Consider the following 141544-nt stretch of genomic DNA (forward strand, 5'->3'; position numbering starts at 1 on the left):
CTGCGGGGGTCTTTTGGAGGAAGGCCCGCAGTCTTCCTCGTCGTGTATTTTTCACCTTTTGAATGGAATGCCGAGCTGGCAGGACCCAACGCACAGTGCCAGTCTCCACCAGATAGTTCCTCTCCTAACGATAATGGAGTCTCCAAGAAGTCCGTGTTATCTCTTTGCTTTGTAACTCAAGGTGAGCTGTTACCTTCTTGTCATACCAAGCTAATCCCCGAACTGTCTGCTAGGCTGCACTGAATCCACAGAACAGCCTGGGCAAGCAGGATTCTTAAGCAACATTCAGAAATCATCAGATGTTGCTATAAGTAAAAAATTTGGAAGGGAAGTGGTCATTTCTCTGTATCAGAGGGCAATTCCATCCCCCTGCTCTGCCCCCCCAGTTCCCATCACGGCCCCAACACCAGCAGCACCCAGGGCCATGGGACCCCAAAGCAGCATGTGGGAGGGGGACACCTCATCTTTGTGTCCCTCCTCATCCACAGAGCAGGGTCCTATGGGGCTCTCCCCCCCCACCCCAAGCTGGGTGCCCCTCAATGTCCATTTTGAGCTTTTGCCAGGAACCAGGAGCAAGAGGCCCCGGGGCTGGTGACCGCCAGCCCCCGTCCTCGCCTGCCCGGGGACGTGGGTGCTCGCTGCCCGTGTGGAAGTGACTCAGGACTGCAGACAAGCTGGGTCAGCCGTATTTATTGAGAACAGTTGTGGAGGGATAAAAATATTTCCACTAGCTCTATAAGAATTTATAAACCTATACTCTGCTTATCCTTTAATAAATGCCTCTATGACCGTCATGCGAAGGTAGGTACTTCTGTAAGAAAATAGCAAGATTAAAAAAAGGAAAGCGCTAATGCACCCTGCAGGGCCCTGCCCACGGGCCCCCTGCCCACGGGAGCCAAGGGACCCCCCGGCTGGCACGGGGACACGGGTGGCACATGCCAGAGGCTGCCCCAGCACCCTGCAGCACCCCCCCTGAGCCTCAGCCAGATGCAGCCCCCGTCAGTGAAGCCGCCCGCACGCAAACCCCCTCGCCCAGGGGTGACCCCGCTCGGGTGGCCCTGCCGGAGAGAGGAGGAGTCCCCACACCAGTGAGCTCCAGTGATCCCACTGCTCCCAGTTCTGCCTCCACCTGCAGCCTCGACGTCCCCTTTCATCTTTCCCCATACTCGGGGTGGGGGGGGAGCAAGGAGGTAAGGGGGGGTCGGGTCCATCTCCCCATGGATGCCCTGCAGCCACTGGCCGGGGGTGTGGGCCAGGACTCGTCCCAGGGACACCACGCAGCAGTGCTTTGCTGGGAAGTGACACAGATGGGGACACCCTGGGGGGACACAGACACAACGCAGTGCTCTGCAGGGCAGTGACACGGATGGGGACAGCCTCGGGGGACAGGGAGACAAAACCCGCTCCCGGGGAACCGTCGCCGGGGCACGGAACAGGTGAACTCAGAATCAGTCCCCGAGCTCTCCGGAGCAGCCGAAGGCAGGGTGGGCAGGGGAGATCCCCGCTCTCCTTCCCATCGCGGTGGCTACGGCAGCTGCAACCCGCCCAGCCGGGGGAGCCCCCCAAGCCCCACCAGAAACAGGGCGAGGAGGATTTCAGGGAAAACAGCTGCACACCTGTATCCAAACACAGCAGCGGCGCTCTCCTGGGAGCTGCCAGCTTGTTTCAAATGCCCAGAGGCATCTCCTGCTCCCTAGAGACGCACCTTTGGAAATGTCAGCGCATCAGTCAGGAAACGGTGGTGCAGGGAGTTACGCTCCGGTTGAAACGGGCAAGAGCAAACCAGCTGCCAGCACTGACGTTTATTTTGATGCGCCCCGTACATTCTTGTGAACTGCAAATAGGACAGGAAATGCAAGAGTGTCTGTGTTTGGTGATCAATCAAACCAAGCTCCCTCTGCCGGAGAAAATCCCGAACGTTTGATTTGCAGGAAAAGGCTTTAGATGAAACTGCCTTCCTAGCACCATGCTCGCAAACCAGCTGAGATTAAGTTTATGTAATTCAAGATCTTCAACCTGCAGCCACCCTGTTGTGCTCCAGGTGCTGAACACAGAAACCAAGGGAACGACAGGATTGAGAAATCAAGTATTACTGACCCAATATCAGCTGAGGCTCCCACCCAGTCTCAGTTGCAGATTGAGGAATTGCATGTTAGTGCTAATTGCCAGTGACAAGCTAAATACCAACATTGTCATCTCCAGTCTGCATGAAGACATGGCTTTTTGAAAAACAAGCAGATAATGGTTTGTACACACAAGGAATCTTGCCAATCCGTCCATGTACGGAGAGGTCTCCGTGCTGAGGCTGCATCCACATGGCAAATATAGTCAGTGGGCCACTAAACGTTCCATTTAAACACCATGCAAGATTAGCTTGGGGGCAAGAGAAAGCATTTCAAAATGGATAACATGGCTTGAGAGTCTCCATTTCACTTGACCTCAGTGAAACTCAGACTCCACAGGGGCGAGTCTTTCCAAAATAGCACTACAGAGCTTTAACCCAACCTTGCACAAGTTCATGTCAATAAACTGCTGCAGAAATCAGCTTCCAAAACGAAGCCTTGGACTAAGGATCGAGTCCCACAAGCCCTCTGCACCTGACATATCAAACCTTTCCTCCTCCAGCTGACTTCAACTCTCCCTGATTCCATTCTAGGAAATTCACACCTTGTGGATGGTGCAAAGGAAAAGGTCATGTCGAGAGCATAAAGCAGAGCTCACTTTAATTGTCATATAACAGAGTCATGCCCTCTAAAAGGCAACAGCAAACAAGGAACACAGCACAGGCTCATCGGGGGGAGAGATCTAGTCAGGGGCTGGCCGGCAGCTCCTGCCTCGCTGCGTCCTGTCAGGGTGCGAACAGGTTCACGATGCTGAAGGCTCCTTCAGTTCCTCCTGGTTCAGCTTTTAGTCACCCCAGCAAACACGCTTTGCCTGCTGGCCTGTCTTTTTAGGATCTCCTCCAGTTGTCCTCCCTTCCCCTCTTCTTCGAGATACACAACTTCAAGATAAAAGCGTTTGTTTAACACAGCTGAAACAAGATTGAACCGAATTATTAGGAAGTACATGCCGTGTGCCTCAGGAGCTGGCTGGAAATCCTGTGCACGGCTCAGAAAGCAGCATAAAAAGACAGAGGACAAAGGACAGCTGCCAGAATTGTTCTCTATCGCACTGCAGAGAAAAGGGGCACATACAAACAGGTACCGACAGGGAATTACAGCCCAACAAAAGCCCGTCCAGCTCCATGGCCAGAGGCCACCACTGCCCGTTCCACATTCATTTTAGCACGTGAACGAGAACAGCTCACAAGCACAGGCTGCCCCTTCAGCCTGCAAAAAGCATCGCCACGGCCAGAGACACCTCCTACACTATTAACACAAATAATTATTTTATTTCTCTCATACCTATCATATATAGATAGATGATAACTCATTTTTATTAATGTAGCTAAATATATGTTACAAATAAGTTATTTGCAGAACATTTTTCCTGTCAGCAAGTGCTGTTATATCCAGTGAAGGAAACCTTTTAGAGTGGTCCTTTAAAGCACTCTAATTATCAAGCAGCCAATTACGGAAGTCTAAGTCAGTTTTCATGCTGCCAAGAGACTGGTTTTTAGACAGGATCCACACTTGGCACCTGTTTAGAAGGGAACATGCAGCTCTCTTTGCTTAAGGTTCTTCCCCTGACGTACAAAACCCACCTCTCCGTGCCCTCTGCAACCTTCCACTCAACACTGACAACTTACAGTAAAAACAATTGGCACTGGATCAGTCAGACCCTCTCCAAGAACAAGCCTTAAAGCAAACCGACGCCAGAGTGACCTCCGTATCACGCCCTAACTCAATCCTCATCCGGGCAACTCTGACACAGAATGTTCCTGCAGGCAAATGCATTTGTAAACCAAGCAAGTGTAAAATGATACAAAAACCCACACTGCATGGAAAAATCCCAAAGGATTAGTGTCAGAACATATTTGGCAGCAAGAGATTGGAAAAAACACAAAGGCCTAACAGAAGAGTGGCTGATGACAGTCAGTTTGTAGCACGGTGTTGAAGTAGAAGCGCTGCGGGAAGGTTTTCATTACTCAAGCTTTTCATCTCCTTCCTCCACGTCTTTCAGACTGAGCACTTCCAGTGTTCCTTTCCCTTTGGTCCCACTCCGGATCAGCTCATCAATCTCTCTGAAGCAGCCGGGGTCAATAAGGCACACCTGAAACGTTCCACATTTCAGAAGTCAAGCAGTAATCCTTGATTTTCATCAGCCCCTGCTCAAGGGCTAACATTCATTTTCATTAAAAAAAACACATTGTTTGGTTACTGAGAAGGACTTGGCAGAGTTGATAAGCTATTTCAAAATAAGTAATCTTTCCACAGAAGTTCTGCAGTTTCGTTTAGCCGTGCTGGACGTGTCTTTTGACAGTGGCATTGCTAGATTCTAATCTGTTCTCAGGAAGATTTCTACTAACGCCAAAGATTGCTCGCCCATAGACTATGTTTTAAAAAACTCATTAACCACTGTCAAAATACAGGCCTGACCCACCAAATAAGTAACAGTAACATTCTGTATAAGCAGAGAAACTTGTCACTGTTGTAGGATCATCACTGCTAGGAGAAATGACACTGTGCTTCTCCTCAGCTTGAAGCAGCGTCTCTGTATAACGGAGGAAGCTACTTCCAAGCTTCCATCACTAGCACTGCGTGAAATCAGCAACTGCAAACTACACCTCTGATTTAGAATCTCTGGTAAACCTGCAGTTTATCCAAACATCTTCCACATATGAATTCATCTTCTAGTAATCTGTACAGCAGTAGCCAAACCAAGCATGAAACCCACGGACTGCTGCATTGCTTACAATTTCCAACTGCTCATGGAAGTCTTCGCTCTCAACAACTTTAATCAGTGGCTTGAGCTTCTCTTTCAGTTTCTTGCCCTCCTTTGCTGGAAGAATAAATCGCAGCCTCATGTGAGCACGTTCAATTTGCATGGTCTCCTTTAACTGCCTGATCACTTCCAGGGCCTGCAAAGACATTAAGAACAAAGAGCATTCACACACCTGCTTGAAAAACACCACACAGATCAACATCTCAAAGCCTCTGCAGTAGCTTCAGACACATCTCTCAGTCCTGATCACCACCTCTCTGATGCAGGGAGTTTGCTATTACGCTGTTTTGACAGATTAACCAAAAAAACGCAGAGTTCTTGCTGCTTGTGATCATTCCCAATACTTCAACAACCTGTCTGAAATAATGTTAAATAGCAGTTACGCCGCAAAACAACACAAACCCACGCGGATCAGGTGCAAAGCCTGATCTACTACCTCAGTTGAAATAAATGATAAAACTTGTATTTCTGTTCCACGCGGACCAGCGTTGCTGCTTTAATTCATTTCTTTCTTTCTCCCTTCCCTGAACTGTTGGAAAACAAAGCTCGTGAGTTTCAGAAGCTGTTTGTACCCAGCCTTTAACTGCCAACCGCCTGAGTAATCACTCTGTGGGCTTTAGACCACAAGGCTTTGTTGTTCCCTCTGCCACTGCCAAGAGAGAAACTACCCTTAGAGACAACACCTCTGAGCAGAAGCTCATTTTGCAGCAAAACTGACCTGCTGCTTCGTGCTCTTGTGTGGTTTGACAGAATAGTGAATATCCTTCATGGCTCTTTCTATAAGGATTACTGTGTACGGCCTCTTTGTTTCAGGATTCACACATTTGTCAGCCACAATAGTTGCGATGTCTCTGAACATCTGCTCCAGCTGTGTGTGTCGTTCTTTGTCCGATACCTGCAGCTCCCCTTTCGATAAAATCTGTACAGTCAGAAGGAAGAAACCAGTTGATAAACATCACACGTTTGACTAAAGAGCAAAAACTCCAGTACCCTCGTCAAATTTAACAGTTGCTTGAAGGGTTTGGTTAGACGTGAAGGGCAGAAAAAGAATAACGGTATTAATAACGTACATCATCACCACAGACAACGCTGGAAAGATTTCAGACAAGAAACCCACCACAGAAGCACTGAACTACAAAAAGACAAGCGCAGATTTACTTGGATGCTCATCACCCACAGGCCCACAGCGCACATCCCACCGGGAAGGACTAAGTCCCATCTGTTCTGAACACTGAACTGAACTGGCTCAAGTGAGCAACTGGCCCCTTCCTTTCGCTGACTCCTTGATAATATATCTCAGGTGAGAAACTCTTCAGCACTGTTGAACTTTTTTCCGTCTCCACAGCCGCCAGTGCGTGAAGCTGGACGTTACACAGAACACTGCCAGCTCTCCTCAGCCAGGCGCATCTGTACAGTTTGAGCCTGTACCACAGACGTACCCTCCTGGCTGCCCATTTCTTAACAAAGAAACAACCCTGTCGCCCACAGCAGCACTCGCCTTCTACAGCAACTTCCCAGTAACAAACCCACCGACCGAGTCTGCGTGCCCCTTACAGAAAACACACGGAAAGCTTCCTCCCGGCTTTTAGAAAGCAAACTGTGTGAGACCCACCATCTTACAGATTTCTGTTTGGTCATCCGTCCCAAACGCTTGGACCAGATCCTCCTTCTTTGCCACCTGGCCTTTGGAAACGTTGACAAACACCGTGTGCGTCTGCAGGACCTCGTCGAGATCTTTCTCGCTAGAGATCGGGACAGGCTCAGAAACTTGGGAAGGCAGCGACGCACCGAAGAGCCGCGAGCTCGGGGCGAGGAGAAACGAGCGCTGCTGCCGCCAAGGGCTGCGTCAGGGGAGCCCGGAGCCTTCTGCTCCCGGGATGTCGCTGCCCAGGGCAGGGCAGGGGAACCGCCCAGCGCCGCGGGCCGCTCCCCGCTCCCGGTTCCACAGGGGCCGCACCGACCCCCGGGCTGCACAGCCGGGTGCCGCGCCAGCTCCCCGGCTCCACGGCCGGGCCCGACGCGGGGCTCCTGCTCCCCGACGTCCTCCGCAGCCGGGGCACCCCCCGCCACAGCCGGGTCCCCCCCTGAGCTCCCGCCGCCACAGCCGGGTTCCCCCCGGCCTCCCCCCCCCAGCCGCCCTCGGGCAGCCCCCGGCGGTGCCGGCCCGTCACTCACGCCCCGCTGCGCCATCCCATGACCTTGTTGCGGTAACAGGCGATCTCGAAGCGCTTCCCGCCGCGCCGCGCCCGCACCACGGCCACGTTGGTGAGGCGGATCTGGTTGGTGGGGGTGAAGATGGACATGATGGCGGCGGCGGCGGCGGGGTCTGGGCCGGGGCCGGGGCCGGGGGGCGGGGCCGCCCCGCGCTGCCACCCCATTGGCCGGCGCTAGGCCTAGCCCCGCCCCGCGTGGCGTCAGGGAAAGGCGTCCGGACGGAAACGGGGAGAGAGGGCGGGAGCGGCCGGCGGGGGGACCTATGGCCGTGGGGCTCCCTCGGTGAGGGCTGCGGGCCGGGGCGCCTGGGCGGGGGGGTGAGTGTGTATGTGTGTGTGTGGGGGGTAACAACGGCGAGGGCAGCGGGAGTGTGTTTATGAGGGGTAATAACGGCGAGGGGAGGGGGGGTGTCTGTGAGAGGAACCACAGTGCGGGGGGTGTGTGCAGGGGGTGTCACAGATGGGGGTGTCTGTGCCGGCGGAGAGAGCTGGGAGGTGGGTAATGGCGGGGGCAGAGGGGCCGCGGGGGGTGAGTGTGAGGGCTCGTGCCGGAGGGGGGGAACGTGGTGGAGGCGAGCGCGGAGGAAGAATGAAATGGGGCGGGCTCGGAGGGTGCAGACGGGCAGGTGCTGGGCTGGGCACAGAGGTGAGGGGTGGGGGGCAGCTCCAGGGGCGGTCAGGCCCGGGGGGGTGAGTGCCGCGTGGTGATTGCAGGGGGAGGTCCGGGGGGGGCGGTGGAGCGGAGTCCCGGGGCTGCTGCCGCTCTCTGGAGCCCCCCCGAGGGGTTCGCTGCTTGCGTGGCCGGCAGCAGGGGGGTGCTGGCACAGCGGCCAGCGCTCAGTTCTTGTCTTTGGGGGGTTCAGTGTTTGTGGTGGAGGGGTCGGGGGCATCCTCTCAAGCTTTTGATCTGGTGCTGTAAGTGACGGCCCAGGGGAGAAGGAAGGTAAAGTTTGCCGCCTCTTGGAAATACTTGGTTTCTGTGCTCTTGTCTGGTGTCGGCACAAACAAGATCCAGGAGAACTGCAGATGTCAGTGGGAGGGTGTCATCTGTGTTTCTCAGTCAATAAGTGTCATGAACGAGCCTTATTTAAGCTGCTGAACGTTTCACATGAAATAAGTAATCACAGGCACCACGTCAGCACGCTCCCCTGTGTACCCTGAATGTTCTGAACCAACTTGAAAAATCTCTGTTGTTCTGAATTAAACCTCGCTCACATGATAGAATTCTGGAGAAGTGCTTCCACTTGAACGCGGGTTTCAGCCTGGCCTTGAAACTCTGGGTCAAAGCTGCTGTAATCAGTGTGGTGTCTAATGTGTATGAGCCAGGGCTGTGCTCAGCAGGAAGCTCCGTGGAGAGGATTTCCCCTTTGAAATGGAGCTTTCTAGCCCCAGAGATCTGCACGTCAGGTCTGTGCAAAACTAAGGCCAGTATGATACAGGGGATGTTTTACAGGGCTTTTTACTTTCAGACACTTGCACGGCACAAGCCTTTCCTTATAACAGAACCTGCCCTATCTAAGAAAAAAACAGGGTTTCCATTTGACAGTCTAAAATGTTAGCTTGGCTACAGAGGTGGAACTCAGCTGTCACACCTCTGAGGAGGTGAAGGCTCCTTGATTCGGTTGTAGTGTCTTGTCTTTAGCCAAAAGCTGTTCTCTGTAGAGCCTGAGGAATAAATAATGGCCTGAGGCTGTGGGTACTGTATGATTATGTTTTGTGTCCTTGTTGTAAATCCTGTAGAAATCTGCTCTTGCTAAAGCTGTGATTTATCCTAGGTTTAGGTGTCTCAATGGATATGTGGAACTTCTTCTATACTTGCCTGGTGTCCTTATGGCTGCAGAGATTTTACATCTATTCTGCTGCTGCTTTTGGGATCAGCATTTGGATCGTCATTCAGTTGACGACCACCAAAACCAAAAAGAAGGTAACTGGACATGTAAGCGTGTTTGTCTGAGAAGAGCCCAAAAATCTGTGTGTGGAAGTGAGTAGTTGCTGGGTAAAGGTACCCCCTGGTGCAGTGAGATGTGCTGCTTCGCTGTGGACCTGTTTAGGTTGTTGCAAATCCCAAAGGTAGTTTAGTTCATCTGATGGTTATCATCCACAGTCTGGACTGTTTTATGCTTGCTGGTAACTGAACACCCTCGTTGCTCTGACGTTAGAGCAGATCTCAGCTCAACACTTCTCACTTTGTTACGGAGAGAATGTGTAAGCCTGGGTTGCTCTGTCACTTGAAGTAAATCACTCTGCTTGTGCCCAGTGTTTTCATGTTCATGTTTCCAGGGATGTTAATGACAAAGTTGGACTGGTTTTAGGATGGGAGTGGGATTAGGTCATGCAGGAACTGAAAGCCAACTCGTGCAGGTGAGTGAAGTTCTGGTGCATGAGCTGGGAGGTTCTTGGGTTCAGCTGGATCCTGTTATCTCCCTGGTGTGGGGGATGAGTGTGTTGTAACATGGCCTGGTTCAGAGAAAGAGTTACCTGTGTGTTCCTCTAGGACTGAGAGAAGCTAAAATGCTTTGACTGTTGCATTTGTGTAATGCTGAGAGTCTGGTCAACAGGATTTGAGTTCTAAATGCTTTTGGGAAAATGGGGTTAACATCCCTTTGGAAAGGGATTGAATGTGACACAACACTTGTTTCCTAGGGTGAAAAATCCCATGGGAATCCTGCTGCTTCGGAAGACGACAAACTAGTAAATGGACATGCCACCTTGCAGGCAAAGGAGGTCTGCGTTGCCGGGGTAAAGGTTTTCTATGGGTCTCAGACTGGCACGGCGAAGGTATGTGTTACTTTTTTCACATACATGAAGTTGATTTCAAATATTGCTGAGATTCAAGTACCTTTCTTGCCTTAGAAACGCTGCACTGTGTAAAAAATACAGCAGTTCATCAGAAAGTTCATTAGCTTATTAGAAGTCATTGCCCAACATGGAAGATAAGTGAAAATTATATGAAAATAACAATTCTACTCCCTTGAAGTGGGGCATGCAATAGAAACATTGATTATGAAGTGTAATGTTTACTCTTACAATATACTCTTTAATTTGCTAGCAGGTCTCCTAGAGAGGAGTGTTGTTTTAGGTGTTTTCTCAAATTTGATTTGTTTGTGCAAACATAAAATCATTAGTCATTAAAATTAATGTAAGTCTCTTTTCAGCCAGTATGCTTTACTTTTAAAACTTATAATGAAATTATTATGAATTAAATTATAGGTCCAGTGTCCAGTTCTCTTGTGCCATTGTTCTTTCTGTGCTGGGAGGAGTCTTGTGACTGGACATAGCAGGGCTTGTTTGACCCTTACAATAGTTGTGTTGAAGTAATTGATAACTTTCTAATTTCTTTTCCCAGAGATTTGCCAAAAGTCTGGCTGAAGCAGTTGTTTCCCTTAATTTGCCTGTGGAAGTCATTAGCATGGGAGACTGTGATCCAGATGATTGTCTATCAGAGGAGGTAGGTACGTCACAAACACGAATCATAAATACGAGTCTCTTTTCTGGGAAGGTGGAGGCTGTTTTCCTCTTGTACTTCTCTCCTGTTATCCTGGAAATCCCCAAAGCTGTGTGTGGAAAATTGCTTCCTTTCTACATAAGCAAGTATAGCCCATCGACCCTCAGCAGAGAAGACCTAAATTTTGGAAATTCCTAGGAAATGATCGTGTAGAATATTTTGATGCTGAGAGTGACTTTGTATTTGCTAATTCTGTAGCTCAGGTGTGAGTTATGTGAGAGTGGCAGCACCAGGTTCTGTCTCTGACAGTGTACGCCTGGGAGGGGTTTAAACCAGAAGAAGTAGGTGGTGGTACTCTGCAGCCTTCATAGACCTAAAGTTAGAAACTTCTTGTGAGGTGTACTTATAATGAATAATCCTTGATGGATTTTTCTCCTGTGAATATTGATAGCTGCTTTTTGAATCCAGGGGGCATTTTATTGCTGCAAGAGTCTGTTCAAGAAGCAGTTGATTGGGGTGGGGAGGGTAGATGTCCTGTTCTGTTTTACCACTGTCCCTGTTAAGTAGGGGAACGACAGCTTGGTCTCTCTGGGCTGGTTTCAGATGGCCTTGCAGGGAGGATGGCCGTTCACCGCCGTTGGGATTATCACCTGCAGCATCCCGCACCAAAGGCTATTAACCCACTTAGCAAAAAATCTCACCTTTTGACTTCTTCCAACTGTCCATGTATTACAACTCTCTTCCTGATGTCAAGTGTTCTGAAAAACACAGTGATCTCTTCTATTCTGTCCTGTTTCTATTCTTAGACAAGCAGCAGGAACATCTGTGTGTTCTTGGTAGCTACATACACAGATGGACAGCCAACCGAGAGCGCAGCGTGGTTCTGCAAGTGGTTAGAAGAGGCTGCGAATGATTTCCGCTTTGGGAACATGTACCTGAAAGGCCTGAGATACGCTCTGTTTGGCTTGGGAAACTCAGTTTATGTTGATCATTACAACACAGTAAGTATCTCCTGTGCACCTGCCTTTGAGTTCTGCTCCTCGGAAAGGCTGAGCTTTCTTAAACGCTACAAAACCGAATGATACTGGTAGTTTGTGTGAGAATTGCAGCTGTTGTGCGGAGTTGATTAGGGACTGGGTTTAGGGCATGGGAAATGTGGCTTTGAAGCAGTTGTGCTTCCTTTTTGCATGGGAGAGGAGTCCCATAAGCATTGTGTTAATCTCGGAGATGTGGTCGTGCATTTGGTAAACCCTTACCCAGTTAATTTCCCAGCTTTGAAAGCTTCCTGTTGGTGCAGGAGGGCACAGTGCTATAAACCCTGTCACTTGCTGCATTTTCGTTTAGAGGGCTTTTCTCAAACTTAGGTACTTTGCGGTATTGTGTGGATTTTAGCTGTATTTCCTGGTGTAAAATGTGACAGTATCTTAGCCTGGTAATTACTTTTATCTCAGTCAGACAAATGGCATGGCTTGTGGGCCCAGCTATACAAGCATAACCTGGTGACACAAAATGTGTTACAGTGTGGCCATTCTGACCCACAAGCATTGACCAAAGCAGCTTGTTCCCAGAGCTCATCTCTTCCCACATCAGTGTGAGAGCAGAGGTATTTTCAGCTGGGAGCCTGAGGGGGTGTGGTGGTGTTCAGCCTGCCCTGAGTCAGCGGGTGAGAGAACTCCACAAGTCCCTGCCTCACAGTCCTGTGCAGCTCACCAGCTCTATTTCCAGGCTTGGTCCGTGCTTTCTTAGTTGCCTGCTTTGTTCAGCTTGGGCTCCATTTGATCTCCCTCTCCCTTTCATCCTGTTCTAGGTTGGAAGAAATATTGACAGGTGGCTGTGGATGCTCAGTGCCCGCCGTATCATGACTCGGGCCGAGGGGGACTGCAACGTGGCCCAGAGCAAGCATGGCAGCATCGAGGCTGACTTTGAAGCCTGGAAAGCCAAGTTCCTCAGTCGGCTCCAGATGCTCTGCAGAGGAGAAAAGAAGCCCTGCAGTGGGAAGTGCAAGAAAGGGAAGTGCAAATCTCCAGAGAAGCAGAGCAAGGAGAGCTCAGAACGTGAGCAGAGGGCATCAGAATATGAGAATACTGAGGTAGATCCAAAATCCATGGGACCTTATTTCTGGTTTAGTGCCCCTTGGAGCATCTTTGACTTTTCTTCTTCCTCCTAAAGCCCCGAGGGGTGCTGTGGGAGCTTGATACTTCTCTGTGCTGGAGCAGAGGGGGAAGAGGGATGAGATCTCAGGGCAGCTAACAAGTAGAATAAACCATCCCAAAAGAAGGACCAAAGACTTCCTGATGGACCTAGGCTAGGTGACATTTCTGTGATGAGGGAGCCTTCCTCTTGAGTAGGGGGAGGTGTATGTTGTGACAGATGCTCCAGGGAGCCAGTCTGGGTTCTCCTCAGAGTCTTTGTTTTGTCTCCTGGTCAAGTGCAACATTTAGTTCCCTGTGAGCAGTTAAGCTGTTTCCACTTCAGCTTGCTGAAGCTGAGGTGCTTTGCCTGCATCCCAGGGTTTTCCCAAAGGCAGTTGGGGAAGTGTTGTCTGAGCAAGTCCTGTATTTCCTCTGAATGTGTCTGCCTGTAATCACTAGTGTGTCTTCTGGAGTGTCTGATTGGAGGTTTTGAATAAGAAATCCTCTTTCCTGCTTTACGGTGCAAGACCCAGAGCTGCTGTGGCCTCCCTGCCAGCCATTTACTGTGGGTTGGAAGTGATTGCTATGGCCATGTTGAATTTTGTAGGAAAACAGGGGCTGTTCTGGCTGAGTGGGTTTGAGAATTCTGGCTGCTGCAGGAAGAAGAGGAATCAATCTTGCTCTTACACCAGTGCTGTTGTGCTGTACCCTGGCTGTGTGCAGAAAGGGAGACTGCTCTGTGAAGAGTTTGGCTTGGAGAGCAGATCTCTCCCTCCCTGTTGGTTCAGACAGGGGCACTTGGGAGGAGTTCAAGGGGTTTAGGCTTCCAGATCCTCATCGTACACACCAGGAGCTGGACTCCTCTGTGTCGCTTCTCATGTGATCAGGTGGACCCAGGAGGAAAATAGAGCAATCTGGAGGCAGGCTGTCTGGGCTGGGTTTCAGGTGCTCTGTGTGCTACTAAACTCTTAAAAATACACACTGATAAAAGCCCCAAGTTTAAATGCATCTCATACATTACACAGGTTATTGGTAGACTGTTTGTTGTTTTTCAGTGGTCTTCACTGATTGTGGGAGCTGATTTCACTGGTTGGCATAGATAAGGTCTTATGTTTAACATTCAGATACATTCCTGATTTATTTTTTTCTCTGATCTCTTATAGGCAGAGGAGTTGTTTGAAACCAGCAGCGAGGAGGAGGCTGATGCTGAGGAAGCTGGAGGCACAAATTCTGTTGTTGATGTTGAAGATCTCGGCAATATCATGAGCCACATGAAGAAAGCAAAGGTACTACTGTTAGAGCGAGTATAGAACTGTCAGGTCTTTGTCAGTGATCAGTTGAGTTGATTAAAATATTGCCTGCTCGATTTGAATCTGTAGGGTCTAGTTAGAGGGAGAGTAAAATATGAGCTGTTGGAGAATCTGTCCCAAAAAAGAACATACTTGGAGGTATGTTGGATGTAGTTACTGGTTGACTGACTTGTTCACCAGGCAGTTGCTGCAATGTAACCTGTTATGTCCAGTCTGAGGAGAAATTAGTTCCGCAGCTAACGTTGAGATCTGAATGTACATCTCTGCCACTGCGATCCACAGGCCAGGGTCTAAACTCAAATCCTGATCCTGTATCTGCCGGTGGGTCTGTCAGCTGAAATGCTGGTGTGTGCTGTGCTGGCACGTCGTGACGGGGAGCAAAGCTGCAGGTGGAGCAGTAACACAGTGCTGCAAGACCTTCTGTGTCTTGCTCCCTGCTGCCCTAGGAGGAGGTGCTGTGCTTGCAGAGCAAGCCAGTGAGCTTGGCCTGACTTGTGCTGAGCCTGTCAGCCAGCCATAACTCCTGCTTTGTTTCAGGGTGTTACTATCTCTGTTCCTGTGCGGTTCTGTTCGTGTCTCTTTTTCTGTGCTCAGTCTGCATCGAACTCCTTTATTTGGTTAGCACACCCAAAGGAGTGAGGATATCAACAGCTACTAGGCTCAGCCTTAGTGTGCTCCCCACCCTTTGCTGGCCAAGCCGTTAGCAGTGGGCTGGGAGGGGCTGGCCCCCGGTGGGACTGGGATGTTCCCAGTTGCCATCTGCTGACTCTGTTTCCCCCTCAGCAATCTTTCCATGGTGGTGGCTTTCCTCGTGAACCCTTGAGCTGCTCTCCATCCCCCTCTCCACAGACCTACCTCTGTCTGTAATTACACCTTCCTCATCCTGTGTGCCCCCACCGTGTGGGCTTCTCACAGCTCTTTCCTGAAACTGAACCATTTCCTTGGCGGTCTGAGCCGTGGGGCCACAGCAAGCCAGGCCTTGGGTCACAGGTGGCTGTGTGCTTAGGAGGGGAGGAGGCCACAAAGGGTGTGTGGGGATCTCTGTTCCTCACCTTGGGGAGGGGGAAGGAGGCAAAATACCTCCTGCTGCTTCTAACAAACTCAGAGCAGCCCCCCTGCCTTGGGGGCACGGCAGAGCGCTGTGTGAGAGCTCCTGTCCCTGCGCTTGCCTGGACTTGTGCACTGCAGCTTGCAAGAGAAGGAGGGATGAAGCGTTTGGCTTTCGTTTGGAGGGCAGGACGAATCTGTCTCCCCGTGTAACTGTGCTGTGTTCTTCCTCCTCCTCTCCTCCATGTGCTCACCACTGGAGGTCACTGACAAACAGGGAACTGCGTTTTCTGAAGCCGCTCGCCCTGGGAGGGGATTTAGACTCGGGAGGGGAGGTGGTGTCCTCCAGCAATTTTACAAAAAATTAGGCATTGAGTTTTCACTGACTGATGAAATATGGCAACACTATGATCAAAGGGTAGTGTAAACCAGGAAAACCACATATCGTAGTCCAGTTGATGAATAGAAAGTGAGCACAGCAATAAAATACTTTATGCTGGTTGTTCTGGTCCTGAGCACGGCTGAAGTCAGTGTGGTGTGGTTTTGTACGTAGGCAGTGACAATTCATTGCTGTCTGTGACTTTGATGCATCATTCAAACTTTCTCCTTTCTCCTTCCTCTGCTTGGGCAGCGAGAGGCCCGTGTGTTGTATGCACGAGTTACTGCAGTAGTACAAGTATCTCTGTGTGGATCAGGCTCTCGTGGCTCTGGCCGAAGTCGCCCCTCTGATCGGAAGGACAGCTTCTGTCTGCGCACAGATGCTCGGCTGGAGCTGGGAGCTGCAGTTTTTGATCTGCTGCCTTTTCCTTGGAGGAGATGCCAAATGGTTGTTCTGCTGTGACAGCTGAATGCTGCCCTCTTGCCTCTGCAAAGGGTTAAATCCTCAGAGTGCAAGTGTCAGTGTGGGACTGGCATTCCACTCTTGGTGTGCGTGGACGTGTCCTGGCCCTTCTGGAGATGAGCTGCTGTCAGCTGGTGACACAGGAGGCCCTACAACTGTGGGTCGGCCTTTCATTGTCACCAAGAGTACAGAAGCGCAGTTCAGTGGCCATGTCCCAGGTTTTTGGCTTAATTTTGAAACCTTAAATGATGTCGTTCTCATTCCTGGCCCCTTTATTCTCGCTGATCTGCCTGGCTGCAGTCTGTGTTTCTGGTTCCATGCTCCTGCCAGCAGAGCAGGGCACGGAGAAAGGGCCCTCAGCGGTGACTTGGGTGTGAACTCTCAGCTCTCTCGAAAGGGGGTGTCGTTTCCAGAGTGGTGGCAGGATACAGCTGTGTAAATATTTCCTGAGGGAGCCTGACCTGATGGCTATCCCTGTCATTAGCTGGGAGAAAGAATGACTTTGTCTTGGTGGTGAATCTTCTGGGGAATGTGCGTGCTGATGTGTAACAGGTTTATGCAAACACTTGAATTGTAAAATGATCCGTAGGTGCAGTTATTTACTATAATGAAAATAAATGCTGAAGATTTGATGTGAAAGATCAGGATGATCTGCATTTATGAAAGTAATTTATCATGGTCAGACTCTCTCGCTCCCAGGTGCGAAGATGTAGTTGTTTAAACGCAGTGCATCTTGGTTTAAGTCACACCCTCACTTTAGTGGCTATGAGTTTGTGCCATGAGAATTTTTCTTTTTCAGATGAGTTGTGTTGTCTCTTTAGCCATTTTTTTTCCTCTGGGAGAATGTTGAACTGTGTAAAATTAGTCTGACACTTTTGTTTTACACTGATGTGAACTGTTGTCTTGCAGTAATTCCCACCAGCACAGGCAAGTGCTTTTGGGTTTTAGTATCTGAGCTCTCCACACAGAAGCTAGCGAGTTTGAGGGAAACTTGTGCATTTCAGGGTTATGTCACAGACATTTCTTCATACACAGAGTTACCTGGATCTGAAATGTGCCTGACAGTTTTCAGCACGGGTTTTGCAGGTGTCGGTGTAACTCCTCCGCATGTGGGAGATGCAATAGCAGGTTCTGCCCTGTGCAATCTGGTCAGTTTGAAACGATTTAGGGTCCAGCTTTGATCTCTTTTGCAGGCACGTGTTGCCTCTTGTGGGAATCACTAGCAGATGAGGCAGATGTGCAGTCACAGGTAGTCATAATTGCTCGTTGTCCTGCCTTTTATGGGATGGCAGAGTGAGGCTGTGGAGGTGAGTGTGTCTAATAAATGTTTGCCCCATCTCTGCAGGTGATCTTAATTTAAATTTGCATCCATCTCCTGTTGTTTGACTTGATGGAAATCAAGGCTGAGTTTTGTTTTACAGCTTTTTTCCCCATATGCTTCCGCTTCCTTGCACTTTACAAAGAACTGTCAAAGGGCTTGAGACAGGTGCTGAGTTCTTGCCGTCGTTTGGATCAGGCAGATGGCTTCAGGAGTTCAAGGTGAATGCCAGAACCTCTTCCTGGTAGAGCTGTAGCTGTTACCTACTCTTCCTTGGGAAAAGAGATGGCTTTTTAAAGAGCTTCTGAGGGTGAAGGTACACGGTTCGAGGTGATGGTGGTGCCTTCTGAGCACAGCAATTGGCAGCAGGTTGGGTGGCACCAGGAAATCATTCAGCTATATAAAAGGATGGGTGATACAAAGGTAAATTCTAAACTTGGTTGTTTCCCAAATGTCATGCTGTGTGGTGATGACTACTTCATAGCTGCTAAAATCCAGCCCTTTTTTTCAGAGTAATTAAGTTTTTGGATGTTGCTGCTATAGTTGCAGGGGATGCTTATGAGGGTCCTGAACTGGAGTGAAACCTTTCTGTGGGTGCAGATAATGCCTGTGCTTTTGTGAAGGGGATTGCTGGGCATGAAAGCCCACCAGTGTGTGATACAGCCAGGGTGTGAAGGAGGGCAGGGGAGGTCTGAGGCTGCTTCTCTCGGGTGCCTGATGATCCAAGGCTGTGGTGCCAGGCAGGGCTGGATGGTGCACAGCCGGGTGGGTTAAAGTCTGGGTTTCCTCTGCATTTACCCTTCCAGCGGCTTGTTCTTAGGCTGAGAACTTGGGCCTGTTCTCCAGATTGCTTTTAGGCAGCAGCAGAAGGCAGTGGTGGTTCTTAGTGGATTTAATAACTAAGTGGACTTTTGACAGTTGTGGCACACTTTCTCTGTCCTCCAAAGTCACTCTCCTGAAATGTGTTTATCAGATAAAATGTGAAATCTAATGGGTATGTTTGTAGCCTGCAAGACTGCTATTAATCACAGGGACACCATTTCTTAATGTAGATTATCTCCCACAGCTGGGAGATTGTGATAAACTAGGAAAGAAAGATCAATCTAGACTTGTTCCCAGGGAATGAAATGGCTTTTATTAACCTTCATATTTATAAACTGCAGGCGTGAGTAATAGTAATAATAATATCCTAATTTCCTTTAGACGGGTTGGGAAGTAATCAAGTTGGCATATTTTGTTGACACAATTTTGAGATGAATGTTCTTGTTTTCTAAAACAAAAAGTTTAATGATGCTGATAGTGCCATTTGCAATGTAAATACAGGGGAGGGGGGTGTGTGAGAGAGAGCAAGACTGAGGCTGAGTTGACAGGAAACAGAACGTGTCCCGGAGAGCGTGTTCGAGACACGTGTGTCCATTTGCCACAGGGGAGGTTTCCGGGTCCCCTCTGGCCCTCTTCCCTAAGAAGTCACCCTACGTTAGGCGTTGACCTCCACGGGCACTGTAAATCGCACCGCTCGCAATGTTTCCTGAGAGCCCTTTGGGAGCGGGTGACTGCTGGGGAAGACCAAACCTTGCTGACAGAGGGTGGAGAAACTTTTAATGAAGTTGGCTGCAGTTTTATTTGAAATGGGGCAACGAGTGTTAAGGTATGAGGTATCCAAGGTATGAGGTTTACAGACAAAGTGTTAGAGTGTGCAGGAGTTGTCAGCTGTATTTTACCAAATTGAATGGGGCTGGGGCACTTCCCTGTCAGATTTAGAAACAGCTGGAAGTGATGTGCACAGTTAGAACTCTCCAGAAACTTCTCTAACTTTTAATGGGTGGAGGATTCCTAGAGGAAAAACACACTCTTATCTGCAAGAGCTCAGTGTCTGGGCTAGATTCTGACCTCTGCTACTCTGGCTCAGAATTCAGTGTGACCCTACATTTTAAAATAAGCTTTAAGAAATATCCTTTAACTGCTTGGGGACTACTTCTAGCCTTAAAATCTGCAGTTGTCACAGGGACACTTCACCCTTCCCGTTTCCTGTGTTCAAATCTTTCTTCTTTGGACCTTGGCTATTGAAAAGAATTACAATTCATAAACAACATTACAGGAGATCTTGAGGCTTGCCTTTTCTATGTGAGACTTGGGAGTGCCCGGTGAAAAAGAGCAAACAAAGAAAAAATGACTTCAAAGGTAACCTCTGGCTGGCCATTCTGTGTTTGACATGTGGTACGATACTGGCTTCCTTGATGAGCCTTTGTAAAGGGCTTTGTGATCTATGAGTGAAGACTCTTATTTTTGCCCTGGGTGGTAGATCCCATATCCCTTGCTGTTCTTTAGCCTGTTGTAAATTAGTCAGTAAATGGGTAGAGAAGCAGAGCTGAGAGATACGGGAAATTCTGGAAGTCTGAAGTCCCCCCGAGTGTTGCGCTTCCTCTTTATTTGCAGCCTCGTCTTGACCACATCTGTTGTTGGAGATGATCAGGGCTGAGCCTGCAGCAGTCCAGCCCATCTGCCTGCTGTTTCTCACCAATGTTGTGCTGCATTTCTCAGGTGTGTTTTTCCGGTGCATTTTTGGAAGGTTCTTGCCAGGCACATGAGCAGAAGTCCACAAATCAATGCACAGAGTAATTATCTGCTGATGGTAATTGCTGGGAGAAGCGTGGAGGAGGTGGCCTGTTGATGTCATTGCAGTATCCAAGGAGAGAGCAGCACCAGGATGTCCCGTGGGAGTGCAGCATGTGTTGCCAAATAAAGATGTTGTTTGAATAAGGTATTTTGGGGTGCAGTAAAGGTGTCCCTGCTCTGCCAGACAAACAGGACTGGTCGTTCCGCAGCGCGGCTGGCAGTGAGCCTGCCCACACGCAGCCTCCAGCCAAACCTCCTTATCTGCTGTGGCTGCCCAGTGCTCAGTGGAGTTTGTCAGTGGCTCTCACCTGCAGAAGCATCCATCCTCGCCTTGGTCGGTGTGCTGTCCTGGGCTGGGAAGGGCAGCAGCAGTTATGGACCGTGGGAGCTGCTTTCTCTTTCCCATTATGAGATGAGCCACAATTTTGTTTTCTTTCCTGATACTTGGGCTGTCGTAGCGCAGTTAAGCTTTGGCACGAGGAAATGATGTTCCTTTTTGCCACTGGCCTGGCTGGAGCCTCAGTGCCAGCGGCTCATGGCCAGGCAGTCTGGGTCTGTGTCTGTGCCCGCAAGTGCTCCCCGTGTGGGGGGTCGTTCTGACGCGGCTCACTGAGGCCGGGTCCCTGTGAGGGTCAGCACTGCCGGAACAACAGTGGGCTGGTGGTTTTTAAGAGGAGTGTTGTTACACGTCATCCGCTGTAAACAAGCGTGCGGAAGAGACCCAGGTGTGAAGCACGAGGCTTTGCTGGAAAAGCAGCTTGTGTGGTTGTGTGCATGGAAGTGTGCTTTGTGCCCCTTGAGAAGGTGAAGCACTGAGTCATTTCTGACTCTGCTTTGGCCTGTGATTTTGGGAAGTGGGGCTTTGGGTCTTGCGGGGTGTTCTGCAGGGCTCTTGGATATGTCTCAGTCTGTTTCCCTGAGGGACTGGGTTACGTTATCTTACAGTCAGCGAAGATTGATTATGGTAGAAACCAGGCAATTTCCTTCTGACTTTAATAATATATTCTTATGATATTCTTGTGGCCTCTCATCTAATGGTTCTGAAAAGCTGGTTGATGTCTATCACTGAATGGGCTACAGACCAAAACCGTTAATTTGGGTGCTTGGAAGATTGTGTGTAGCTCCCACTCTGGCAGAAGGCAGGTGGGGAAGGGGCAGATGGGGACTGTCCCCCGCAGCTCTGCAGTGAGCACTGACTTGTGCTGGGTGTGAGCTTTGGCAAAATGGTCTTCCTGGGAAGACTAAGCCAGGTGGGGAGTTGTTCTTGGGACTCTTGTGGTCCTGGGAAAAGTGTGTCTCTGCTCAATCCTTTTCCTAGTGCTTCATAACCTGTGTTAGTATTTTATGGTTAGATGCTTTCTTGCATTACAGGAATTCTGAAGCCCACTGAAAGCTAAGGCATTTAGGAGAGCTAGCTGCTGCTTGTTGATGTCTGGCTTGTGTCAGTGCACTGGATGCCTTCCTTTCTGTGGAAGGCACTCAGGGTTTCTAATGCAAAATTAAAAAGCCTGCAGTCCAGCCAGCTTCATTGCTGACAAGGACTTTTCCACAACAGATGCTGCTACTAGGAGATACACCTCTAGCTGATACTAGCTCAGATTGACTGGAGGCTTCTTAAAGCATAAATAATTGCAGAATTAAATTTCATCACACTTTCTTTTTTTAAATGTGTGCATGGCATTCTGACCACTTGAAATGGTGTTGAAATGAAATGCCCTTTTAGTGCTACACTGTAAGGAAAAGAAAGAAATGGAGTGGAGAAGTTTTTTTGCAGAGCCTTTTTTAAAAAACTCTGCAAAATATGGCAAAACATGGTGAAAGAATGTGTGCTGTGTGTGAGAAAGAAGAGTAGACCGAAGTGGAAAATCTTACTGGTTTTAGGCGGGGCATTTCAGGACACTTGTTAAATCATGTTACCTAGATTTTAGTTGTGATTATTTCTTTCTTTTGTGCTTACAATAAAGATGTGAATATATGGCCCAATTTTCAAATATAAGCTAGTTGCTTTTGGGTAGAGACAGACACATTTTTAATTTTGATTCTTTTGTTTCCTTTGAAAATCAGTCTTCTTTATGGTGTGTCCAAAGAAGTTTCCCAAATCAAACAAATGTCGACAGAATCATGTAGCAGTATGTGAAATGGAGTTGTGGTTTAATAGCACCTTGTAAAAACCTTCCCTACAGCAGAGCAGTGCTGTTATAGCTCACTGAAGCAATCTTGAACCCCACTGTAGCCCTGCAGATATATTTTTAGAGTTGTGATCTGGGAAGTTTTTTGTCCTTGAGGATTCTGGATGATGATGAACCTACAAGAAAAATGGATGTTGGTGGAATCATTTGTCCTTCTGCATTTCACAGATGTGCAGTGCCCGTTCAGACTGATTCAGTTGGATAGCAGCATAAGTCTTCTCTGTCATTACTTGTCTGCATGAGTTTGGGTTTTAAAATGCTGTTGTATATGTCCAAAGATCTCAGCATTGACTTTTTATACAAAATAAAATTCAGGATTCTTTTTGTGGCAGCTGAGCAGCAGGTCTGAGTAGCAGCCTTTGGATGGCACCTAGTGCCTGCTGTCTCAGAATAACATGAGGGATCTTCTGTTATTCTACAGCATAGTAAGGTAGGTGTGGATGGAGACTTCCTTCCAGCTTGTTATTGAAATGCACAAAGGTTTCTATTCCAGGAGAAAAAAAATCTCACTTCCAAGTTGTGTGGGTTTTTTCTTTTTTTTTCTTTTTTTTTTTTTGTTGATATCAGTCAGAACTTCTCAGGGGCTTTCCCCATTTTAGGGCCCCTTCTTGAAAACATGTGTCACGATTTTTGCTTTTGATCAAGCCATCTCCTATTTCAGTCATGGCAAGGTAATGGATTGTCAAGTTCCATGTCTCAGCTGTCATGCTTTCAACCTTTGTCTGCTTTTTGCTTCAGTTCAGGCTTTTGTGCTTAACTGGGCAATGATGTGTGGAGTGGGTATGTAGCCTGTGATTATGTAGACTCTAGTAGTTATTTTTAATAAGATTTTCTTGCTGTCGGAGTGTTTGCTGCTTCACCGATTACTCAATCCAAGTTTCCAGGATTCGTCTTTGTGCTCACTTCAAATGCTCAAAGCCATTTTTATTGGTGACTGACAGCAGCTGGAGTATCCCATGTTGCTGTAAGATTGGCAGGGTGTTTCATCCGTGGACTGAGCAAATTGCAGTTCTGTCTCCGTTTGTTACAGTTGGGCTGTGACAGCCAGAGCTTTGTACCTGGAGCAGGAAGGTCGCCACAGTACACTAGCATTCTTCTGCTCCTCTTCTGTTGTGTTTAAGAGTATCTTTGTGGAAGCCTGCTCCCTGTCCCGTTCTTTTTCCATGTGTTAGGGAGGTTGCTTTGTAAGGAAACAAGTGCTGTTCCTGTGAGAGCAGCCTGATGTCTAATCAATTTTCAAAAAAACCCCATGTGGTTCTTGCCTAAGGTGCCTCTGACAGCTGAGCCTGAACTAGGGGAAGAGTTCTCAGCTTTTCTAGCTGTTCTCTTGCCGCTGGAGTATTGCTTCCAGAGCTCTGCTTGGTGGGAACTTTGACTCTTCATTCATGTAACTCATGAACTTTAATACTTCATTTAATGACTCCCCTGGGAAAGTTTTACTAATATTTCTTGCTGCCAAGCAGTCTTTTCCTGATAGCCTTGCCAACATTTTTCCCTTAGCGCTGGTTCTGTTAGTCCTGGCTCCAGCCCCTGATGTATTACAGTTTTCTTCATGTTTGTGCTTTTCATTGGTTAAAAGATCCTGGAGACTTTTGATGGATGAAACTGTAAATCATGACAAGGCCAGGGGTTCCCTCTTGTCTGACCACTGTGAGGTTAGGTAGGAAAGAAGTTTAGTCAAAACTGGGGTATTTTGGATGTTGTTTTCCTTCTGGGAGTAAAACCTTCTGGGGAACATGCTTGTTTTTTTTTTTCCAGCCATAGCACATCAAGAAATAGAGCCATGAGGCTAAAAATGCTAAATTAATTTAGGGAATACTTCTTTGCATGGAATTTAGGTCTCTCTTCTTCAATATTCTCACTCCTGCAATAGTAGTTTGAAGAGTGTTTGGTGTAATAAAATGGAAAGCACAGGGAGATATTGGGCACGTTGACATCCTGGAGAGAACACTTCAAAGAGGAGAAGTGGCAGTAGCGTGGCCTGTTGGTTATATTTGGATGTGGCTGTAGATAAGTTTGGTAGGCATGTTTGTAGGAAATACTTTGAAACACTTGAACTGTGATTTGTCAAAGGGGCAGTGACACCTCTGCCTTAGCAGGGAATGCTGAGGTCCTTGCTTGTGTCTGTGCCCTGTGTCAGATACCCTCTGCTCTTGACCCATCAAAAATGGGCTTCTGCCTGCCTATAAAGTATGTGCTGCCTCTGCCTGTATGGCAGTAAAAGGCAAGAGATTTCTTTTTTGCTTTCACCTGTAGAAGAGGTGATCATAAGTCCTTCCACCTGAGGTTCAGTTGCTTTTATTTGGGTCTGCTTCAATGGCAGTATCAAAAAAAAAAAATCTCCATCAAGCTGCAGCAGGAACTGTACTGAGTCTTGAGGTACCAAGGAATGGGAGTGTAGCCCTAGGTTTTCTCATCTCTGGGCGCTCTCTCATTTGAGAACACAGGCCAGAGGATGACTATTCAGTTTTTAAGCAGTGAAGTATTTCAAGGGCATGAAAAGTTGGCTCTTGTCACTACTTGCTTGATTTGTTATGGAAAGACAGTAATTTGCCTTGGATTTACTACTGGGCTTTCTGCTAAATCACAGGAACTTGAGAAGTTTTCTCTGTGCAAAGTTAACTTTGTTCTCTCCACTCAAACCCTAAATAATAGATATGACAGGTTTATTAAGCAAATAAGTAAAACTCCCAGGGCTGTGAATTCCATTTCCCACGAGAAATATCTGAAGCCAGTCACTTGCCAAGCTGAACAAGTCAGGTATTGCAGTTCAGAGAAAAACAAATGATTGCTTTGTTTACATCAGGATGAAGGGAAGGAAAAATATTATCATCTCTGAGGGGAAAAATGATTATTGAAATGTGTTTCTGTCCTGCCAGTAAGGCAGTTTTACTTGTTGTTCTTACGTTTAGGTGCTTTTTTCAGATATTGCAGTAACAAGCACAACAGGCAGGTAGAAATGCAAACCCTTTAAATTCAGAAAGACTTTTTTTCTGTAACTGAAAGCTGTCTTGGATGGGATGTCTCATTGTACTTAAGTCAATCACTGCATTTTTAATATCACGATGTGTTCCATAATGCATATTTAGTTGTTCTGGGAGAATTGTAGAGCAGACGGGCCAGGATGTGTCCACTTGTAAATCTGGTGTAGCGTTTAGCTTTTGAGTAGCTAACAAATCTGTGCTAAGATAGTGCCTTTCCTTTTTAAGTGGATGGCTGGGCCTAGTTCTCAGTTAACTGATAGTGTGTGGGAGGAGAATCTCTTTATTTAAGGCTTAAAATCTTCATTTTTTAACTATTATCTCCTTTTCTTTTGCGTGAAGCTTTTCCAGTAATATTAATATTTTGCTGTTGAAGCATCTTGCTGATAAATGAAGATCAAGTCTCAAGAAATGAGCTTGTAAACCCAACAAATAAGTACTTAACTTCTGTGAAAGGCTAGATCTATTTTGATGCGTTATGGAAACCAATGAAATCCTGCCTAAAAACTCAGCAAACTGAGAGGAAGTAGAAGATGGCGACAGCTTTCTCCTTCAGTAGGGACCACGTTGTTTTACTGGTCATTAGAAAATACCTTCCTGAACAACCTCCCTGAAACCGTGAGCAAAGTTTTATTCAAAATGAGTAGGAAAGCTAATAACCTCTGTCCCTAAATGTTTTGCTTTCCTATTCCCTTCTCAAGTGCTTATTAGGAACTCTGTTTTGTCCTTGAACGCCTGAGACTGTGTGTGCTTCTTTTGTGTTGGTTGGTTTTTGTTTGTTTTTTTTTTTTTTTTTTTTTTTTTCTTCCGAGGCACCTTTATTTTCTGAAATTTTGTTCAGGTACAGAAGAAATCTGTCTGTCTAGGAACAGCTAGATTACTTTCCCTGTTTGTGAAGAACACTGTCAAGTCAGGAGCACTGGTTTCCTTAGTGATGCGAACAGTTGGTGGGTAGACTCAAACTGGAAGCATTTGTATGAACTTCTTGATGTCTTTGGCACAAAAGAGGCTTGGATGTGAAATAGCCTCAGTTTTGTGAAAACAAAATGTCCTCTGTTGTTTTTTGTTGTTTATCCGTAACTCCTTTAATATTTCAAAAAAAGCCATAAAGGACTGACAGATTGCAAGTTACATCAAAGTAATTATTTACACTTTCATGCTTCTTTGTGCAGCCATGAAACAATAAATACCCTTGAAGTCTCAGAAGTGACACTTATACAGCGGGGGATTCACAATTTCTTATGGGCTAGGGTTTGCTTCTCCTTGTAACTTTATGCTAATACGTGATATTCCTGCACTTGGTTTTAAGTAAGCTCCAAGGGCTGAACTGTGTCTAAAAAACAGCATCTGCTGGAAGCTTCCTGTGTCTGGAGTTGGCTGTGGGGCAGGGGGGGAGCAGCTTTTTCTTGCAGGGCCTTTGGTGATCACTGAATTTTGGTGGTGCACACGGCTGCTTTCTTAGGTGACTTGCGGAGAGCACAACTTCTGCTCTGAAAACTGCTGGGCTAAGTCATTGTAGTGATGTGGTTTTCTTCTCTGACCTGTCCCGAATAACTGCGACAGTAGCTGCTTGTCACTCCAGCAGTTGTGTGTCAGGAACAAAATGCTTTATTCCCTCTGGTTTATGCTCTGGAGAGAGATGTGCTTATTGTGCAGTCATGAAACACTTGGGCTTAAATCCTGGGGTCCCTCTTGCTCTGAGATTGAAATACCTTGTTTCTTACAATGTTCTAGAGAATTTTATTGCCATGTTAGTAGAACAAATCTAGTGTGTTGTGGGTTTTTTCTTTTTAAATTTACTGTCCTAAATTACTGAAGGGTCAGAGCCTGATGCAGTTACATGAGTGCAAGAATTCATGTGTGGGCACATACATCGGTTTTAAGTTTAGCAGGTCTGTGGCTGAACCGTGCCGCAGTGTTTAAAACATGTTCTTGACTCTAAATGGTTGTAATTCACTGTCTTTAAACAGAGAGAACGTGAGCTCGAGGAAGGAGATATTGGAATGAGCTTGACTCAAGAGAACACTGGGAAGAAGGAGGAGGGTGAAAGAGAGATGGTAACCCCAGCTCTGAGAGAAGCGCTCACAAAACAAGGTGAGGTTCTGCAAAGACCAGATGGTGGACCCGGCTTTGAAATCTTCGTGGTAGACTTTTAACAGAGCGAGTGAAAGATGCTGTTCTTTGTTAAAGATACTGCTTTGGACCCTCAGTCTTGGTAGGCTCTAACCAGAGGCAGGACAGAGATTAGGTAGGGGCTGTTTGTACCTGATTGTTGTGGGGGAAGGATCTAAAGCTGGGTTATGTGTCTCAGGGTGACACATGCTCTAATGTGTGGAGACTGCATCAGACTTCACAGGGTTTAATGTGTCTGCTAAGGCAGCTTGAGAGAGAAGATGATAGTCCCACATGCCTCTAGCTCCCAGAGTGTAGGTTTCTCAAGGAATATTAAAGATCAGCTTTGCATCTCTGTTTTGCATCTTAGTCCCCTGCTTTTATTTCAGTTTTACACTCTGATTTTGTTACTGAAACTGTATTTCCAGAAAAGGAAGTAGTTCAAACTAACTTTAACAATCCATTAGGTGAATCACATCAGTGGCTCTTCTATGAGCTGTAGAGAACAGTTTTAATGAACTTAACACCTTTTTTAAAAACAAAGCACAAGCATGAGCAGAGCCAGACTGACAGCCCTGCAGTTCAGAAGCCTCAATTCTGAGTGGCAGAGCCAGGAGGAGGGTGATGGGAGCTTCCCTATGCTGCTCAGTTGGAGACTAATGGGAGTTTAGTCTAATTTCTTTTATCTCTTAGGATGAGAGTGCACTTGGTTTTCTTTCTTGCTAAATCGATAGTATCTCTCCTGATGCTTCTGAAAATGCACTTCTGGTTATTACAGTGGAGGCACCTTGCGACAGAGCTGGGCTCTGAAGTTTTAACCACGTCCTCTGTGAGTCCAGCAGCTGTGGGATCCCAACACCTTTGCTCCCCAGCGTCTCAGTCATTCTTCTGCCTGAGCTTTTGTAGGTGGCTGGTGCTGTGTTCTGCCCATCAAGTACCTGACACTTTTGGTTGTTGGGTTTTTTCATTAACCTTAGCACATCTATAAAATAAAGAGCCATTCTATAAATTCATAGTCTGAAGGAATAAAGCAAAACCTTAGAAAGGGGTGGCAGTGACTTTGCCACCTCCTCATGTCACAGAATCCCAGAATCATCTGGGTTGGAAAAGCCCTTGAAGCTCCTCCAGTCCAACCATGAACCTCACCCTGACCGTTCCCAACTCCACCAGATCCCTCAGCGCTGGGTCAACCCGACTCTTCAACCCCTCCAGGGATGGGGACTCCACCACTGTCCATAGTGGTGCTGCTGCCAACTGGGACCAGCAGAGGGATTGTAGGAGGCTGGTTCAATACATCTTTTCAGCTTCAATTCTGAAGGCTGTGATGTGGTGGCAGTTACACTGCAGCATGCTGCAGAACAGCTGGAGCACTGTTACAGCTTTTTTTTTTTCATTGATTTATTTAGTTACTGCTGTCCATGTTTGATCCAGAAGTGTAATTGCTCTGCCTGCAAGGGAGTTTAGGGAACAGGTGGATTTGGTTAGCAGGCCTGGGGGACTGGGCTGCAGGAGACATGGCTGTCTAGAAATGGGGTGTGGGGAGGTAAAAGCATGATGTCTGCTGCAAGTGCCATGTTCTGGGAGGGTAGAGGGGCTCCTGACTCCATGGAAGGGTGCACCGAGTCCCCCAGACATCTCAGTTTTGGCTTTGGGACACAGGAACCCTAGATGGGCTGTGGAGACTGCCTGTGGTACTGACTTCTGAGAGGGGGGCAGCGGGTGGTTCAGCATACTGCCCTGGCTTTTTGTGGTGCAGGGCCCTGTTGTGCTGTGGGAGTTGCAGGAGTGCTTCGCAGTGGTTCGCTTTCTGACCCAGTCTGTATTGGTTTGGTTTTGGGGAGTGAATGAAGCTGTGCTGTAATACTAGTATCTAAAAAGTGGTCATTTGGAAAATGTAAACAGTGCTGGAGGGAAGGTCACCTTCCTACCATAATTTTTTTGACACAAAACAAGCTCCCCAGAGAACTCAGGATTTCCTTGTGATTTTCCAGGGACAGGAATTCATTATGCAGATAAGTAGGTATGTATTTTCCCTTCCTTTGACATTCAGGGTAGTGCCAGCATTGGATCAACTAGTAGGATCTACTTACATAAAGCTGCAGTTTCAAAGACTTAAAACTACTGTGTCTGTATTCCTTGCAGTTAGAACTGCCTCCTACTGGCACAACCTTCCCCTCCCTTTCCTCTGCTGCTCACCTAATTCTTTAATGGTCACTCAACAGTGAAGAAGAGAAGCCTTTCTTTTTTCACATCATATAACATTTTTTCTGCAAGTAACACACCAAGACAGGCTTATGTGGCTATAAAAATAAAACAACTCCCTCCTTCCCTCAGCACCATTCCTGCCAAAACAAGTGCAATGTAGTCAAAAGAATGTAATTTATCTAGCAACAACTAGTTGCTTTGGGTGGAAGTTCAGTGTCTTTAAGATTATCCCTGAGGCACAATTAGCCCAAGAGAAGGAAAAACCAGTACTAGTGATTCAGGAGAAAGCTGTTCTTTTAAATTATAGTTGTGTAACAGAAGTTTGCCTTTGAACAGCATCTCTTCAGACTGTTACAATGCTCACTCTTAATTTACCTTCCTTTAAGTAAACTGAATATTGCTTAAACAATGTGGTTTTTAGCACTGGCATTGCATTTCAGCTAAATGTAGCCTCACCTACTGCGTTGTATAGTTGCCTGGTTGCAAATACCTTTATAAAAGATTCACTGTAATAGTTGCTTTTTAAAGTTGTAGGAAATCTTGTGGGAAAACGCTGATTCTCTTTCCATCAGTGTTCAGTCATGCATAAAATACAAATACAGTGCAAACTATGTAGTGCCTCCAAGTAACAAATACAGCAGGAGAGAGAGGCTGACAGCTGAAGGATTTGGCTGTGTTATATTTACAGTGGTACCATTTTGCTGTGTTAATGCTTTAATAATTTCATCTATTTAGGCAGATACCATGAAATAACCTGAAAATAGACGCAAACTTTTCATATTAATGTTTCCTGTGGTGATTAGTAGATACAGCCTAACATTTGCTTTCTGCTGTTGCTTGTAAATTCTTGAAACAATCCCTTCCAGGCTGAAAGTTTTTTTTTGCTTGGCCTGGGCCAGCAGGATTTTGCACATGGTGAAGTCTGCCTTTCCAGAGCTCGTGATTCTTCAGGAAGTGGATTTAAATCCTCCTTTAGCTTTAGAGGGAGTCTCAGGCTGCTGTTTTTAATAGGAAAGGTGACTGTAAAAAAACCCAGTGTGAATCCATGGGGGTTCCTACAGTGCCCCCTGTATCAGCTGTGCTTGTTTTAAGAGTACAAAATATAGACCATTTTTTACATTTTCCTGCTGCTGTAAAGTCAGTACAGCAATAGCACAGACCTGTGCTCTGTTCAGGTTGTTAACCATTGTTAGTCTTAACCGCTCTTTGATTTGCCAAACGTTTTATTGATAGTGATGGTCAAAGTAAGCCAAACAAATTGTCGTGCTGAGTAAGAAGGCAAAGGGTGGCAGTTGGTGGAATCATGTTTTCACTGCAGCTGATTTCTTGAAATATTTGGAGGTCAAACATGATGTTGCACAGTGACAGCCAGCTTCATCATCCCTATCAAGTTAGTCGTATTTAGCAGTGCTTCAGGCCAGCTTTGACGTGCTTCTCTTAAATGTGCAGGAATAAAACAGAGAAAAAACAAACTCAAACCCCTGAAGAGCTGATTGTTTGCTTAGGAGATTCCAAGGACCTGGATTTCTTAAACTGCTCATACCGTGAATTTCCAACATGCTCTTTGCTTTGTTCTTTTCTACTGTAGCATTAATAAAACTGTGCTTCTCATGGGAGTGGATTAATGAAACCCAAAGACTGACCCCACTAACATTGTATAGATTATTCTATTGTGACTCTGCTAGCACAGGTACAGTTTTGCTGCAGTCCAGTTGGATTGTTCTGTCTTACTGGTTAAGTGAGCCTACAATTTAGCACCAGGGTGTCCAGGATATCTCTATTTTACTTGTATCCAAAGGGAAGTGGTATGAGGAGACAGCTTGTGTCTGAAATAGTGTGGGCTGCTTCAGTAACCACTTACTTTCATGCTTTGACTTCACGGTTGATATAAAGATGTACTTTGATCTATGTTTTTCAGTGTGTATGGGCAATCAAGAGGCTGACTTCAGAAAAATCTTGAAGACTGGGCTTTTCAAGTGCTTACCAGCCTTGTTTTTAAAAGTACTTGGTGGCTTTTGCTGTCCATTCTTGGACTGAGGTTTCCAGTGCCTGTAGCTCTGAGCTTTTCTGACCATCTCAGCTTGGCTCGCTGTGCTGAGGTTTTTGAGCATCCAGACTTCAAAAATGAGATCCACTGTGCAGAGATACTGCACAGAGATCGGTGCTGCTGGATGTATACTTTTGCAGGCTGTGTGCTGAAATGTTTGCATGCATCTCTGGGATTCAGTGTGCTTTATGTATAGCTATTAAACTCCAGGTGGCACTAGCAACTCGCAGCTGGGTCAGGGATTAGTAACACTGGTGCACTCCCTGAAACCACAGAATGCAAATACTGGCCATGGCAAGATTAAAATTTAGTTTGCAAAATAGCAAATTATTTTTAGTAAGCAGAATAAATACAACAACCAAAACCAGGTAAAGTTAAGCCTACTAAACTTTCTTGCAGTTCCTTAGAAAATATCTGTGTAAATAAACAGCGAATACACAGTTAAAGGGGAAGAATCCAAGAAGCAGAAGATGCTGAAGTCCCACAGTGTGGAAGCTGCCAAGAGCTGGTGGTGAGCTGACTGCAGTACTAATTTGCTGGCACAGATGTAGTGGCTTATCAGGAGCAGAGTAGATGGTGAAAGTTCGGTTTTGCAGGCCTGATTCTTCCCTCATGTAGTTACTGGAGCTGGTAGAATTAGCCCTTGTATAGCAGAGGAAAATAAGCATAAATGCAGTTATATTTGAAGTGCATCCTTTTTTTTTTTTTTAGTTTTGGAAGGACTTGGGGAGAGTATTGGTCTTTGAAATTAGGTCTATTAAGCTGGAACAAAATACAAGATATATTCAGGCAAGGATAAAATTTGCTGTCCTTTGTAACATGACACTCTTCCTAAGCAAGGGGACAGTTTTTACAAATAGAAATACAGAAAAGGAAATGTGCCCAGAATGACTGAAAGAGTGACTCAGACATGAACAAAAAAGATGATCTTGTCTGTAGCAACTTGTAGTTCTGTCTGTTACTCTGTGTATTTGTTCTGGGTGCTTGAGGAAGAGAGTCGTACAGGCTGGCTGCCTTCTTCCACTTGAAACTTTTCAGCCAAAGTTGACACTGATGTACAGTTCTTAAAGATGTTAAATTCCTGCAGATTTCTTGAATTTTCCTATGAATAGAGGCTGAGGCTCTTCCTCCTCACTGAATGTCCCGACCTCCAAGTTATGACCCGTCCTGTTTGGCCAGCTGGTTACTGCTGATTGGCAAGGAGGAGATTTTAGGCTAGGCATACACTTGCTGTCTCCTGCCCAGCCATCAGGCCAGCCAAAACGGGTAGAAGATGCAAGGGGAGCTGGAGATACGAGGCAGGGCTACACTGGAGGGACCCAAAGGTCCTCTGTTGGAGAGCAGGGGAGAGCCCATGGTCCTGGCAGTGGAGCTGAGGCAGTGCATGTTTGTGGGGAAGCTGGTGGCTCTGCGAGGCAGCCTGTTCAAAAGTGCCATCATGTTTTCTTTTATTCTGCCTACTTTGCAGCTGGAGAGTGAGTTGGCTGTGCTTTCCTCCTCAGTGCAGCTTGTGTCTTCCTAACCTCCCAGACAGACGCAGGGATCCTTTTGCTGTTCAGAACATTTGAGGGGCTTTTATCTTGCAGGTCTTTATCTTGGATGCAGTGTCTGAGAGCAGTTGGAAGGTGACTTCTGAAGATGGCTGGTTAGTTCTGTTTTCTTAGGATTGTTCTGGTGGATGGTGATGGATGTTTGCTTGCCAAGCTCCAAAGATCTCTTTTTTGGGAGTAGGGGAGCTGTTTTCTTGGGATGGCAAAGCCATGTAGAAGTTAGTGAAACTACTCGGGCTGAGGGGCAGACATCCTTTCTCCATCTCGCCTTGGGTTCTTGAGAACTTGCAGTTGATTTGGGGGTTGGATTAAAATAGAGTGGGCTGCTGTGTTGTTGATGCCCATGGCATCACTTCTATAAGACATGTTTTGCTGTGGTTGCTACTAGTGGAGGTCACCAACATGTCGTGTTCATGGCAAACATTTTGCAACTGCTCAGCAAATGGTCTGGCTTAACACATTGCTCTTTGTCAAAGGTGCCAGATACAGAAGGCTTTTCTTCTGGCTTTTCTCCAGTATTAGTTGATGTAGGTGAAAATATCAGTAGTCTCTGTGGCTGTTTTTGTTAAAGGCATAGTTTGATGAGAAATTATGTGTTTGAATATTGGAGGCTTTACATTCCTACTGCCCAGGCTGTTCTGTGCTGCAAAGGAAAAGGCGCTCTTGGATTAAAAGGGACATCTGGGTTTAAATAAGAAGCCAGATTTTAAGAATTTTTAGCTCTTATGATCAGCTGTTGAGGCTGGAATTCATTATAGCTATTGGCATTCCCACCCTTGACCTTTGCCAGTCTCATTTTCTTGATGCTAGGTTAGGCTTGGTTTGCCTGCTGAAGCAGCTGTATTTCTTTCACTAACCTTAGTAGGCTTTTACTATGTGTTGACAATATTCAAGATGTTTGTTGTGTGTATCATGAAGAGGAACTGAAGCAGCATTTCAGTAGCTCCACTGAAAGGCCAAACTTGCCATCAATTTTGGAATGACAGGGTTTTTGTATACAAGGTACAGTCCTGAAATCCTTTCTCATGTCCTCACTCCTACTTTGAGTTCATGAAAGCAAGTCCTTCTACAAATCATGAGCTTTTTATACTTTTTAAGAGCGCTTTCCTCTTTTTTCAAAAAAGAGAAACCCTAAAGTAGGTCTTGATGGGCTTGGCAAGGGTTTCTTCAAGATTGAGCAGTGCTAGGAATGAAACTGGAGGCTTCTCCTATCGTGCTTGGGCAATCAGAAAAATTCCACTGCCCAGATTCCACTTCTTTCTGTATTTGTATAAAATACTGATAGAATTTGAACAGGTTCCTTTCACCAATGGCATTTCTTTTTTTTTTTTTTTTTTTCCTTATTTTGTAGCTTTAGTCAGAACATTCTTTTGGGCAGTGGCTCAAGTGCAGTAGTTGTGTTACAACTATCAAAATGGCCCTTAAAGTGGTGGTGATGGATTACTGCTGTGTTGGTGACCTTCAGCTCTGGCCTTTTTAAACTGCACTCTTGCAAAATGGCAGGAAATTGGAAACTTTTTTTCGTGTAAACATTCTCCAAGTGTGAAGTTCCCTTTTCTGCACTGAGTTTCAGCTGTAACAGATAATCATTGCTTCAAACCAGAGGGCTTTTATTTAAGGAGATTGCTTGATGGAACCACATGGATTTGTCAGCTGTATATTACTCTTGGAAGAAAAGCCTTCTGAAAGTCATTTGAGTTTGTGAAGCACAATGTGACATCGGATTGGCTTTTACTAAGTTTACAGTGACTGCACTCTTGGAGAAGGATGGCTAAGTCTTTTTTTTTTTTTTTTGTACTTTTTGGGGATTTTTCAACCACTGATCTACTTCATTCTTTTGTAATTAAATCTTTTGCTTTGTGCTTTCAAAGTCCTCTGCTGAAGCAAGCTTTTGGTGGTGTGGAGAGCTGAACTGGAAGTTGTCTTTGGGTTTTCATCCAAATTTTGCCATGTTGGGATAGTCAGCAATCTTTGAAAGCTGTTCAGCATGGCTGTCCTACAGATGCATTTTTTCAGACTGTGCAGATATGACGCTGCTTCTGATATGGGCAATTGTAGTTGCAGAAATTTGTTTTATCTGTTCTGCTTTCAAAATTAAAGTAGCATAATTGGTCACAAATGCACGTAATTCATCCACATTCAGGAGGTTAGAAAGACTTGGTATGTGTATGGCACTGGTAAACTAGCAAAGCCACAACCAGAATACTTTGTTATCCTGGAATGTGACATGAGTATATGGACAGCAGTGTCCTGTTTCAGTGGTGGAGAGCTCAGTAGGGTTGCTTGATGAATTCTTTGAATTTCAGAGAATGGGCTTTTAAAACTATTATTTACATGATAGAGTCAAAATGCTGCAATGTAGTTCTAAACCGTTACAGAACAGTTTTGCCCCAGACAATGGAGCAGTCACCATCTGTGATGCTGGCCATCTCTTAGGTTGGAAGTCTGTGGTCTATTAAACTGCAGTTGGATCGTCAGGGCAAGCAATCGCTCAATGTTTATCAGCCTAGTGTTATTGCCTGATAACAGTCATTTCATCCAAAAGCTTGTTTAAAAGCTTAATTCATGTCTTATTATAGTAAAAAATGACCATTTCAGTGAAGTTTGGCAGGCTTTTAGGTCATTCAGAATTTATCACCTAGAGAAGGATCAACTAATACACAGACTTCAGATTAGAAGTTCTTGTGCCTTTAGTCAGGAGTTGAGCTGATTACTATAAGCCTGCTTATAATTTAAGGAATCCTTTGAGTATTAGGCTGTAGAAATAAATGGATTGTTTTTGTTCAGCCTTAGTGTCTGAAGATCCATAGGGACTGGGAGCAGAGTCCCATCAAGACAACACACTGCATTGTTTGGAAGGTGTTCTATACAAACATTCACTTATTGCTTTGCCTTAAGAGCAAAGAAGTGAATGTGTTCACGGGGAGTCCTGGCATACATAGGTGCAGACTTCTGGGCCATCAGTAAGATTCGAATCACCCACGACTTGCCTTGGCAGAGCCATGGTGACATTGTGTCAAAGCTGATGGAAGAAGTGAGCTAGCCTGAGCTTTCAAAAGGGTTGTTCAGCAGAAGGTGTGATGTGGAAACAACAGAGAAGACCCTCGGACCGGTTCTTGAACACACTGTCTCACATGTTTAGTTTGAAACTTAGCACTGCTTGGCTCTTGCTTAACCCTTTGTACTTTCTTTTAGCCTGACCTGGTTTGCTGCCTGTGTTACTACAGCAGTAAAGCAAGTGCTTGAAGAAACAGGCTTCACAGAGGTGGAAAGACTGCTCACCTGGAGTAGATGTGTAAAAAGTGTTCAGCCTTTGGTCACTGATATTTTATTGAATTCCCAAGTCTGAAAAAGCATAGCATGGCTAGTATTCGCTGCTGATGGCTTAGCAGGGTATCCAGACTTTCTACCAGAGTTAGCTACGTGGTGAAGACCTGAGTTCAACAGCTTCATACAGTGGTTTTAAGAAGTTCTGCAAGTATAGGCTGTTTCTTCTTGTAACCATAGCTGTGACTCCTGGCAGCAGCAAACAAGATGAGTAAACCTCTTCTCATCACTAAAGCTGGCTGAAGTTTTTAAGACACTGTTTTGATGTTGAACATGTACAGTTTTCTTGGCCTTTAAAGGAAGCTGTGGGCGCTCCACATGGTGGAAGTTGATTTAAGTAACTTAAGAGAAAATGCTGCAGCTTTGGGCTCCGGAGCTTGGCACCTTGCTCAGTTTAGCTGCTTCCTCTCTTCCCTCAGACAACTCAGTAGCAGATCTGGGCAAGCATGTCCTATTTCCAATTTAATTTTAATCTAAAACCCATTTTAAAGCAGCCATATTACTTCTACTGACAAGTGATCTGTGAGAGAATAATCTTACATGAATGCTTCTTGCTGGATTCTGAAAAATGGAAAAATAAGGCTAGGGCTTGGATAGCTGTGTTAGAGGGAGGAGTGCAGCACCCTTTTCGATGCTTGTCAGGAAATACTGTAAGGACACAAATTTTAGCAGCACAGGGAGGTCTCTGAGATTAGACCTTGCCTGTTTGCAAAAAAATGCTGAAGAAATAGGCAGGACAGACCCAGGCTGGGAGAGTTGATGTGATGCGGCCAAATGCAGTTGTGCGTGCTTGGCTGTGCCTTTGACAAGTGACAGTCAGAAGTTGCCACAAGGTCTTCTGGGTCTCTTCCAGCCATAGATAAAGGTGTCCCCAATATTGCAGGTGGCTTTGGAGTCTATCAGTACCATGTCAGAAGTGCTGATGAGGGTTCTCCAGGAAAGGACTGGATGATCTGCTCAGTGAAATACTGAGGCTTTTTGGCTTGCAGCAGTTCATTCTTCCTTGCTATGTGGGGGGTTATTCATTTAGGGAGGAAAATGTTAAAATATTGTCCATTCGCACAGAGCTGGAGGGGGAGAGGGAGCTCAGGACATGGGAGCAGCCTGACATTGATGTCCCCAAAGCCTCACTTAATCTGGCAATTGGCCCCTTTGCCATCTAACAGCGTGTCCCTGCTGCTTGCTCCTGCCAGCCACCTCCCCTGTGCTGGCCCAAGTGTACAGTCTCCTGGAGAGTCACTTCAGGGAACTGCTCAGGCTAAAATTGTGTATGTCTGAACTGCCCAGCAAGGTCAGAGCCAGCACGGTGAGACGGGAGCAAACATCAGGTGATGAAGAAAGCGGAGACTGGGCAGATCTGTGCTGGGTTTAAGTGGCAGAGTAACTAGAGCAGCGTGCTCTAGGGGCTGTATGATTCCTTGTTAGCCGTGTGTGCCTTCACACGGTTTAATTTTTAGCTGTTGTAGCATCTGCTGTCACTGCAGTTCCTGACTGGCTCGGTGTCCTTGGAGGTGTGGGGGACTTTGGGGCACAGTCACACTCCCCTGGGATCTCGCTGTGTGAGAGGCGCATGGTAACATATGAGCAGGGCAGGGTAATTCTGCAGTTTCTCGTAGGAGGTGAAGGCCAGTTCTTCTGCTGAGCAGAAGGCTTTTTTGCCTATTCATGCTGGTTGGCCGGAAGGAGACTTGATACCTAAAATTTGATTTTTTTTTTTTTTTTTTTTTCCTTGAAAGTGTTAATATAAACATCAGCCTAAAGCAGCTAGTTGAGATGTGCTGGGTTTGGGGACAACCAGGCCATTGATGTATAAATGCTACTGTGTGAATGACACAGTGAGGCTTCTCAAATCCCTCTTATTTTTATGCTGATTTTGAAGTGACTTTTAATCCTTCAGACATATTGGTCTCTAAGCACTTTTTCAAAGAGGGGAAAAACCTAACTCAAGCAGTTTGGGTAATAATAGTACTTAGTGCTTAACGAACGTTGTGGAATTAATCCCTCTGGACCAATAAATTTAAATGAAATTGTGTTGATCTTGGCTGGGGACCAGGGTAGTGATGTGAAATCAGCTTTATTTCAGGCATGGAGGAGCTGTTCCCTTGCTGTGGCTCCACCACAGCCAGTGGAGATGGAATTTGTGAACCTGTGAAGTTTGGGTTCAAGCTGAGCCCTGCATTTCAGTTATCTTCCTCTGCCCTCAGCTGCAGTGGGAATCAGATGTTGTCCTCCAGGCCCAGTCAGATGTTCCAAGGAGCAGTGGGAATTAGATCTCCTTGGTTCTGGTGAAGAGTCTGTTCTAGGGTGATGGCTTAGGGCCAGGGAGATCCTTCTGGTTCCCTGTCCCGCTCCCTCCCATGTACTGTCCCTTGGGCTTAGTGAGATGTTCCACATCTCTGGGCTAGACTTGTTAGTCTGCCATCCTGTTACATGGAGAAGTCTTCTGGCTCTCCCCATTGATTCAAACAAGACTGAGCAACATTAAATCTGCCATTAAGAGAAAACATTTCAAGATGGCCAAAGTCCCTTGGGTGGCCGTGGCCTTTGCGCTGATGTGCAGGCTCCCAGAATCAAATGTGGGTGGGCACTGACATCTTGTTGGTAGTGTCACCTTCGGGCCACTGGGGAAGAGCAGCATTGAGACTGTGATGCTTAAATATTGTGTACCAATTGGTATGTTTTGTGTATCAATTATTGCAGGTTAAAATCAATTGTTTGATTAATTTTTTTATTTTCAGGTTACAAACTGATTGGAAGCCATTCTGGGGTGAAGCTCTGCCGATGGACGAAGGTATGCTCTCTTTTCTCATTTTATAAATTAAAAAAAAAAACAACTAGAGACTTAGGTGTTACAATTTCCAGATGAAATATTCTTTTAAGATGTGATATTACTTGCATGAAAACAAATTTCATCTTCCTAGCTGTAGCTTTGCATTTCAAGCTATTAAAATCCCGCTGCGAAGAGGGAGAATGCGACCACGGCAAAGAGCTGGGAGCATAATTTTCTGTTGTTTTTCCTGTTATTCTCCTGTCTGCTAAAATATCTCCTGCCTACTGAAATATATGGCAGGAGCAGAACACCGCAGAGAAAAGTGGGAAGGTTACGTCACCAGTGTGAGGTCTTCTGAAACAAAGATAACACAGTCCATCATTACACACGAATGGGCACACAAGGGCATTTGAACCTGTTGATCTGTGATGGATATATCTGGTTCACGACAGGCAGTGCTCCTCTACTGGCTTTCAGCATTTGTCAAGTAAGATTTGGATAGCGAGGCAACTGTCACTTGTTAATGCTAGGACTTTTTAAAAATTACTGCGGGAGTGTGTGTGTGTACGTATATAGTTGTGTATAATATGTCTGTGTGTGTGTATATACACATATATGTGGAAAAGTCATCCTCCAAGCCCTGCAGTTGTGTATTATAGGCTATGTAAACCAGTAGCTTTTCAAGTCGTCTGTAGAATTAAAAAATTCCCAGCAGAGGCGCAGAGTCTTGTAGAACAAACTTCAGCCACTTCAGGATGTTTGTTGTTTTGGTTGACCTTTGCAGGTCCCCGAGAAGTGAAGAAGTTGAAAGGTGGTCTGTAACGTTACTCCCCAAATCTGTAACACTGGTATAACATACTAAAGCCTTCAGCGTTCATGGGATGATGAACTATGGGCATCACCACCTCATTAAAATGCCAGCACATCTCTTAATTCTTGTGCTGTGGCAGCGATCAGTTCCTTGGTCTCTCAGCTCTTTTCTGCTGCATGATTAACTTCGTTTATTTTGAAAAGAGCTCTCTGATTGACAGTCACCAAAGTGGGTGGCTGCAGTGAGGTTTTCTTATTGAAATGCCTGGTATCAATGACCTGTTTCATCAAAAGATGTGTTCTTGTGAACAGTTTAAAGAGCCACCACTGTATTGTCATGAATATTTGAGACGTACCGATCTCACTGATGCTTCTGCTGTTTACTCGTACAAATATTTCTCTTCTATCATTTTTAGCATCGGAGAAGGCCATGAAATCTTTAAAGAAAAAGTTGTCAAACTTCATCCGTGGTGTGACTGAGAGAGAAACCCAGAGAACCTATTTTTATTAAAGAACTGGAACTTAATGCAGCACTGTAAAGCCATTTCACAAAATAAATAGCAGCTCTGTGTGCTTAGATAGGACCATACTATTTTTAGCTTAAGCAGGAATTGAATGTAAAGTGTTCTAATAAATTGAGCTGAAATTGGTTACAGACAGTGGCTTTGACTCTGATTCACACCAATACGTGAATATCTTCAGGAGGCTGGCTTGAGATTTGTATCAGCAGAAAGCAGGAGCTAGAAGGATTAGTATTAAGTAGAGTTTCATAGTGATATCTCAGATTAAAATTATTGTGTTCTGGCATATTCTGGAAAAGAGTATAAAACCTGCTGATTCGCCTGTCTTATGAAATCCAAAAAGTAACTTGCTCTCCTAGAATTTGAGTCTCCTGAAATCTCTATTGTTTGAGGAATGGGTAGAATAAACAGCATTTTCCATTTTGTTTAATCTTCCAACTGTATAACCAGACTGTGCATGTGTTAGGGGTTACCTGTTATATCCTTTCCCTGCTGCTTAGTGGAGACTTTCTTTTGGATCACCAGGTAGAGGAAGGTAGGTTACAAGTTACTGTGTCATACTTCAAATTTTCTCTTGAGAGTAGTAAAGATGCTTTCTCACTTATTATTAAACTGAGATAATGAAAGACAGTCTTTGCTCCAAGCAACTTGCATGCTAAATAGGAGTTAAATCCCAGTGGGAAGGCTGCTGTGGCTCTGCTGTGGCGAAAAGTGCAGCGTCCTGCTGGAGCCGCTCACTGGTGTGAATGAGGGTTTATAAGGTCAGGGTATTTATTTAATTTAGTGCTAGAAGAAATACTCTACTAGACAAATGAAAAGAATTGAGTGTTCAGTAGGGCAGCCTTGAAATTGATCCCTGTTACCCTTTAGTGAGCTTTTACAATAATAATTCTTGCAGCTTAAGTGGCTTCACCTGCTTTCTTTTGTTGGCACATTGTTATGCTGGGGTGTTGCAAGTGAGAAGTTATTGATTATGTTAAAGTTTCTCTTTAAAACAGTTGTAAATTTGACCTCATAAATGCCCTTCTTCTGTAAGGGTGTGTATAAACAGTCACACCACACACTGATCTGTGTGTTACGAATGTCTTAAAACAGACTGCATCTGTCACTATTCATACCCGCTCTGCAGCCCTGACCTCGCTTGCGATGTCTGTCACAGGTGACTCTCAACACTGAAGTTACTTGTGACTGAAAACTGCAAATATGCCCAGGGACCAGATTTGAAACCTTTGCACTCAGTTTGGTTGCAGCTGCTGTGTTCTAACTTTCCTGGTACTTGTATGTGTCTCTCTGCTGTTAGTCGATGCTTCGAGGCCGAGGAGGCTGCTACAAACACACGTTTTATGGAATCGAGAGCCATCGCTGCATGGAGGCCACGCCGAGCCTGGCTTGTGCAAACAAATGCGTCTTTTGCTGGAGGTAAAATGTTGATGCAGTTTTACTTTGGGATAAGGGCTTGGCTCCACTCTGTCCCTGTCCTGTTCCTCAAACCTAGGACAGTGTTACTTATGTGCCCTTTTCACTTGGAAATTGCAGGAGGAGGGGTTTGGAAGGCAGCAGCCTTGCTCGCCATCCCTGCCTGTACTCCTCCCCTTCTGCGAGCTGCTGAGCCTGTGGGTCAGGGCTGGTGGGAGGTGACTGGGTGGGTGGGTTCCACATCTTGGAGGCTGAAGAGGATCTGAGCGCTCCCCAGTGCCACCTTGCCTAGAGCTGTGTCCAGTGCAGCTGGGTCTTGGGCCCCAGCAAGTTCAGAGTAGCTGGGGACCAGTGGAAGGAGGAATCCGGGAGGCAGGAGACAGACACCTCTCCATCTACTGCCCTGCAGTTCCCACTGCTGCCCGTGCTGAGCACTGGGTCAAGGTTTGGTTCCCTCTGGAGATCACTGTCTGGGACTCCCTGTGGCTCTGCTCTGGAGAATATGGGCTGGCTCGTGTTGTGCAAAGCCACCAAGGTGCTAAGTGATATATCTTTGTTTTGAAATTGGACCATTTTTCTTATTTCAAGTACCTTCACCCCCACCAGTTCAGCTGTGTTCTCAATGAGTGAAAAGCGATGACTTAGTAACTGTTGGCTTCCTAGAACAGTAGCTAATAAATGAGTTTCCATTTTAGTCAAGTGACCCCTTTTCTCAGAGGAATTACTTTGCTGTTAATTCTCTAAAGGAAATGAGCTTTGCCTGGATCTGAATTGTGAGCTGCTCTGGCACTGCTTACTCACCAAAATGCTGAGGCTTCTGAGGGAGGTTTTTGCTGGGCTGGGGGAGTGCAGGGTGGAATCAGTGAGAGAGACAGAGAGGCTCAGCAGAAATAAAAGCAGTGACGTGAAAGTGTAGTGAGTGGGAGGATGTGGGGGTTATTTGAGCTCTTTTGTCTTCTACCTTGCTAGCTAATTCATACCTGGGGGGCTGGCTGCCAATAACAGCCATTCCGTCCCTAAGTCGGGGTGTCCAACATCCCAATATTTCCAAAACCAGCTAAACTCGTCAGAGTACCGCTTTCTGTCTTCCCTAGTCTTCAAGTTTTAATGATGCAAATGTTTAATGAGAATATTTAAATGACAGTATCAGTGCAAAAGGACTGCTGTATGTAATGTTGAAGGCGTTTTGAAGCTGTCTCCCATGTTAGTGTTAAGTATTAGTGTTAGACACTGGTCATGCTGTTAAGTTTGCATTTGGGGGTCTATTTCAAAATATTAGTTAGTGCTCTTGATGGGCTTTCATCATATCCTGGCTTGAAAGGACCCAGCAAATGGCATGTTTAATGTGCAAGTTTTGCTGCTTTTCTTCAGAGCAATCTAATGACTGGGAAGAAAAATGTGCTGCTTGGTCTTTTTTTTTTTTTTTCTTTCTCATGTATCAGCTAGCAGTGGTACATATAATTCTGCAGTGGCGACTACTGGTAGGAAGAAGATTGCCATGTATATTAAATTATCCCTCTGTCCCTACACAAAAGGTACATCATAAACAGCAAATAGAAAGCAATAACATCATCAGAATGAGGCATTTTCTTCCAAGCATTGCATTACAGACCATTTAATACTGTTCCCCTTTGAAATGACCCAGCTCAGTATTTCTTAGCAGCAGCAGCCTGTGTCTGGAGTATGGGACTGAATCAGGGAAGTCAAACAAGTGTAAATTGAAAAGTGCAGTAATTGGGATAAATTGCCACGTGTGATACATTCCATGTGCCTCTAACTCATCATCCTGTACCTGTCATTTGTCAGTTTTAGGAGGAATCCTGGAAACAGTAGCCCTAATGATAATGAATGCTAGAATGCTTATTTTACTAATGGTAACAACCCGAATGCAAGGAAACAGCTTTCCAGGGGACTGTGCTGAAAAATGTTCTCATTTATTTACCTTCTGTGAGTGAAATGGGTTGTAGTTATATGATTCTTCTATATGGACTGCAGCTGTCTGTCTTTTCTTCTCAGACCTCTGTTGAGTTGGATGATGTAGGGCTTGGTTTGAGACTCGTCCCAGATGTAAACCAGAACTGCTGCTGAAAGAAGCTTTCTTCATTTTGGTTGCTTTTTCAGATCCTGTGCTTGGACTGCTACAGCATTTGTGTGGCTGTGAGCTGTGCTGGTCAGGTTAATTTGGGGTAGAAAAAAGGGACTTCCGTACCCCCCTCTCCTCCCTACTGATTGCATGTCAGCACAGTTCACAAACCCTGCAGCCAGGGCTATTTATACACTTTTTATTTTAAACCCATCGTGCCTTGCAGAGTCTTAAATCACATGAGACTAAATCTAGAATTGCAGGCACCGGTGGCTGGGTAGGATAAACATGTTACCTTCTTATTAGCAGTTACCATCTGTGCTGTTGGAGACGTATGAAGCAATAGTTTTGATCTACTGTTGACAAAATGTTTTTAATACAGGTTTTATGCCTTGCTGGTCTTGTCGTGCAGCTCTGCACACGAAGTTGCAGATAAGACCATTGTGATTCTTTTTTTCTTGATCTCTTCTTTCAGGATTTTGATATTTGTAGAGCCTGCCAATGTTTCCAACTGCATAACCACCACAGCTCTCCCAGGATTGCTGAGGAAAAGGCCAAGGAGCCTGTTTGTGTTCTCTTCCTCACTTTGGCAAGAAATGCTGTAATTCAGTCGCTTTCCCTGGGAATTGGATGTCATTGTAGTTGGCTGGTTGTGACTGACACATTTTGGCCTTGAACCAGGAATCATGGGTGAAACCAGCATCCAAGCACTCAGAAAGTTAGGAGGTTTTTGTAACAGATGTAGCTTGACTCTGCACTCTCTTCTCCTCCTTGTCCCCGGAGGGTACAACCCTGGTAGATACCAAGCCTGCCAGTACCCTCTTACTGGTGTGACTGCTGGCTAGAGCTTCCCTGCCTCTCCCTGTCAGAGCTGCCTGAGAGTCTGGTGATGCAGGTTTATAATGTGGCAGCTTCTTTGGAGGACAGGAAAAGCAGATTGTTCATTTGTATGGTGTTCCCTTGCCAAGGCAGCAATCATGCTGTGTTGAACTCCTGAGGCTGTTGCATCAAGGGGTGGGGGGGGGTGGGGAACCCTGCACCTTAATCATTGCAACATCCCAAAGTCATAATTCTCCCTACAAAAATAGTCTGTTGCTCTCCATTATTGCTCTCAGCTGGTCTTGCTGTGTTTGTAGTATCTCTTTAGCTTAATTGTCTAAATGGAAATGTGCAAGTGACCAAATCTTTTAATCAATTAGAGCGATTGTGGGGACTGAGGCTTTCTGACACTGTATTGCGGCACAATCACCAGGCAAACCTGATTTGATTATGTTTTCTGGCTGAGTGTCTAAAGCCCAATCAATTATTGTGGAGAGATGGAACAGCTAAATAAGATTTAAATTAATAGGGTTTATTATTTTAGCATCTGAGGAGGCAAATCAGAGTGAAATATCCTGTAAAGCAATTGGTTCATATTTCTTCTTCTGTAACTTTACGATGTTTATACCTGTACTTGAAGGCTTCAGCTTTATCTTGTACAGTAGACAACAGCTGAAGTTCTGTTCAGATATCTAAATAAGTTTCTGGCCAAAAGCCAGTGATCACAGTAAATCCTGCAATATTAAGAGATTAAAAAGTAATAATATCTCATAAGAGAGCTACTTAATAAGGCCATTAAAAAATTAAGAAGAAACTAAAAACATAGATTAAAACAAAAGCTTCCTCTCATTAAGTAACTTAACTCCAGAGGCTAAATTGTTCAGGAAAATGTGAAATACTATGATATCAAAGGAGTTGACACTGCAGGTTTGTAAAACTTGGCACCTGAGCCTGAAAGCTCAGAGTTTCCTTGCATCTCCAGCCACCGGTCCTTGTTCTGCTAATACTCTCTTCTCCCAGTGTTTAAATTTATTTTTTTGTTTACAGAATTAATATGTTGTGACCCAAGGTTCATTGTTTCATTCAGATTTGATTCTTCCCTGGTTTGTTGACCTTTGGGCCTGTCTGTCTTCCAGGAGCTCTTGAAATAACCATATAAATGGGGTGGGGGACAGGACATCATAGGATATATCTAGTTCGTGCCCCTGTCAATGGTAAAAAATGTCTCAGTGCCTTTATGTGCTGCTCTGCCAGCACTGTAATAATTTGAGACGTTTCTAGGAGAAACTGTTAATGTGGTCCATCGGGTGAGAGGAGAGCAGACCCTGGTGGCTGTCTTGTCTGGGTGTGTATGTGCCAGCTCACAGGAGCGTTGGCACTTTGAGGTGCTGGCAGTGCTGTTGGGGCTTGATGTTTGTGCAGGATGGGGTTATATCAGCTGCTCAGACTGTGCAAAGGGGGTGCTGCTCAGGGTGGCTCTCAGAATTACACTGTTTTGCCAAATCGGGCACAGAAGCGTAGGGGTGAGGTCACTGTAAGTGCACATAGTCCCCGAAGTGGTATCTGCCATGTGAGGATTCCCAGTTCACACTGTGCAGTGGGCAGTATTTTCACTCCTGTTTTACAAAAAGGTTATGATAGGAAGAAAAAGTACCCTGCCAGCAACTTACTGGGATTGAAACCTATGCTTTTCATCTTACAGCAGTGTGCATTTTCCTGGTCTTGGACTTACTGAAGGCTTTTGTAGCTGTCATTATTAGTTTACATGTTTATGGCATCAGTAGTGAATATAAGCAGATTATTGGCTGTGAAAGGCTCATGTGTGTCTTGATAGTTACTGCAGGTGGTCGGTGACTTGGTACCCAGTTACAGTAATCAGTAACGTGAAGGAGTGATTATGGGCTCTGAAAGCGAACTTGTACATCTTGACATTCAGGTTAGTTTTGAAATAGTCTTTGAGACTGTGCTGAGCGTGGTTCTGCTGGGGAGGAATGCAATACGTTGACGCAAGCACAGGACAGATTTCTGGGAGGTGCTCAGCATTGTCTGCCTTTCTAGAAACTGTGCCCTTAGAGTTGGGATGTAGTTTTTCAGCATGGGGCATCTTCCATCCTTAAGATTTCAGACGTGTGAGTTAGGAAAGAATCATAGAATCGTTTAGGTTGGAAAAGACCTTTAAGATCATCAGGTCCAACCATAAACCTAACACTGCCAAGCTCACTGCTAAACCATGTCCCTAAGCACCACATCTACACGTCTTTTAAATGCCTCCAGGGATGGTGACTCCACCACTTCCTTGGGCACCCTGTTCCAGTGATGGACAACCCTTTTGGTGAAGAAATGTTTCCTAATATCTAATCTAAACCTCCCCTGGTACAACTTGAGGCTGTTTCCTCTTGCCCTGTCACTTTTTACCTGGGAAAAGGGACTGACACTCACCTCGCTACAACCTCCTTTCAGGGAGTTGTAGAGGGTGATGAGGTCTCCCCTCAGCCTCCTTTTCTCCAGGCTAACCCCCCCCAGTTCCCTCAGCTGCTCCTCATAAGACTTGTGCTGCAGACCCTTCACCAGCCTTATTGCTCTCCCTGGACATGCTCCAGCACCTCCATGTCTTTCTTGTAGTGAGGGGCCCAAAACTAAACCCAGTATTCGGGTGTGGCCTCACCAGAAGTGGGTTCTTCTAAAAATCTTCTGAAGTTCAGTTGTCTCTCAGTTCAGAGGAACTGGCAAAACCAACCTGGACTGAAGTCCTCGCTATGGGTACTGTCATGAGTTGCTGCCAGTGTTGTAATATGACCAAGTAATCTTACAAGGAGAAGACTAAACTTATTTTGATGGAGCAGCTGATGTGAAAAACCTTAGGAAGTTAGTGAGGGTCCAGCTGCAGTGCATTCCCAGTGAAAATACAGAAGTTATTGGTTGATTTGTTTCATCTAAAATTCATCAATTCATTTTGGGCTTTTTCACCTGTTTCTGAAAAATATTTTTCTTTAAGTTGATTTTAAAATATGAAAAAAGTCCAAATTTTCTTTTGAAAATACTGAGTATTTTGTAATTTCTAGAATGAGAATTTTCTTTATGTTCAGATACCCAAACATTTGACTTCAACCTTATTTCCCCAATTTTTTCTTCTCTAAAATTGTTTAAATTTGTCAGCATTTAGGAATAATTCCATGCCTTTTGAAAAGCTTTTTTCCTTTTCCTGAGTTTATTCATAAAAAACCATTATTTTTCTCATTTCTACAGCTAACAAAAGATTGCTTAGAGCAACATGAGAAATAATTGTCTGTTATTTAACAGGAAATTTCTATAGAGACATTGTGTTCCTCAGACAGCAGTCTAGATAGGGATTTTTAAGCTGTTTTTCCTATCAAAACTTCTATAAGAATATTGGGTAAGATAGTGTCAAAAGTTCAACCTCTTCTCCTTTCCCTTTGCCTACAAGGACCAGTGGTGGTCTTGGCGTGAGACGTTCTCAGGAGGTTCATGTTGGCTGTTACCCATCCCAGTGCTGTGTTCTGGGGCTCTCAAACGCCTTTTTAATCCAGTATGTCCTGAGGAACTGGAAGTTAAGAGGGGCTGGGATAGAAATCTTTGCCTCCTGCTAAAGTGGGCATTGCATTTTGGTGTGTTTTGAATCTTTTACATGCATCTCACCAACTTTCAGCTTATTGCTAGTGACTCTGATACTGTCCACCAATTCATCCAACACGCTCTAGGGTGAGCTTAACCATCCTAGTGAAGACACTTCATTCAGTTTAGATATATCTAACCTGTCCTCTTCCTGTCCAGTCTGGCCTCTTCCCATTGCTGTCAGAAGAAAGCAGAAGAAAAGGTGCCAACAGTTTTCTTGTTGTCACAGGGAAACATTCAACATTGTTTGATTGTGCGTTGGACAAGTTTTTTTTCTTGGTCTTCCTCTTTCTCCTCACATCATTATAGGGAAAGTTGTTCTTGTTATTCCTTTTGTATGTCCTTTGCTAGTTGTATCTGATTTTTTTGCCCTGACCTTTGTGATTATGACCCTGTGTTCTTGTGCTTTTCCTCTTATTTTCAGCTGGAGGACTGCAAGGTTGCAGAAGAGCCTGTGATTCTGCCAGATTGGTTTCTTGTTACTCTTCATATCTTTGCTTTTTATTGCTGCAGTTTGCACTTCTGCCTTAATAGGGTTTTAAAAGCTGCCAGTTCTCCTGAACTCTTTTGCCCTTAAACTCTTCTCCTCTGGGATCTCACCCGCTGGTTCTCAGGGTTCACTGAAGTCTGCTTTTTGAACTCTCCTGTTTGTATTCCGCTCTTTCTCTCCTGTCCCTTCCTGGGAACCATGTGCTCTGTCCTTTCATGGTCACTGCCGCCAGCATTTCCTCACCTCCATGTTCCCTACCAGGTATCAACATCAATCAGTTGATCGCTGGAGTAAATGATACTTCATGCCTGTACTGCAGTTCCCCTTAAAGTTTCTCGAAAGACTTCATAACACTAAGCATTGCTCACAGAAGAGAGTGACCATTTGAAGAGGGTATAAAGCAACAGCTGATTTATTAAAAAAATACAGAAGTGATCATGGAGGGGGATGCATTGCCCCACTGAAGCATACACCTTCCCAGAGGTCTGACTGCCAAGGACTCTTTGGTAGGGCTGGCAAATAGTACTGGTAGATCAAAGGTCTGATGAGAATGCAAATGAGGCTGGATTGGAGGCAGTCTTGTTAGCCAGGGAGAGCAGGAGCGAGCTGGGAGCTCCCCATCATGTTCCCTGCAGTCTTGCATTGCTCTGTGGTGGTGGGGTGCTGTGGCAGTGATGGCTTGTCTCTGCAGCATCAAATCAAACCTGTTTCACAGCTGGAATCTCTAATAAAATAAGTTTCCTGGTATGTGTTGTTTTGGGTGAGACTTTTTTGTGCTTGTGTTATTTTGGGAAGGAATACTATGCACAATTACCTGCTCAAGACTTCAGTAGCTGGTGAGGCAGATGATGCAGAGGGTCACAGAGCCTGCAGGGGAACAGGAAGGTGACAGTGAAATTCTGTCTGCCAGGGACTCTGAAACAATCTCAGCAGCCGCAAGACATTTTTTTTTTTTTTCTCCCCCCTATTAGAAGAGAAACTGGTTTTTGCCAAGTAAGCTTCTTTGTAGACATGACATGGTATGTTTATTAAACAGTTAGAATGTGTTAAAAATTCAAGGGCTATTAGAAACTAATAGCTGTCCAGCGTGCTTCAAGAGCCTATTGATTTTCTGCCAACTTACCCTATTAAATATACAAGGTCCAAGTCATGTAGTTAAACATGTAAGAGTTTTATAAATGCCTTCTGTAGTTGGCATTCAGAAAACTTTCCATGTTGGAAGACAAAAAAAGGGAAATTCAAAAAGCAGAGCTGTTTTAGCTTAAAGGATCTTTGAGGTGGTGAAATAGTTTGAGAGCAGCATTTGAATCTTTGCTCTTGAAGTGGATGAAGAAATGTTTGGGCCATAGGGTCAAAACTGATGCTGGGTCTGGAATGTGTGTGTTTTAGCACTGTCAGAGTGTGGAGCTGCAGGTCTTTGTCACTTGGAGAAGTCAGTGGGAGTCTTTTCATTGTCTTCAGTAAACACTGGACCAGCCACTTCATTCTGAGAAAGTGCTTCCCTCTCTTTTCTCCTTTAGTTAAATGCTGGGCATCGTGTCCTAGTGCCTGTGTAGCTGGAAGGCTGAATATGGCAGGTAACCTCACAATCATCTCTGTGGCTGACTTCCAGGGATGATGGAGAGTGGTCGAAGGAAGAGATCAGCTGGTCAGAAAACAGAGTTTCAGGAATATATATTGCTTGATCTTGTTTTAGTGTCCAGAGCTAAGACAGTGCAGAATATGCTGCTCTTCTGATAATAAATTATTCTGAGTTGCAGTAGAATTGGTAGGGGAAAAGTGGAGGAACTTTGGTAGCATATTTTGAAAAAAAAGCCGGAGAAGATGGAGAGAGAACAAGGAGGTGAAAGCACGGAAATTTGTTGATTTTTCTTAGGATGATACTTAAACGCTGAATTATCCCTGTTCAATACCAGGCTAAGTGCAGCAAGGTTAGGGGGAAATTCCTCTCACCAGGGAGAGGTCTGTGCCCTTGTACAGGCTCTCTCTAGGTTGTGTTTGTCCAGGTGTGAGCACGATGGATACCACACCAGTTGCTTGTAACAGTTGATTTGCTGGTCAGGATGCATTTTTTTTCCAGATGATTTACAATGGCTTTGTAACATCCTCTCATGCTAAAGCAATAGGGAATGGGGAGAAACTCCATATATCTTCCAGGTGCTTGGGTGGATTTGCCTTGGGTAGGCTTTTTTCGAAGGAAAAATATGAGTACAGTGGTCCTTTCTGGGCAGGCAGGGTTGGCTTCCTAACCCAATGTGACACAAGCTGTCCCTCAGATGGAAGATCAGTGTTTTTTATCCTGTGATCTGCTTGGCTCAGAAATTAACATTTTAATTTTTTGCATTTTGGCTTTAGTAACGGGGTAGCTAGCAGATCTCAGAAGTGATGAGAAGCCCCTAGTTTGTAAATCTGGGAGATTAACCAAATCTACCAGCAGTGCACCTCCAGCATACTGCAGACTTCCTAGTCTCTTCATATAGTTTGAAGTAGTCTGCTCTCATCTGTCCTGTTACTAGAGCATTACATAAAGATTGGGTTAAAAACAAATCCTGTCCTCCTCAGGGTGGCAGTTGGTACCTTGGCAATGGAACTAGAAGTGACTTAGGGCCTTCCTTTTCTAGTGCTTTGCATGGCTGTGGTCAGAAGAGGAGATAGAATCAGTTTTCCTTTCTTTACAGAGGTTTTTCTTGCTGCAGAGCATCATTTTAGCTTAGAAACCTTTTACCTGTGATTCAAAACAGGTATGTTAAGTTTATATTAAACTGCAAGGTCCATGCTTTCTTCTGGGAGACCAGAGCCTGGAAGGAGAGAGGTATGAGAACAGTGTTCCAAGATGACATCTGAAAGTTGTCAGAAGCAGGATATAGCTGAGAACTTCTTGCTTTTAATATTATTAAACAATGCCAAAGTCCCCAGGGCGACAGATGGTTTCTTCCATGTATGTTACAAATGACAGTGAATAACTGTCTCTCTTTCCTTCAGACATCATACAAATCCAGTGGGCACAGAGTGGCGATGGAAGATGGACCAACCTGAAATGATCTTGCAGGAGGCTATTGAGAACCATCAGAATATGATCAAGCAGTTCAAAGGTAACTTCTCCCACTTCTTCCCCATTAACGATGCTTTTGGAAGATAACCAGCAGTAGCTTCTTCAAAGCATAGGTGAAAACATTCTGGTCATCTGAAATGCTGGAAGGAGGCATGAGATTTATATCAGAAAGATGGGTAAGTGAGAAGAAACTTTTGTGGCACACTTACTGTTTTCTGAGATGTTCTACCTTGGTTTTGACATTAGCACATGAGTCAGCCGTTGGGTATCTGCTGCCTTGAGGGAGTAGCATGAAGTTGCCTCTTGTGCATCTTTGTACTTGTCACATCCTTTTCCTTGGTGCACGTGGAGGGTTCTGCAGTGGTTAAAGCTGGCCTGAATGATGAGGAATCTTGATTCTTATGTAAAAGTGAGGGCAGGTGGAAGGCAAAAGGAATCAGCCTCTAACCTGATAAGAAATACATTGCCCAGCCTTAATCCCCTGGGAGCTTTTCTGTTAGCTCTGAAGTGCCTAGATTGCATATTTCTCGTTGAGTGAGCACTAGCATTCAGGGTATTATTGCTTTCAGGAATTATTCAGTACATCTGTTTGTGACTGAAGCTGCAGTTACACAGCACCTCTGAAAAGTACTGTATTTTACTTCCCATAGGAACTCCTTGTACTTGTGAGTTATTCATTATGTATCTATATCTGTGGATGGTTGGGGTTTTTTCTTTTTTTTTCAAGTGTGATAAACTTGGTTACTCTGCCAAGGTCAGCTTTGTGTGCTGGGAGGGCTGGCCAGCTTGGCAGGACAGGTCTAGGACTCTGCTCTTCCTAACTGACAGCCGAGGCTGTGTGAGCAGCAGAAATGGAATGAAGCATCCATAAAATGTGCAAGATGAGCCTCAGTCTTGGCTGTCATTTTGGGAACCCGTTTGTTTATGTTGGCTGTGCACAGAGAGAACCCAATGGATTAAAAATATGACAAGCAAAAAAACCTTCTGTCAGCTGAGCAGAGCTGCTCCATCTCATTCACTGGAGTTACATAATAGGCGGAAAAATAACTCAAGTTAGGGCCTCATGAGCTTCATTTTCATCAAGCGACTGGTTTGAATCATCTTGCTCTCTCAGACCAGCAGCTCCAGGGAAGCCAGTTCCCTGGGAGCTCCTGCGCTGAACTGGATAGGGAGCAGCCAGAGTAGCCAGACCTGGTGGACTGGATCACAGCTCTAGAGCTCGTCCAGGGGAAAGCAGTGAAGGTGCTGTAGTGGGATAGGGAAAAAATGATGTTAATTCAGTAGGGGAAGCTTTCCTTGGGGAAGAGGTAGTGAGATGAGAGGAGTCAGTGGAGGAGGCAGTTGGTGTCATTAGTGCATCCTCCTTCAGACTAAGCAAAGCACAGCTGCCCGTGCTCAAGGCAGGGCAGTCTGTAGGGAAGTGCAGCTCTCATTCCCTAGCCTCGGTGTTTCTTTTGCACCGCAGCCATGCGGGGAGAGTGCTGAGTTAAGGCAGGGTGCCTGCAGCAGTGCTGCCTGACAGGCTGGGCCAGAGCTGCGGCAGGGTTTCGGGGCTGCCTGTTAACTCAGCTGGTGGGTGCAGTGCCAGCACAGCAGGAGTTCGGGTACAGGTGGTTTGCATGAGTGAGGAGCAGGTAGGATGTCAGATTTTGGCTGGAAGGCTGGAACAACCGTAGCAGACTTACAGCTGTAAACAAGAGTATCTTTAACACTTAAGGCACTGAGCACTTTTCAGACTCTTCTGGATAGCCAGGCTCTTCGATGAGATGAAATGTGGCTGGGAGTGCTGAAAGGTTTATGATCAATAGCTTGAGGACAGTTTGGTGGCTGATAAGAAGCAGGGCACTTCAGGGGTCGATCTGGGAACCTATGTTGTACAACATCTGCATCAACAGGTGATGAATACACCCTTGTCAACTTTGCAGGCGATCCTAATTTAGGGAGGGTGGCAGGCACACTCAGTGGCACAGCTTTACTTCAGAGGGACCTTGAGAAACGTGATTGTTGGGCCAACAGATGCATGTGGAGTTTGGCAAGAAGTGGAAGCTTCTGTATGAGTGTTATAAGCCCATGTCAGTCCATGCTGGGAGACCCACTGCCATGGTAGAACAAGGGACAACAGACTTGAGTTTCTGTTTGGGAAGTTTGAGTTAAACATCAAAATAAGCTTCTTCAGCCAAGGTGGTGCCCAGAGAGATGGGGGACCTTCCAACTTGGAGCTTTCAAGTCTTCTTAAGTAAAGCCATTATCACCCTGGCCCAGTGTTGGCAATTGTCCTCTCTGAGCAGGAGGCTGGACTAGAGACCTGCTGGAGCCCTTCCTAACCAGTAGGTCTGTGACTTTTTTTGTTATGCTTGTTAAAACTTAGTCTTGAACAATAACAACCTCTCTTCCCTGTTGAGGCAGGACTTGGCTGAAAACAGTCATTTATACTTGTTTAGGAAGAAGCTACATGTTGTTTAAAGTGATGACTAGATTTGCATGCAGTTGCTGATGGAGTGTCGAGGGGATACTTGTGAAGGCAGGAGTTGCCCTCGAGCTGTGCCGTAGTGGTGCAGTGTGATGGAAGTGTTGCCCCTGTATAGCAGAAGTGTGTGGTGTTTGCACTAAAAAAAGGTGAAAAGCAAAAGTTATTTTGCAGATGGTCGAAAGCCCTACCTTCTCCTGAAAGCTAAGTGCAGGGATCTGTTTAAACCCAACTTCAGACTAAGGAATAACCCTCTTCTTCCCTTACCACCCCCTGGTGTCCTCCCAAAAAGGGTTGGGGAGAGGGAAAGGTTATAGATGGACTTGGCAGCATTTGAAAATATTCCCAAAGTGCCGAGAGGCCTTTAAGGACATCCCCATTCTCTCTTTCTGGAGCTTATTTTCCATTAATCAAATCTGTAAATATTCCTTGAAACTTGCATGTGCATCCTCCGCACAGTTACCCTTGACTTGGAACTGTGAAAGGAGAAAGACCGAAAAAACGAAACCAACTCTGGACTAGAGCTGTGCTGCAAAGTGGGAAGAAAAGATGTTTTACTTTTTCAGAGTGATAGATGGCAACGTGCATCCTGTCTTGGGAGCCTGAAAGCAAAAGGTTTATTAAGGAGAAGAAAAATCAGTAAGAAAAGCCCAGTAGCTCACTGTTACATTTTGTGAATTTTACATTGTCGCTTCCCTAAGGTGCATGTGAAAATATTGTTAGAGTCGAATCAGTGAAAGCAAAGTTGAGTTGAAACACTGTGTGGTAAACTGAAGCCAGGGAGAGTTAAAAGATGTGCAGTGTCTTGCTGGATGAAAGCCCCCTGCATGGCAGAGCTGTCCTCTGTCGGGGTTGGAAGTGCCTCAGGCAGAAAACATGACTGTCTACTTCCAGCAAACTTAGCAGCACTCCACAAATAGTAGGTCGGATTTTATTATGATTGGTTTTAAACTAAAAAACCCCCAAACACTAAAACCCCACAAACCACCCCGAGGTTTGAGCAGTGCGGTGGCCACAGGGACTCCAGAGGAGTTTCCACGTGCAGCACACACGTCTGCGGAGGTGTTTGAACACTGACCCCTGATGTAGAGCAGACCAGACTATTCAGGCTACTGGAGAAGAAAAGCGTGAGGAAAATGGCTTGGCTAGAGAGCCCTTGAGGCTAAATACCCAAAGCTATTTGAATAAATCAGTGCTCTTTCTATACCAGTACCACGTTCGGGTACACACATACAGACACCTCTGTGTGCCAAAGGAAATGGTGAGCTGCTCTGATACTTTATTAATTCCATGCATTGTAGTAAAAAGGAGATCATCTTTGAAGGAATAGAAGGATTCTTGGGGATCCTCTATCCTATAGGATATCCTAAAGGATAACCCTATATCTTGTAAGAGTTCCTATGCATGCTTTTAGAGATGATGATATGTCATCTTCTCTTCTGTTGTTGCTGTAGGGTGTTTTTGAAGACCATAGCCATTAATGTCACATAATTCTCTTTTAGAGTAACTGATGGAGAGACATCTTACTGATGGGGAGCGAAGGTGGGAAGGTGTGAAGTAGTTTGATGGATACATTTTCTAGGTAGTGGCTAGTAAATCTCTGTGCCCTTATGAAGGGCACACACAGAATGGAGACATAATTCAAAACTAGGAGAGCGGGAGTCTCTGATAATACAGCCCTGGTTCAACCTGGGGAGAAATAAAAAAAACCCCAAACAACCTACCACAACCCAAATGCATGATCCGAACTAGGAAATCTGAAGACTACTTATGTGTCTTGCTGTAAGAGTGGATAGAACAAGTTCCTTGTCTCCCCAGTCACTGAGGGATTTGTGATGACTGGTGTCCAGGTGCTTGCAGAGGGGTACCCAGAGTCAACAACCAGCCTCTCTAGGGTGATGTTTTTCTAGGCCAGATGATGCTTTTCTTTCCTGAATTTAAGTGCACCAGTAGAAGGGCAGCTGGAATCAGCTTTTCAAAGAAGATGTGCTGGTCAGAGGAGGCTTGTCTGCATGCTCTGCTGAGATCTGAGCTCGGCAGGAGCTGAAAGCTGTCTGCCACTGCCTCTTGCTTCTCAAGTTCCTATGGCTCTAAGCTCCTGCACCTGTGTTGGACCTGCTGCAGGCCATACAAAATCTGCCCAGGCTCTGACTTTGCTGGAGTTCACTGGCTGAAGCCAGAAGGAGGCTCATCCACAGGAGCAGAGGCTGAGTGCTGTGGTGGTATGGCAGCCAAAAGTGCAGGAGAGTTCATGCGCTCCCTGAATACACACTAATCCTGTTTAGTTTATCCCTGTCTAGCTCGTGATTTATACGGTCAAATGACTGCATACAAAACCTCTACCCTCCTGTGGAGGTGTTTACTATATGCCAGATTTGCTGTAAACTATTCTGAGAAAGTCACTCTCAAACTTTACATGATGTTAGAATTTTTTTCTGTCTGCTTATAAAGCTGGCACGGTAATTATCGTAGTCCAATTGCAAGATACTGAGAGAGAGAAATTAATTAATTCCAAAAATGACTTCCAGTAGCTTTAGGAATATGGAAGTTAGTCCTTTAATCTCAGTGTGTGGTTGAGATGCTTCTTTCTTTTCAAATAAAGTTCTCATTTAGTACTGTCAAGATTCTGTGGAATAACCATTAGTCCTGTCACTTATTCAGGACTGAGCCTGGCTGGTTTAAAATGCACTAAGCTTCGCTCTGATCGCAAACCAGCTTTTCTACATGAGGCTAAAGCAATATCCAGGAACACCTCTTTTTATCTTGGCTTTGCAGCATAGCATGTAATTTTCTGTACTGCGTGAGCTCCAGCGTCTAGGCAACGAGAGGTGAGCTGAGGACCTGGTTTCAAACTCAAGTCTTTGTTTTTCTAAAACAAACCAACCCCCAATCTAAACCCTCAGATATTATTTGAGTACATCAAGGCATGTCACGAAAATGTGAAATGACATATTTGGAACAAAAGCTTGTTTGTAGTCAGATGATTTCATATGGGGTTCTGAGCATTTGGTCGGATATGGATGGGCTGGAGGAGTGTTTGCCTCTCCCCTGCCCTCCTGTGGGTATAATAAATGTGACTCAGATTGGTTAAACCTGCAGATAACATTTTCATGTGGATGCTACAGTTGAGCTCCTTGTGTTTTCCTCTTTGTTCTCAAATGTCTCTCGCTGTTCAGGACGGTGTCACGTGTTGGGTTTTGTTTTTGAACGCATCCTCTGTGGAGTTGCCTTTCATGTGGTTGCCAGTATGGGTTCAGAGCTGGTTGCTGGCGCTCTGCTTGGCAAAGTGTGCCCAGCTCCTCTGGGGAGCTGGTCTTTGTGGGGCTGGGGGGCCACAGGGCTCAGCAGCAGAGACGGGCTTAACCTGGCTTGCTTTTTTAAGACACCTACTTGAAGTGGCATTAAACTGTCTCTCGTGTTTTTGTCTCAGCATTCAGGCAGCATCCTTGAGGTCTTAGCAATGGAAAGCTTGTCCCAAATGTTACTAGAAAATTACTTGCAGTAGTTAACAGGGCACACACAGCCCCAGGCTCCATGTGTCTGGGCATACGCTGTCTCGTGGATTCCTGCAGAGCTGGCTCTGGCCTGGTGTCCCCTCTGCTTCGGGAGGGCTCCAGCTAGTTTTGCTCAGTCTTCCTTGTGCCGGGCTGTATTTTAGATACAGATGGATGGTTTGGGAGGGGGTTTAGTTGATTTAAGCCTGTTTTCCCTCTTTTTGCAGGCGTGTCAGGAGTAAAAGCAGCTCGCTTTGAGGAAGCAATGACAGCAAAGCACTGCGCGCTGTCGCTGGTGGGAGAGCCCATCATGTATCCCGAGATCAACCGCTTTGTGAAGCTGCTGCACCAGCACAGCATCTCTAGTTTCCTGGTTACAAATGCACAGTTCCCAGATGAAATTAGGTAAGAGTTGGACAAAATATCTCCCTACTAAAACATTTGAGTGCTGACCTGTGTTTTAATTCCGTTTTACTGCTCATCAAGAGTCAGCTCTGCATGAGCACCGACAATGAAAAAGCCCGCTTGGCATCTATTTGATTTTAACCTTAATCTCCCCATGCTCTTTCTCATCTCTTTCTCTCCCCCAGTTAGATTTTCTTTTCTGTATTTTTTAAACAAAGTGTGATTACTTCTGAAAGTGAAAAGAATGTAATATAGTACCTCCCAGAGGTGTGAGGGAAGAACAGTGAGTGAGCTGCGTTTTCTGCTTGGGGACATGGATAACTGGTGTGAGTGTTTCCAGCAGCTAGAGCAGGAGACTGAACTCATAAATTGCCTTTTTGGTTTGTGTGCTTCTCTTGCAGTCTGATCTTTGTTCTAACCCCATAAGACCAGCCGTAATGGCTCAAGCCAAAGATCTATACAGCCCATCATCTCCAGCAGGACCTGGAGTGCAGGATAAGGAAAGGTGACAAACATACTCATCTGCAGAAGTGGGATCAGTAATTTTTAACCTCCCTCTCAGAGGGACTTGAGCTAAATGTTCAAAACATTTTAATGAACTCTGATAAAAGAGTCTTTACAAATGCAAAGAATCCCTGTTTCTGATGTTCTTGAGCATCCAGGCTTCCTTTATCGCAATCTGAAGCAACGTAGCAAGGAAACGCAGCGCATGGTGCGAGCTGTAAGGTGGTTGGGAACTTGTCAGAGTACCATCAGCTAATAACGCTGTCAAAGTCTAACCCTGGAGTTACGTGAGCGTGTTAGTGGAGCTGTACCAGGGTGGTTTGGTACATCGCTCAGCTTGTCATTTCAGCTCAGTGCCTCTCCGTGTTAGCACTTTCTGGTAGAGCTTCCTTTACACTTCCTTCTCGTGGTCTGAATATGGCAGTGAGGGGGGAGGGCATGCAATTTTTGAGTGAGTAATTATACACTACAAAGGCATTCCAAATGATTGAATAATTGTGTAATCAAGTTACTTTAAGTCATGTATTATGTGCCTGATAGACAGAAATTGCTTTTTCCTAAAAATAGCATTTTAAAAAGAGAGCACACGCTATATTTTGAAGCTGCATTTCTTAGGATCTGCTGAATGTTTTTAAAAAGAAACAAAAAAGAAAGTGATAAAATGCTAGTCTTGCTGTCTTAAAAATTGCAACTGATCTTTGGCTCATCAAAGCAAATGATTTGCTTAATATGGGAACTGAAGTATGCACCAAGCTCACTTTGCTGTTGTCAGCAGAGGGGAGCTACAGTCTAAAAGTTAGTCCTAAAATAGGCGGCATGACCTCTGGCATCCAGTGTGCAAACGGGGAGCATGGCCTGGGGTGTTCACTGGGTTTAGGAGGGGGCTCACTGGCTCTGCAGACCTCCTGGCTGGGTCTCCAGCATGGTGCTGCCTGTGCCTGCCTTCCTCTCTCTGCTCCTCCTCCTCTTGCATTCGGGCTGCCGCTTCGTCTGCCTCCAGGCACACACACGCTTTCATAAAGTGAGGGAGGTTTTGTAGCATCTGAGCTCGTATTGAGCAGTTACCTGGCTCTTGTCCTCTTCCTCCTCTTGTTTCTGATTAGGGGCTGTGAACAAGAACCCTTGTGTATGTGTGTGCATTTGTGAGCATCAATAATAACAATAATGAGAAGATGCTTGTTACTGCTCATGAGCAAATGCTCATTTTTATTACATAGATGTTTCTGTTGTTTGTATCACTGCCTAGGCTGTGTCCTGACTAGTTTGTGAAACCACCTCATGGCTGGTGGCCTGAAGTCAATTTATTGCTCTTGAGTTGTGCTGTGCTACTCGGTCATGATTTCTGCCCAAGTTCATACATGGTAAATGCTGTGATTCTGATCTCCTGGATGCGATCTCAGCTGTCTTAAGTTAGCTTGGAAATTGTGACAAAAAATTAAGGAGGAACATTGGAAAAATCTATCCTGGTACCACGCAACTAAATTTCCTGTTAATTATGAAATGTGGCTGTGTTCTGGGAACACCAGTTTGTGCTCTGCTTCTCTCTGGTGCTGACTGGACTCATGACTGCCCCTTCTCCTTGTTCCCCTTTGGCAGAGCATACATGAGGTTGTCTGGGCTCCAGCCCCAGCCATGGCAGAGCCCTGTGGACCTCTCTGTTTTGGAGCAATGTGGGGCAGAAATCCCTCTGTGGGATCTCTTCTAATTTCTTAATTTTCTTCAGTATAAGAGACAGTCTGGGTCTTGCCTGTCCTTAGGATTGAGATCCTCAGAAAGATGCGATTTTTCTCAGCTCATGTTTTGAAAAACACTTGCTCCATCTTCAGTGTGGCCCCTTTTAATTAGGAAAATGCAATGCTAAGTAAAGAAAAAGAGTATTATGGCTATGTTCTTTGAAACTGAGTACTTCAATCCGCTTACACCTAGAGCATCTGGTCATTTTTGGAGATTGTGGGTTTGGGCTGCCAGTCCAGACAAGCTTGTTTACGAAATAGGATTTTTAACTGAAAATGTTAAATTCCGTCTGGCCTATTTCATTCTTCTGTCTAAATACATACAGAGAGAAAATGTTTAGATAGGTTGTTTGAGTGTCTGTTAAGTGGATCTTTCTGGATTCTAAGAGCTCTGCTGGGTCTCATTCTGGACAGTTCTTGTCACTTTGTCACCTTTGGGGAGGGCAGGGGATTTGGTGTATTTTTAGGTGGCACTGTTTGACAGCTGAACAATAGTTTCTAATTTCTTATCTTTTATAAAGACCCAAATTAAGCTGGGACTATAGCCGGCTCATTAACAGACTTCACAAAAACCACTTGCAAACATTGTCCTAAAACTGTTAAGAGTTAGTTACACGGTGCAGTTGGGATGCTGTCATTTCATCTCAGAGACACTGGGGTGGAAGATGCCATGAGGGAAGGGTCATAGAATACCAGGTTGGAAGGGACCTCAAGGATCATCTGGTCCAATCTTTCTTGGCAAAAGCATGGCCTAGACATGACTGCCCAGCCCCCTGGCCAGCTGGATCTTAAGTGTCCAGTGGTGAGGAATCCACCGCTTCCCTGGGGAGATTCTCCTAATGGCTGATTGTTCTCATTGTGAAAAATGTTCCTCTTGTATCCAACTGGAATCTCCCCAGGGATAACTTGTTCCTATTACCTCTCCTCTTTCCCATGCAATTCTTCTTAAAAAAGAGTCTCCATCTTCTTTGTAGCCACCCTTTAAATCCTGGAACATGATGATAAGGTCTCTGCCAACCCTTCTCTTCTCAAGGCTGAACAAACCCAATTCTCTCACTGGCTTTATCAGTTTTGTCTGTGACAAGGGAGCTCGTTTTGGGTTGTTCCTCTTAATGCCCTGCTTTATCCCTTTGCTGATGGACTGCACTGGTGCTGCTTCTCCTTTATACCCTTGGGGTTTATGGAAGGGATTAGACTCAACCCAGGCTCTTCACACAGCAGAGGAGGTTTAATCTTTTTAGAAGTTACTGCTGTTGGGCTCACGTTTGCTGTGCTCACAGCCATTATGTGACCAGAAAGACTATACTGCAGGATTTATATGAAATAAGAGCCTTGGAAATGGAAGGAGAACACGTTGGGGGATTGTGCTTCGTTTTATTTTTCTAAACAGCTTTGACTTCCCTGCAAAAAAATTATTTGACTGATGCCAGCTGCGGGTCAGGTAAGTTCAATGTGTCCAGCAGTAGAAACTGGCTGAATTATGGTTGTATTTCTATTGAATGGGATTATTTTCCCATGGCCCAGGGCAAATAGAGCTTGGGGAAGGGGATGAGCTTTGTGGTTTTTAACGAAAGGGGCTGCGGTGAGCAGCAGAACCTTTCAATGCCTCGTGTAAACCCCTGGCAGCCTGATTTGGGAAGCCTTTCTGAATGTGTTACAGCTACACTGGAGTGGAATATGTTCCAGTTCAGTGAGGAAAAGATAATTAGAATGTCAGCTAAGGCCTTTATGTGACATTCTTAGCTTTGGGGTGTGTTATTTGTTGAAAGTAGGTTATAATGTCTTGCTATTAAGATGATGTTCACTTGGCAGAGATGAACCACTGGACTTTGATAGTTTTCCCTGCAAATACTGTATAGTTTCTGTCACTACTGGACCAGCAGAGCAGCTTGTTTGGAAACACTGTATTTTATATGTGGTTTGGTAGGAAGACACAAATTCAGCTAGCAGTAATGTCTGCAAACAACAATTCCCTTCTTTTTGTTTCCAAGGAACCTTGAGCCAGTAACACAGCTGTATGTCAGCGTAGACGCCAGCACCAAAGAGAGCCTGAAGAGAATTGATCGACCCCTCTTCAAGGATTTCTGGCAGAGGTTTCTGGACAGTTTAAAGGCCTTGTCTGAAAAGGTACCCAGTTAAGAACGTATTTTTAAATATTTTTTTTTTTCCTTTTGCACTTTACCTGCTCAGGACAAAACTAGAAGACTTGAGAGGCTTAAGATGGACAGTGGAATGAGTTCTGGATGTGTTGGGAGCATATTTACATGTTTTGTACATTAAGGTCTATAAAGTCCAGCAAGTTTGATCAGTTTTCTGTGTGGGGAGAAATTTAATGACAAAAGGAGAGCAGAACGTGTGTCAAATGAGTAAACTCTGCTGTGAATATAAAATGCTATGAGAGATGAAGAGATTATAAAATAATAGAAGATTTCCTAATGAAGCGTTTACACTAAAACCAGGCTGCTGAAAGAAAACTGGTAATTTAGGGAAGCCTAGGAGGAGTCATAAATCCCCCTGTGGCACTTAGCACTGGCTCTCAAACGTTCCCTTGAAATAGCAGTGCGTAAAAGGCATTAAAATGTGTGTGCCGGAGTTTACTAACTCTAGTCACCCTCCTGCTACATAGAAATCTGCTTATTTCTAGAAGATTTACCCAAAACAGATCTGAGCATAATAGCAAGGGTGACTGTCAGTGGTTTGTAGTAGTTCATGTCTTTATTGATGATCTAGATGAGGGGATCGAGTGCACCCTCAGTCAGTTTGCAGGTGACACCAAGTTGGGTGGGAGTGTTGACCTGCTCGAGGGTAGGGAGGGTCTGCAGAGAGATCTGGACAGGCTGGAGCGATGGGCTGAGGCCAACTGGAGGAGTTTTAATAAGGCCAAATGCCGAGTACTGCACTTGGGCCACAACAACCCCCAGCAGCGCTACAGGCTTGGGGAGGAGTGGCTGGAGAGCTGCCAGTCAGAGAGGGACCTGGGGGGGTTGATTGACAGCCGGCTGAACAGGAGCCAGCAGTGTGCCCAGGTGGCCAAGAAGGCCAATGGCATCCTGGCTTGCATCAGCACTAGCGTGGCCAGCAGGGACAGGGAAGGGATCTTACCCCTGTACTCAGCACTGGTGAGGCCGCCCCTCGATGAGTGGGTTCAGTTTTGGGCCCCTCACTCCAAAAAGGCCATTGAATGACTCGAGCGTGTCCAGAGAAGGGCAACGGAGCTGGTGCAGGGTCTGGAGCACAGGTCTGATGGGGAGCAGCTGAGGGAACTGGGGGGGTTTAGTCTGGAGAAGAGGAGGCTGAGGGGAGACCTCATGGCCCTCTACAGCTACCTGAAAGGAGGGTGCAGAGAGGGGGGAGGAGTCTCTTGAGCCAAGGAACAAGTGATAGGACAAGAGGGAATGGCCTCAAGTTGCGCCAGGGAAGGTTTAGACTAGATATTAGGAAGCATTTCTTTACAGAAGGGGTTGTTGGGCATTGGAATGGGCTGCCCAGGGAGGTGGTGGAGTCCCCATCCCTGGAGTGGTTTAGGAGTAAAGTTGACTTAGCGCTTAGAGATATGCTGTAGTTGGGAACTGTCAGTGTTAGGTCAATGGTTGGACTGGATGATCTTCAAGGTCTTTTCCAACCTATGAATTCTGTGATTCTGTGTCCGTCTGAGACAGCTGAACAGTGACCATGTGTGACCGTGCCTGCTGCTGTCAGCTCAGAACTTGGTCTGCTGCATAACAGTTTTTGTAGTAATTAATGAAGCGCTCACGGTCCAGCATCACATGAATTAACAGGAACAGTGCTTCATGAGCATGTCTTCCCTCTCTTATTTACTGATACAGTGCTCTGGAAGCAAGTACTTCTGTTTACCTATTTGGCAGAAGCTGACGTGCTACCTGCTGAGATGAACAGACAAGAGAGAATGTTTCATTTGAATAATGAGTTTTTCAGCCTTCTGAGATGTCAATGTTGGACCATTTTCTGCCAAATGTACTTACATTAGTAGATCTGGGAGACTCAGTGTAATTGAGTGACACTTTCTTCTGCAAAGGCACGTGAGTAGCTTGATCAAGCTGTCTGAGTGCAAGTGTGTCGGCTGATCTTGTTAAGCAAAATCTCAGGCCAGACTCTGAGCTTACTGAAATTGGGTACAAACTTACTAAGTTCTCTGTGTGAGTAGAGGAGGCTGTAGAAAGAAGGGGAGCTAAAATATTGAAGGCAAAATATTGGAAAAGTCTTTTGGGAACTTGATTCTGCCCATCATTTCTTTCCTGTCTCTCTGCACAATATGGTTCATTCGTTGCTGTGTGTTGTCAGAAATTTCCCTGCAAAGAATTGAAGGTGAAAGTATTGGCAAGTCTGTCCATACAGCTAAAAATACTCTGGTCAAGGTGAAGAGGAGGGGAAAAAGAAGCTCAACTAGCAGGTGCATTTTCTCCTCAAAGCAACTGTACTTTGAAGGGTCCTTGAAACACTGGTAACACAAGAGCCAATTAGTAGTTGCTCCAGTTGGTGATACACTGTTCTGCCAGCCCCTGCTCAGCTGCATATTGCATCACCACACGTGGGGGACAGCAAGAAGTCTTGGGGAAGCTGCTGTTAGGTTTTTCTCTTAGTGTTATACATGGTTCTGGTACCCAGAAACTATCTTGAACTGCTTCTGGGGAGAAGCACCTTTCTGTTTTCCTTCTGAGCACATTGCTTGGTGTTCGTGTGTGATGTTAAGCACCATTCTGTAGGACTGAAATGAATGAAAGGTGGTGAAAGCTCATGCATCTGCTGATTCTTGAGAAATACAGTTCCTGTTTCAGAATAGGTGGGGAAGCGCTGATGCATTGTGTTGGGGAAGTGATGCATATATATCTGGAAATGAAATACAAGTTCTATATTTTCACACTGCATCACAAACCATCCAGGCTTCTTCAGTTCTGAGACTGAGACAAGCTGGCATTGCAGCTGATATGAGTCACTGCTAATAAGAATCACAGATAGGTTTGATCTATGCACACTTGAGAAATACAAATGGGTGAAGGGAGTTCTTAAAAACACAAGTTGTGCCTTGCTGTGCTTGCCATTGTGGTGTTTGGCAGGTGCTGTTCCTGCACAGTTACCGTGCTCCCTTGTGTGTCTGCTGGCTGCCCCCAGGGCTGTGTGCTGGGTGCTGCAGGGATGGGTGGTTAGAGACAGGTCCTGCTGCCAAACATTGATAATCCAAACAGGTGAGTGGGAGGAAAGGAAGAGGAGAGGGCACAGTCCTAGGTGAGAAAGGAGTGAGGATGGCCTTGGCTGTTCTCTTTCCAGCCACCAAAAAGCAGGCTGATTCTTGTTAAAAGTAGAAATGGAAGGGCCTGGGTTAAAGAGGTGGGTTTCAAATCTGTTGCCTTAGGGAGGCACTTACACTGATAATGGATTTCATGATTTTAACTGAAGTTCTGCAAGAGTTCTGGAATCCTTAATAAAGGGGTGAATTTAATGGCTTCTTTCCCGTATGATTTCATGCAACATGTTGGTGATCAGTTGCTACAGCATTTTCAAAGGAGGTTCAGGAATAAAAGATATAAATCTTTATGATATTTCTTTCTGCAGCAAACAGCAAGAAACCCCCTCTTTGTCCACTACTATTTGGAGCAAGTTTTATCATTTCTAGAGTGATTCTCATTGAGATGATCTTCGTGTTAAATTTTCTATGCTGAGAAATGTTTTTTGAGAGGGGAGTTTGTTAAACAGCAGGTAGACTCCCAGAAGGCTCCATTTGTTTCTCGTCATGTTTTCTGCCCTCCAAATTAAATTGAGAGGAAAAAGACAGACGTTAACATGTGCAATTTAGAATGTGCCCTTTCCAAACGTCACATTTGAAAAGCCTTACAGTCTCATCCTCTGACAGCCTTGAGTTTATAAAAACGATTGAGGTGACTTGACTTGATGGACAAGCGCTTGGAGGAGGCACTAAGGATGTGAATCTTTATTCTCATCGTAAGGATGATAAATCTGTTCCAGTGGTTGAAAGACATTTCTTCCAGCCATTGCTGCTTCATAATGTTATATCCAAATGAGAAATGAGGTACAAATTAATGATGAGGGTTCAGAAGCTCAGGAGGGAACTTGAAGTTCTATGATCAAGTTGATGCTTTTTTTTCAAAAATACCATTAACCAAACATGTGCTGTCTGAGCAGGAAAATAAGGAACCAATGTTCTGTGAGCTCTCATCCACCAGCAGTCAGACTTGATGCATTTGTGTTTTGACTTAGTGCTTTGTCTCCCTCAGTGTTACTAGACCAGATTCTGTAGGTCAAGAAACTTTGAAAACTGTTCTTGTTGTCCATAAATTACCAAGTGTTTTCCCAAGTGATGGGGATGTTGACTGAGACAAATGGGAATCCCCCACTGAGTTGCTGATAAATGAAGTGGGGTTGCAGTGACCCAGTATGGCAAAAGTGCTTACAGATTTCTACCGAAGCACTTTGAAAATAACTGGAGAAAAGATGGTGATGGACGTACCCGCAGAGCATGCCCCATTTGTGATTCAACGTTACAGAATCCCAGAATCATTCAGGTTGGAAAAGCCCCTTGGGATCACCGAGTCCAACCCTCAGCCCGACTCTACAAAGTTCTCCCCTACCCCACATCCCCCAACATCTCATCCAAACGACCCTTAAACACACCCAGGGATGGGGACTCCACCCCCTCCCTGGGCAGCCTATTCCACTCTCTGACCACTCTTGCTGTGAAACATTTTTTCCTCATGTCCAGTCTGAACCTCCCCTGTTGCAGTTTAAAGCCGTTCCCTCTTGTTCTGTCACTAATTCCCTGTGAGAAGAGACCAGCACCAACCTCTCTACAATGTCCTTTCAGGGAGCTGTAGAGAGTGATGAGGTCTCCCCTCAGCCTTCTCCTCCTCACACTGAACAGTCCCAGCTCCTTCAATCTCTCCTCACAGGATTTATTCTCCAGGCCCTTCCCCAGCTCGTTGCCCTCCTCTGCCCTCGCTCCAGCACCTCGAGATCTCTCTCGTACTGAGGTGCCCAAAACTGGACACAACACTCCAGGTGTGGCCTCACCAGTGCAGAGCACAGGGGGACTGTCACTTCCCTTCTTCTGCTGGTCACACTATTTCTAATCCAAGCCAGGATGCCGTTGGCTTTCTTGGCCACCTGGGCACACTGCCGGCTCATGTTCAGCTGCTTGTCAATGAGAACCCCCAGACCCTTCTCTTCCAGACAGCTCCAGCCACACCTCCCCAAGCCTGTAGCCATGCAGGGGGTTGTTGTGGCCCAAGTGCAGGACCTGGCACTTGGCCTTGTTGAAGCTCATCCCGTTGACGTTGGCCACCGATCCAATCTATCCAAGTCTCTCTGTAGAGCCTCCCTATCCTCGTGCAGATCGACACTCCTTGGTGTCATCTGCGAACTCACTGATGCATTACGCTGCATTACGTTGCAACATCTCTGAGCAGGCTTCTTTCCACCTGTTGAGAGAGCAAGACAACTCTTGCAGCAAGTGGCTGCTGGTTCATGGATGTTCATGGGCTTGATGAGAACTGGGAAAAAGGTCCCTGTGTCACTCACGTGCTCTGAGGAGCACTCTTCCAACCCTGACGTGGTGTCACCTCTTCTGTCTATCTTCTTGCCTTAATCATGATAAATCCTGTTCAATCTGCTTGATACACTGTACCTTAGAGTACTTGCTGTGCTGCCAGACACCAAGTAGGTATTGCTGAGCTGCTTTAACTTTCAGAGGACAGGTGCCAATGTTCTCTTAAACAGATTGGAGCCACGCACAAAGCAAACGGGGGAAAATCCCTTTAGGTTAATAGATGTTATGGCACTGCAGGAACTGATGATGAAGCAGAACCTTATCCTTCCTGTCCTTCCAGGAGGGTCACAACAAGCAAAAGAAACAGCTTATTGGCGCTTTCTGGAGTTCAGTTAGACTTGTGTCTTTAGATATCATACCCACCTCTTGCTTTAGATCTTGGGTAAAACCTTGCCCTCAATCTTTTTCTACTTCAAGGGAAATACGATTTCACAGAGAAACAGGGTCATGCCTCTGTGGGCAGGATGTAGCAAATGTCTTTTTTTTTTTTTTTCTCTTTATTATAAAAGGACTAGAAGGGGAAATTCTTAGCTCTACTCATCCTAGGATATCACATATTTGACAGTGCATGGATTTGGCACCTGTGGCTATGTACTCTTTGCTGGAAGGTGCTAGAGATGGTCTGCCCAGAGAAAGGCATGAAATATAAAAATGTTTCCTATTACTATCTTCCAGGTCTGCATTTGCATGCTGCTTACAGGTAGTTCCTTTTACATTTCTGGATGATGAAGACACCAGCTTGCATATTTAAACATTTTCAGACTTGCATCTGGTGCTGTTTACTTTAGTTTTTTTTTTTCCAGTGTGATCCTTTCTTCAAAGTTACCCTTGGCTTCTATGTGATTACAAACGTAGTGTAAATACATCGAGTTACATCTTGAGCACGTTTTAGTGCTTATTATATAATATGACAGCAACAATTGCTTTTATGAAAAGAGCACACTTGATTTGCACGGAGATTATTTATGTGGTTATTGGGGGAAGGGAGCTGGTTTGTAGAGCCTAGTCTGATGTTTCTGAGCTAAGTGACTTTTTTAAGGAGAATTTAAATGTAAAATTTGCAACAGATGTTAGAATCAGTAATCAATTTTGCCACTATAAATTTAGAAGAATTTGACTCTTCTGCACAGTAAATGCTCTCCTCCAGCTGTGTTCTTGTTTTAATGGTTTCGCTAATGAGACTTCTGGTGTAAACCTTTTGAAATGCAATATGATGAGTGCTACAAAGGTATGATGTTTAATACTAAGTTATTGTCTCTGAAATACATCATCTCTTTTCAGTTTAGCTTACAGCAAGCAGCAATCCAAATGAGGCTTCAGCAAGATTCTTGACTGCAGAGGGAGTGAAATCTTATTTCTTCTGTCTGTTCCAGTACCTCTTGGTTTGCCTGCAGGCAAAGAAAAGGGGAAGAATGTTCATAAACACACTTCACAATCAAAATGATATGTTATTCCAAGCTGCTGGTTGTTGCTGTGTGTCCTATGAAGACAGGATAGTGGGGCTGGAGTGGAAGGCAAGGTGTGTCTGGCCACCCAGCGAGCCTGAGGCAAAGGTGGGGGTAAAATCCATGTTGTCTTAGTCCTTGTCCAAGGCTTTGTCCGTTATCCCACATCAATCCCCTGCTCATTAGTGCCTGGTGCTTTGAGGTAGCCAGGCCTGTGGGCTGTTCTTTTGCTGCTGGTTCTTGCCAGGGGAGCGGTTACGGCTGTGGAGAGGCTGCCCAGTTGCCACCCTGTTGTTGGTAGAAAGCACTTCTCCCCCTTCCCATGTCTTCTGGAAATGGGCTCTGACCTGTGAAGTGTAAATGGGAGAAACAGAGGGCCCTCCTCCTCCTCTTCTAAGTTCACTCTTCACTTTCACCCCTTAACTAGCACACGTTATTTAGCTTTCCTAGCTTTTCTGCTGCTTTAGCAAATGCTTCTTAAATGTTTTCTTACCCTTTATTAAACATGATCTTTCTTTTGCCTTGAGCTCTTCCTAGAGGCTGCATGAGAGATGCCAGACTTGGCTTTTAGAGAACTTGCTTCAAACCAGTCTCTCTTTCCCTTTCCAGCCCTTCTGATACTTATTAACTCAATCACTATCAAAGGGCTGCTCTGTTCCTGGGGCTTGGCTCTGGGAAGCCAGAACTCCCAACTACCCCAACAGGCTCCATGGTCTTAGGGATGTCTTCTCACATTTTCGTTCTCTAGTTGTGAAATAGAGCAGTAGTCTTCATGTAAAAGCACTCCAAGAAGACAGCATGTGTGTGTTTTCATGTGAACTCTTAAAAAGGAAAGAGCGAGCCTAAAATTCTGCTTGTGGCAACTAGGCAAAGAACTTGTATCTGCACTTTATTTTTAAACATGTTTTTATTTAAGCCTATAAAGTTGAAGTAACTGGGCCAAATGCCATAGACTGGGTTTGTGCAGAGCGTTGCATAATATTCCATTCTGCTAAATGCATTAGCTGTTGGATTTTTGTACTCACTGACCAATTATCAATGGCTCTAGCACGATGATTCAGATAAGAAGCATTTATTGGGTTCATTGAATCCATTCATTTGACATTTCAGGAAAGATGAGTTGACAAAGCATCTGCAAGAGTGATCTATTTTCTCATCTCAGATGGTGACTGTATAATTGAGGCAGAAACACTGCAAACAAGAAAATGGATTTTATGGGAATGTGGTAATGGGTGTGCTGGTGCTCCTCCAAAGCAGAGGGAACATACTCATGGACTCATGCAAGTCAAATAAAATCAGGAAGGCCTACTGCTTTGGAGGGGGTGAGAAATTCTCTTGGAAGGGGTTAGCTACGATGGCCCAAGTAGTGCGTGACAGGCTGGGCTACTGGGTCCAGGCTTGCAGGAGTAGCTGGAGTGACACATGGACTTGGTGCCCTATGTCCTCTGGTGGGATGGGCTCTGGGAAGGCTCTCCTCTGCTTCAGGGTGAGATTGGCATGCTTGGCTCAAACTGCTGCTGAGGGTGATTTGACCTCGTGTGGTTGGTTTGGGCCTGAGGCAGCTGGGGAGCTCCTGGTCTCTCCTTCTGGTTCTTCAGGGCAGGATCCTGCAGCAGGTAGGTGGCAACAGAGCTCAGGGAACCATCATACATGCAGTGCCCTGCTTGTCAGTAATCTTCTCCCTCAGCTTCAGCTTCTTTGGGTTACCTGATGGCCAGTGAGAGCAGAACCTGACCCAAAACTTCCTTTGTCAGAGTGACTTTTAGCAACAAAGCAGCTCATGCAGAGAAGTGCTCTTTTTCCTTGTTGCACGTAGGTGTTTGTGCCTTGGCCCTGTTCCTTTGTATGGTGCTCAGCCCTTAAAAATCCAAGGAGCTGGTGATATGAGTTGGCTATTTGTAACTTTGGACACTTTTTGGTGGGTGTGAATGATGGCTGTGGTTAGTGGGGTGGTCTGTGACCTCCCAAACCATGTGCCATTGTTTCCATAGCTGCTGAAGTATCCCATCTGCAGCCTTGTTGACTTGCAAGTTGTGTGCTTGAGAGCCAAGTCCTGCATTTTCTCTTTGGATGAAACTGCTGTTAGATTTGCCAATGTAAGAAATACAGGAACTACAACACAGGGATTCAGAGTCTCCTCTGAAGCTGCTAAATTGCTGGAGCATCTTTCATATAAATTTGTGGAGTTTATTGTCTTGTATCTATTTGAATACAGAAAGCCAGTCATTAGTAACAGTGACAAAAGGTCAAAGCAAACTGGCAAATCAAAGGTGATTTAATTTTCATTTTGTACACAATTAAGGCCTTTGTGATGGGTGAGGTTGTCTTCTGTCAAATTTATTCAGCCATTTCTAGGTGCAGTAGTCGGGTGCAATTACTGTGCTGACTGATTTGGGGATCTCCCTTTCTTGTTATCCCAGCAGAGCACTTGACTGCTCATAAATCTGTTGGGGGACGAACTGATATTAGATGCACTGTAAATGATCTCCTTTAACTGCTTAGTTCTGAAAACAGAGGAGCGTAGAGAGTATAGGTGGTGGTGAGCCCTGGAATGGGAGAGTGGATGATCCACAGGGCTGATGCAACTGTTTACAGACCTGTAAAAATGTGTGTCTGCTTCATTGCATTTATTTCATTCTGGCCTTGGGTTGAAATTTGCTTAACAGTCTTGAGGAGCCTTATCTCCCTGTAGGGCTCTTCTGTAGAGTCCAACTTTCTGTGAAAGTAGGAGGATCTGAAAGCTTTTCGTAGAGCCTACGTCTCTGAAATAATACTTTAGTTCGAGATGTCGGAGTTTCAGGTAATGTCAAGCAGGTTATCCCCCCGAAGGCAGGTCCCTCAAGTGGGAGTAGAAGTTGTGCTGTGCATACAGAGACACTTAGGACTTTGCTAAACCCTTCGTTGTGATTTTTTTTTTTTTTTTTTTTTAAAGAAGCAACATAATTTTTTAAATCCATGTATCAGGCTCATGGATAGCTTTGTTTTTATTACTCTGTTACAGACTGGACTCAGACTCCTTTACAGAAGGTAAAGACTGCCTGGCATAGCTGTCGTCTTTGTCTGGTGTTTGCTAGGCAGCCTTCCTGCCAAAGGCTCTGGCCGTGCCAGCAGCTGACCAAATAGAAAGTTGCCGTTTTTGTTCAGGCTGCCAGAGAGGCAGATTACCCACCTTCAAAACTCTAATGTAATTTAACAGTTGAACGTGTGCCTCAGTGAAACTAGGTGAGATGGTGCTCATCAGTAGCAAGGCATGGTGCCTCACGCCCGAGGTTTGCCCGAGGCAGGTTTGTGAAGCTGGCTGCTCCCCAGCTGCTCTGCCCCCATGAATGAGACTTGGCATTTGGACCCTGACACTAGCTCTGTTTTTTGCCATGACTTTGAATTACTTCTGTAATTTGGGTTAAGAGGTTAATTCTCTTTCCTTCTTCACCCAGCCTTTGTTGCATTGAGCAAATCCTGACTCTGCTCTAAATACTCCATTTTCCTGCACAGCTTCTGTTGCAGTTGTCTGTGGGGAACTGACTTATGAATTGGATGGAGCAATACCACACTTTGAGGTGAGGGCAGCAGGATGCTGCACGGTGGCAAGTGAGCGCTGTAACGTTCTGTGGGTACTTCAAGAGCATCCCATCTGGTAGCTTTCAGAGATGCCCAGTTAGTTCATGTGCATGTCTCTGCACTTGAGAGCACATCACACACAGGAGTGGGACTGAGAAGAGATGAACCTTGCCTCTGCCTGTCCCCTCTCGAGCTGGTATACACAGGGATGTCCACCCTAGTAAGTATAAGCAGTCCAGGACAGCGGTGCAGTCTGTGATAGTCACCCAGTGGTCCTGGGACATGCGGAAGAGCTTGTAGTGATTTTCAACATGTCAAGACAGGAGAGATGATTGCTGGATGTGCCTGCGTGGCTGCCAGGAGACCGGAGTGCTGCACAGAAAGGCAATGGCAGTTCCTGGGCGAGCAGAAGCGATTCTTGCCTTGTGAGCTGCCAGTCTGCAGTCTCTCCATGATGCTGACCTGGCTGTGAGACTGGGGTAGCCAGGAGGGGAAACTTTCTGAGCAGATGGAAATGATGGGACAAGGGCTGAGGAGTTCAAATATTGCTGCATGCTCTGAAGTGGTGATGCTCTACGAATTTTCCAAGAGTATGTTTGTAGGGAGTAATCGTGTAAACCAGTGGGAAGTGAAAGCAGTCCAACTCCTCGAGGGTGAAGCTTGGAGGGTAACTGCTCAAAGCAAAGAGCCCGATACAAAGCCTGTGGGAGCTGCTAAAGGGTTCCCAGTGCTACATCTGAGCATTCAGGTAGTGCTAGTGAGAAGGGTTTGGAGGGGGGTTTACAGCAGCCGCTGAGAAGCAGCTATTTTGCAGCAGGATTGCTCTCCAGACCCCAAGTGCGTTGCAGAGCATCGTCCAGGTGCTGTTCAAGGGCGGCTTTTACCCGCCTGCCCATGCAGAGCATCGTTCCCGTGAGTGCTGGGTGGGGAATGTCCCCTCTCCATGTGTCACCTCCTGGCCCTGCCTCAGCACTAGTCAGGAGTGCTCTCAGTCTCCAGCTCAAGCTGCAGCTCCACTATTTAATAGGATGGGCAGTTAAACTGTTTAAAGCTTATTTACCTTTCCATAATGTTTGTTACTTTAGAGCCTAACTCCTGAGTTAGTGCTTTACAAGAGCAGTAGGCTTGCAAAGATTGCTTAATCAATAAGGAAGATATTTATTTCAGACTCCTTGTTTATGTTGTTCTTTGTTAAATGAAATGGGCAGGATTTTCAGCAAATCTTGGTGGGGCTTTCAGTTCTATTTTTAGATGATTTGGACAAAACCCAGAAGAAAAATATTATAAATCCTTTGCTTCGCAGACTGCGAGAGTGTTTTGTTTTTTTTTTTTAATGGGGTAATTATGTTTTTATGGCGGATTAATCTCTGCTTTCATCATTTGACTCTTGAAGCTGCATTGCTGGTTTGTTGTTTCCTGAGACAACAAGTGTCAGTTTATTCTTTCAAATACAACAGCCACTTCCCAGGTTTCGGTCGAGCCTGTGTGCTGTGCCATCAGCCACACGTCCGTCACGTCTGCATCGCTGGCTGCTGCTGTCTGTGAGTTACACCCATGAAAGTGCTGACATTTTGTCAAATTATGGGTTCTCTTTTTACCTTACTGACGTGATGCCTCTTCATTTTTCATTATCCTGCAGTTGCTCACTTAAGCCATTGTTATTACAGGATTGCTTAAAATGCAGTTTATTCTTCTGTTTTGCATCCCCCATTGAGCTCTTTTAGAGACCTGCAAAATTTCAGTGGGATGTTGTTTTCCTGGCTGAGATTTCCAGCTACAGAGGTCCATAAGGAAGCATCCAAGTCTTTGACTGTATGTATAAATAACTGCTGGGATGGCTTAAAAATACTGAACACCTGGCAGTTGACAGGGGGGAGACTGAGTTCCTCAACTGGATCCAAAGTGACTTTGGTGAACGTTCAGTTCATTCTTTAGCCAGAAGCGTTTGGCTAAATTGGTTTAAACTGCTCTTATCCTTCACTTTTCTTTTTTTTGCATGTATGAATGCCATTCAAGTGTTTTCTTTGCGTTCCCCAATCTGTGTGTTAAGATACTTTGCACGTTATCATTTCAGGCAGACTTTCCTCCTTGTCGCCCTCTTTGGGGCTCTGCTCCTTCCCTGTAGTTTATTAGTGTCCTTATCTTGACTCCCATGCCTTGCTGGGGTTACAAAACTGTGCACTATGAAGTGACATGTTTGAAATGGTGCCTCTCCAGGACCACCACACCAGGTCCTGCAGGCTGCCCTCATCTCTGGCCAAACAGCCAAGCCTGGGACATCAGGTCATGGCGCCAGAGGGACCTGACAGCATGGAGCTGTAGCTGGGACATTTTGGGGAATGTGAAACAAAAGGAGGATGTGGAAAGTCCCAGAGGGTGGTTTCAGCTCTTCCCCATTACAAGACTGGCTCTGAATGCCTCTTCTTTCCCATATAGGACCAGACACAAGTGTGTCTACTCCATCCTGTGACCTTGCATGCAAAGTGCTGACCCAGACTAAAGTAGGGGTGCCTACTCAGCTTAAAGAGAAATAATTTTTATGGTCAGATCAAAGCAAGGCAATGATTCTCCTGGATTTCGCACCTCTTTGGCGAAGGGGCTGTTTCACAGATGGGATGGAGCCAAGGTGGCCAAGCAGGTCAGCTGCTGGCCGAGCTCCTTGTGCTTGCCCTCACTTTGTGTTGAAGAGCAGCAGCTGGAGCTGGACAAAGTGCTTGTCACTTGGTGCCTGTGTGGCAGGTCCCTGCTGCTGCGGCAGCTGCTGCTCCGACCCACGGGACTGTTGCTGCGCCGAATCGGAAGATGCCCATGCGGAAAAGGTCCTGATCCCACCTATCTTTGGGAGGCTTCGCAAGAGCATCCCCTGTCAAGCTTCTGGTTTAAGTCCTTTCAAAGTCACTGGGACCTGGGCACAAACTTGGAGCGTTGCTGAAGGCTTTTATCCTGGTGAAAGGGCTTTTTAGTTTCACAAGTTCACTTTCCGCTCAGATTTGAGCCTGTCCTCGGTTGTGATGACTCTCTGGCACGGGGCTCGGTGGGAGCTCTACCCAGGCTTGTGCTAATGCTTTTTCTGGCTGTTTGGTGTTAAACATACTCTGTTTCCCCAGGAAATGAAATATCATCAGGCTGTGTGGTCTGTTTAACAGCAAGCTTGAAGTGTTTTTTTGCTGATGATTTGATAGGATCTGTTTTAATGCTGTTCTATTTTAAGTTACATTGCATTGGACTTTTTTCCCTTAGTATAAATTTTACATGATAATTCCTTGAAACTGCCACAGAAGTATTGAAAAGAAATAAATAATCACTAGACTATTGTTAATGCTGACTTACAAGAGTAAGTGTATTAAAAATGAGTCCATGGAAAATAGATAAGGAGCAGCAGTCATGGTTCTGGATTTATTTAAGAACATTTTTAGGTCTCGGAACAAAGCTGTTGCTGTACTTTGTTTTATTTCTAGAGATTTTTAACTAAATTGATTAATTTCTACTAAAGTGTGAAGCAGTAAAGTAGATTACAAGCAATAGGTGGTGAATTACAGGAAGAATGATTGTGGAGGGGAATGTGACTTATGAATGTGTTTAGGAAGGTAAGATAATGAAATTTTATTTATTTTCTCCTTGGTTTCCAGTCTGGATCTCTTGTTCTTGTGCTTTGTACATCAGCAGGACTGCTCACAGGCTGAGGGGCCTTTCTGGTTTGGGAATTAGTGCTGACGTGCTTGTCTCACTTCAGGATTTTCTTTTTATTTTGAGGCAGAATCTCAAAGCTGGTCAATACAAACAGATTTTGTACGATATGAGAACAGTTATGTTGACTGATTTCTGTCTTTCAAAAAAAACCTGGTGCAGACCAAAAGTCCAACTTGCATAATTTTATAATTATTATTCATGACAGGTTTTTTAATCTTATTTTCAAGGCTCTAGAAGAATAAGAAACTTCATATGGCTTTCAGACTTGGCACCTCAGAATAATACTACTTTACAGAGACAATTTTTTGTCTTACACAAGTATATTGAAACTGAAAGAATTACAATCTGCTTTGCTCTTTGGTCTTTGCCTAAGGGGACTCTCTTGGGATCCAGGTATCAAGACAAGATGTAGGACCAGACTATTATTTGGACGCACACACCTTATAACTGATTTTGTTACCTGGTTCTCTCACAAAGAGCAGGAATGGGTTTTGCATGAAAAGATAGTACAAGGTTTGTGTTTTGTTTGTTTTGTGTTTCTTTTTTTTTCCTAAACTTGGTGTGTCTTTTTAAAAGCATCCCAAGCTTCTTTGGCATTAGAACTTGAATGTTGTGTTGAAGCTGGTGCAGGGTCCAAAAAGAGGTTGGTGGCATTGAGGTTGGTTTTCTCCCCTGTGCTGGGGATGACACGGGGACAACTGTCGAGCTGTAAGATCCTGGGTGAAGACTGAGGGCTTCTGATCTGCAGGAAAGTGCTGGGGTTGAGCGCACTCACTTTCCTAGCAGTAAAATCGAAGTTTTTAGCTACTCTGCTGTAAAACCAGAGCGAAGCTCATGTGTTAATTATCCTATGGTAATACACACTTTTTTTAGCAATGAAGACAAAGCCTCAACTTGCTTTAAACTGGTGTATTAATAGCAAATGCTTGAACAATGTATGTTTTTAGTAGATACCTACGCAGCATAACGTATTCAGGTTTTTTGCTTTAATGACTGTGTATTAACCTGAAGAAAGGAAACTGAAAACTTTTGTGCTCTGTGCTGAGTTAATATTTGAAGGGAAATAACCTCATCTGCTGCGCAAACCTGCTCAGCAGAACGCTCTCAGGTGTTTGCAATGTGACTTTTTAGGAGGATGTCATCTCTCCAGTGCCCATGTGCAGGTCTGGTTGTGTAGTGATAGATGAGCCCAAACGAAGTGATGAGCCCTTTATTTGAGGGGAGGGTCCTGGTTGCCAAAAGAACAGATTAATCTGCCATCCTTTCAAGGGCACTGAGTCTTTCCCTGATGATGTTCCCCTGGAGCGTGATGGGTGCCACAGCTCATCTGCAGAGCTGCTGGGAGCCTGGAGGCTCAGCAGTGCTGGATCTCCAGTCCTCTCACAGAGACTCTGTCTCCAGGCTGAACTGGAAGGGTTTAGAAAGCTGTGAAATTTGGGGTGTGTTAGCATCTGAGATTTCCTTTTGCTGTGTTTTGGATCTTTTATCCTTCATGGGGTTTTATGCATAAAGATGTGTGTTATTGAATATGGTGAATAGATACTTGGCTGCAGGGTTTTTTTCCGATTGCATCCCTGTGACAAGTAATTTCCAAGTGTGAAAATTGCTTTGATATCTTTATTCAGGACTTGCTCACTTAGTAAGGCGTTGCATAACCTGAAGGAGGGAACTGAATCGAGTCTTTGGAGAGGAGGGCTTCTCCCTTTGCAGGGGCTGTTGCTCGGAAAGGGCAGCTCACCTACTGCCACCCTGCGAGAGCAAGGAGCTTGCCAAGAGCACCAGAGCTGTGTGAGGCTGTGGGATTGCACATGTGTTTCAGTTTTTAGGCTGTTTCATATCATGATCAGAGCGGGCCCTTGCCAGCTAGAAGCTCTGAAAATGTGTCATGAAGTCAGTTTGCAAGTTGAGCCTTTCCCTGAAGGAAATAAGAAATATTAATGAAACTAAAAGGCTGGCTTTTGAAGTGGTTTCTTGCTCATCATCTAATACCTGCAGAGGATCTGTGAAGTTGTGTGAAAGAGCAATTTTTTGGTCTGCACCATAATTTCTTCTCCCCCTTCTTTTTCCATTTAAGCAACGCAGTGTTTCTACTGACAATATTATTTTTTTACTTAAGATTCATTAGCTGCAAAAATATGGAATTATGTTGAGGAGTCTGTGAATGAAATGTCATTTTCTAACAGTAAAATTATTTTATCTATATCTAAGGAAGGTATAAGAGTGTTCAGAATATTTGAGTTTAAGCTAGCAAATTGCAATAAAAATCTGGGGTTTATCATGTTTACATCCAAACAGTAGGACACTGTTACTGTGCTTTATCAAAAGAGCAAGTTCAAGTGACACAATCCAAGGTAAGGGTCTTGTAGGACCTCAGGGCATGGTTTGGAGGAGGGGGTTTGTCTGCTCTTTGCCCTTTGTCCCGGCCTTCTCCAGTCCTGCTCCCGCTGCCTCCTGTCCTGGCTGGAGAAGGGAGATGCTCCCCTGCCCCAGCCAAAGTCATATCGATCCAGCAGCCTGCTCTTTGCAGCACAGTTGACGTGTTCACCCTTCCCTCATTCTCCTGAAATTAGACCTGAGATGTTTTATGAAGAATAATTGTATTTGATCTACAAAAAGATGAATGGTGAGGAGGAGGGAATTAAAAAGAAATGATTAAAAAAAAAAAGCAGCCTCAATCCGTCTTGATTATTGAAGCAAGAAGAGAGCACTTTGTCAAACTGGCATGTGAATCCTTTGTCAACATCTTCTGGGCCAGTGGATGTCAGGAGAGCCGTGTCACCTCATGGGCTCGGTCTGAGCTGTGTTCGGTGGTTTGACTTTGAGATGTGGCCATTGGCGAAATATGTGCATGAAGAAAACGTTCGTTTGCAAATGTTATAGGACTGGGACAATTTTAGAATGGCTTCAAAGGAAAATGTAACCGCCTTGGAAACCAGCAGAAACGTCAGTGCTGCTGCACGCTGCTCCGAGGGCTCGGCACGGCTGGGGAGGTCACCCCACCGCTCTCCGAGCTGGGCTGCGGAGCTCTCCCAGTGCCTGGTGGTGTGTTTCAGCGTGAGCTGCTGGAGGGGTGCAAGTGTGCAGCAGCCTGGTGACTCGTCTGTGGGGTCACCCGAGTCTCGGCCACCCTGCAGAGCATGGAGGGAAGGAGCCACATCCCTGGGCCGCAATCATGACTTTGAGCTCTGGCCATGGGGCACTGCTGCTGCTGGGACCAGGGCGTGAGACACTCTTCTGAGACCAAAATTTTGCTGAGAGACCAGGATCTCAGATCCAGTTATGAAATGTTTTTTTATCATAAGTATCCTTCCCTAACCCTGTTCAGTTTTTTTACCTTGTGCCCTGTTCTGGCATTCAAGGCATGCAATGCTTTTTGGGGTAGCTTGGAAAGACTTTAGCAGGATTTGCCTAAAGGGAAAATACTGCTTTTCCCCAGGTTGGTGGTTCTTTCCTTTGTCCTCAAGTATTTGGGGAACAGAAGGCTGAGCTGGTGCCTGTTGACTTGCATTTTTGGGACCCGGTTATAAAAGGGTGACAGTTGCTACATAGTTTTCAGAATGCAATGAGAGGGAGTGCAGTCTCCTGTTTCTTGAGCGTGCTGTTGTGGTTTGTGTCCTCCAAAGAGTAAGATTTGAAAGACTTGGGGGAACAAGTCATAATGTGGTATGTCCCAAAGTGATTCTCAGTTTTTTTTCCTTCTTTTAAGACATCTCTTGGAAGATATTCTGTGCCTTTAATAGACCAGCTACCACATACAATCTCAAAGAAACCGCATGTGCTATATTTTAGAGCAGTCCACTATAATAACCCGAGCAAAGGTTTGGGAAGGCAAGAGCTATGTGTATAAAATTGCTTAGTTTCTACCCATATGCTCAGTGTCCTATGTGGGCAAAAAGCACCTCTAACTGTTTTTTATACCTGAGATTGTCAGTTGAGAGTTGAAGATCATCAGAGCTGGGCATGACCACAGAAACACGTTGTGTTAACAAGCGATAGGACAAGAGGGAATGGCCTCAAGCTGCGCCAGGGCAGGGTCAGACTGGCTCTTCAGAAGCATTTCTTTCCAGAAGGGGTTGTTGGGCACTGGAATGGGCTGCCCAGGGCAGTGGTAGAGTCCCTATCCCTGGAGGGGTTGAATAGTAGAGTCGACATAACGCTTAGGGATATGGTGTAGTTGAGAACTGTCAGTGCTGGATTAATGGTTGGACTAGGTGACCTTCATGGTCTTTTCCAACTGAGATGATTCAGTGATTCTGTTGTCCCTTGGCTCCTGAACACCATGCACTGGCCTGCAGGGACATCTCCCAACATGTAGGACTCACAGTGCCTGATGCTAGTTGTCCTTAAGCAGCAGCACAGGCCCTTTCTGATCCTCTTAAGGATGGGCTTCATGCTTCTGGCATGTGTTGTGACCTGTGTGTGTTGCCGTTACGATGATGTGATCTGTTGGAGTAGCACCTCCTCCTGAGCCAACCAGTTTACCAAGGGCAAGAGTAAAAGCATTACTGACCCCTGAGTTTTGGGACAGAGAGGAGATTTCCTGGCAGAGAAGGGTGGTCCTGTAGGGATGCTGCTTTCTGGGGCATGGGGCATGTGTAGGTGCCTGGAGGAACCCAACAGTGATACTACTTAACCTCTTGGGAGACTGCTGAGATTCTTGGCAGGGTCAGACTCCTCCATCCTTAGCCCTCCCGGGTGCACGATAAATGCGCTGTGACCTGCAGCCATGCAACAGTTTTGCTGTGTGCCTTGCAGAGACAGAAAGCAAGATGACCTCTTCCCCTCCGCTCAGCTGCAGATCGGAGCAGAAGCATCGAGAAGTCCAGCACAACGTTCTGCTGCGGCCCTGCGAGGAGACCGGTTGGGCCTGGAGTGCAGCCAAAGAGGCTTCATTTGTCTTCTGAGTGTTCGCAACTGAAAAAAATAACCCTTTAGTAGTCAGCTATTCTGTTTCTGTGGTCAGCTCCATGGAGAGCACACTCTTCAGCCGTGATCTCAGTCAGGAAGAGGCTGAAGATTGCCCGGGCTGGGTGAGGGTACTCAGTGCTCAGAGCAGAGGGTTGTGTTGGAGTGAGGACACATCCTGCTTTCCATGCAGGCATCGTGCCATATAACTGCTCTGATGAACTCCATGTTTTTCATAGTATTACTTCAAAAGTTACTCTGACCTCCCCAACCTTGAATAGATTTGCTTGGCATAGTCAACTGCGCTTCCCTCTGCTCCCAGTTCTTCACTGAGGTCTGAATTGCTGGTTATTTAATCTCCCTTGTTTATAACCTGATGGGCCGTAGGGCTCCCACTCCAGCTGTAGTTGTGCTGCTTGGCTGTTGCCCTCCCAAATTATTGTTTTGTGCTGATGTTCACCTGATCTAAGGGAGCTTTATCTGACAGCTGCTGCTTGTAATCCTTCCTTGAGGTGGTCTGCATTCTGCCCTCGGTTCTCCTCCTGAAAGGCACTTGAAAAAAACCTGTAACTACTAGATGGGCAAGATGAGAGCTGTTGAGGTGGGAAGGCACCTCTGGCAGTTGTCTAGTCCAACCTTCCTGCTCAGTCAGATCAGCTTGGTGGGTTGAGTGCTGAGTATCCCCAAGAATGGAGACTCCTCATCCTCTCCAGGCAACCCCTTCTGGTGTTCAGTCAGCCTTTCTGTAGAAATTCCATTTAAAAATGCAATTTGCTGTGCTTCAGGCTGTGCCCACAGTGTCTTGTCCTTTCCCTGGGCGTTGCTGGGAATAGTCTGGCTCCATCTGCTTTACTCCCCCCGCCAGGTATTTATTTACAGGGGCATATTCTTTTGTTTTCTTTCTCATCTCTTATTTTCCTTTGCCACCCGATAGGCATGTGTGGTCCTGCCAGGCCCCAGAGCTGCCCCTTCCTGCCAGGCTGATTGTCTGCATAAAAAGCTTTTTGGTGTAAAATAGATGTGGTTCCACGCCCTCAACTTTCACCCATTCGAAAGGCTCATTATCATATTAACTTTTTCTTTTCCGCTAATGTTATTCTGATGGCTGTCTGAAGTGAAATAATGGTTGCTTTTCCTGGAAACACGGGGCGTAAAGCATTGAAGCCTGGTTTTATATCCTGGTGGTTTACATCATTAAATTCTCAGGGCTTAAGGTCTTATTTCTTGTTTTTCAGTGCTTATAAGAGGATCTCCTGGGGCCCTATTGTACAACCAAATACAAATAATACATTAATAAAACAGGATTTTGTATTTGTACTGCCAGAAGTCTGTAAGGATTACTTGTATATAACATTTTGTGCTATTAGGACCTTAGTCATTTTGATCTGTCCCTTCTACCACTTTTTTAAAAGTGTCTTTTCTCTCTGCTCAGATAATGTTTGAGAGATGTTGCCCTCTGGAAAGAGGTTTCTTCAGTTGCAATATTAATTTCTTGATTTTTTTTTTTTTTTTTACCTTTTTTCTATATCCCTTTGGCAGTGTTTTAGTTTCTTTACCTGCTTCTTTCACCACTGGTCGCGATTAGTTCATGCAGTTTTTGTGATAGTTCCGTTATTGAAGTGATGGATAATACACACAGACTGCAGTTATTACTTGTCAGTTAGTGCTGCCCTATGGGGGGAAAAGCCCTTTTAATGCACTTGTAGCAGTTTTACTTTTATGAAGTACTTGAACTTTAAAGTTGAACTTCTAAAATGATCTAGGATGTATATTGGAGAGTATTAAAAATGAGATTTAAATGGGATGGAAAAAAAAATCTCCCTTCGTGTAAGCCTTCATCGCTGTAAGAAGAAACACTCACTGAAGCATTGTACTTAATGTATGTTAGAAAATGTGGTAAAAGTAAACTGATAACGTTTCATCCTCTCCACAAAACTGTTCCTGCGATATCACATTTACTTGGCTCTGACAACATTCCTCCTGTGTTTGGCCTGTCGGCCTGAGCTTTGAACCATTTTTTGGTGGCATTTGTGCTTAGTCCCTCTGCAGAATGGGTGTAAAATGAATAAATGCGTTTTCTTTTGTAGTAGAAAAAGTTTTGTATGCCTCAGCCTGCTTCCAAAGTGGGAGAACAAACAGAGTTATAAGAGCAAAGCACAGAGAGTGATTAGGGATTAGCCCCTAGAATCCATTTTTTAGATTATAGAGGGAAGAAGTGAGATGGTCCCAGCAGTTATAAGCACCAAGATGCTGGGCAGGGGTTGTTCCCACTCACTCTGGCTTGTAAAATGACAAGTGACTGGACTTCAGACACCAGAGGAAAGGGGAGGGAAGGCTGGCAAACTACTTGATGGTAATCATTGTACGTGGATGTCCTCTGCCAACGTGCGGTTATTTGCAAAATGTTTGTGTTTTTGCAAAATTTTTGCTGGTCCAGTTGAGTTTTGGCCATGTCTGCCTGCGTGCATGTCCCCCTGCTCCAGGCCAGAGGCAGCTGTTGGTGGCTGTGTGCCATCACACCAGCTTTCATGTCACACCCTCCCTTTGTGTTGGTGGCAGCCGCTGGGAAGCAGGGCAGCTCTTCCCGTTGCTGTCAGTGTTTTGTGGCCTTCCCTGAACCTGCCCCATCTGCTCTGGCAGTTGCAGGGACCATTTGGGAAACAACCAGGCACATATGAAAGAAGCTGACAAGTGCTGGAGGCTGTGCCTGTGATCCCAGGAGGAAGCAGGGCTCCGTAGGGTCAGTCCGCTGTTTCTGAACCCCAGGGGACCCCTGTCTGTGTCAGCAGAGGACTGAGCCACATGTGTAAGAGCAAGAAAGAAACCTTCCTCCGTGCTGCCTCCCGGAGAGCTGTCCCAGGGAGAGAAGTCCTGGTGGTGGCTGTAAGTGCAGCGCTGAGGGCTGGCGAATAAGAACCAAATGTATATTTGTTTCTTCTTTAATAGCCATTTATATTTTTTGCATATGTTTATATCTTTAATAGCCATTTGTGTGCGTTTACAGCCCAAAAAGCCAACCAGATTCTGGGCTGCATCAAAAGAACTGTGGTCAGTAGGTCGAGGGAAGTGATTCTGCCCCTCTACTCTGCCCTTGTGAGACCCCACCTGGAATACTGTGTCCAGCTCTGGAGCCCCCAACACAAGAAGGATATAGAACTGTTAGAACGAGTCCAGAGGAGGGCTACCAAGATGATCAGAGGGCTGGAACACCTCTCCTATGAGGACAGGCTGAGAGAGTTGGGCTTGTTCAGCCTGGAGAAGAGAAGGCTCCGGGGAGACCTCATAGTGTCCTTCCAGTACCTGAAGGGCACCTACAAGACGGCTGGGGAGGGACTTTTTACAAGGGACTGTATTGATAGGACGAGGGGTAATGGGTGGAAGCTGAGGGAGGGGAGGTTTAGACTAAACATAAGGAAGAAGTTTTTTACTGTGAGGGTGGTGAGGCACTGGAGCAGGTTGCCCAAGGAGTTCATGGATGCTCCATCCCTGGAAGTGTTCAGAGCCAGGTTGGATGGAGCCTTGAGCAACCTGATCTAGTGGGAGGTGTCCCTGCCATAGCAGGGGGGTTGAGACTAGATGATCTTTGAGGTCCCTTCCAACCCAAACCATTCTATGATTCTATGTTAATCTTCGCAGTCTGATTTAATCCATTTTTAAGTCTAGACTTGTTATTTTAAATATATTGCTTCCACTATATTTTGGCAAGAAACACGAGCTGGTGGCAGTCCCCTCCAGTATGGGGTGTGGGTGCATTTGGCCCATTCATCTGCCAGCAGAGATGGAGGGGTGAAGCAGTGTGGCCCCCCTCAAAATTGCAACGTGGTCCTCTGAAATCAGAGCGTGGCACTCCCAGAGTCATCTCCCTCCAATCAGTTGACTTCAATTTTTGCTGCCAACGAAGATGCTACTGAATTTTTTATTGCTGCGAGTCCTTTCAGCCTCTAGAAAACGTTTTCTATCCTTTTGGAGATCTCATAAAGGAATTGAACCTTGGGAAGACACTTGGTGGCACTTTCTAAGCTTGCTCCAAGCAGTGTGACGGTTCTGTAAGTGACACTTGTCACACGTGTGTCCTGCAGGGTAGCAAATGCCCTCGTGAGCTGCCAGCACTTCAGTTACCTGAAGGTCTTGCCCTCGCTGCTCAGCAGAGGTGATGTGCAAAGCTCTAGTCAATCCACTTCACACTTGAGCTCTAGGTATTTTTTTTATTAGTCTATAGGAGTTTTCCATACATCTATTGATATTAGTCGTTACCCCTAATTCTAGCACTTGAGAGCAGTTTCTGCCTGGTCCAGCCTCCCATTACACATGTGTCGTGTTGAAATTCCCCAAACAGCAAGTATCTGCTGTCTGAAGATCAAGTGGATTTTCTAAGACTTTCACCCTACAAATGGATTTCCTGTTGTTTTATTTCTCTGTGTTAAGGCTGAGATCTTATTTCCTCTTTGTTTTTTTTTCCTTTTTATGTTCTCCACTGCTGCAGACTATTCAGCCAGCGGTGGCGATGCTGCTCGTGCTGGATTTAACAGGATGCGCTGCCCTGCTCGCTGTGTGCTCATTGCCAAGCTCTGTTTTCTATGCACAACAGAGACATCCATAAATTTGCTCTTAATTTTAGCACAAAACCATCCTGCCATAAAAAAAGAAATACCCCTAAAGGGCACTTCGTGGTGGCCTCCCCACTCTGATTTTACTGGGGATGTGACCCCCCCAGTCAGAGGACTGGGTCTGGATCAGCAGCCTTTGGTGTAGGGGCTGGTATTAAAATAGGATTTTTATTTGCTGTTGCCTTGAAGCTGCCTGCATTTGTTTACCACTGTGAGCTGACCTTTGGGGAGACATTTCTTGATTAATTGGGTATCTAATCACTTCAGACCATTGACAGGCGTGTGTGGATTGAAGTTTTTCCTGTTGTTAAATATTTTCCCTCTAGTTTCTTCTTTTTCTGTTAGATGGCAAATGATGCGTTTATTTTTTCTATTAGTTCCTTCATTGTTTTTCTCTTCAGTAATTAACTGTTGATCTCATATTTGCCTGTTGTCTCTTGGCCTGAACCTTTCTTTTGTCAATCTATTCAAATAAGACTTGTTCTTAAATATGTGCTTATATGCTATGGGGACAGGACAGCTATTTTAATTGTTGTAATATTTGGCCTTCAATAATCATTCTCTCAATAATTCTTTAAAGTTACTCTCCACAAATTTTTTTTTAAGAGGAGCTCTACTTTTAACTCTTTTCTCAAGACAGTGACTCTTTGTAGGTCACTGTTCCCTGGGGAATTCTGCAGGTTTACCTGGTGCTTTAGGTTCCCAAGATGACAGGCAACAGGCAGTGAGTGCTCTGGGATACTTCTGCCTGCACTGGGTGTAGTTCTCTATACGTATGTACCCTAAAGACCTGCCCCTGGCTGTGTTCAGATGTTAGGAGGAGGAAGAATATGCTCCTGGGTTTTATGTTTTTCCTCTAGTTATTTGTTAGTAAATAATCTAGAATGTTTCCATGGCAAACTGGTGTAGCAATTTTTTTTTTTTCTCTCCCCCTGTGGAAAACATAGAAATGTGTTTAAGTAAGTGACGTTTTGATTTTTATACAGAGGGCAAAATTCACTTATGTGGCATGTTGGTCAGAGGCTCTGAAGAAGTAAAACATGGCTAGATCGGGGATTGGTACGGAAGTATTGGCTTTGTCTGGGGAGGGGTAATAGCATGAACTTTTTTTTAATAGCCTTGACTGGGACTCAGGGTTCCAGAATCCATCCCTGCTTTTCCCCTGGCCAGTGGAAGCTGTCAGAGGTATCACAGTGGGAAACAGTCTGAGATTTAGTGATGGAAAGTTCAGTTCCATAGCAGATCTCCTTATTAGCTTGCTCTTCTGGGTTGAAAAATGTCATAAACTGAAGAGTGTGCATGCTTCCCACACGTGGCACTGAAGTTCAGGGAACCTCGCGCCGCAGACGTGTCATGGGTGATAGGTAAGGGAGAATATCTTAACTCAGCCTGACTCTAAGCCTGGACTTCCTGGACCAGAAGAATTTGATGTGCTGTGCTGTGATGTCCCAGCCCTGGGGTACAACCTGGCTCCAGCCGTGGAGTCTTGGGTTGCGGTGGATTTGTTATGGTGCTCTTTCGCCCTGCCTAAACTGGTGCTTTTATCACGTTTTACAGTCTACAGTGTGCCAAGGAAGGAAAATGAGTTAATTCAAAAAACAATTTTGCTGGAAGATTGCTCTATAAATAAATTCCAGAGATAAGTGGAATAAAACATTAGTGGAAGATGAAGGCAAGGAGGGGGAAAGATGGCAACAAGCAGATGTAAGCGGTGAGACTGGATTTGTTCCACAGCAAAGTGCTTATATTGATGGAAGTTCTTTTGTCATCAGTAACCTCTTTGGTGAGCAGCCCTTAGGGAGGGAAAATCAGAATGACTCCAAGGAAAGGAGTTCTCGGTGTTGTCTGCCACTGTGCACAGAAATAAGTCAGGTCTGGGCATCCGGGAGAGGCACTGGTGTGGTGAGGAGCTGCAGCCCTCGGCAGTGGGATGGGAGGCAGGTGCAGGCAGGGATGCTGCCAGGCAGAAATCCAGCTGCCCTGCTGCAGGTAACGAGGGGTGGATGCTGCTCCTGCAGTCGTTAGTGCTGCAGCTCCTGTGCGTCTTCCTAATGGTTTGCACCACACTTCTGATAAGCTGGGTCATAAGCAGGGTATTTGCAATGTTTCCCAGTTGTGATTTTAATTGTCTCTTTTTGCTTCCAATAAAATGTTCTGTGTAACTGATCACAGGAGAGTCTTTTCTCTGTGATATTGTACCTGAGGTGCTAGAAATATTTGCAGACAGGGGCGGACAACGGTCCGTGTATTCTTGTTCGTCCTGGCTAAAAGTCACCAATGCCAGATGATCCAGCTGGAGGAAATAAAAATACCTGTATAGCAACTAATGGTGAGATTTTATGCTTAGGGAAGCAAATCAACGAGAGATAAATCAAAGACAGATAAAATTTCTGGTTATTTTCCCATTAAGTTAAAGCTCCTGTAAAAACAAAGTGCCTGGGATATATAGAGGGAAGATAAGTCTTTGTATGGCAAAAGGTGGCTCAACTCACTGATGCTGTGGAGTAGCTTTCTTGAAAGAACAAGTGAGGTTACTCCTCGTTTGGGTCTGGTTTGTTATAGCCCCTGGGTTCTTGGAATAAATTAATGATTTTTTTTTTTTTTTTCCATGTTTGAAGCTGTGTGCAAGGCTGGAACATCCTCCCTGTGTCAGAATGTGTTGCTAATGTCAATTTTCCTTTATTGCAGCAACAGCGCACAGTTTATAGGCTGACACTGGTGAAAGCTTGGAATGTGGATGAACTCAAAGCCTATGCTGACCTGATATCCCTCGGTAAACCAGACTTCATTGAGGTCAAGGTGAGCAGCATGGAGATTTTTTTTTTTTCCATCAGTATTTTACTTTTTCCTTCCCCATTCCCCCTTTCCCTCCAAGTCTTAAACTTGTACGAGCAAATGCAATTCTTCCAAAGATTTCAGTGATGCATAAGGAACTTATTTCTTGCTTTTAAAGTCAGGCAGCCAGGTTTCTAATACCTTATGAATGCATTTGGAGTGGTCTTTAGTGTTATGCAAGACAAGCTTTGTACCAGCCGGCATCAATTTCTGCTCAACGGAATCATAACCCTCTGGTCTCTTTTGTATTTCTCATGAAAGCAGAGACTGATAAATAGATGTTCCTTCTTTTATGTCAACCACCATTTTAAACAAAATATTCTGGGACAAGCTGGAGGTTTGTGGTATTATTCTTTCCATCCTGGCCTAAAATTCTGCCAGGGGAAAAGGTGATAATGTCTGGCTTACTGATGTAGTATTTGTCAGGCTGTGTAAAACAGGGGGAAATACTACCTTCTGAGACTGGAAGAACTACAGCAGGGCAGGAGGTGCTTTATCTTGGGGTAAATCAATTTAGTATATAGAGAATGTAAAAAAGACACATTGCAAGGTGTTCTGTAAAGAATCAGCATTTTCATCCAGCAGCTCCTCTGCAGACCAGCACATGCACCTCAGCTCTGTGTTTTTGCAGCTCTATTACTTCTGGACTTTCTCTTTCCTTTCTCTTTTTTCTTTCTCTTTCCTTTTTTTGACCTTTATTTACTGCTGCTTTGAAGAAGGACTGGTGTTTGCTGCAATTTCCTTATGAAACAGAACCCAAAGGTTTTTATATTATCAGTATTGAGAGGTCTCTCTCTCTCTGAACGTGCTGCTGAAGTTGATAGCTTAATACAAAACAAGATTTTGAGTATAGTTTGGGGAAGAAACCTCAGTTTTATAATGTGTATCAGACTGATTTATATTCCTCGGGTTAAACCTAGCAGGAGTGGTGCTCCTATGGGGCCCTTCCCACCTTGCATCTCCTGACTCTTGCTGCAGCCTGGTAGTACAAGATCCAGCCTGCGAGGAGGACAGAGATGAGTGTGCACACCAGTGTGGAGCACGAGGCTGTTGGTGTACGTGCTACTTAGACTGCTCTGTCATGTGTAGCGACTTTAATTAGTAAAATGAATCAGGTGTATGTTCATCAATGTTTCCGAGTGCTCTCCAGGGCGAACATCTGTCTCCTCCAAGGCAGAGGGCTGCTGTTCCCTTTGCCCGGGGAAGGATTCAGCCTGGCAGTCATGATTTCCCAGCAGCGTGGAGCTCAGCTCTCCCAGTGGTTTTTCCCTGGCAAAATCATGCCTCAGACTGCCAGGGAGATAGGTGAGAAGAGGTGGTCATGGAGGTATTCCCAAGGTGGTCATAGATGTACTCCTGACACTCTTTGGGCTGGGACAGGCTCCTGCCCACGCTGCTTCAATGGAAAATGTTGTCTTTGCACTCTGAGTACTTCAAAGGACTTGTCAAATCTCAACCTGCGAGGACTTTCTCCGAGGAAGGGATATGCACTGAGCACTTTGCCGTGTTTGCAAAAGCATGAACTGAGGCAGAGAGGGGCTGTGTGACATTCCCCAGGAGCCACGTAGCACGGTAGTGTAGCTGGGGATCCAGCATCCCTCGTGTACCTGCCAACACCAGCTGCAAAGGGGGTTCAGAGGGGTTGCAGGACAAGGAAGGCTGATGGGGGCGCACCTGGCACCTGATGGCCATGTGCTGTTGGGTGAGTTTGGGTCTTTTTGTGGACTGATATGAGTGTAAGTTTGCAGTTTGGTGTGGTTTTTTTTTTAAAAAAAAAGTGTGTGTTACTTAAATGGGCAAGTGGGATGCTTTCATCTAAATGTCATTTTTTTCAGAACTATTCCAGCAGGTAAGTGAAGTTCTGCAAGTGCTGGAAGACAGAAGTGTCTGCCAGGGTGCTGATCCTTGTCAGATCATGGTGTCTTCAAGCTAAGGGACAGAACATCTCATGCCTCAGCTGCTTCTGTGAATGGTTTAACACTGTACCTATACTGTGGCCACAAAAGCAGTCTGTAGCTGGCATGTGGAAAGTCTCTTGTCTTTTCAATCCCAAGGGCAGTACTTGGGGACAGGGAAACTCAGGTTTAAGCCTTTTCAAAGGATGCAACATCTCTCTCCTTTGTCTCTGCTAGTTGCTGTCCTTAGGCTGGGAGCGATGGGGAAAGTCTTCCTTTCCCTGGTTACAGCTCTCATTAAAAACCGCAGCGCAGCGTTTCACAACTTCATTGCGATCTGTGTACTCCAAGTCCAAAAAAACATCTTCTACAGTTTGTTCTTCGTTTCCAGTCTAGTGGAGGGAGGACGATTTTCCAAAGCTCTCAAAACCATGCAGCAAGTCTGACAGCAGCTAAGCCCCACAAGACAGAAGCGAGCAGCTGAGTACAAGAAAACACACTAATTCCTTTTCAGCTTCAGCAGCAGAAATGAATTGTCAGGGCACTGCTCCACCTCATTCACCAGCAGGCTCTGAAATAGTCTCCATTTTTTTCCATTTAATTGAGCTTTTAAATAGAGCTGTGCTGTCCCGTTATCTTAATTTGGAAGACAGGAAAGCAGGGTTCATGTACTTTGAAGTATGAAACACGCCACTGCCGGCGGCGTTGCTGGCAGTGACCCTTCGCAAGCGGGAGCTGAGCCGATGTTATCCCTGTGAAACAAATGGTGTGACTCTGTGCGGGCACAACATTTGGGGTTTAAATGGCATTTCCATCCCTTTTAAAAGTCACAAAACTTTGTGATGGCTTCCCTGGAGCGGGGGTTGTGTTTAAGCAGCCCCTAAATTGGATAAAAGGTCTCGCTCACAGATTTTTATAGGGGACGTTTTTATGTAAGGGTTTAACACAGCTGCCTTTCTTCCTTACCTCTTTGGAGCAAGTGCAGTGTTCCAAAAGGTGGGTACTTGGTGCTCTGCAGAGGGGAAGCAGCTCACACTAAATATAGTATTAGCCCAGTCAGTGGCCTTATTTGTTTCACATAGTTTCATCTGCCAGTTTCCTGCTAAACAGCAGCGTTTCTAAAGTGTGGAAGATTTGGCTCGGTGGGGAGGCACAATGGCTTTCTCCTCTTGCTGCACTGTCTCTGACTTTGAAATGTGAGAGGATTACATGGTTTCTCACCTCGAGCGTGGAACCAATTTTTCCCTTTTCTTGGCCAGAAGGAGTAAGCGACACGTTCTAGAGTGGCTGATGAACAGAGTTGTGTTGCTGCAGGGTAGTGAGAGAGTCCAGCCAAGTACTGACATGAGAGGCTGACAGAGGGGATGTCACCTTAAGGACAGCTTCCTTACTTGGCTGTCCTCTCTGCAGTGTCCACTGATTGCTGGTGGGGTGGGGTGCCCCCCACGCTGCTGGAGATACTCATGTTGCTGTTGTGCCTGCACCCAGGCCCTTACCCCATAGAATCTCACAGAATCACAGAATCGTCTAGGCTGGAAAAGACCTTGAAGATCATCCAGTCCAACCATTAGCCTAACATTGACAGTTCCCAACTATCCCATATCCCCAAGCGCTGTGGCAACCCAACTCTTAAATACCTCCAGGGATGGGGACTCCACAGTCTGACCTAACTAAATTAGTAGGTTATTCTCCTTTGCATTCAGCCGTGCGCTCTGCAGACAGCTTGTTTTCATCTGACCGCCTTTAATCCTGGCTTGCAAAGCTCTTGTCCCAACACCCTACCCATGAGATCAGCCTTCTCTTACGGCAGGATCACTGGTACAGATGGCTGCTGCAGCGCTTTCAGAGGCATCTGAGCTGTGCTGTTGAGCAAACTGGGGATGAGAATGCTTCAGGGTGCTTTGTTGCTTCTGCCTGTGCACCTGCAGGCAAGAGCTGGGGTCTTTGTCCCTGCAATGTTTGACTGCTCTGGAATAAAAGGTGAGCAGATCATCTTCTCAGCAAAGGAGAACAGCAGAAGAGGGGCTGCATCATACCCCCCCTAAAGCCTGGGAGTTTGCAGTTGTGCAGGCAAAGTGTACGTAAGCAGAGTGATCACAGATATAATCCCCCAGCATTCAAAGGGATGCTTGATACAATAGTACATAAAGTCAGGAGTTAAATTCTGACTGGAAGGAAGACAGGGCTGAGGTGTGTTCAAATCTAGCACTCATTATTGCTGTCAGTAGTCCCTTTCATGTACTCCAGGTATTGATCTGCACTTGGACAAAAACTGTGTGTAACTGGCCTTCAGTCCAGCCCCAGCAGTTTGGTGTTCACACAGCATTTGTGACCTGGGAATTTTCCCCAAAAGACTCAATATTTTTGATTAAAAGTAATTTCTTGTGTGTGTTTGAGGCATATTGAAGAATCTATTTCACATGTGATGGGGCTTGGCTGTCTTGGTGTTTGTTTTTTTTTTTCTCCAAAACCCCAGTGTGATAGGTTAAAAAGACAAAGACCCAGGTCCTGCTCAAAGCAAATAAACAAAAAAATATTACAGGATACTGCAAAGCATCTGTCAGAAAATGAGGCTTATCTCAGTGGGATTTCCTGGTTAAATACTCGAGATAAATGACATTCATTTAAAATGAATGTAGCTAATCCACTGTTGCTCCGGAGAGGCTCACAGGGTGGAGTGGATAGAGATTTAGATTCTTGCAGGGCTTAATACTTGTTCTCATTTACATGAGTATCTTAGAGCGGTGTAACTCTGTGGGACCCTATTCTCTTATTTAAACCAATAGAAGTTACCCTTGATTACCCTTGTGTAAAACCCAAGCAAAGGAAGAATGTGTCGTGTAGTTATTAAAGACGCATCAATTTTATTTATTGCCTTAGTCTGTTTTAATGCCATAATGTCACTGTGATGGTTGCACAAAGTTGATTGTTATATTTAAAGTCTAGAACGTGCAACTCATCTTTTTGCAGTGTTCCTGCCTTTTTGTTTTTAAAAGCTTGTGTTGATAGGCAGTATTTTGCCATTTATATTCCTTCTTAAACCAAAGGGGCAAAAGGATTTTTGTGTGAAATGTAAATGGGTCCTAAGGAACTGTGTGAGCGGAGTGTGCTGCAGGGTCACGTTAGTGCCAGGAGACCCAGCCTGGACCTTTGGTCATTGCAGATGGATCATGGAGCAACGGGGGACACTTGCACGTTTTATTTAGGCTGTGGCCATGATCCGCTCTGCATTGCCAGCAGCTTTGAGGTATGCAGGCGTGGCATGTCAAGTGCTCAACCTTGCAAACACGGCTTTTGATTTCGGAGCTGCTTCCGCAACAGCGCGGGAGATGTGGTCCGAGCGGCGGCTGAAGTGACATCCCCAGGGAAGCGGGCTGTTTGCTGAAGTGAAGCTTCATCTTGCAGCTTTTGCTTCCTGCCTGAGCAGAGCCTTGCTGCTTCTCTCCATCCCTTTTAATTTAAGGAGAAAAAAAAAAAAAAACCAACAACAAACCCCAAGCCTGCCTGGCTTGTCCTTTGTTCGAGGGCTGCTCGTACCACGGTGCTCTCTGAGGGCAGGGCTCGGGCAGAGCAGAGAGTCGTGGCACGGTGCAGAATTTCCTTAATTCTGTGAAATCAGTTTTTCAACCGCTTGAAAGCTCTTGTCCCTGATGATTTTTCTGCAGCTCCAGCGCAGCACCCTTGTGATGAGCTCGTGTTGGTGGGTGGGCTCGGTGTCTGGCAAAGCTAAGGACGATGTTCTGGGACTGCAGCTCCTGCTCTTGGCATCTGAGGCTTTGCTACGGAATTAAAATGACCAAGTGAATGTCTGGAAGGAAGGACCAGGGGGAAGTATCTGTCCCAATCTGCTCGGTCTTGTCATATTAAACAGTAAAGATTATTTAAGTGCTTAAAATAATGAGGAAAATGAGCTCTGCTTTAATGAGTTTTTAATTGCATGCAGCAGAGGCGATTGCCCCCACCTGTCAAAAAGCTATTCAGAGACTTGCTGCCATTCCAGTCTGCATTTAGATGAAGAGAAGGCAAAGTTAAATCTCCTGTTCTGGTGTCTGCTACAAAATAAATCCAAACAATGTATAATTTCTCTGCCTGAAAAAAAAAAAAAGAAAAATTGACCATTTAATGTCCTCTTAACTGCGAGCCACGGGTCCAAGGACAAGACAAGAGGCATGGATGGCTCAGGGTGGCTGGGTAGGCAGTGGTGGGGCTGCTCCACCTCCCCATCATGCTGGAGAGCTGCGGGGCAGTTGCGCACCCGAGGGGTCTGGCTCTGCTGGATGAATCCCAGTTGCCCTGGGCTGCTGTGGAAAGCTGCCTCCAGGTGGGTCCTGAGCAGCCTCTGCCGAAAGCTGCTCTGCTCTTTATTAGCATCTGTGGGTGACAGAGGCAGGGACCCAGCTTTCTATTTCTGTTGATGCAGCTGAAGGTTGCAAGTTACTAATAGATGTGTCTGAGGAGTTCGGCTTGACATCAGTGGGTTTTTTTATGCTGTGAGTACATAGTAAGGTTCGATAACAAGTTTCATTGCAGACATAGGTGAATGATTAAATTCTGAATTTTCAAGTGACCCTGACACACAGTTTCATTGAAAAATCAGTCTTTAGTTCAAGCCTGTGGTTTGATACAAATATATTTCTCACATTGAAAAGGAGTTTTTGCAGTTTAGCACTGGGCTTGGGTGCAAATGTAAGTCTGATGAAAATCCAAGCTAGAATGGATTGTTCTCATCTGTTTTCTGTGTTTCAATAAAGGTTAGTATCCAAAATAAGTGGGAAGCACAGGGCATGGAAATTGCATTAGGCTTGTGAGGCTTTTTGATATGACCAAGGGAAGCTGTAGAAAATAAAGAGCGTGTTGAGGCTGGTTGTGTGTGATGGTCCAGTGTTGCTGTGCTCAGCTAACAGTCTGTGGTAATGAATTTCTGTCCGTGCTTGCTCGCAGGACAGGAAAGACTAGCGCTATGTACTGTGTTTAGCAGCTGAGGAAACTGAGGCAGGGTAGGAGTGGGTTGTAGCAAAGCAGGTCACCACCTCCTGCCTTCCAATCTAAGTCTTTCTACTCGTCCTCCCTCCCTCTGTGCAATCGCTCTTTAATAGGGCATAAGGAGCAGGGGGGTGGGTGATGTAACAGTGGCCATTTCTCTCTCAATATTTATATGGCTTGTTTTGAAGAGATGGAATGAAAGGTTGCATCCAGCATTTCAGAGCTTAGCTTTTACAGGAGGAGTTCTTTTGACTCCAAGGGAGTCGCTGAAGACTTATGGGTCGCTGTAGCACCAATCTGCATATAGCCATACGTGTGGTGCATCTGGGGAGCTGGTGTTTAGTATTAGGGTTATGCTGTATAACTAACCATTTCCATTCCAGCTTTTCAGATTGAACTGACACAAATAAACTGATGTCCTTTGTTAAATCAACTTGAAAGTGATTATTAAAAACACCCGATGAGCCTGAATCCACTCCAGTGAGGAGCAGACATGCATGAGAGCTTGTGTATATAATTTGGACAACGCTGATGCTTGGATCAGAAGCGTTCTTATTGCAGAGAGTGCAATCTATCAGCATGTCATTTGGGGCTTTTTATATTTGTCTTGGGTCAGGGCTGCCCCAGTTTTTAAACAGTGGCTCTGTCAATCGGCAGCTTGGCCGACGCTTTGTTCTTCTGTTAATTCACACGAGCCTCAATTAAACAAATGTATAATTTGTGAACTAGGAGTTAAGAAGATTCTCTTGTTTGGTAATTAAGTCGGGAAGCCTGGAGTTTTGGAGTTGAGAAACAAAGCGCTGTCATATTTAGTTCCCCAGCAATCTTTCCTTCATAACCCCATGGATTAAAATGATTGCTGGCTGTCGATCTCCGGCAAGGAGCCAGATCACAGTGGAAGAAATGTGCTTCTCGCTGCAGTGATAATCATCTTGGCACAAGGTGTTGCTTAAATACAGTTGTTTACACTCGGCTCCGTTACAGCAGCGTGGAAATCCAGAGCACACCCAGAGCGATTGGTCTGGATTTGTACCAACATAACCAAGAGTAGCTGAGATGCTTTTTAAAAGGCTTCAGCGTTTCAAGGTATTTGGCCAAAGTTTTATGTGGCATGATTAGGATGCTAGGAGCACCCCTATTAAAGATTAAGAGGCAGCATCATTGATGCTGCTACTGCAGGGAAGTTGGTGTAGGAGCTTAGGGTGTACAATAGAATGGTTTCCTCTTTTAATACTTGATGTCTTAATAACTGTCGTTGTGTATTACTGAAAAATATAACATGACCGCCCTAATCAACTGTTCACATCTTTTAAGTGGTATCAGCACTGTTAATTTAACTCAGTTTTAAGAAGTTAGGGAAGTCGAAAGCTGACATGCTTTCATTTGGTGTGCTGCTAAGCTGATTTTCATTGATTTGTGCTTGTGAATTAATCAGCCATCCGAGCACTTAGTTATTCCATTTGCCTCTGTGCTTTCTTTGCTTGTAAATGATATCTTTGAAGTTTATTAAAAGAATGAGTCATGTTGTAGCTTCTTAAGAATTTTCCCCCTCTGTAGTTACACAGTTTTCATGTTTCTCAAATCATAATCTGTATAAATGAACGTGGGGAAAATATTGCTATATGGAGCTGTGTCTATACAGCTGAACTTTGGAGATATATACCCTGTTATTTGTGTGGCTGGCTGCTCTAATATAAGAATGTTTAAAATCTTTTTCAGCCTTTCAGAGCCTGACTAAATTAATGTACTTCCTTGTTTTAGCACTCCCCCGACTTGTCTGCAGTTGTGCACAGTCAACCTGTTCCCATGCTGGCTCTGAGTTATGGTGCACGGCTCTAATATCCTTTCTTGGGCAGATTAATAGAGGAGGTTCCTCATAAATTTACCAGTGAGAAAGTAATTGCTTCCAAAACTCGTGCAGTTTCTAATTAGCAGGAGTGTTCTTCTGTAGCCCCGTTTAAGCACACTGTGTGGTTCACCTTGCTCTAATTCTAAGTGTTTGCAAAGGATCTGTCTCTGTTTGTTGCTGGACATGACGTGTTCAACTTTAATGTAGGTGAATTAGGTCTTGACAGTGCAGTGTCAGCTGGGACCAGGTGCCGTAAACATAGTGTGGATGCAAATGCCACTTAAAAGAAGTAGAAGTGTTCTTCACAGAGGAAAAACACGAGAATGCAAAACATAATCATCCATAAAATTGTGTGCTCTCTGTTTTAAAGACTGGTGCTTGATGGGGTTTTGTGACTGGAATAAAATAGCTCAGCTGAAGAGCAAAGGTGATGAAACCACCTAGAGAGGTACAGAGGAGTTGGGCCTTCGTTCTAGAAGAAAAGCTGGTTTTTGCGTGAGTTTGCCCTTTTGGATGCTGGTAGGTTTGTGACCTGTGTTGTGATACCACAGGTTAAACCAGTTGGATAAGCATTTAATGAATTTTATCTGGGAAGAAAGACACAAGCAAAAATACATCTCAGCAAGCCACATACTGCTGAGCTAATTTATGAGAAATTTACTAATGTAATTAAAGATGGAGCAAGGTAGTGGTGAATTTGAGGTCATAGCTAAGACTAGATCAGTAATTCAAGAGGTTCACGTGATCTGTTCTCCAAACTAAGAGCATCTGATCTCAAAATGATGAGGGTGGAGTGGGGTGTAGGAGAACTTGAGGGGTTGCATTTACTGACCAGTGATCGTTGCTGGGCACGGAGCTGGTAGCTGCAGGGGGTGGGTATTACAGTGACCCGGAGGACCTCAGCTTCTGTTGCAAGTAAATGGCCCAAACCAGCAGTGCTTGTGTCTTGGCTTTGTGTAGCAGAAACGCGCTCTCCTTCGGTCCATTTGCTGTATCGGGTGGTTGGGAAGGGAACTGCAGCAAGAACCCAGTATCTCTGCTGACTTAATACAATTCAATCTGAGATGGTGTCTTCTGAACAATGCCACTTCTAAACTAGTGCCTAGTTTTGAGTGTGCTTCCAGAAAATGATCAGAAAAGCTGTTTCCCCAAAGGCTCGTGCTCCTGCCTGTCCCCACTAGTGACCTACAGAGCTTTGCAGACTGATGTGCAGTGGGAAACTTCTCTCCGTGGCCAGCCCAAGGGATGCTCATAGTGCTCATCACATCAGTCTGCGGGTGCTGGGTACTTCCCACCTCATGCACTGGTTGTTTTTTTTTTTTTTTTGGGTGCAAACGTGCAACGTGCCAGCGCTGTGTGACCTTTACTTCTGCTAAGTCAGGGGAGATCAGGAGTGATGAGGGCTTTGGGGGTGCGTGAGCGATGGTGCTGGCCTTTCAGCTGGCAGGTGGTGTTGGATGGGAGATCTGCAATCAGTGCAAATCAATCTTACAAAAACATCCCTTGATGTTTCCTGCGGATGTTTGCTCTGGGGCGATTACTTTGGCTCTCAGTGCTTAACAAAGCAGCACAGACTCGTTTGTGGAGTGGTAGGATTATAGAAATTCCTCAGTTGTTCTGGTGGCCTTTGACCAAAACAACACAAGCTGCTTTTTAATGTCATCAGGTCAATTCTACTCATCAGTAAACAATAAGTTTCTCTACAGCATCAACTTAAGCCTGGATTTTCACCCTCCCTCTGCATGTGCGGGAGGCACAGGCAGAGATAGACTTCTTTCCAAACAGTTCTCAGTGTTTACTGAATTAATTTAAGCTAAAGATAGTAGGAATGAGATGAGTTGGAAGGAGTTTTTACAAATGCCTTTATATTTTTGGGTGTTGCCTTGTGTACTCAGCCTTGAAAATAATCAGTGTGTTTACTGACTGTTTGCACTGGCTTTACTGTGCTGATGTTATTTTTGTATATAGCTCATGGCCCTTGATATCCAGGGGAGGTATTGAGCAGTTTGGACAAGTGCCCCCAATCTCTTTTTTCTCTTTTTTTTAGTTTTTAACAAGGATCTGGTGCACTGAGTGCCCAGTAGTTGCTGTGGCTGTCTTCTGTAGGTGAGGTCTGGGGGGAAGACCAGGGAGGAGCATACTCAATATCTTCCATAAAATGCTGTCACCCCCACCCGGCAGGCACTGGTGAGCAGCCTGCAGACCCCCATGCAAACAGAGAAATAAAGAATAATCTTGGAAACTGGTGACTTGTGTTTCTTTAGCTAGATGGAGGAGGTTGAGCAAAGTTCTGGTTTCTAGAAGCATTTGGCCACATGAGTCTTCATGTTCGTCCTTTCATGCCGGCGTCAAGGGTCTTGGTGGAACCTTGAATCGCTGGAGGTAGCAGCAGAGCCAGCAGCAAACCAGCTCTCGTGGTCTGTGCCTCTAACCAGCGAGCTCATTGCTGAGCGACTTCTGCCTCCCAAGCAGTGAATGAACAACAAAGAGCAGCACCTTCCTCTAGCCTTCACGTTTTCTTACAGTTCTGTAAGTCTTGTCCTAACTAGAAGGTGGAGGTGCAGTGCTGCCGTGGAGAGGAGCAGACCAGAGACAAAGCAGGCTGGATTAGGAAGGTGAGGTTTCAGCAGTGCCACCATGCTGTCCAGGGTGACTGTCCGTCCTCCCCCACAGCTTCCCCTGTGGCCCCGTGCAAATCTTTGTCTCCTTTTTTCCAGGCTGTAAAAAGAGGGTGAGAACATGTCCCTTCCAGAGGTATTGACTTGCTGGCTTTGTTAAGGATCATTAGGTGCTTGGTTACTGCAGAAAAGCAGCTTAGATGAGCAGAGGGTCAGAAGCAAAGCCCTCTTTTTCTGGGGGAACCTGGTTTTGCCCGCAGTGAAGATGCTTTCATCCCCATGGAGTTGCTTCTGGTTTAGCAAAGGTCTTAGAAGCCAGTGGCTGATGTGGCACTGCACCATGCAAATTCACAATTTCTCCACCTTTAAGGCCCAACTGCATCCCCCTGGTTTGAACCTAAAATGTGCACTTGTCTTCAGAAGACCTCAAGGTTCACAGACATCCTCTGCTTTATTCCAGTTTTGCCCTATTTTTTTTTTTTTTGTGATATTGCTCTTTGTGCTCTCAAGAATCGTACACTTTGTGCATGCACAGAAGAGGATGATTTGTACACTTGCTGATAGTTTTTTTTCCCCCCCCTTTTCTTTGGAAGGAAAGGTGTTTAAAAGAAATCCACTGTTTCTCTGGGCTCAAGCTGCTGCTACCCTGCCAGTATCTGCATCTACACTTTTCTCCTAATGAGCCACATCTCTGCCAGTGCTCAGTCTGGGCACCGCTGCCCAGTGGGGCTCTGCCCGGCTCATCTGTGCATGGATGCATAATGCTTTAGAAACTCCTCTTTCTTATACCAAAACTGGGAGTATCTTAATTTTTTCTATAAAATGACCAGGAGTTGGGAAGAACCTTGAGGTCTCAAGATCCAATCAATCATGTCAATAAAACCGAGTGTTTTACTCATAATCTCCAATATATGTATTCATAGAGCGTTACAGTTACCAGGGTCTCGTTGCATGGGCACCATGGGGAAGACAAAAAAATGGGTTTTGGAGTGCAGGGACCATCTTTTCGTCTTGAATGCCAAAATGGTCTTGATCCGGGACAGTTACAGCAATCGTCTGCAGCTAAAATAGGCAGGTTTAATTCTCTCATAATTAAATTGAACAGCTGGAAGCAGGGAGAGCCAGCACTGTAGAGCTGGGGGAGCTTCACTGGGCACGGTTAGAGAGGAGGGCATGCAGGGTGGTTTACAAGGGCCTGGAACGAGATCTGTGTGGATACTAGAGGACAGTGTCAGAAATCACAGCCTCGGCTTGGAAAGGTCCTTACCTCTGTGGCACATGGGACAGTTATCTCCAGAAGCGTCACACTGACTGTTGCGTTGGTTGTTTGTGAGACTTCCTTCCAGGCACGTCATGTTTCAAAACCAAGTGACCTTCTCAGAGGTCCCTTGGTAGGACAGGAGCATGAGCATCCTCCATTTGAATGCTTTTAAAGCTGCTTTCCAGAATAAAGACTAACCTGTGTTTTACTGCTGTGGAAGCCTGAGCACACAGTGATTTAGGATGTGTCACTGAGGGAGACAGATTTTTTTTATACCATCTCCAAATAAGTTACCTTTCCATAAGATATGGTGTGAAGGGAGGGACAAAACAAACTGTTTTCAGGGGTTTGTGCTGGCAGTGCTGTGAGCTTGTGAAGGGTTAAGCTGACAATGCCTGTTTCCATGTTTCTTCTCAGGGCGTGACCTACTGCGGGGAAAGCTCAGCCAGCAGCCTCACCATGGCCAACATCCCCTGGCACGAGGAGGTGGTGCTCTTCGTCCAGGAGCTGGCAGACCTCATCCCTGACTATGAAATCGCGTGCGAGCACGAACACTCAAACTGCCTCCTGATAGCTCACAAAAAGGTGAGACGCTGCCAGGGTGTGATACCGGGCACTGTATCTTCTCCTTGGAAGTGTTGCCCAATTGCCTTGTTCCAACACATTTTCTCTCTAGAGTTAGCTGGACACTTCTTGGGGGGGGCGGTGGTGTGGAAAAAAATGCATAGCATATATTGCAGAGAGCACTGTGGAATAGTTACTGAAGACGCTGCAGGTTGCAGCCAGTGGTGACAACTCTCAGCACTACCGTGGCAATCCAGGCAAGAAGCGTTTAACGGCTCCGTGCGGAGCTCAGTCGGGATCTCGTGTGCTTTGCCACGTTCACTTTGCGTTTTGAGAACGGCAAGAACAAATCTCGTTGATGTCGGTCAGCGGGTTTGTCTTGTTCCTGCTTTTCCATGATGGTTTTCAGTGCTTGGTAAGGAAGCTACACCAGAATAGGTTAGGGCTGTGTTTTTTCTCTTCTGGATCTTCGTGATGCTTAGCAGAGCTGTGGACCCTCCTTCCTTTCAGCCAGAGTTGAAATAATGTATTTTTCTTCCTTTGGAGAAATTTTGCTAGAAGACATAATGTGAAAGTTAACAGAGGATGCTTTCCTTTTGAAACTGGAGCTGCCTTTCTGCAAAACTGTTTTGCAGGACAAATGAGGCAGCTAGAACAATCATAGCCATTCTCTATCCTAAGGATGGAGAAGAGCGTGGTGCTGCCTTCTGACAGCAGCATCCCTTATGCTGCTGGATGCTTCGCATGGCTCAGCAGCCTGTGTGCCTGTAAAACGGTTTGAAACTTGGGTCCCTTCGTAAATACCATCGACACAAATTGAAATACAAGTGAAATGCCAAAAAAAAAAAAAATTTAAAAATGCAGGATATGAAAAATGTCAAGTACAGTTTGGCTTTCGGAACTCCAGAAAAGCTTACTAGAAAGATAATAAAAATGTATTATAATGTGCTACCTAGGCAATTGGTGGAGCAGCTACTTATCATGCTAACTATGAGGATTTTAGTCTTTGCATATTCTTTGCTTGTGTTTGAAGTTATGAATGCTCTTGTGTCCCTCACTCAAGTGGGAGCTGCTTTTAGTGAGGGGTGGTGTAGGGTTTTCCATGCACAGTGATTCACAGTACGCACGGGGTTAAAATCACCACCTGCAAAAGATCCAGAGTCTTTTAAATCAGCGTTTGAAAATGATTAGTCTCCTTGTTGAAAACTTCTGCACAGTTACAAAACTGTTGCTTGCTTTTGTGTTTTGCTATTTTATGGGAACAGCTGTAAAGGAGCAGAGAACAATGGGATACCTGGCATTATTTTTGTTTTAATTCAACTTAAAGTTGCTTTATTTACAGTCTCAGTCTTGGTTGTTGCCATTGGCAACTGTGCCTGAGCAAATCCTCGAATGCAAAATTTTTTTTTTTCCGTTCTAAGGTGAAGGGCCCAGGGAAAGAAAAGAAACAGATTGCCACCTAAGTTATTGGTGCATAATTTAAGTAACACCATTAGTAATAAGAATAGATTGATACTGGCCCAGGAGGAATTCAGCAGCTGCTTTGCTTTCCAAAGCCATTAGGGGAGGGGGTCTTTTGGAAACAATCTATACTAAATTGTACTAAAATAACTAATAAAAAATAAATTCAGTTCTATTACATTTAATTCTGAATTTCAGGCTCCAGTGGAGAATAAAATTTGTCAGTGTGTATTATTTGCAGAAAACCTGTGCTCTGGGAACAATCAAGCTGTAGTGAGTAATTGCAAAATCAAAGGTATCCTTATAAAGTCAAGGAGTTGCAGGAAGATGGTAATAAAATCGTTACGAAATGTGATTTATTTCACCGTGTCCTGCAAGGTCTGGGTTTTGAGGTGTTCAAACAGTTCTCATATTAATAATTTTAAATGCCAATATTGAAATGCCAACCTGTACAAAAGAGTCTGGAAATGTCAGAGAAATAATGCATCTTGCTTGTAGCCTCTGCTCTTTGATTTATGAAGAATCGTTCATTGGCACCTGCTTACTTGATGAATAATAGTTTAGGATTTAGACTCTTAAAGCCAGGGATTTATGTAGAAAATGGGATTTTAGGTAGAGGAAACTGCAGTTTGAATGTCTGGTGTTACTTTCTTGGGAAATCAAGAGGCAATGCAGAGATAGGAGCTGTTGTGTTTGGGGTATGTCAGTGTCTTAAAAATCTACCATTAGACTTTCTTTTCACACACACACACCCCCCTTTTTTTCCCTGCTGACCAGATGTGGGTTCACAGAATCACAGAATTGTCTAGGTTGGAAAAGACCTTGAAGATCATCCAGTCCAACCATTGACCTAACACTGACAGTTCCCAACTACACCAGATCCCTCAGCGCTATGTCAACCCGACTCTTAAACACCTCCAGGGATGGGGACTCCACCACCTCCCTGGGCAGCCCATTCCAACGCCCAACAACCCCTTCTGCAAAGAAATGCTTCCTAATATCCAATCTAAACCTTCCCTGGCGCAACTTGAGGCCATTCCCTCTTGTCCTATTGCTTGTTCCTTGGTTAAAGAGACTCCTCCCCCCTCTCTGCACCCTCCTTCCAGGGAGTTGCAGAGGGCCATGAGGTCTCCCCTCAGCCTCCTCTTCTCCAGACTAAACCCCCCCAGTTCCCTCAGCCGCTCCCCATCAGACCTGTGCTCCAGACCCTGCACCAGCTCCGTTGCCCTTCTCTGGACACGCTCGAGTCATTCAATGGCCTTTTTGGTGTGAGGGGCCCAAAACTGAACCCACTCATCGAGGGGCGGCCTCACCAGTGCCGAGTCCAGGGGTCAGATCCCTTCCCTGTCCCTGCTGGCCACGCTAGTGCTGATGCAAGCCAGGATGCCATTGGCCTCCTTGGCCACCTGGGCACACTGCTGGCTCCTGTTCATCTGGCTGTCAATCACCCCCCCCAGGTCCCTCTCTGACTGGCAGCTCTCCAGCCACTCCTCCCCAAGCCTGGTTCCTGGTGTCCCAGTGTCTTTCTGCAGTTACAGGTGAAGTGTTTGTGAAAGCCTTCAGGACTCAATGGGCCTTGGGAAGTGAGATGTGTCCTACTGAACCTCGGAGAGCTTTGAACCTGGCACTCCTGCACTATCCAAGGACAGCTTAAATTGTCTAATAAACTTAAGCCTTACTGCAGAATGTTTGTTTTCCAGTTACCCCTCACAGAGCCCTAAAAAAATAACACAGAACACCTGCACCCTGCTCACAGTGACCTGGAAAACCGTTAGTTACTGGTATTTCCACTTTTTTTGGGCCAAGCAGGTATCCGCTTCTTAAGCCTGAAGGACAAGCAAAGACAACCAGGGTTGAGTGCAGCCCTCCTTTGGCTCCCACGGGTGGGAGAGCTCCTCTGCCCTATCTTTTCTGCATGTTCCTCCCAGCTTTCTGCTCCCCCCTGCATGCTGGTTTCCATCTCTCCTTGAGAGGTGCCTGGTGTGTTTTGGCTCCATCCTCTTTGATTCTTTAGCCATAATGCTGAATTCTTGAATAATTATATTTGTTTTGTAGTATATTCTATAAACACCATGGTACGAAAAATCCAATTTATTACAGTGCTTTTGAACTAATTGGCTCAGATGTTGAGACAGGAGCAACTTTATAATTTAACAATTAATTCAGGTAGCCTTCTCCAGAGAGGGGCCTTAGGCGGCTGCTTTCCCTGGGCTGTAACAATAAGTGTATCCTCGAGATGACTGTATCAAGTGCTTAAGAAGGGGGAATATGCTGCAGCTGCCTTGCAGAAAAGATTTTTTTGAATGAAAGTTAGCATCTTGGTGATTTTTAGAATAAAACCCTTTGCCCTGCTTTGTTGAATTTGCTTTATGCCTGTGTTTACCACCCACTCCATTGTGTCCAAACGCTTGCCTACCAATTATCTCCTATTATGTTCATTTAAATTTCTACCTCGCTTTTGCAAGTGGGTTGTTTTCCAGCCACATTCGCCCTGTTGCTTTGCAGCCACGAGTTTCTTGTTAGTGCAGTTTGGATTGTGTGCTGCTGCTCGGTCTGGTCCTTAGCAAGTCTGCTGGTAGGTGTGAGCATCCCTGCCTCTCCCCTGTGGTGCTGGGATTGATTTCCATGTCAATTAGCCATGCTTAGCACAGGGAGTAGTCCTGAAATCCCCACCCATTTTGTTCTCTTTGGAAGCCTCAGTTAACAGGGTGAAATGAATGGCTGGTAGGCTCGGAAAAGTGACTGTCATCATCCTTTTTTGCCTTCATAAATGGATGTGCCTGACCTTCCACAAGCAGATCCGAGTCTGTACCCCTGGATCCAGATGTCCCCTCGTGGTGTGGGTGCAGTCCTGTGCCCCGGACCTCCCTTGGCTCACCAGTTGGACTATTTCCCTGGTGGATGTGGTCCGGGTTAACGCTGCGTTCTCCAGTGTGGCAGGGTGAGCCTGGCATCCACAAAATGACCCAAGGCAGATGCTTTCAGGAAGGTCCCTGTAATCATTTCCCATAACCAAAGCGCAGTGCTGAGGGTACACAGGGTACCTCCAGGTGTGGGTATTTGAACTGAAATGAGTTGGGGGGGAATAGTAGCTTGGCCAAAGGTGCTCATCAGTCTCTATCAACCAAGAAGAGTTCCCAGCAAAGAGGGAACTGGCCTTTTCCTTCCCACTGTGTTTTCCAGCAGCACCCATGTCTATACCACGGGGGCTCAGATGGGACGTGAGGGCTTCAGGTGCGTCCTGGCTGCGCTTGCAGAAGGCTTGAGAGGTTGGGTGAAAGGCGTTGAAGTTGTTCCATGCTGAGCATTTCATCTATATTTAGGGAGAAAAAGGAAGCACTTAACTACCAGCTGCAGATCAACCAACAAGGGTTATATTAGAGAAAAATAGTCCATCACATTTTATTTCCTTCCTGCCTTGCAAATCATTTGGAGAGTGTAAGCTGTCCTTGCAATCCAGCATCCCAGATCCAGAATTTGGATCGTGTTCTCTGCCTGCTCACCCATCAGTTACCCTGTACCTGTCACAGCATTACTGTGCAAGGGGAAAAACAAACCTGGGTTGCTTCTTCGTGTCAGAAAGTCACCAAATAAGTGCAACATCCCCACATCTGCAGCAGATGCAGGGGATGGGATTATTCCCCAGCTGAGGACAAGGCGTCTCAGTAGCCAAAGAACAGCCTTAGTGCAGGTGTGAGTACAAAATGTTATGTTTCCTGAAGGTTTTTTTTTTTCTTTCCGTTGTCTCCTTCCAAAAAGGAAGGTGGCTCTGCTGTGCTTGATCTGTTAGTTATTAAAAGAAGATCATAGTTGTGCTGAAGTAATCCGTTTTTCATCCATCGGAATTAAAACTGTCTGGATGTAGCCCTGGCTTAATTGGGAGATGAGATGTTCTGCTCTGCAGCGGATAGGGATTAAAAAAAAAAAAAAAAATCTGCAATAATGAATCTTTTCTTTAGAATAACTCATGCAAAATGAGATGTCATAAATAGAAGCTAACGACCTGCAGAGGAACAGTCCACGGGCGTAGGGCCCCCCAGCGCTGGCGAGGGACGGTGCCCGGCAGCAGCGGGTCGGGTCAGCGTTGGGTTGGTGTCGCCTTTTTGTTTCGCTTCCTTGGAAAACACAGTAGTGAATCGTGTTTCCAGGCTTCCTAATTGCCAACTTTGGAAGGTGTTTCAGCTGCTTTAACATGTCTGATTGCTAATGAGCACTGAAGGCACCGAATATGTAACTACAAGGCTATATTTTGTTTCCATCTAAAATTGGTGGAATCTTTTGGTGCTGTTAACTGTTCATAGACACTGGCTGCAGGGGTTTAAAGTTCACTTTTTCCCAGGGCTCGGTGTCACTGTGCAGATTTTTGTTTAGCCCTACGGACACGGGATGTAGTGAGACTCACCTCTGCGTGCCTGGTGTCCTGTTGGATTGGTTATTACCTTCTGTTGCACGCACTGTAACTTAATAACCAGCTAAATCTTAATTTCTTCCCCTTAAAGCCTGAGGTTATAACTGGTAATTAAAAAGAAAAGTGTTTTTAGCTTTTTAACAAGCAATATGACCCTGTTAAGATTAATTTATCTACAATATTTCTTCCTCTTTTCCTGAGTGACTCCAGTTCAGTCACTTCCACTGTCGAACAAAGGGAGCCTTAAATAATTGTGAGCCTTAATTAGGTGAGAAACGGTGTGTAATAATTCAATTAATTGTTTGTTTGACTTGGAGAGCTTCATACTGGCAGGTGGCGAAAATAGTAATAGCAATTGTGTAATGTGCTTTGCACTCCTATTATATATGATCTGCTTAATAATATCCCGTGTTTTGTTTATTGCAATGATGGGCTGTCTTCAAATTTAAATTAAGGAGCTCAGGATTGGAGCCATCAAGATCATTTTTCCAGCTGCCTTTTTGATGTTGCACCCAGAGAAGTGGCTGACGGTGGCAACCAGCAATAGAAAACCCGTAGCTGAAAGCTGCTGCATTGCAAATCTGGAGTGGTAACTAATTCCCAAGTACCACATTTGACATGGCTTTACCCTCTACTCGGAGACCTCCTGTTTCAGGTCTTAAATGCTTCTAAGCCAGCGACCTTGGGAAGTGGAGCGGGACGATGTGATTTGATTTTTCAGAAAGGGAATCATAAAGGTCAAGCCTGGCAGGGCAGCCGTGGTGAGAGTGGGATGGACATACCTGTCCCAGCTTCCCGCACGGCCTTGGCTGCAGAATCACAGAATCACAGAATCGTCTAGGTTGGAAAAGACCTTGAAGATCATCTAGTCCAACCATTAGCCTAACATTGACAGTTCTCAACTACACCAGATCCCTCAGCCTGACTACCTGTTCTGGAAAGAAATACTTCCTAATATCCAGTCTAAACCTTCCCTGGCGCAACTTGAGGCCATTCCCTCTTGTCCTATCACTTGTTCCTTGGCTCAAGAGACTCATCCCCCCTCTCTGCACCCTCCTTTCAGGGAGTTGTAGAGGGCCATGAGGTCTCCCCTCAGCCTCCTCTTCTCCAGACTAAACCCCCCCAGTTCCCTCAGCCGCTCCCCATCAGACCTGTGCTCCAGACCCTGCACCAGCTCCGTTGCCCTTCTCTGGACACGCTCGAGTCATTCAATGGCCTTTTTGGAGTGAGGGGCCCAAAACTGAACCCACTCATCGAGGTGCGGCCTCACCAGTGCCGAGCACAGGGGTCAGATCCCTTCCCTGTCCCTGCTGGCCACGCTAGTGCTGATTTCTGCTGCAGTATTTGAATTCCTGCAGCCTGCAGGAGCCCAGCTGCACCATCTACAGTTCATGAGATGACTCTGTCCATTGGAGAATATCTGGATGTGTACGGTACTGCGCTGAATGTGGCTCTCAGAGCAATCCTCTGCCAGCTTTGTGCTGTTTCTTTAGAACCAATATGCTGCAGCAGACCTGGGGTCTGTAGCTGTGCCCTCGTCTCTTTGGTGACAATGAAAGTGTAAGAGGAAATAAAAGGAGTGATGGGTGTTAGCTCCTGCCCTCCCACATGGCCAGCTGTCAAAAGTAGCGAGGACAGATTTATTTTTGTATTCATATATTCTCATATATATGAATATATATACATATGTATATGTGAATATTCACATGCATCACTGCAGATTGATGAAATTTGCAGTGTTCTGATGCTGCTGAATTGTTCCAGCTGCTGCCAGGGGTTCTAAGGAGAGGAGCATCTCTTCTACAGATTTTTTTTTTCCTCAAAATACTCTTAACATAAGCCCTGTAGTATGCCTGTGTGGGACAAGTGGTCTTCAGTGATGCTGGGGGCTGTGAGCTCACCTGACCTGAGAGACACAGTCTACGCAGCTGGCAGGAGGCTGCACGGATACTTTAAAACAAGGTTTTGAGTTTCAGTGTCATAGATATGTATGTGCGGAATTAAAAATAAATAAATCTGCTTATGACCTGTGTGCAAAGCCACACTCCATCTCCCCAGAACAATGCTTTTCCTTAATAGCAAAAGAATATATTTAAGCTCAGCAAAGAAAGTATTTCAAGGAATCACAGAATTGTCTAGGTTGGAAAAGACCTTGAAGATCATCCAGTCCAACCATTAACCCAGCACTGACAGTTCCCAACTACACCAGATCCCTAAGCACTAAGTCAACTTTACTCTTAAACACCTCCAGGGATGGGGACTCCACCACCTCCCTGGGCAGCCCATTCCAACGCCTGACTACCCGTTCTGGAAAGAAATGCTTCCTAATATCCAGTCTAAACCTTCCCTGGCGCAACTTGAGGCCATTCCCTCTTGTCCTATCACTTGTTCCTTGGCTCAAGAGACTCATCCCCCCTCTCTGCACCCTCCTTTCAGGCAGTTGTAGAGGGCCATGAGGTCTCCCCTCAGCCTCCTCTTCTCCAGACTAAACCCCCCCAGTTCCCTCAGCCGCTCCCCATCAGACCTGTGCTCCAGACCCTGCACCAGCTCCGTTGCCCTTCTCTGGACACGCTCGAGTCATTCAATGGCCTTTTTGTAGTGAGGGGCCCAAAACTGAACCCACTCATCGAGGTGCGGCCTCACCAGTGCCGAGCACAGGGGTCAGATCCCTTCCCTGTCCCTGCTGGCCACGCTAGTGCTGATACAAGCCAGGATGCCATTGGCCTTCTTGGCCACCTGGGCACACTGCTGGCTCCTGTTCAGCCGGCTGTCAATCAACAGCCCCAGGTCCCTCTCTGACTGGCACTAAAAACCAGACTGAGGGTATCCTGACAGCTTCTCCAAAGATAATTCAAAGATAAGTTTTCTTCTCAGGAAAGAATATAAATGGACTATAGTAGTGAGCTTTTTCTAACTTTCTGTTTCGATGCTCAGCCGGTGCAGGGACTGTAACATTTACAGGCTCTGAATGTATTACTTCCCGTAAAAAAAGAAGTCTTTATGCCTGCAATGATTTTGTTGGTTTTTTTGTGGGGGGTTTGGTTTTTGTTGGGTTTTTTTGGAAAACAACCCCCTGCCTGCAACACCAAATATGTCTTGCAGCCCCGGGCCGCTGAAGCTGGGGGCAGCAGCGTTGCTGTTGGCACTCGGGGGGTTGGTTTGTGGGGGGCAGCCGGGAAGGATCCAGCTGCTCCGTGGGGAGAGGAGACAGGGAGTGGGGCACCCCGGCAGCACGGAGCCCCTGCGTGAGCTCTCAGCTTGTGTTGCTTGGCTGGGATTTTAACACTTGGACAGGGAGAAGACTTAATCATTTCTGAATGTCTAAGAGCAGAGCTGGCAGTTGGTTTTAATTTGGTTTTTGGGATGTGGGACCTAAAAGTGTGGACTGGGAAGCATCAGACCTGCTGGCCTTATAAAAGCTGGGTTGCTGAGCCTTGCTTTTGCAAAATGCTCCTTTAACATCTCGTGCTATGTTCAAACCAAAATAAGCGTCAACTGAAACATTTGCCAAAGCCACGTTTTAAAATGCTGGAAATCATAACTAGAAAAGCTCTCAGAAGAGCAGCGGGCTCTCCCTGCCCTCCTGTGTGATGCTACACCACTTTCTGTGCCTCCCTGCACCTGAAGCAAGTGCTGTTTTCCCTGGTTACCACTGATTGATTTTTGTGTGTGTGCGTGTGTGTGTGATCTTCAAAACCATGCATAAAACTGCTGTATTTAACCATTAAACCCTGTGCATCTGCCTGGGGAAGAATCCATTTGTTGGACTACTAAATCTTCGTGTCCTCGAGTAATTAAAGAGTAGCTGTTGCAAGACCCAACGTTCTGCTTTCTCTTCCCAGTCTTCCTGCTGCTCCTGGGGGATGCTGCGTTGCAGCACAGCTTATCGGAGGAAGGTTTCCCATGGGTCCTCTCCCCATCTGTCCTCCCACCCCAGTGTTTGCTCTGCGAGGGTGAGCTCTGCGAGGAGCCCCAGCAGGCTTTGCCCCACTGCTCTGCTTTATTCTTTTATGTAGCCCATACTATTTAGTCCTTTTCTGAAAATACTTTATTTTTTTTTTTGTAGAGTGAATGGATGAAGAGGAGCCTCCTCATTTCAGTGTGTTTTTTCTCTGAAGAAAATATAACATTACCCTTGTTAGGACAAACTAATTGATTTTTGGCTGACTTCCATTTTTCAGTATTAGCGTTTCATGTGTCACCATCTCTATCTCTCTCCTATATTTTATCCCTTCATATAAACCCTGTGTTTATTTCTCAGCAATTATGCATGTCTGGTGGAATGTAGTAAATTGTACTAGTATATTGTCCTCGATACATGCATACATTTTTACCCCCCAAAAATTGCTTATGCAAATCTGTTGATAAGAAAAGAAATATGTAGCGTGACTCTTCTCCTTCATGAATGTTGATGGATTTTTGTAGCAAGAAGGTTCTCTCTCTGCAGTCAGAGCATCTGTAAACCTACTGTAGAAGATAATTTAAAGAAATTTCCTGTTCATATCCAATTTTTTGAGAGAAAAGAGAGGTGTTAGCCATGCTCTGCTGATGCTCCCCGGTAACTTGGCTCTCCGTTCTAGTCCTGTTTCCTGATTATCTTTGCACTATATATATATTACTTTTGCTGTAGACTGTTTGAGAGACTGGCCATGTCCACAGACAGCACAAGCCCAGGTAGCTCTGTCCTTTTGCACCATTGCCCTGTGATTCTCCTGGGTCCAGCCGTGCCATTCCCAGCAGAGGTGTGTAACCCCTTGACAGATGTCCCCCATGGTGGTCCAGCGTCACACCTAGATCTGCTGCTCTGGGCTTGAAGGCCATTACGAGTTTCCCCTTGTTTCCTTTGCCTCTTGTTTTCCCAGCATTAATGCCTGCTCGGGGCAGTGCTCCTTGCCCTGGCTGTAGGATCTGCAGAAATCGGGCAGGTTTTGCATTGCTGTGCACTGGTGCCCAGCTGCAGGGAGCGGTCGGTGATGGGACCATGGGGACCAGAGCTCAGGGCCGCTGGGAGCACGAGCTGCAAGGGGAAGGTGTGAACTGGCTCCTGTGTCATCTCACTTTTCAAGCAAAGCCCTCGAGGAGGGTGAGTTTGCCTTTCCAGGCAACACAGTCTGGTTTCAGAGCCAGCTGAAGGAGCTTATTACTTTTCTTTATGATTCTAGCTTAAAAAAAAAAAAAAAAAGGAAGAATTTCAGCCATTTGTCTTTTGTTGATGTATTTATCACCTTAAAAGACTTAACCAGGTAGTAAAAAATTCAATAAAAAACCTGACTGCATTAGTCTAAAATAACATTGATGTTTAGCATTGGCTCGCCTGTTATATGGAAGTTGTGAAACTATTTTGAGTCTTAAATATTTTGTTATCTGTAGGATAATCACAAAATTGTTCCATCTGTAAATCTTGTGGGCAATTGAGGCTGCTCTCCCCCACCCCATATTTGTCTGGTTTTTATTCCTCAGCAGAAGTAATTGCTTTCTATGACACACTTAGTCCCATTTCTTCCTGTTTTATAGCTGTGCTATTGCAGCGCTAAAGTTATTTAATATTATTTGATCTGCTTTTGCAATGAATCCCAGGCAGCCTTCATCTGGTTGTTCTGGTGGGAACGGTATCATCACTTCAGTCTGCACCAGCCGGCTCCCAGCCTTAACAGCTCCGTTGTGTCAGGAGCTGCATGTTCAGATGGGGTCAAAATTAAATAGCGTAAAATCTCACTTTGGTGACCTAGCTAAAGTTCAGGACGCAGAGCAACGCACGTGTTTTATGAAAGCCTGGAGGGTTTTGTCCTTCAGCGTGAGGGGTTTTATCCTCAGGAAAACATATGTAGTGCCTTATGCTAAGGGGAGTGAGTGATGAAGGGAGGAGAGGGCTGAGGTCCCTTCAGCCACTCACCAAGCCCAAGGGGGGAAAAATAATAGTTTTCCTCTAAAAAGAGAGAAACCATCTGATTCTGACCTAGAAATTCGTGTCAGAGTCTCATCCCTGTATGAAGCTGCTTCCTCCCTCAGCTGGGCAGTGGCAGGGTTATGCTGGTGTTGAGGCTGCTGTGGATGATGAAAGCACCAGCACTGATGCTGGCCCATTCGTAGGCTGGTGGTTTTTTACCCACCCCTTGCCAGTTAAACCAGTTGTGAGTGCAGGTTGGCACAGGGACTGTGACTGGCTTGACGCAGCAGTGGTTTGAGTGGGGCTTCGTCTAAAAATAGAAGAAACAGTTCTCAGTATCTCCTGCAGGTAATAGTATGCTGTTTCCGTGCAGTCTCTAGCTTTAAAATTCTGGAGAGACAGAAGTCTCTGCCAGTGTTTGGGTTGGGGGCGGTGGCTGCAGCCTGTACCCTCCTTTCAGCTGGTCGGGTGGCACCAATATTTCCTGTGGCTTCGGTGCCCTTCCCGAGCCATTCCTGAGCACAGTGTTAACAGCTCATTGCAACCTCCTCCTTCTGTCCTGACATCAGAGCATCACGTTGAAGGAAGCAGGCTTTACCCAACTACCTCTTCAGTTGAGCTCCAGTCTTGGCAGCGTTTTTGTTCTTTATGTGCTATGTTTCTCTTAGTTGGCCTCAAGGCTATCTAGGGACCCATTGTGGGAATAAGCTCAACAGCTCGTGTGCTAAACAACTCTCCCATGTGCCATGTGTGTTCAAGGCTTTGCTGGATCCTGTGGATTGGGGGTTTTTTTTGCCCTTAATTTGTGTGAGAATTTGCTGAGCGTTAGTGAATCAGATCTGGGGGGAGCAGGGAGTCTTACGCGTGGTGTGAACTCGTCAGCTAAGCAGCTCCACACGCACTGGGAGGGGAGTTCAGATCTCCTGAGCCTGGATCCTCTTTGGGACCTGCTGCTTTACAGGTGACACGTTGTCTCCTCTGCTGTTGCTTTACTTGCAGCTGCACTCTCGGGAAAGGACGTGTGGCCTTGGTGGAAACACGGCCTCCACGTTGGCATATGAAGAATGAGCGTTGGGCGAGTTTACAGCGAGACTCGTTCCCTGCTGTTATGACTCTGCAGTCTCACATCTCCGCTCCCTTTGGAGGACAACTCCTGCAAGAATTTGCTGTAATTACGCGGGCAGCAATAGATTACCATTAGCAATGTTTGATTGCAAAATTTTGCAGGTATCAGCAGTTTTTCCAACCAAAAAAGCTTTTAGCTCTTGGACAGAAAGTCAAGTGCTATTTTAAATGTATAGCCATCAGGTTTTTGAAAAAAAATGGGGAGTCAGTCTGTTTTCCCTCTCTTTTTTTTTTTTTTTTTTTTTAATGAAGTGCGTAATAAGCTCTTAGATAAATCCTAATTGAGGATTCAGTCAAGGCTGTTGCTAAATTAGCAGAGCAGGTCTGCTAGACAAATGTAGCTTCAGCTTGTCAAAATAAGTAATTCTTAAAATTCTCACATGGAAAAGAGGATTCATGTCATTAAACCTTTTCATCTTCCCCTGTTCCCAAACACAGCCCTCTTGCCCTTTTCAAGAATCACCCAAATCCATCCCAGTCATCACAGCACATGGCTCTAGTGTTGCTCCTGTGCCATTTTGCTAGGCAGTGGCTGCCCTGGAGTCGGTGTCACACGCTCTGAACAGGGGCTTTGGTTGACCTTGGAAAGGTCCCATCATCAAGGGGTACCGGGGCATTGCTCTCAAATTTACACGTTTCTTCAAGGGCTCTTCCAGTTCCCCAAACCAAGTCTTTGAGGTATAAGAGACACCTGGCAAGTGCTGACACACCTGGGAAGGCTTTGGGATGCACCGTGGAAGCGTTCCTCCTGGCAAAGTGGGGCTGAAGTGGTGGTAGGATTCCGTGCTTTGAAGGCTTCAGCAAAACACCCAACAGTCAAACCCTCATGGAGATTATCTGCTGGTAGACAGCACTAAATGACTAAAGCCGTAAGAAAAACAGCCATCCTGTGTCAGTGTGTGTTGTCAAACCCCGTGGATGAAATGTAGCTCAGAAACTATAAGTTCTGGTTATTTGTCCACCTGAATTTCTTTTTTTCTATTAAAGCAGTTATCTACATTAGCTTCTGGATGGCTTTGCCCTGGACCTTGATGTGGATGGAAAATTAAAACAGACTACGGTTGAGTAACAATTTAATACCACCCAGCTTGTCTTAGCATAAGTGTGGTATTTGGTATTCCTCATTGCTCCCTCGCTCAGTAACACATTTCTTCTCCTTCCAGTTCAAGATCAACGGTGAGTGGTGCACCTGGATCAACTACGACCGCTTCCAGGAGCTGGTGCAAGAGCACGAGAGGAGCGGCGGGTCCAAGACCTTCACAGCAGCCGATTACACAGCCAGAACTCCTCACTGGGCACTGTTTGGGTCCAGAGAAAGGGGGTTCGATCCCTTGGACGTAAGATACCAGCGGAAGAACAAAGCGAGAGACATCTCTGGGTGCTGAGGTTAGGTTGGGGCTGGCCAGACTCTGGCTGGCTGGCTGCTGAGTTTTGGTCTCTGTTTCTAGGCTAACACCAATTTTGAATCTATTTACCTATTTTTTTCTGACGTTTGATATTGAGGAGGAGGGTAAAGCCTTTATTTAAAGTTTTAGGGCTTCTCGGATGAAAATATTTATAATGCTTTTTATCTCAAGATAAATCACAAGTGGTGCATGCCAGCACTTTATCGTCACTGGCAGTGTGATGAGGGGAGGCGGTGGCTGTGGGCTCTGCAGTGTTTGGAGTTGGATGTGGAGGGGGAGTGTTTGTTTGACTTCTGTGCCCTGCTGCGAGGAGAGCCCGGCGAGTGCTGGCACCCAACTCGGCAGCAAAACGTTCCGTGTCTGTAAGGATAAGTGCCAAGGGGACTTCAACACCACAAGCTGGTTGGATCTGTGCAGGTGGGATGGCAGACAGATCTGTATGTAAAAGACTGAGCCCTGCTGAAAGTATCATTGTACAGCCAGCAACAAAGATTTCTGTATTTTAAACACTGGTGCCAGTTTCTATAAAGACCCTGTCTCATCCCCAAGAAGCTGAAGCTTGGGAACTGTGTAAGTAACAGCACCCCTATTAATATCATCTGCAACTTCTGATCTCCCCAACTGTCTTCCAATTTCATGGGTTTGGCAATGAATATTTTCAGAGTAGTTTTATCCCGCTCCCCGGCAGCCCCGAACAACAGGGCTTCAGTTCAGCTCCTGCTGATGGTGAGGACGTGCTGCGGGGAGGCAGCAGGCTTGGCCAGCAGCAGATGGCTTCCATTGCTCCACCTGGGCAAGTCAGCAGTGTTGCTGCTGCTTTGGGTGGAGGCGGTAATCTGATTTAAATGAAAACTGAATCCAGTTGCAATCTCTTGTGTCAAGAAACCAACTCCTTTAGTTTGGAGAGGTGACGTCTAGGCACGAGGTCCAGCGACATGTCCCCAGTGTTGCTCTCGGAGACCCTGGGCCGTGCCTGGCACTCTGCTGGACAGTACTGCAGCCTGGCTGGGAAGTTGCATTTAAATGAGGGGGAGGTGGGTTGTTTTCTGTTGGGAAAATCCCCACTTTCATGTGCTGAAGACCTTTCCCTTTCCATTTATGCAATATCCATGTCAGTTGCAGTCCCCGACAAGTTGCAGAGGGTCAGTGTGCGAACGCCCACGGCAGACCCCCCCATGTCTGACTGTACCTTCACTTGCCAGATGTCTGAACTAGGCTACGACTCCTTCCACACCCCTGCTGATGGCTCCCACCCTTGGGCAGCCCCTGAGGCCTCCTCCCTCCCTGCGCCCAGCCAGACTTTTGGGGTGAATGGGCTCAGTGTGGGAGGGGGGAGGACAACGGGGCTCCTCTGTCTGCTGCGTGGTGGCTTGACCTGCTCCAGCTAAAGCCCTTTGGCTTGAACCATCTGCAGAAACAGCTTTACTTTAGACCCAGAGGTGTGGGCCGGTGCAGGGGAAGAAAACACACTCATGCTTGAGCGTTTTTGTTTTCCTGTTGAACTCCAGGAACACAAATCAGAGGCATTCACAGCGCTCCCACCTTAACGGTGAGGTCCATAAGCCTGAGATTCCCAGCACCCACGGTGCTGTAGATGGTGAGCTTTCCTGACATTGTGATTTTATTTCTTTTTAAAAGAACGTGATTTCTTAAAACTGTAAATAAAAAGAAAATAAAGTAATTTTTCCTAGAGCACCTTTGGTGTGTCACTGCTGTACGAGACTTTGTAAGAGGGGATGCTAAAGGGATTTTAAGGAGATCAAAGGCACAAACGTTGCAGAGTATCTTCTTTTTTCTCAGTAGCGTGTGGAGTGGAAGGGAGAGCATCTGTGTGTCCATGGATGATGGGGAGGGCTTGGCTGATGGGAGGCTGTTCTATAACAGGTCAGTCACAAAACGCTGAATGGAGGTTGGAGGTGGTGAGAAGTTACCCTGCTTCCTCAGGGCGATGCCAAGCAGGACACAGCTGCCACCAGCAAGCCCCGGGGAGGGACAGGACATTTTCAAGCCATCTGGCCATCTTCCTGCAACAGAAACCTGGCACAGGAACATCGCTGCTCGGTGTGCATTGCATCACCAAAGCCCAGCTGTAGGACTCACAACCCTGAGGTGTCTGCGCTCTGCGACTGCATCTGGCTGGAGGCTGAGCTCGGGGTGCCCAGTGTAGGCTGGTGAGACCCTGTGTTCAGGCCTTCGTGTGTCACGGCCCATCTTGAAAGCTGTGGTTGGGGTGAGCCCGGCCGTGGTCATGGCAAGGTCCAATCTGGGCTGCTAGTGCTGCTTCCTAGCTAAGATGTCTCCATGTGCTTCATCCTTTACAGCCCCATTCATATGAGAGCTGGAGAGTACCCAGCTCATCTGAGAGGGCTCCTCTTTGTTGCCTTCTTCCGCCAGAAAATGTTTTTTTAATGTTCTTAGTGATACCTTCTGCTGTTCAGTGAATGGTGGAGGAAAGACATGGGTTCATTAAGGGCATTGAAAACTGGGTGAGGATCTTTGTTTTGTTCAGCAGTGGGCACCTGTCTTCAAGCAGGGTCTCCAAAATTGCTTTTTTTTTCCTTCCATGACCATATTTTCAAAAAATGAGAGGTTAGACTTAGGGACTTGGTTTCCTGAAGGACCTGGCTAGAGAAAGGGTGCTCTCCTTTTCCCTCGTGGAGAAGGATTTGTAATGTTCCCACCACAGCTTCACCAGGGGAAATCCCATCCTCTGCTGAGTTATTCCCCTGTTCTCTCGGTTGTGTCTGACACCATTTAACTCCCACCTGGGCTTTGAGGTGAAGGTTAACAGCACAGGGAAGCCCAGGTGCTCTGTGCTGAGAGATTTGAAGCTGTTAACAGGAAAAAAATACGTTTACTAGTAAGACTTGTTCTCTGACTCCAGTTTGTGGTGGGAGGGATGCTGTGTGGAAAAGGTGATTTCTCAGAAATTCCCAGTGTTGGACCACGTTTGAGTTAAAAACTTGCGTTCTGGGCTTATTTTGCAGAACTAATGCTGTTTGAGTAAAAATATCAGGGGTGAGATGCAGCTACCTGAATACAGATGTTTAGTAGATGCAGAGACTTCTCCAGCCACCAGCTCTGCTCTGCAAGACTCCTGTTGTCCCAGGGCATCTCGCAAGTCACCAGATGTGCACGTTCAGGCTGTGGTCTTCCCTGTTTTCTGCTCAGCTGTGGGATTACAGTCATTCTTGTTCCTCTGTGTGACCGCTTGAAAAGGTAGAGCATGGGGGAACTTTCCTGTAGCCAAGCTCAAGAGAAGGGAAGTTCTTCATGCGTTAAGAAATAAAGATCCACAAGTATTTCACTGCCTCTTCATCACCAGCCTCCTGGGGGTCAGGTTAACTGAGGACAGTGGCAGCTTGGGCAAGACATGAGCTTTTTGTGGGACCCTTGTTAACCCTGGAGCATCAGTTATGTGTGGGCACGGCTGGAGTTTTGAACTGGCATGTTTGATGTCCACCATAACCCACCATATTCCCCTCAATGGCCGGCAGCTCTTCTGCACCTATTCCTCCTTTCTGGGCCAGACACCTCCATCCTGCCCCCACCTCCCTGACACATGAAGTGGCTATAAATCACCCCAATCCCTTTGCTTGTCCACGGTGAGCCCTGGTAGCAGCCAGTGCTGCCCTGGGGCTGCTGCCCTCAACAGCTGCCGCGGTGATTAGCGCTTCATGTAAAATGCTCCATAAAGCCCTCACAGTGTCTTCCCTTAGAAATCCTAGGGGAGCCCTAAAGAAAGCTCTGTGTGTTTTCTCTGGGCTGTGTCATTAGCACTATTTCTTTGCCCAGCCCCCCTTGGGACACACAAATTGCTGCTGTCCCCGTTACAGAGTGCTTCTCCACGGGCCATTTGGCTCAGTTAAAATAACTTGTTGGCGCTGTAAGAGGCTTCTCCCTGCGTCCTCACGTTCCCTCCCTCCTTCTCCCTGATCCTCCCTGTGTCCTCACGCTCTTCCCTCCTTCTCCCTGATCCTCCCTGTGTCCTCATGTTCCCTCCCTCCTCCCTGATCCTCCCTGTGTCCTCGGGTTCCCTCCTTCTCCCTGATCCTCCCTGTGTCCTCGGGTTCCCTCCTTCTCCCTGATCCTCCCTGTGTCCTGACGCTCCTTCCATCCTTCTCCCTTGTTCCTCCCCACTGTGCTCCAGGGCTCTGGGGCAAATCTGTCCCGAGTGGGTGCTGGTGGCTGGTTCGCAGCCCTGGAGATGGGGCCAATGGGGCCACCACTGCTGGGGCTTAGAGGAGAGGACAGGGGAGAGGGACAAGGTGGGTGAGGCCAACGCCACGGCAACCCCATGGGGCTTGGCAGCTGAGATGTCTTAGAAAAATCATGATTTTCCGTGCTTGGTGGCTGGAGGGAAAACACAGCCCCTGAATACCAGGCAGGATGGTAACTAGGGCCGCATCCTGCCTGCTTGTCCCTCCTGGGGTCCATCTGACATCTGGAAGCTGCTCTGAGAGCAATTTGGGCAGGATTCGCTTCTGCAATTACACTTGAATTGCCTTGTGCTTAAAGCAAATCTTTCAACACACGTATCCGAAAGCAATCCTCTTACACAAGTAGCTTTCAATTCTACAACTTAATACAAATCGCCATCTATAGCTATTTTGGGACACGCTAAATTGAAGAGCCAGCCAGCCAGCGTGGGTGCTGCTGTAGCTCCCGCCGTCTGCAGCCGGTCACGGGGATCGTGCTCCGGGTGTGCTGGGGACAGGGAGCTTCGCTTTTGCTGGGAGGGTTGGGTGGTTTGGGGTTTGTTTTTTTTTCTTTCAAACTGCTTCTAACAGTAGCATTTCATGTCTCACCTGAAATTGCTTCTTTTAGATTTAAAATAGATTGCCACTCACCGGGATGCTTGTGCGGGCTGGAGGTTGTGGTTTTTTTCACAGGGAAGCTTTAATGGTATGGGATGCTCTCTGAAAAAAAAGTGTTCTTCAGTTAAATGAGGGCTTTTTTATTCTGCCAGAGATTGGTAAAGATCCCAGACCGGGATCTTTACCATGATTTCAGGATCAGCCCATGTTCTTGCAATGGCGATGCTCTGTCGCTCTAAATATATCTGATATAGTAACCGGGTGATGACAACCCATTTTCCACAGGTTGTGATTTTGACCAGAGCCACCCTCCAGCAGCACCTGCCTGTGGTGCTGAGGGTGCAGGGGGGGTCTCCATCCTCCTCCCTGTCCCCAGGAATGCCCAGGACTGCCCCCCAGAGAACTGCCCTCCCTCCAGTTTAGGGGGGTTTTGCCCAAAGCCAGGGCACAATGTGCTTCCTGGGTGCTGTTCCCAATGAAGAGGGACCTGTTGCTTCAGTAGCCAAACTGGAGGCTTGGGAGGTTTCATCCTAAAGGCAAAATGGGCAAAAATGATTTTAACCACTTAAAGCCAGGGAGTACTTGAGGAGCCGTGTGCTGTGGCTCCTCTGCCTGGCCCAGCCTGGCATCCCTCCGTGCCACTGCGGGGACTCTCCGGCCGCGCTGCTGCCGTGCCCTGACTCACGGCATGAGTTATTCAGTAGGGGGGGTTGTGTTTCATTTTTGAATGAGGATAAATATATTTGTTTCCAAAAATCTCCAGCAGGAGAACATCCCCCAAACAGAGAATTGTCATCCATCAGCTTTGTCTTTGTCTGGCTCCGCTCCTAAATCATTTATAACGTTAGAGCTGCTATTGTGCCTCGAGGGGAAAGGAAGAAGATATCTGAATTAATTGAAGGAAGGGCATCTTTTTCATTTCGTCAACTGCAAACTGAGCCAGGAGTTGGCAAAGGCTGCGGGCCCCACAGGGGGGACCTGACCCAGCAGTGAGAACATGTGCTGCTCTAGAGCTTGCTGCAATGAAGGGGAGACAATTAATCCTGGGGAAATATTTCAAAGGAAGCCCTTGCTTTTCTGGAGCTGAGCTTTCCTGGAGGTGGGAGCTCACCAGTTCCTTCTCCTCCTCCTCCTCACCTCCATCTCTGTCTCCTCCCCTTCCCAGCCAACGAGACCGACTAGCAACCACTCACTGCAGCAGGGATGGAGGTGGCAGGAGCTCCTGGGTCTCATTTCTAGCAGGGATGGGACGTTTAGGAGGAGATTGGATTTCCTTTGGCCAAACCAAATGTTTGCTCCCAAAATCCGGGGAGCGGCGGCATGATTGAAGCCAACATGAGCATGAAGCCGGGGTGACTTCCTGGCTGTCACCATCCACTGCCCCTTCCCTGATGCCCATGTCCCCCTTCCAGTGGGGGGGGCACAAGCCCATGTGACTGCATCCTCCAGCATCCTGGAGCAGGGCCACCGTGCTTGGGTTGTCTCCCTGGTGCTTAGGCAAATCCTGGCCTCTCTATCCCAAAGCATTCCTCTGTTATTACTTGGAAGGCTGAGGGAGAAAAGGCCTTTCTGCTGTTTGCACAGCCCTTGTGACCCCGTGTCATGAGCGACCCTCAAAAAGGTGACATTGAGGTGATCTCCCCATCGCAGGAAGTGTTCGCAGAAAGGTGGCAGAGGTGGCGATAACCACCTCCGAGAGCAAATCGCTGGTTTAAATTAATTATCAGCGTCTTCTGCAAGTGGGGAAGCCCCAGGTGGAGAAAGGCCAGAGGAGTGAGAGGGCAGGGGGTCCCTGGGGTGGGGAGAGCCTGCGCAGGGGGCAGGGAGGGGCTCCCGAAGTCCTGCAGCCTCTGATGCCGAGGGCGGCCAGAGACCCAGCAGGGCCCTGGAGACACGCAGAGGCTGGGAGCAGTTATATTTAGTCTGGCGATATAAAGCATTTCCCTGAGAAGCTGCTGTTCGTGTCAGACTGGAAATAATTTACTGTCGCACCAGGCTTTCTATTAGTTTTACTATTTCTTCTTCTGTTTTTTTGTTTTGTTTTGTTTTGTTTTTTTTTTTTTATCAAAAGCCTGCCCTGCATGCTCAGCACTTGCCCCCAGGTCTGATACCCCAGCTGTGACTTTCCCTGGTTCCTGGCTGACCCTCTGCCCTCTCCACAGGGACTGATGTAGCCAGAGCTCCCTGTGCTGCATTTCACAGCAAGGGGGGACTTGGCGTGATGGGATATTGCTGTGCCTGACCTGGCCTTTTCCTTTTATACCTCTAAAACCCCCATGTGGTGGTTTGGAAATGCCACTCAATACAACCTCCCTGGAGGATGCTCACCTGGCTGCAGTGCCCATCCCAGGGCTGGAGCATCCTCTTTTGTTCTGTATCCCAGCTTATCCTTAACTTGCCAAGGCCACAGCTCCATATGTGTGTTAAAAGTGTCCAAAATGGTTATTCCCCATGAGAGATCTCCAAAGATGGCTGTGGGCTCCTCCGATGGTGCTACAAGGGTAGTGAAGATGCAGCCCTGCACTGGGGATGGCATTCCTGCGCAGGGCTCCCTACTTCCACTGGGAAATTTTGGGAGGATGCAACTCAGAAGATGCCAAAAATTGCTGGATCTCTAGTGCAAGAGGGTTTGTTACAGCAGGAACAAGCGATAGTGGCTAATCCCTCACCACAGCTGTGCTGGTGTGGGCCAGGTCAGAGAGGAGCCGGGAGCAATCGCGCTGGCCTGGGGGTCCAAGCTTTCCAGTAAATGGTAAAAAGCTCAGTTCTGGTTTTCTATGAAATGTAGATTAAATCTCTTGGGAGCTTTAATTAGATTTTTTAAAAAAAATTATTTTCTCCTACCCTTTTCATGTATTTTAAACTTTTTCTTAAAGACAAAGATTTGAGGTTTTTTTAAAAATAAACTGTTATTTTGAATGAAGAAGGAAGCTTTTCAAGGGTTTCACAACCTAAAAATGAATGTTTGAACTGGAGGATGAGCTGGGAAGAGTCTGTCCTCATGGACAGTTTCTGCTTCAGTGATTTGGTATTTCCACATTCTCCCCCGTCTCATTTCAGGGTGGGCTCAAGCCTGCCGGGCAGCCGCCGGGGTGGGGGGGTGGGGGCTCGCTCCTGGGATGTCCTGGCTGCGGGAAGCCAGATCGTGGGATGGCCCCGCCTTCCCCATTGCACAGTGACTGGTGGCATCTTTGGAATTAAACTTTCTAAACCAAAAAAAGCGTTTCAGGATAGATCGAAATCGATGAGAAGGCTTGCAAGAAATCATTCCAGCAAAAAAATACCCCACAACACCTTGAAAAAAATCACAGAATCACAGAATCATCTAGGTTGGAAAAGACCTTGAAGCTCCTCCAGTCCAACCATCAACCCAACATTAACAGTTCCCAACTCCACCAGATCCCTCAGCGCTGGGTCAGCCTGACTCTTCAACCCCTCCAGGGATGGGGACTCCACCACCTCCCTGGGCAGCCCATTCCAACGCCCAACAACCCCTTCTGCAAAGAAATACTTCCTAATATCTAGTCTAAACCTTCCCCGGCGCAACTTGAGGCCATTCCCTCTTGTCCTATCACTTATTACTTGATTAAAGAGGCTCATCCCCAGCTTTCTGCACCCTCCTTTCAGGGAGTTGTAGAGGGCCATGAGGTCTCCCCTCAGCCTCCTCTTCTCCAGAAGAACAGCATTCAGAATTCAGAACAACAACAATTGCTTGGAAAAAAATTTGTGATTAAATGCTGATGGGAGAAATCCTCCAAAATGTGCTGTTTTTTGCTCCAGCAGAGCCCAGCTTGCCTAGACATGAGCTGGTTCAGGTCCCTGAACCAGCCGAGGACTAGTCCCTTGTCTGTAGGGTGGGTTGGGAGCCCTTGGCCATCCTGGCCGTGTGGCCCATTCACCTCCTACAAACAGCTGCGCTGGAGCCGGCTCCATCACCTCGTCCTGCCACCTTACGCCTTTCTACCGCTGGGGTTTTTTGGGGATGCTGATAATAACATAATCCTCACCTCTGGGGCAGCCATCTGGGAGCTTAAACCGCTGCTGCCTCGCAAAATTTCATCCTCTTTGCCAGGGGCTCAGATTAGATCAGCTGTTTAAATCATCTTAGCACTAAATACATGTTATTTAGAAAACAGAGAGAAAGCATCAAAGACATGAATAATTAGCTGTTAAACGCTGCAGCCTCATGGTGGCTTGCCCCAGGAAATGTGAAGCCACTTGTCAAATTACCCGCAGCCCCCAGAGCTGCTGAGCTGTTGTTGGCCACTGGTAATTTCTCCTCCAGCTGGGACTGGGGGAGGATGGCAGGCAAAACCCCGCTGGCAGGTTGGTTTCCCCCATAATCATAAAGATGGGACCTGGCTGTGAAGTTTTGCAGCAAAATGGGCTCGTTGCAGCCTTTGCTGTTGTTACGTCCCGGCCATGAAGCTCTATAAGGGGGGAATGATGCCTTTAAGCAGCTGGTGTGTCACCTATAGCATCTCACATCCTTGTTGGAGCTGGCAGAGAGGCAGCACTGCCTCGCTCCCCTGGCCTTAGCATCGATATTTCCACTTCTTTCTCCAAAAACGAGAAATCCACCAGTGCTGGGGGGATGGAGAGCCCGCAGGGAGGTTTGCACAGAGCTGCCAGCATTGCAGGCTGCTTGCACCCTGTGCTCGGTCACCAGTTCCTGCCTTCCCTGCCTAAATGTGTGATGTAAAACATATCCACTTGCTTCTAAATGTTTTGTTAATCAGAGTTTTACTCCTTCCCACCCCATAGCTGTTATATTCCTCTCTGGCTGTATTTGGCTCTGATGTTTTGGCAACCCAGGAGTCTGCCTGGACATCCAGGGGGTCACAGGACTTGGAAGTGCAGAAATTTCAGCCTTTTTTTGGGGGGTCAGGTCCTGTGGTCCTACTTGAAACCCTCGTGATGCAGATGCCCAGCAAGAAGATGATGGTAAAATGTTGCTCTTTTCCCCATCTCCCCACCCTGCCACTGCGCTGTGTCCCATGCACCCACCCTTCCCTGGGGGGAGCAGCTTTAGGGTTTTCAGAAATATGTTCATTTGGGGTTTATTTTCAATAAAAGGCAAGAATTGTAGGAATCCAGCCCAGAAACACAGAAACAGACCCACCAGCACTTTATTTCATTGAGGCACACGTGCTTAGCACGGGCGAAGGTGTGCCCAGTAATTCCATGTTTATTCCATCCCTCAAATCATACTTATGAACAGTGTGATTCACCTCAAAAAAACCCTGATTTAAGAGCAATATTTGCTAATCGAGTGCTTGTTTTGAAGCAAGCTGCATGGGAAGAGGCGTTTCATCCTGAGCTGGGGGGTCTGGCTCTGTCAGCAGGCGATTCCCCCCATCACGCCGTGCCCCTCGCTGCGGCTCGGGCACCTCCGCTCCCTGCAAAGTCACGTCAGCCTGCACCGGGAAGGGGTATAACTGACACGTGGCATTAAGGCTGCTGCTAGTGAAAGTGGAATAACTCCTTGGGTTTTTTAAAAAATAAAAGCTCCAGGTTATGTATGATTTAATGAGATCCTGCAAGTCCTTTTTTTTTAATGTGGAAATAGGCTAATTAACAACAATAATACAATAAACCAATAATAACAAAGGGAATTAGTTGTGGCTCACAGTTTCTATTTGCTGCTTTGGGACAAGTCTTTGGCTTCAGATTCTTCTTTCCCTTTCCCACTGATGGCTTATCAAGGTGGCCTTCAGGTTTTGGGGAACTGGGGGCTCCCATCCTTGTTCCAGCCCCTCCAGGTCAGGGATGGCACTTCCCAGGTACCTTCACCGGCTCCGATTTGGTTGCAAGCCAGAGAAGTGAGGACATTTTTTTGAGCCTAGGGGTTTAAATTGGACTTTTCTCCTTTTTCTTTGCTTCTTGCCCAGGTGCAGGCTGGACATGTAAAGCCTTAACTCATCTTTTCTATTCCTGATTAACATCCAGCCCTCTGCCTGTGAACTGCTGCATGCCAAGCTCTGTTTTTCCTCCTTACCATGGTCAAAATTTATCAGGGGCTGGTGAGGCATCCACCAGCACGGGCTGTGGATTGGGGTGATACAGGTTATAACAGAGATGTCCTCTCCTGCATGTGGTGATGGTGAGTTTTGTTGCAAGGGACCTAATAAAAAATCCACCTCAGAATCACAGAATCATCTAGGTTGGAAAAGACCTTGAAGCTCCTCCAGTCCAACCATCAACCCAACATTAACAGTTCCCAACTCCACCAGATCCCTCAGCGCTGGGTCAACCTGACTCTTCAACCCCTCCAGGGACGGGGACTCCACCACCTCACTGGGCAGCCCATTCCAATGCCCAACAACCCCTTCTGCAAAGAAATACTTCCTAATATCTAGTCTAAACCTTCCCTGGCGCAACTTGACCTCAGTACCTTTGCATAGGATTGATGCTGTGTGGCATATTTCAGCACAATGTGGGGTTCCCAGCGGGATTTCTAGTGTGTTTTGGTCTCCTCCAGCAGACCACCCTGTGAATTATACGATATATCATCCATGTATTATGGAAATCTACTCTCCAGATTAATGCAGAAGGAAAAACAGCAGTGAGCTCTGCAGGCAGGAGCTGAGGCTGTGAAACGCCAGATCGTGGCATTAGCACGCTAATAATAAAATATTGTTCTTTGGTGGCAGGCTTACAGCATTACAAGAAAAGCTGCTCTGAGCTCTGCTCAGCTTATGCGGGCAGCACTGAAATACCTGCGCCGCTGCTCTCCCAACATCTGCTCAGAGCAAAGTTTTTTGTTTTCTTTAACCAAATAAGCTACAAAAGCTGCTAAAGACCGTGTAGAAACAGCAGTGAGAAAGCAAGGCCACAAAACTGAAGTTATTATTCAGCTTTTTCGACTCCAGCCTCACTTGGAGGGGGATGGAGCCAGCCATCTCCATTCTTGGTGAGATCTCTGAGCCCAGGCTCACTCGTGATGTCTCAGGGCAGTGCCATGCAGCTACACGCATGGCCCCATGCAGTGGGCAAGTGGAACCCTTGGGGACATGGGGACACAAATCCTGCAGGAGCCCTCTCCAATGCCAAGCTGCCCGCTGTCCTTGTACCCTGCGGAGCACACGGTTTCTAGAAGGTCTGCAAAGGAAAAGGAGCAAATGTGTGTGGATGTGTGGGGTGGGTTGACCTTGGTTGGCTGCCAGGTTCCCACCCAGCCGCTCGCTCACCCTCCCTCCTCAGCAAGACGGGGAGAAAATAAGATGAAAAAGCTCATGGGCTGGGAGAACAGCATCGAAGCTGCTCAAAATGAAGCACCAAATCATGGCTCCTGGTTTGAGGAAGCGATGATGAATGTCTGCTGGCCACAACGAATACAGCTGGAGCAGAGAGCACCCGAGGAGCAGCGTGGCCTCAGCTTGCGGTTGTGTAACGCATGGGATGAAGACACGGAGCTAAAATCCATGTTGTCGCTTCCTTTGCTGCAGGCACCATGCATTGCTCGGAGGATTGTGCCAAGGTCATCGCCACCTTTCCTTGAATACATTTGTGGCTACTCTTAAAATGTCAGGGACAAAGCTGGTTGCTCAAATTCCCTGTAACTAAACCAGCTTGTTCATCTCATGGAGGTGGCCCCTCCATGGTTAAGTCTGCAGTGGTTTTGGAGCTCACCCTGCAAAGAGGGACCATGCTTGGGGCAAAGCCCTCCTCGAGGATGGGGGATCACCTTGTCCCTGGGTTTCCTCTGGTCCTGGAGCTCTCTGCAAAGGGGGTTACGGCTGGAGAGTCGATGGGGACACTACGTTTTCCCCCTTCACTGCCTTTGGGTCTGCGCCTGCCCTTGGGAAGAAAATGGGACCGGTCCCACCAGCCCCAGCAGGGTGGTTAATGTGAGATTAAAGACAAGGAGTAGATGTGATGTGGTTTTTCAACAGCCCCATAAGGAATCAGCAGGTTTCACTTTACAAAATGAGGGATAACATCTGGCTGGGGTCTCGGAGCACCTCCCCACCCTGGCTTTCCTGCGGGCTGTCTGTGCCCACTGCCAGGCTGCCAGCCCATGATGCTGTGCTCATCCGGGGCCTATCTCAAGGGAGCGAGATCTGCTGCCTGTTATTTTAAAAAGGAAAATGTGAAAACAGCAAATGGGAGTCCTCCCATTTGTCCTCCCTGCTGGAGTTGCTGGCTTTGATTGCACTGCTGCAGGCAGGATCTCCTCAGGCGAGCAGGGCTTGCTAGTGCTCTGCTGCATGCTGTGCTGGGGCTTAAGAATGTTATTCCCACATTTTCCCTTCTTTACATGTTTTTTCAGTCTTTATATTTTCCTGAAGAATTTGGGAAGACTCACAGCAAGGGCGGTGTGCGTGGCTGGAAGTACCATGCTTGGCGCTCCCACAGTGCTTGCTGGGTATGGGAGACTCCAGAGATACACACTCCCATAGCGGTCGGTAATATCAAATCTATGGGAAGGAGATGTATTTATTTGTGGTATCAAGGTGTTTGCTGCTTCCTCAGCAGCCTGCTGTGGCTCCTTGAGAGCTCTTCTGGAGAGCAGCCACAAGCATCCATCTCTACCTGCCCCCTCATGCACTGCAGTAAGGGTGGACATGGCCAACAGCAAAACCCATTTGGTCCCTGTAGTTATTTTTGTAAAACCTCCACTTTCTGCAGTTTGTACTCTCCCAGGTTGGTGTTACAGGGTATTTCCCACAGCCGTGAGAGCCATACTGCTGTGTGGAAGCAGTAACATGGCTGGCAAAGAGCTCTGGAGGAGGAAAACCAGCAGCAGGTGATTCTTCTACAGGTGGATCCAGTTTGTGGTAAGGACAGCAGGAGGGAGGGACTTGGGCAGGGCATTTGGGAACATTATAAAAGCCACTGGGGCTGCCCAAAGGGATGGGGTTTAGGCTTTGAAGGTAGGTTTGTGAGTGTGGGGAAGCTGATGTTGAAGGGTGTCTCTGTGGATAGTACTCAAGGTCAGTTTTGCAGCCTGGTGGGACCAGGGATGGGGATGTGCTGCCCATGGTGCCACATCAGACAAACTGTGCTGGGGTGGTTAGTGGTGACTATGTCTTTGAGGTCCCTTGGCTGTGTTCCTTGAGATGAGGGCTGCTGGCAGCTCTGCCCTACCAGGCCAGGCTCTCCTGCAGGCAAAGGAGGAGGGTGCACCCCCCACCTGGTAGTGGGGTTAGAGGTGGCAAATGAATCCTGGTGGGTGGACAACCTGCTGGGAAATGGCTGTGAAATAGAGCAGTGATTGCTCTGGTGCTTTACAGTGTTAGCAAAATTAATCTTAGAATTTGAAGAACAAATGAAAAAAGGGACTGCTGGGATCCTTTTGAGATCTGCTCTGGCCTCTCAGAGGCTGAGGAATCATCTGCATTGGGAGCCCTGGCATGGACCAGTTCCCTAGGGGCTGTGGTGCTTCCAAGAGTCCCATGGGCTGAGAGGAACAGTGTGTTACTCATCCTGTATCCTTCATTTTCCTCTGTTAAAACTTGGCACAATGGGAGATGCATTGTGGGGGGCTGGATGACCTCAGTACTCTGGGGTGGGTTGGGCAGGAGGTGCCAGAAGCACACTCTGACTTCCCAAAAAAGGCAAAATATGTATATATCTTATGGTACTTAAAAATACATATATATTTCTGTATTTAAGCCCTTGTTTCTCCCTCCCACCTCTGGCATGGCTTCATCTCTCTCATCCTGCTGGTGCTTCCTCTGCCCCATCTGGGTGCTTGCACTCTGCAGCTCGAGCTCCAACCCTTTGTTGTAGAGAAGCGATTGCAAGGTCGGGCTCTGTGTGTTTCTTTCCTGCCTGTGAGCGAGTGCCCCAGAGGATGCTGAGAGCTCCCAGCGATGCTTTGACCGCCCCTGTGGCAGTGGGGGCTTCTCACTGCCTTCATCCCCCTTACCCTGGGCAGCAGGCAGGGCACTTACACATCCAACGTGATGTGCCACCAGCAGATGCAGGTTTAGGGACTCCTCTGACCACAGACCAGGCACAGGAAAGCCCAGGGATGCCAAACTACCAGTTTTTCCAAATCCTGGCCCAAATTCTGGGTCTGGCAACACATCAGCACTGGCAATAACTTCAGCAGAAAAAAATAAGACAACGCTGCCAATGTTTATATTGAAAGCCTGAGTTCCAGACAATAATTTGTAGGTGAGTGTTTTTTTCCTGACTTCATTCCGGCCAGCCTGTCTCAGGTATGTATTTCCTGCTAATATTCTAATAACCAAGTGCATCAAACTGATGATTGCTTGTAATTGTAATCCTGTGAAGCTTCCGTAAAAAACCCAGCTGAGCTCTGTACAGCCAGCTGTGTCTTTCTGAAGTGGTCTCTTTTTCTTTTTTTTTTAAAACAGGTTTTCGTGTTGTTTTTATAGTCGGTCTCCTTGGCGTGAGGAAGGGTCAGCAGCCTTTCCTGGGCACCCGATCTGACCCCGTGAGGTGCTGAGCTGCCTTCGGAAGAGGCTTTGTCAGCACATACCAAGGTGATCGTAGCAGAGAGCAAGGAGTGATGGGGCAGAGGTTTTCCCAATTGCAGCTGATGCAGGGGGTTAATTTGGGTACCGGTTTTGTCCAAGGGGATGGGAGGTGTTTGCTTACCAGACCCCAGGTGGACCAAGGCTGGTGCCTTACTCCAGCTGCCTGTGCTCACCCGTGCAGCAGGTATTTCTTGGTTTTGTTTCTTTTCCTCCCTGTTTTCTCTCTTCTTGCAAGATTAAATGGAGAACACGGGGAACATCCAGACCCTTTTGAGCAATCCTTGTAAAGCTCTGATCTCTTCAAAGGCCCTGTTTGATGTTTGCTGTAGGTGATGCTCTGCAGGTTTTCCTTACAGGGCTTGTCGAGGCCGTGGGTGGGATGCTGCTGGTGCAGTGCTGCAGCCACCTCTGCTGCTGGAAGGGGAGCAGAGGGTCCTGGGTTACCTGGGAGCTGAGCCATCGCTTTGTGGCAAGACTGTTTACCCAAACCTGGCACCAAATCTCCCTAAATTGCATGAGTCTTGGGAGTCTTGTCTCTGCAAGAAATCTGAACGTCTGCAGAGTGGACTGGGAGCCCTGGGAATGCTGGGGAGGTGATGTTCTGAGGACCAGCACCCTGGAGGGCCACCAGGGAAAGGTGCCAGGCACTGGGCGCTGCTCATACTCCATCCTGACGCTCTGCTGCCAAGCATGGCTGTCTCTGGTGCTCTTTGCTGGCTGCTGATGCCACCTGGTTTGCAGGAGGAGGGGAAGGGGCTTTGCAGGGCTCACCTGTGTGAGGGCTGCTGGCATCACAGCAGCAGAGGAGGCAGTTCTGGGGCTCAGTGGCTTTGAGGAAATCTGGGATCTCCTTGCAGCCGGCTTCTTCCACAGAGCACTCAAAGTGGTCCTGATGCTCAGCTGTCCCTGTCACAGGTGATGCACGTGCATGATGCTGCAGTGTGGGTTTGCAGCCAAAACACATCTGCACACTCCCTTCTCAAGTGCGATGTGTAACGGCCCGATGTGTTCATTATCATTATACATCCAACTCTAACGTGCAAATATTGCTATTTGTGTCACTGTTTGTGGTCTCAGAGTAGTATAAAAAGCAGTTACCAGTGGTGTAAGTTTTTTTCTCACTATCTTAACAGCTTTGTAGACTGAGATCCTAAATTTTAACCAATGGATCAGTTCTGTAGGAACACTGTCAGCAGTCAAATGCTCCACATATGAAACAGACCTTAAACTTGCGTAAGCTGCTTCCTTTGTATATATGTGCTGAAATCACATTAAATATAGGTAGTGCTGAGTAAACTGAGAAAAAATTCATAGAAAAATCAGGAGAGCCTGATATACATAAAATATTGTTTGTATTCAATAATATTTTATATTAATAGTATTTAATGTTTTCTAGACTGATTCCAGATTTGCTTCCCTGTTGCTTTGATAACGTCACGTGGGGTTTTTTGATGCTTCCTGTCTTCCATCTAAAGTCTTCAAAGCACTTTGTTGCCATCAGTGAAACGCTCTTCCCCACGTGGCTGTGCTGGGTGGGCTTTGTGTTCCTTGTCCTCCGTGTTCCGCTGTGCCTGGAGGCTCTGGTGATCAAAGCCTCCTTGTGCACCAAGCTTTGCATGCACACACAGAGTAGTAGCAGCCCTGGCGTTGGGAAATGTGGGAGATGGGGGTGTTGCGGGATTCTGTGTTTGGGTGGAGGTGAAGCTCTGGCTCCATGCGCCCCAGCTGCCTCCAGCCTTGGAGGGTTTTATGACCCATGTGGATAAAGCCCTGAGCAACCTGGTGTGACCCTACAGCTGACCATGTTTGAGAAGGTTGGGCTGGACGCTCTGGAGGTACCTGCCAACCCAAAATACCTGGTGATCTTTTTCATCTAAGAGCTGAGCTTTGTTATGGGCCATCCAAAATGACAGCCTCCCCCTGGTTCCCATCACAGCCAGTCGGGGTTTGGGGGTGGTTTAGCTCCTTGCCACATTGGACCATAACAGGAGTAATCATGAGTGCTTCCTGCAGTCTCCTGAAGCGAAGGCAAAACCTGCTCCACAAAGCCATGAGAAGATGACCAATTTTTTTTTTTTGCCTCCAGTCTCTTCATTGACTCTTCCTGTGTTTGTTCTTTTTTTTTTTTTATGCGTGGGGGAGGGGAAGGGGGAGTATGTCTTTTCTTAAAGATCTTTAAATTGTTATCAAAAATCAAACTTTTCCCAAGGCTTTCTATATTTAATCAGCAAATATCATCCAATTATATGGGGATAAAGTAATTATGTCTCCCTCAGCAAACCTACTTCTCTTTCTTTACCCAAGGGGAGGAGAGGTCTTCCCTCAGGATTATGTGATTAAATAGAGGTTTTAAAGAGAGATCTTGCTTTGTTACTTAAAGAGCTTAATTTGAAATCCTCTCAGAAGTGAACTGCAAGTGCTGAGTAAGGGAACCATGAGCTGATGACCTCCCCAGGGTCCTGCTTGGTTTGCATCCCATGCCTGGATGCAGAAGCAAGTTCCGGGTGAGATCAGCCTTCGGCCAGGGTCTTGGAGCAATCCTTGTGTCCTTCATTATGGCTGGTTACCCCTGTTTTTCTCCTGATGTGTGCTTTGAAACAGCTGGATGGGTCCCCCCCCTTCAGCGGGATGTCAAGCCTCAGGTGGAGCTTGATGGTGTTGCCTTGGGAGGAGCCCAAGCATTTCTGGTCCCACTAAGACTGTGGGAATTGCAATTGGATATGGCCAAATCTCCTCCAGAGGCATCTCACCTGTGTGTCTCCCCACCCTGGTGAAGGTCCATCACTCCCAGAAGGTCTCCAGTGGTGGTTTGGCATTAGGCTGCCCCACATCAAGATCTGACTTCACTGATGGTTCTCCCTGGTTCAGCCCTGCTTCTGCTCTGCAGCACCCGTGGCCCTGGTGCTGGGATGGGGGGTTTCCTACTGACTCTGCTTTGGCAGGTCAAGCATCTTACCCTAAAGCAAGGTTGAAAGCCATGTCACATTTATGTATACCTGCCTATATATGTATTTATCAGTTTTACAAGGCACAAGAGCTATGGACTTGCTTAGAAAAGGTCTCTGAGCTACTGGTAAGCAGAGGAGCTGCTGGAGGGAAGGATCTGCTGCATTAATTCATTTAATACAGGCAAAAAGTGCCTGAAAAGATGCTATGTCTCCTCAGCAATAGTTTGCCATGCTATGGCTCTAAAATTTCATGAGCATTTATGGCCCAGTAGAGAAGTGTTGGCCATGTGCTAGTCCCACACACTTGGCAGGTGTGAGCACTTTGGAGAATAACACCCAGCGTGGTCACTGGGGTCAGTACCTGATGAAAGCAGATGGAGATGGCGATGTCTTGTCCTTTCTCTCCAGCAAGAGGCCAAATCCCCAGCTGTGAGCATTCCTAACAGCCCTGGGTACAGGTGGTAATTTCTCAGAAGCTTTTACTCTTTTAAATAGTGTCAGAAACAAGAGATGGGACATTTACAGGCTTCTGTAGCTGACAGACATCTGAGAGGCTTCACAAAAGGACTGGAAAGCCCTTCCCAAGCTTTTACTTCTGTGCTTGCATTTGTCTTTCAGTTCACGTTACCCAAGACTGTCATTTTTGTTCAGAAGAAAGCACATTTGGGGAATTTGAGGGAGCTTTCTGGTGTGTTGAGCTGTCAGCTGTAATGCAGAAAGTGTGGCAGATGCCACCAAAGGATGACTTGGGTTTTCTGGCAAATCTGCACTGTGGTTTTGAATGGGAGCACAGGGAAAGAGTGAGAGGAGAGACCGAGCTGTCCTGGAGCTGAGTTTGAACCAGCGGGTGTTTGAACTGCAGTTAAAAATCCAGCTGGCAGGTTCAGGGATGGCATCTGTAGTGGAGGTTCCCAAAGATGCTGTTTGGAGAAAGACCAACTATGGGGTTTAGATGTGAGCATCACCCTGCAGTGCACAGGTGGGAGGATGTGGTGCCCTCACCAGCGCTGCTGTGAAGCCACCACAGCATCCTCCCTTAACATCAGAGCATACCCAAGCCCTGGTGAAATGCGCCTGGCAGCTCTCCTGCTAATTTAGCCTTGTGTTTTACCACACTTACCACCATTATGTTGTCTTGTCCCCTTCCATTGCCCACATGTTAATGTTGGTGGACACCACTAAGCAGTGGCTTATCCCTCCAGATAACACACAGCCAGGCTCTGGTGATTATAACCATACGGATATTTTCCAAGGTTTGGTGAAAGGTGTGTTGAGGCTGCTGCTCTTCCCTCTGCTCTTCTGTGGATGCGGTGTTCCCAGCAAGACTGCAGGCAGCTGTAGAGATGGGAAAGTGCCTGTGTGAGTGCAAATCAGGGCAAGGCAGAAGGAGAAAAAAGAATTCAAGGAGATATGCATCTCCCAGAAGCCTGTGTTAAAAGAAGACAGTAAGCTGGGATGAATGATGCATAAGATAAAAAGCCTAGGGACAGCACGGAGGGGAAAGCAAGAGTTGTGTAAATGGGGAAAATATATGAGAGAGACAAGGGGAAGAGCTATAAAAGCAGGGATGTCATTTATCAGGACATTTTTCATGTTTGCAAGAAAAAAAAAAATCCACTAAACTAAAAACCTTGTGGCAAAAATTCAAGTAAGCCTCAGGGAGCATCTTGGAGGGTGGGTGGTAGGAGGGTTCAGTAAGTTGGGTTGCATGATGTTATTTGCAGTTGTTTTGTGTATACCAGAGTGAGCAACAGCCCTGACGAGCCCAGCTGGGGTTCCCTGGCACCCTGCGCGTGCCAGGTCCCCCCAGCCAGGCCAGCAACGCATGGACCTCCTTTAAATGGGCTGCTTTGTGCTGTGAGGGTGGGAAGGGAGAGGAAAAACAAAGCAAGTTGAGAGCCCTCAGGATCTTGAAAACTGCTAAATTGAAAACGCTTAAACTCATCAGTATAATGATCTAAATACATAGGTGTGTATGGTGCAGAGGGAAGGGTTCAGGGAAGGGCTCCTGGAGTCACCTCTCCCTAAAGACCATGCACAAGGAGGATGCAGACAGACACCTGCGGACACCGACACCAGCACAAGAGGTCTACAAGGCAGAGCAGCGAGCTGGTGCCTTGGGGACAGAGAAGTGGGCATCTGAAAATAAGGGAGAAGAGGCAAGCAGGGGCTGGGGGTGAGCGTGTGCTGGTCCCCTGCGAGAGCAAGAAGTGCAGCTGGGGTGGCTCATGGCCAGTTTTGCTGTGGAACGATGGGCTGTGGGGTTATCTGGTTTAATAAAAAGCTGAGCTGGAGGGAAGGTGGGATAAGAGCTTGGGTTGTGGCTGTGTTAATGGGGTCTTGGTGCTGGGGAAGGAGCTGATGGCTGAGGAGAAGGAGAGGCAGGGGCTGTCCTTCCATAGAACACAGAGCTGGTGTCCTTGGAGGGACGACTGGAGATGAGGCTGTAAATCCGGTGTGCATTGCAAGTAGAAGTAGCTACAGGATATTCATCTCATCCCTCACCACCGTGCAGGAGCTACCCTGTCATCATAAACCCCTGTGTTCCTGTGGCTCCAGGTTATCAGTCATTTCACACACTTTACATACTGATGTTGCCCATCTCCAGAGGGTTGCAGCTGCTCCTGCAGTATTTTCTGCAATCCCGCCGGGGTTGGAGGGTGGGTGTTTTCCCTGACAGCCTCTGTCTCTGACTCCTGCCACCGGCGAGACAGCGGGGAGCGTGTGTGGATCACTCTGCTCTGGTTTGCAAGGGGAGTCATGTCCCTGGTGCGCTACGGCTGAGGGAACAGATCCAAAAAAGCATTGCTATGAAATTTTAAAACCCTTGGACTGGATTAATTCAGCTGACCTTAGCACTCTCTGGTCGTCTAATGGCCATTGATTTATTCTGCTGATGTTAAAGTTTTAACACTAAAACCAGGCTTTGGGAGAAAGGTCTTTGCTTCCAATGACAATGTGTTAGTTGGGTAGTGGGAAAGCAGCTGCCATAACAGTGTCTGCTTCTTCCCCCTTCCTGACCACCCTGTTTAACTTTTCCAAACCCCTCTGATACTGAAGCCCCTTTGTCAATGGATGGTGCACAGCAGCCCCCTGATCTGGGAGACGTGCTTCGGGGCATGGCCTCTTGGATCCATGGGTCTTGCTCCTTCCAGGGCCTTTACACCCAGGCTTGTGTTTTGGTGGTGGACTGACTGTGGGTTGTGTTTGCCAAGCACTTGTCTCCCGATTTGCGCATCCCAGCCTGGTGCCAGGAAAGCATCCCCAGCCTGGGTAGTCTGGTCCCTGCGTGGCTCCACTCTATGACCTGTCATTTCTTGGCTGTAAATATTAACAGTATGAGTTAAGTGGAGTTAAGAGACTTCCTTAATAATTAAGTAGTTCCTCAGAACCCTTTTGCTCTAGGAAAGGATTGTGGCACAGCACATCTTTACGTTTATTTTGCAAATGCTGGCTGAGTGCATTGAGCAGTCCAGGAGCACTGGGTGCCATGGTTTGCTCTTGTAGTCTTTGCAAAACATGTGAGTTCCGGTGCTTTTGCTGGGTGTGAGTTTGTACCTCACACCTCCACCATTCCAGAGCAGCAGGTATGGCACATTTTGCAGAAATTAATGATGATAAAATTAAGCTCACCTCCAAAACCTGGGTCCCAAAGGCAGGCAGGCTGTGCTTGTGGCTTGGCCAGAGCTTCCCCTTCAGTATGAGCTCTGCTTCTTGATTAAAAATGCAAAGCCCCTAGTGATAACGCTCATCGCTCCTCTGACACGGGTTTTGCAACAGAGCCCGATGTCACAGAAACTTTTGGAAGCTGTGTGTTAGCTGGCAAAGTAGCACTCCCGTTAAAGTCACAGGAAAATATCGGCAACAAAAAAATTACAGCTACAGAAAAAGAATGGTGAGAAAAGAGAAGTATTTTGTTTATAACTGTAATGCCGAAGGAAGGAGTCAGGCTTAGTCCCTGCACTTCATTCTTCCCACTGCAATTTGGCAAATGTCAGCACTTTGGAAAGTTCACATGTTTCTATATCTTTGCTTGAAACAAAACCATTTTCTGACTGCTCTCCCTTTGTCCTCTGTTTCATTTCTTTGTGAAAAACCCATTAAACCCAGAAAGGTCAGATTTTCAAAAGCACAGGGTGCACATACTGCACATTGAACATCTGGCTGTGAGATTCCCATCAGAGGTTGGTGGATGTTGTTTGAAATACTGAGGCTTATTTTGGTACCTGGCTGGGAGATGAGTTCTCCAGGAATCCTGCTCGTACGTGCCCGTTGCCATCTTCAGAGGCAAAATGCCTATAGCCCTTCACAGCATAGCCCTGTGTGTCCTTGTGTGCAGAGACTGACTGCAGCCCCTGGAAAATCCAGCTGTTTCAGAAATTACCCGCTCTTCTGGGAAACTAATGCAGCTGAGCCCATAATCTGCCCAAGCCTGCGTTTTGACGTGCGGACAGCAGCAGCAACTAAGCCAACGAGCAAAGATCTAGCTAGAGGTCCCAAGGTCCAGAAACTAACTTTGTGGAGTCCTCTGCCTTGCTGTTAGACCAGCCAATGTGGAAGGGTGGAAGTGATAACCTCGCATTGACCTGTCCCTCAGCATCATATTAATAAGCTTAGAAAAGCTTTGCTGATAACCTCATACTGACAAGTTTCCTGAAATCCATCCAACAAAACCAAGGAAGATAGGGAAAACTCTGTTTAAGTCTAAGATTTAAAAAAGAAAAAAAAAAAAGAAAAAAGTCTTGCTGGTATATGGTAGTGAAGGGAGGAACTATCTTCCCAGCAAAGAAGCTGCTGTAAACATCTTACACTGGGCAGCTGGGCCTTCATGGCACCACGTGAGGATGCATTTCTGAACCCAGAAAAGGATTTAGGGACTGCTCGATGTTAACTTCATCTCCTACCAAGCACAGTCCTCCTACATGCATCAGAAAGAACATGTATGCAGCAGCAAACGTGAGTCTTTCCTGCTTTGAAAGAGGTACTTAATGTCATGCTTGAACTCAACTAGGAGGACAATTCGTTTTGCTGTGAACTCAGCAGACTTAAGCCTGCATTACAAAAGCTGTGATTAAAAAGCAGCTTGCCTTTTCCAGGTATAACCACATGAGATTGCTGTGACTGTTCTTCATGAGGTCCAGGGGAGCCACATGAATCCCAGGAAGGAGCAAGACCACCTCCTTCCCCAGCCCCACAGAATCCTGCTGATCCTTACAGATAGGTGAGAGCTGGAAGGCTGCTGTGAGAGATACAGCTTGAAACAGGACCAAACCTTTCCAGTCCCATGTAGAGGGGTGTAAAGAAGCTGGGAAGAACAAAACCCAACCATAAATAGCCTCCCACCTCCTCACAGGTGCTCTGTGCATGGTAGCTCGTTATCCTCCACCAACACCACTGATGGCAGCAGAGGCAGCGGGGATGACAACTAAGACATTAGTGTCCTTGGGAAAAGGTGTCCAACATCTGCATCTGTTTCTGATTTCTTGTGGCAGTTGTAAAACCCCTGAGCATAACCCTGACACACAGACTGCTGTGATTGCTGCTGGTTGGAAGCAGGAGGAGAAGAACAAATGCCCCAGGAGAACAAGAAATTGCTCCCCATGATCCTCAAAATACCACGAGGTGCTCTCGTCCCATCATTTGAAGTGCCACAGCATTACTAGTAAAGAGATTAGTGGGAATGGTGGTAATTCTTCAGAGAGCCCTTCACTGTGAAGAGAAAATTGTGCCTTTCTCCACCTGGGGCTCCCACAGCTCTTGGTCAATACTTCATTTACTCTCCTTTTTTTTAGCACCTTGTTCCATAGATTCATTGTACCCATAACCAGAGCAAACTCTGTGCTGCAGGCATGACAAGTCCCAGCCCTTTAGTCTTTCATCTCTGCTGTGAGTGCTTCACCTTTTCTGAGCCATTGGGACCTCGTGCTGGGCATGCTGCAGCCTGGGGGCTGCTGAGGCCACGTGCTTCAGGTGGAATGAAAAGCTGGAGCAAGGTAAGGTGCTGTGGTGACCCTTCCTCTGCGCAGGTGTGGGTGTCACCACTGCTCGGGTTGGCATCGCAAAGCCTGAAGCTGGTTTGCAGCATCTACTCAGGCCACAGGGATGGGCTTTAATGACCCAGGCTGAGCTGCTGCTTCAGGAGGCTCAGTGGGAGAACTTCCCTCAAGCCCAAACCACGCCGGTTAATCAGCAAAATTTGGACACAAGGTGGGGAAGATCGCTGTGGTCCCTGGACCAAGCAGGAGCCCAGCAAGCTTGGAGACCGTCAAAGTGCAGAAATTAGAGGTAAGATGTACGTAGATGTTTTCATTGCAGCTTTTGAAATAAGGACTCCCCAGGCAGCTCCCCTTGCTGTAACTGGGACCCCAGTGGGAACCCTGAACTTGGGGGAGGTTGAAGGGGGAGGTTTGCATTACTCCTGGCTCTGCCCCGAGGCTGAGCGAGTCAGCCCACAGCTGGCCTCTAGCCCAGGCTCTTGTCTCCAGCAGAGGCCCAGAGATGATGCCTTCTCGCCTGTGATCCCCAAGTCTTGGCATTTCCCCCCTAGTTCTCCCCCAGAATCAACTGTCCAGGCTGAATTGCTTTCTGCTGCCTGCTTTAAAGCTCACAGAAACACTTCAGCACTATGGAGGCTCACTTAAATGGATGCTCCTTGGTCTTCCTCTTATGGAAGACTTCCAGTTTTACAGCACTGAAAGTCATTGTTGGATTACAGTATTTTCTTGTGCATTATGTGTTTTCACTTATTACTTCAATTATTTTGCCTTCCTCCGCAATTTACTTTCATATTTTATTCTATAATGGTCTTGCTGTGCCTAAGGATCTTTTCAGCTCTAAT

At 46.3% G+C, this 141544-nt stretch overlaps 2 protein-coding genes across 8 annotated transcripts; one reads left to right on the plus strand and one right to left on the minus strand.

The window, feature by feature from the left end:
• Positions 1 to 675: 675 nt before the first annotated feature.
• SBDS (SBDS ribosome maturation factor) lies at positions 676 to 7222 on the minus strand. The gene is made up of 5 exons (XM_074844942.1): positions 7060 to 7222; positions 6497 to 6626; positions 5603 to 5803; positions 4856 to 5020; positions 676 to 4212 (listed from the first exon to the last, which is right to left on the minus strand). The coding sequence occupies exons 1-5, from the start codon at positions 7185 to 7187 to the stop codon at positions 4084 to 4086; spliced, it is 753 nt and encodes a 250-aa protein (XP_074701043.1). The 5' UTR covers positions 7188 to 7222; the 3' UTR covers positions 676 to 4083.
• Positions 7223 to 7318: 96 nt separating this feature from the next.
• LOC141932333 (S-adenosyl-L-methionine-dependent tRNA 4-demethylwyosine synthase TYW1-like) lies at positions 7319 to 118185 on the plus strand. 7 transcript variants are annotated; one of them, XM_074845753.1, is made up of 16 exons: positions 7319 to 7380; positions 8873 to 9021; positions 9741 to 9875; positions 10444 to 10545; positions 11349 to 11543; positions 12350 to 12631; positions 13838 to 13960; positions 26947 to 27070; positions 38956 to 39008; positions 41619 to 41737; positions 51742 to 51851; positions 58000 to 58177; positions 62406 to 62541; positions 88887 to 88997; positions 102057 to 102224; positions 116248 to 118185. In XM_074845753.1, exons 2-16 carry the CDS (start codon positions 8887 to 8889, stop codon positions 116467 to 116469), a joined length of 2193 nt encoding a protein of 730 aa, XP_074701854.1. In that variant the 5' UTR covers positions 7319 to 7380; positions 8873 to 8886; the 3' UTR covers positions 116470 to 118185. The 7 variants fall into 7 exon arrangements, with proteins under 7 accessions (XP_074701854.1, XP_074701857.1, XP_074701855.1 ...); XM_074845756.1 differs by having other exon boundaries at positions 7357 to 7380; positions 8879 to 9021; XM_074845754.1 differs by lacking the exon at positions 7319 to 7380 and adding an exon at positions 7397 to 7415.
• Positions 118186 to 141544: the final 23359 nt, after the last annotated feature.

This window comes from Strix aluco, chromosome 19 (genome assembly GCF_031877795.1).
Source record: "Strix aluco isolate bStrAlu1 chromosome 19, bStrAlu1.hap1, whole genome shotgun sequence".
Taxonomy (NCBI): Eukaryota; Metazoa; Chordata; class Aves; order Strigiformes; family Strigidae; genus Strix; species Strix aluco.

What these genes read in the sequence shown, in the direction of transcription:
- SBDS (XM_074844942.1), bottom strand. Translation starts at nt 7,187, where the DNA reads ATGTCCATCTTCACCCCCACCAACCAGATCCGCCTCACCAACGTGGCC. An exon ending in AAACAGAAATCTGTAAGATG is followed by an intron (nt 5,804 to 6,496) that starts GTGGGTCTCACA and finishes CTGACTGTACAG; the next exon opens with ATTTTATCGAAAGGGGAGCT. An exon ending in ACAAGAGCACGAAGCAGCAG is followed by an intron (nt 5,021 to 5,602) that starts GTCAGTTTTGCT and finishes ATGTCTTTGCAG; the next exon opens with GCCCTGGAAGTGATCAGGCA.
- LOC141932333 (XM_074845752.1), top strand. Translation starts at nt 7,692, where the DNA reads ATGGGGCGGGCTCGGAGGGTGCAGACGGGCAGGTGCTGGGCTGGGCAC. An exon ending in CAGAATATGAGAATACTGAG is followed by an intron (nt 12,632 to 13,837) that starts GTAGATCCAAAA and finishes GATCTCTTATAG; the next exon opens with GCAGAGGAGTTGTTTGAAAC. An exon ending in TATGATCAAGCAGTTCAAAG is followed by an intron (nt 51,852 to 57,999) that starts GTAACTTCTCCC and finishes CTCTTTTTGCAG; the next exon opens with GCGTGTCAGGAGTAAAAGCA.